Genomic DNA, 144,179 nt, shown 5'->3' on the forward strand with positions numbered 1-144,179 from the left:
TTGGAAGTTTTTAATTGAATTAATTATTTAACATAAAATAGCTTGAGCTTGTAAATAAACCAGAGCTGGTAAATAGCCGTCGTTGATCCGTATGATGCACATCGGGATTGATACAAAAAAGGGGAAAATGAAGGTATAGAAGTATCAAAAGGCTATTAAAGTTCATACTAATGTCCTTCATACTAGCAATCATTCTAATGAATTTAATAACCTAATGCACAAGGATTTAGTTAGCGGGCTGTATTGGTTTGTCCAGTTTCTTCTGATTTTGCTCTTTTAACCTTGACCGCATTCACTAAATTGTAAAATTCAATGAGTCAAAAATTTAAATCCATTCAGTTGAAACGGTGAGTGAAGTGAGTCAGGAAACATAACCGGAAAATAGCTAGAAAATAGCCGCTGTCGACCCAATTGACGCACACTAGGTTTGAAAAAGAAAACGAAAAAAACAGATAGATTACACTTTATTCAGCTTTTAAACTTAACGCTGTTAAGCATAATACTAATGCCAGCTAGCAATCGCTCGAATGAATTTTGATAATCTAATGCACTACATGACTTAATGACCGAGATTTATATGTTTAACCCCCTTATTTGATTTTGCTCTTTTGATGTTGACTGTATCCACTACAGTGTGCAATTGAATGCGTGAAAGAATTTAAAATCCATTCAGTTCAAATATTGAGTGAAGTATGTCAGAAGTCAGGCGTGAAAAACGAAAAATGTGATCAAAAGGTAAAGCAAATTTAAAAGCATAGCAGGACAAGGTAGTCCAAAGAATTGAATGAAAAACTGAAAAGCGAAGCACCTGAACAGCAGATAAATGGAACAATCCCAGTCAAGAAGACAAAATCTCAAAATTTATGAAATAAAAATTCAAATAATCTAAACAAATATATAATTATTCCTAAAATTCCTGAAGCTTCTAAGCTTCTACCCTGAATGCCAAATATGATACAATTCAGTATACTAATTAACTCACGCACCAGCCTTGAAGGAGATTTATTTGCGACTAAAGGTAGATAAATTCGAGAAATATGACAAATGCTTCAATGAAACCAAACTGAGTTCCGTTAACTGCAAGATCTAAAAAGTTTTTGGCGAGAAAGATTGTTAAAATCAAAAAAATGACAAAAAATTTTCAAAACCATTTATATATATCCGGAGAATAACCAGTTTCTTTTTTCAGGCTTTAAATAGTTTCACAAGCGACAAAGATCGGTGAACTTGGAACAAGATAACATTTTTCAGAAAAATTTTAAAAAAATTTCAAGTTTTTTTTTTACAGAAATGAAAGGAATTCGTGATTTTAAAATCTTGAGAACATTTCGTCACCACTAGAAATTATGCAATAGACTATTATCAAGCCCGCGAGGAGGTTCCTTGGCTCTTGATGACGGGAAACGTAAAAAAAAATGACAAAAAATTTTTTCAGGAAACTTGGGGAAAATTTGACGAATTGCTAAAATTTGTAATGTTAAAAAGTTGAAAACTACTCCATGGCCCATAAAAGCTCTTCAGTAACTCATTGTCAAACACTAAATAGGTTTGCTGGACACTGGAGCTGGAAAAATTTAAACCCTGACAATAAATGTCAAAAATTTTGAAAAATTTGCGAGTTTTATAAAAAAAAAACTGAAATTTGTGATAATTAAATGTTGAAAACCATTTCATGGCCAATAAAAAATTTGCAGTGAGCTATTATCAATTCCTAGAGGAGGTTTTTCGTCACGTGGTGCTAGAAAAACTTGAAAAATGCCAACAAATCTCGAGAAATTTGAAAATATTGCAAGTAATTTTAAAAAAAAATGCTAAAATTTCTGTCATTATAAAGTTGAAAGCCCGTTCGTTACCACTAGAAACTATGCAGTAACCAATTTTCAAGCCCTGGAGGAGGTTTTTCTGACAGTTTGGGTCAAAATCTCGAAAATGACAAAAACCTAAAAAAAAACGATAAAAATTCCAAAAAAATTACTATAAACGCAAAAAACGCAAAAATTGCAATTTTTTTGGCTCAAACCTCCCAAAATTATCGTTTAAAATCAACCTGAGGTCTTCTCTGCAGCTTCAACACCCTATGCACTTGAAAGCTCATAGGGTCAAGGTTGAAACCTCATTAAAGCTCATAGGGTCATACTTGAAACCTCATTAAAGCTCAAGGTCATGAAAAAAGGCGTAAAATCATCTTACAAAAAAGACAGAGCACCAATAAAATCCAATCCTGGATTTTAAAAAAAGTTTCTAATCAATAGCCACTGAGAGGTGGACGGTGGCTATTAATCAGATGTGAAAATCTAGACTTATGTAAAACGAATAACGTGATCAAAAAGTAAAAGGAAATAAAAAGCATAGGTCAAGTCCTGACCAAAAACTCAGAACTTTCCCTGACTAAACGAAATACTTGACTTGCAAGCCGGTAAATTGTCGAAAAATAGCCGCCATTGACGCGCTTGACACACATCCAGACTGAAACAAAAAAAAAGAAGAGATAGAGATTGCGAGAACTTTTTCCGATGTGTCAAAAAGTATTTGAATTTCGCGTGCAGTGTTTTCAGTCAGTTTTTAAATTTACCTAAGCATCAAAATTGAAGACTATGAAACTTCTAACTAATGTCAGCTGGAAAGCAGTCTAATGAAATGTGATGGCCTAATGCACTATGACTTGGTGACTGGACAATATCGGTTTACACCGTTTTTTTGCTTTTTTGACACTGACCTTGTTCACTACAATTCTTTCAAATAACCCGGCCCATTTGAGAAATACCAAAAGAAATACAAACTTTGCAACAGTATATAGTTGAAAATAAAACAATTTCTGTGAGACTTGTAGGCTGTTATGGGAACTTCTCAAAATGACCTGTCGACCTTGGACTTCACCAACAGCGCCTTAATACTAAGCATTGTTAAGTAATGTACTGTTAAAGTCCAATGTTCGCAAACAAAAGTCGTCGGTCTAAAGCAGAAGTCGAGGTTCGAAAACAAAAATCAAAGTTCAAGTAATGAATAAGTTTGCTCCAGCTCAAAAAACCTGTAGAATGTCAATGCTCAACTTCGAATCGTAAAAACGAGAGCACCTAATTAATACCCGATGGTGGGCTGAAGGCGGCTATTAATCATCAGAAAAGTACAAATTGACGTCAAATTGCCGGATGTGAACAAAAACCACAAGTGGGAATGCGAATTTTTGTTCAAACACCGTTTTGTCACTCTGCTTTAAAATTATAATTTAAATAATGAATCAAAGTAAAAATTTAAAATTGTAATTGCAACCGGACTCATTATCTTTTGTCTGAAAACTAATCTTTGCCTCACAAGAGTCAATCAAAATGCTAAAACTCTAACCCCTGTCGTAAACACTAAAAACAACCTTAAACAGTCCATACATTCTTTTGTTGGTCAAAATCTCGCTTTGACATGATTGAGAAAACTCACCCAATCACGCCCGAAAATCATGCTCTAAGTCAATCAAATTAGTCTATAAAACTTCAAGCATCAAATTCTCCAAGTTTATTTGTTTCAATTAAATTTGTTACTAAATTTGTTACTAGATGCATTGTGATTGTTTATAATTAAAAGAGAAATACGAAGAAAAATTACTTAAGTATAACACAAACATAACCGACAAAAGATACACAGATTACTCTCAAACGACGAACGATCTAGCATCAGCGGGCAATGATAAAAGTTTTGGGTAAAAATTGGGGATGGTGTGTCCAAAAGCTTCCTAAATTTCCTTCCATTAACTTCTACAGCGTCTCTTAAGAGCTTCGTTGAACCGTACTTTTAGAGCATCCTAAGATCAAAATAATAGCTTAAATTTTTACATGAGAGCAATTAGAAAGAGTTGTACACGCATGTAGGTTAAATACATTCATTGCGTTGCTGCTCAATCACATTTTTGTCAAAGTGTTCTCAAATTCTAACTCTTTGTCACATTTACAGTAACATGGCATTTTCGATTTCATTGCGGATCTTGGCGCTGTACTTTGCATTACTCATGCTTCTTAAGCAGCGCAAAAATTTGTTGTTAATATAGGCCCTTTGCAACACTGTGTAGGCCTGCCCAGCTTTGTCTCGTGTTTTTGTTGTGTAGTTGCACGGGAATGTTGGGTCGAAATTGGGAAAGATGCTTTTTAGTGATTCGTGTCTTTCTTGTAGAGCACTCTGAAAGACAATTAACATAGCTGGCAGAGTGCCAGAAAATAGCCGCAATAGCTTTGTAGATCCGCAGTCTAAAAAATACAGTAGAAAAGACAGACCAAAAAAATTAGTCTTTTCATTGAAGGCTGAGATGTTAAATTTTGATTAAAAATCTGTATAAGTTATTGCTGCCTCTATTAGCTGCTCTCAGACAACATTCACTTGTCCTTATCTCTTTGAAACAAAGTAAATAAAATTCAGGAGGTCATTTTTGAGAGTGAGGTAAGTCACATGTGACCAAAAATTTAATCACGCGATTGAACAAAAAACTCGCTCCACTAAGAGCAAAAAATGACGTCACGCACGCACTTCAGTTGAAATTACATCGCAAACAAACGAACAAAAAGCAGATTTGAAGTGGTTGTGACGTCTTATGGTCGTAACAAAAAACGCGAAATAAAGAACATAGCAGGACAAGTCCTGACGTACAATTCAAAGAATTTTCATTGGCTAAACAAAAGACTAGACCTAGAACGGACTATGAGTGAATAGGGAAAAACATTTCCAAAAAAATCAAATAAAAAACTAGAAAAAACAGAAAGTCAAAGTCAAAATGCCGCTTGTGAACACAAAACCACTGGCGAGAAAAAGAAAATTGGTTAAAATAAAAAAAAATCACTAGTTCTAGAATGAACTATGAATGGATTGGGAAAACCATTAAGAAAAAAATCCGACTAAAAAAATCGAAAAAACAGTAAAAGTCAGAGTGAACTTGCCGCATGTGAACAAAAAATCACTAGCGAGAAAGCAAAGTTTTGTTCAAACACCGTTTTGTCACTCTACTTTAAAATAAGATTGAAAAACTTTCACGCCATAAAACTACTCGCTTTTCTGCTCTACTTCCTGTTTCGGCGTGACCAAAATCACTACTCCAATTTGACTTTAAAAATCACGAAAAAGTGTGAACAGATCTTAAAAAAGGTCAATAATAGCCCCCGCTATCGCTGTGCGGATATTAATAAATATTGCTATTGCTGTATGGATACAGAACGGATCACTTTAGAATTTATCTACAGAGTAATGTATTAGATTTATAATAACTCCAGCCTCAAAATGCTGTACTTTTTATGAGAAAGAAAAGAAATTAACGTTTGAGAAAATAAAAAGAAAAAAGAGAATAAATTGACAAATTTTTGAAAAATGCTACTCCCTCAAACACTATGTCTCGTTTCCTGTCCACTTGTCCGTAAATCGACCGAAGACATTTAACCACCATCATTTAAACAAGCTTTGTGATTGAAAATCTTGAAATTTTAACGTTTTTCTGAGAAATACGAGAAAATCCCAATTCGTAAGCGGGGCACCATATAAATTGACTTTTTTTGCTTTTGTAAACATACCCGGCAGATTGCCGGAAAATAGCCGCCGTTGATTCCAATAAGCATGACTGGGATTGAACGAATAGAATATATTGAAAAAAAAAGATTTTTGTACAAAAATATTATTTAAGTCCGATTTATTTTGATGGCATTTCGTAGTTGAACATACTTCTGTTTCTTAGAGAGAGGCTACAGGGGCTACTATCAATAACAATCAGCATTAGAGAGAGGTAACTAATACTTATAGGACCGACGTTCAAATAGCGGGCATCTAAAATTGGGCTTTATGGGTTTATCCCGTTTCTATTTCTGACTTCAATTTTTTATACTGACTGTTCATTTTGAATTGCTTTGCAGAGCAACTGATGTTCAAAATCACTTTTAGCAGAATGAGAGAAGAGAGAAACTAGCCTAGAGAAGTCAAAAAGATTTCACGCAAAATGTTGAAAAGGCGGCAAAATGAGGTAAAGCGAAACATTTTTTTATTCGACGAAGTAAAAAAAAATAGGAGCGCTATAATAGCCGGCTGAGAAGATGAGGGCGGCTATTAAACATAAACTTACTAAAGTAGGACAAATTGTTCTCGAACGACAATGAGTTGCTGACTAGATAGTTTTTTGCTGGTGCAAAAAGGAATGCTGCGCAGCCGTCTTTTGTCTTCATAGACTGAATCATTAATCACTCGGCTACCAGTGCCTTGTAACATGCTATTATACAATCGCTTTTGTTTTTAGCAACAGGCTGGATTTCTAAATGACAGCAGTTTAAGTCACGTGTAAATCAACATGTCAACCGCGAAGAAATGACCAGCGAAGTTAAATCAAAATAATTTCCCAAAACAAGACGGTCAAGCAAACATTTGCGTAAGAGGACACCCGCCTTATCTCAATTGCTAACTTAATTCCAGAGCAATTAACAATCTGTAATAACCTTTTTGCTTCTGTAATTACCTCTCAAAAATTTGTATATTTTTCTGGACAATTACGTGACTCATCATGCTCCGAACACTATGTATTCGAGTATCTTTCCCAGGCTATGATATAAACGCAGAAAAATTCAGTCATTTAGTTTTAAAAATAGGATAAACGGAACAAAACAAACAAAATGACAGCCCCTCAGCGGCTTTATCGAAAAGGTTGAGCCACTTCAAACCAGTAACAAAAGCCATCAGAGAGCAAGAAATGACTTTTGAAACTGAAAAAACATAAAATTTGTCAAAACTCAAAAATGGTCAAAACTGAAAAATTTTACAAGTTGGGACCGAAATTTTGTACAGCCCCGAATTTTGGAAGGGAAAACCTGAGCAACCCGAAGTTATGGCTCACGGTTAGGTTTACCTCTACGCTATTCATGGACCCAACGAACGTTATCGCATCAGATCCAACAGGGTGGCTATTAGCACTTATATGGTGCAAAATTGGCATTTTTTGATATTTTGTTATTTATTCTTAAATTTTTGAAGTGGCATGTTTTATGATATTTTAGGTGATCATTAAAGATCAATTACCGAACATTTGAGAAATTTAGCGCCACCTAATAACTATCCGTGCTTATGTAAAAAAAAATTGTGCAGTAATTTGACATTTACTATGTAAACAATGACCTAAATCACCTACTTGATTAACCAATCAGAAACAAGTAGCGATGATGTAATAAATGATAAGTATTTGATTTTTTGCTTTACCAGAATTGTTTGAACAGTGAAACCGAATTCTACTTAGATCCACTAGAAGCTGTTATACAGAGCAGTTGGCTCTCAGATTAGACTAAAATTTGATTGTTCTGCAACTTTAGTTTTTTTTGCTAAGTTTTGCTAGATCTTAATAGTTTGCGAGTTTTAAGTTAGTTGAGCTTAGTTGATGAGAAGTTATCATCATTACTAACACTGGCTGAAGCTTTACGAAATTCATCACGAGATTTAACATAGATTATCACTAAGGATTTTCTTAACTTCAATCAACAAAATTAAATTTATAGTCCTTTAATACGTCCGAGCGACTTATAGTTTCGAAGAGATTGTTAGTCAATCGAACCCTATGAAGAACCAGACCTGTGTAAAACTCGAGAACCAGGCTGTGATATATCGGTTCCGCTGAGATTCTTGAGCCGCCGCAACATTGATCCGCCGACCCAGACAACAACACGAACAGCAACGAATCTTCGATTCAATCTGGTGGACCAGAACGAAATCCTCACGATGTCTGGAAAGAGCCCTAATATACATTGGAAAACGACTGACTACAAGATGTCAGGCCAATTCAGTAAGCCCGAAAATGAGCAAGCTGAATTGCTCAAAACGTTTGACGGACATCTAGCAGATGTGAAAAGTCATTTGGCTCAGAAGAAAACAGTGTCCGCAGAAAGAGCATATCAATGGTTCTTTGAGACTTACCATGTTTTGGAGAAAACCAAACAGCAACAGAGACAACTCCTGAAGCCAATGTACTTGGAAAATTTCGATGGCGACACCAAAAGAAATTTGAGCGGATAGAAGAAGACACAAATGGTTGGTTGAACAAATACCAAAACTTAGAAAAAGTGAAGGATATTGCTACGGCGTTCTTAACCAACGGAAAGACACTTTGCGGCTCTACACAAGGTTGGAAAACATGCGATTCAATTTATAGAGAAGCAGAGAAATTGGAAGAGGAGTTGGGATCAGATTTTTTAGACAACTCCGCAGGCAAGCTTTCAGCTGTAAACTGGAACAGCTAGTAAAGAAACTAGATTCAGATCAAGCAGCACTCAAACTAATCGTGAGATCAGATATTGCTACGGATTGGTTGACGAATTTAAGTGAGAATAAAGATGACCATAAAGGCATGCTGAAACAGTACCAGCAAACCGCAGAGAGTGGAAATCAAACATCATTGGTGTCATCCACATCGGCTGTTGACAAAGAACCAAACGAAACTGTAAATGATACAGGAATAGGAGCAATAGCAAACGCTGAAGAGATTGTCGAGTTCTCGTCCAGGCATTCTGCAACACATGGAAGCCAAAAAGAACCCAGTATTGACAGCTCACGATCACCGAGAAGACGACAGATTGACGAAATGGAGGTTGAAATCCTAAGATCTAAGAAAGAAACAGAGCAACAACTACGAAAGCGGCAGTTTGAGTTAGAGCAGGAGCGTGAGGAAGTGGGACTACGGCAACGAGAGGAACAACAAGAACAAGAATTACGTCTAAAGTTAAAACAACAAGAAGACGAGCTACATTTGCGTCAACATAAATGAGTGCTCGAAAACGGAAGAAAGAAATCTGAAGCCAACAAAGAGCAAAGAGGCATAGAAATTGAACTAAAAATACGGAGAGACATTGTCACGGGTAGACGACATAGAATGTGTTGGATCAAGACGTTATCTAGAAAGAACTGCAGGCTGGGCAAATTCAGTGGCCCAACAGTCTGGCCCTAAACGACCGCTATCTCCTAATGTTATGATCAACCCTCCTAAGAATGTCACACAGTACAAAGATGACAAAGCGCCCACCCAAAAACTACCCCGTTGTTCCAGCCGGGCTCGGAACTTTTCTCAACGCAACTACAAGATTCGAGTATTCTCAAGAAACCTGAAATCCCTAAATCAATTAGGGTGACAGAACCACAGACGCTGTTGCCCAATACAACATTCCAGCAACAAGGACGTTCAGCTTTCCAATTATATTGATGCAACGCATCGATGGAAAGCCAAAACCAAACAATAGTGAGCCAAGCTACCCCACAAGTAATTTACCAACCGAGTGGTGACCCAAGAAGATTATCAAAACTCAAGTTAACGGAAATCTCAGGAGAGCCGCTGCAGTGGCTCGAGTGTGCAGAACTTTTCGATGTGATTGTGCATCAAAAGCGGCTAAACGATACTGAGAAGTTGCAGTTTCTGAAGAGTATCGGAGGGAGTTCTGACTTCAGCAACCATAAAACTTTCCTTTCAGGTTAAAAAAAACAGTGGCTACGACACCTACAGGATCATCGACTACTAGCAGCTAACTTGATTGTTTTCAAAGACTGGTTAGAATCCACTGCTCTCATACATGAAGACTTGTTAGTCCACACAAACCCTAAGTTCCAAAACCGTGAGAAACCAAAAACAAGTACTTTCGAATCCAACGATGATTCTACCAAAAAAAATTCAGAATGCCCATTCAAAGATGATCATCACGTCATTTGGGTTTGTGAGACATTCAAATCAATGAAGCTGAACGAACGACGAGATCATGTTCAGATTTCCAGACTGTGTTTCAATTGCTTGAAACCTGGCCATCAGTTGAAGGATTGCAGAAGTAGAACCGAAGCGTGCCCAATTGCGGACGACAACACTACAAGCTTTTGCACAGCAACTTCTCAAAGAAGAAGGCTAAAACAGGCGCCTCAGGTGCTACGAAAGCAATAGCAACAAACATCGCACAAGGAGGACTCCCTGTAGTGCAGTTTAAGCTAGTGAATGGGGATCTACGCCTGAGCCTGCTGTCAATGTGTGATACAGGATCCTCAATCTCATTCGTGGGCAAGTCAATTGTATCTGCAATGCACTTGCAAGGCCGAAAAGCGTCTCTGTCAGTAGCTGGCCTCCACGGATCACAAAATGTCAAGACTGAAAAAGTTCCGATAGCGGTTTCATAACATAAGAGGTCTCGACTATTGACAACAGTGCAATTCTATGTCATTGAAGAACTGAAATAGGGTGACCAGACTGTAGATCCGTAAGTGTTGAAAGATCGCTACCCACATCCAAAGAACTTGCCAAATCAGAGCTACAATCTAAGCGAAGTTCAATGAATTTTCGGAGAAAACTGCTGCGACATCCATCACCCATTAGAATTCCAAAACTGCACCGTAGACGGTGAAAACAAAAATAGGCCGGGCCTTAAGTGGTCCCCTGCCAACCTCAGTATCAGAGGACAGGTCAGCAAGGCAGTTGTGTAAATGGTAGGACATCGAATGCTACTCCTCAAACTGTGAGGTCACCGGTCATTCGAAAAACGAACAGAGAGCAATCAAAACATAGGAGCAAACAACTCGATTCACCGGTGAAAGATACGAAGTTGGACTTCGATGGCGAGAAGAGGAAGTGAAGTTACCATGTAACTCCTACTCGGCTATGGGGCAAGTCAAGTCCTTAAAACGACGCCTACAGAAGAATATTACGTTACAAAAGCGTCATTAGGAGATCATTGACACTGACACCAAAGCCGGTTATGTCCGCAAAGTCCAACAGGTTCAGTTGAACGAAACCAGAGACAAGTTTCAATGGTACTTGTCACATCGTCCTGTCAAGAAAATGGTGCTACGCAACAGCAAAGTAGCAAAGTGGATTCCTGAACGAAAAACTTCTTTTTGAACCAGATTTGTTGCAGAGTCTGATCGGAATTGTTTTTTGCTTCAGAGAACACCAAAAAGAACTTCCAGCCGACATGGAAGCGATGCTGTCCCAAGTGATGACAACCGATGCTTACGATTTCTCTGGCGAGAAGATCCAGAGCATATAATAGAAGTCTACGAGTATGCACGACACGTTTTTGGGGCTAAAAATTTGCCGACGTGTGCAAATTACGCTTTGCATGAAGTGGCGAAAGATAACGCGACAGGCGAAGAAAATCTTGTCAAAGCTGTCCAGCGAAACTTCTAGTTGGACGATTTCCTCAAGTCATTCAGAACACCCCCAAAGGCGATTGAAATCTACCAGGAAACCAGAGACATCCTTAGTAAAGGGGGATTCAATTTGACGAAATGAATAGCAAGTGACGAAGAAGTCAAGTCACAAATTCCAGAGGCAGACAGATCAACAAAAAATGTGAAAACTTTCGGGACCATGCTAAAACCGTCATCAATTCTTGGACCGAACTGGAATGTAGACACAAACAATCTTACAGTCTGTCGTGGAACTGAGCAAGACGTTCCAGCAAGAATAACTCAGAGAATTGTCCTACCCTTTGTCTCAGCAGGATTCGACCCACTTGGGATATGCTCACCCTTCACGATAAGAATGCGGTTTCTACTCAAAAGTATTTGAGCAGAAACGGGCCAAGCATGGGACAAAGAGTTGTCAGCAGAATACTCAAAACTATTCAGTGATTGGAGCTCTGAGTTGAAAGTTGATAGAAAAAAGACGATGTCAATAAATCGATTTTATTTTGAAAACGCATATACAAACTTGAGACTACACATTTTTAGAGACACGTTTGATGAAGTAATGTGCACCGTAGAATATCTGTTGAAACTCACCTATGTGACAGGAAAACGCCATGTAGCACCAATCCGACACACGACAATTCCGAAGTTAGAACTTCAAACCGCAGTATACGGAGTTCGTCTAAGAAGGCAGATATTGCAAGAACATGATGTCAGAATTGACAAAGTTTATTATTCGACCAATTCATCAACAGTCTTACAGTGATTACAGTCAGCTAACAAGAAACGACAAGTGTTTGTTGCCAACAGGGCTGCAGAAACACTGAAAAACTGTTCCATGCTCAATGGAGTCATGTCGAAGGCATCAAAAGCCCAGCAGATTTTGGCACGAGAGGGATGTCCATCGAAGGCCTTAAGGTGTCCGGGTGGTTAAACAGGCCGGCATGGCTCCATTCAGATAAAGAAAAGTGGCCGAAGCCGTAGTGGCATGGGAAAGAAATTGAAACTGAGCAAGCTACCAGTACTGTAGCCACTGAAACTGAACTAGACCGACTAATCGATTGGAAACAATACAGTAGCTTCAACCAAATTAGAAACCTCATTATCTACTGCATGAGGCTCACGACGAAGCAGAAGGCCCCTCAGAGCAGACACAATTCATCAAGCAGATTAAATACTGTTTAAATTGTTCAAAACGGAAGCATCCCGAATGTTTCAAAGTCGATGACAAATGGCAAAGAAATCTAAGAAACATTGAATATTGCCAAATTGTCACCCTTCATAGAAGATGACGGAACAATTTGAGTGAAAGGTCGACTGAAACATCTGCGACTCGATTTCAATGCAAAACAACCAATACTGTTGACAGCAAAACATCGAGTCGTTCAACTTCTGTTAGAGAAAGCGCATCGAGACAACCTACATCAGGGCACAGAATATGAAACGAACATGCTTCAACAACAGTACTGGATCATTGGACTGAGAAATGCATTAAGGAAAATTAAGTCCAGATGTAACAAATGCAGACACAGAAATGCCAACCCAATTCATCCACCGATGGCGGATCTACCCCGAGAACAACTTGATGTGTTCCCATTCACTCATACCGACGTCGGGTACTTCGGACACTTCGAAGTCAAGTTCCTACAACGTAACATGAAAAGTTGGTGCTGCCTCTTCATTTGCTTGACAACCAGAGCAGTAGACATCAAAGTTACGCAGTCATTGGACACCGAGTCATGTCTAGCTGCAGTGATAAGGTTCATTGCAAGACGTGGCTATCCGATCACCACCATCAGTGACATTGGAACGAACTTCGTTGGAGCAGCCAATGAGCTGAAAGCTTTCTTGAACGAGTGGGACAAAGTTAAGATAGAGAGTGACTTAGCACAGAAAAAAATTGTTTGGAAATTCAATCCACCCTGGAGCCACAAATTTTGGTGGAATCTAGGAAAGACTGGTCCAAAGTTGCAAGAAAGCCATGATTGAAATCTTGGACAACCGAAGCATAACCGACAACGTACTTAGCACAACAATGTGTCTTGTAGAGCAAACACTCAACGCAAGACCCCTGACAGCGGTAATTGATGACCCTGAAGACCTGACAGCACTTACAACAAATCTTTTCTTGCTAGGACAAGAGAACGCGACTGCACCATTCACGCCATCCAGTGAGCGCTAGCATAACTTGAGAAAATCATTCAAAACGGCTCATGCGTATGCCGACATGATCTGGAAACGATGGACTCGCGAATATCTTCCACAATAGAACCAAAGATCGAAGTGGTCAAAAGAACATGTGCAAAACCTGAAAGAAGGCGTACTTGTTTGGCTAGTAGATGACTCTCTGAAACGCTGTGAGTACCAACTGGGACGAATCATTGAGATCTTTACTGGCAACAACGGTGTTGTGAGATCAGCTAGAGTCAAAATGGCACATGGAGAGCTAAACCGGCCAGTCGTGAAGTTGGCGCCATTATTCTATGTCGAGAACGAAAACAGGACCAGCGATGTTGGCGCCACTTCACATTAGGGCTGGCGCCACTTCGATTCAGCAACAAAAGCCATCACACAGCACGAAATTACTTTTGAAACTGAAAAAAATTAGAATTTGTCAAAACTGAAAAATGGTCAGAACTGCTTTTACAAGTTGGGACCGAAATTTTGTACACCGCCCCGATTTTTGGAAGGGAAAACCTGAAAAACCCGAGGTTATGGCGCACGGTTAGGTTTACCTCTACGCTATTCATGGACCCAACGATCATTATGGCATCAGATCCACCAGGGTGGCTATTGACACTTATATGGTGCAAAATTGGCATTTTTTGATATTTTGTTACTTATTCTTAAATTTTTGAAGTTGCATATTTTATGATATTTTAGGTTACCATTAAAAGTCAAATACCGCACGTTCGAGGCATTTTGAGCCATCTAATAACCATCCGTGCTTATGTCAATAAAAATAAATTTTGCAGTAATTTGACATTTACTATGTAAACAATGACAATCAGAAACAAGTAGCAATGATGTTAACATAGCCGGCAGATTGCCGGAATAGCTGAGAAAGAATACACCCGCGGGCCATATAATAGATATAGAAACAAATACAGATCTAAATTGAAAACAAAATCGACGCCGCTCAAAAAACTAGGCTAAAAAACATTCAGCGATAAATAAATTGATAAAGCTTGTTAAAATTCATTCCACGGAAGCCTCTTATTAGGGATCTTTACTGCGCATATGAGTTGATTTGACCTTAAACAAATTCAAATTGAACTTAAGTTTTAAAGTGCAAAAGTCATTTTTTTGAGTGAGGTAAGTTACGTATGATCAAAATCTAATCACGCAAATAACCTAAAAACTTTCACTGAAGCGAGTGAGAAATGACGTCACGCGCGCAAATGCCGTTAGTGAGAGGAAGAAGTCATTCAAAAAATTTGACCTTTTCAGCTTTGCTGTTTGAACAAATGTAAAAAGAAAAAAGAGCGTCAGACGACGAAAGAAAGAAAAACCAAGAGCACCGCAATATAGCTACGCTCAGCTTACAGCTTCGCAACTATAAACATACCCGGCAGATTGCCGGAAAATAGCCGCCGTTGATTCCAATAAGCATGATTGGGATTGAAATAACAGAAGATATTGAAAAAGAAAGATTTTTGTACAAAAACATTTTTTTAAGTCCGATTTATTTTGAAGGCATTTCGTAGTTGAACATACTTCTGTTTCTTAGAGAGAGGCTACAGGGGCTCCTATCAATAACAATAAGCCTTAGAGATGGTAAATAAGACTTATAGGAACGACGTTCAATTAGCGGGCATCTAAAATTGGGCTTTATGGGTTTATCCCGTTTCTACTTCTGACTTCAATTTTTTATACTGACCCTGTTCATTTTGAATTGCTTTGCTGCGCAACTGATGTTCAAAATCACTTTTAGCAGAATGAGAGAAGAGAGAAACTAGCCTAGAGAAGTCAAAAAGATTTCACGCAAAATGTTGAAAAGGCGGCAAAATGAGGTAAAGCGAAACATTTTTTTATTCGACGAAGTAAAAAAAAAAAAATAGGAGCGCTATAATAGCCGGCTGAATAGATGAGGGCGGCTATTAATAAAAGATAACTATTTGGTTTTTTGTTTGAACAGAATTGTTTGAATAGTGGAACTGAATTGTACTGAGAACCATTAGAACTTGTTATACAGAACAGTTGGCTCTCAGATTAGACTAAAATTTGAATCTTCTGCAACTTTAGTTTTTTTTTGCTGAGTTTTGCTATATCTTAAGAGCTTGCGAGTTTCAAGTTAGTTGAGCTTAGTTGACGAGAAGTTAGCATCTTTACTAACACTGGCTGAAGCCTTACAAACTTTAGCACGAGATTGAACATAGATTATCACTAAAGATTTTCTTTACTTCAATGAACAAAATTAAAGTTATAGTCCTTTAATACGTCCGAGCGACTTATAGTTTCGAAGAGATTGTTAGTCAATCGAACCCTGTGTAGAACCAGGCCTGTGTAAAACTCGAGAACCAGGCTGTGATATATCGGTTCCAATGAGATTATTGAGCAGCCGCAACAGAAGTGTTCAGTAATAGAATAGAAGAGCATTGCAAAATGGCTAAATGCTTTTGGGTCTTACCAATTTATTCCGATCTCGATAAGTCACAAAATCTGTGTCAGACAAAAAATCCGTTCCACGAAGATTTGCATAAAAGATGACGAACTTGGCGAAAAAAATTATGTAAATTTTTTTGAGAGCAGTTAATCAAATCTTTGCAAGATTCAGTGATGTAGACAACGAATCAAAAGAATAAGAATTAGCCTAAGTTCTGTCAAAGTTCCGAGGAATTAGATGAAAACCAAAAGTCACATTAGATCAAGCAAAAAATCAGCCGAGCACGAAATCGCATAAACAAGACCACGGGACCAATATAAATGCTACAAACTTTGTTTGAGGACAATTAAAAATTGCTAAAAAAAGACCAGTGGGACCAATATGATTGTCAAACACAAACAGTTGAAGAAATTTGAAGAAAAAGGCCCACAAAACTCTGAGAATATTTTTAAAACTTTAACATACACATTGTAGTAGCCATTTTTGAAATTAATGGTGTTTGACAACAGACTACTGAACAGAGACAAAGTAGATTTTTGACACAGATTTCAAAAATAATCCTTTTCAAATCTCGATGCCCCGCAAAGAATTGTCATCTTATATTTCAATATTGTATATCCACTCACTATAAATGCAGATGCCTCCTGATCTAGGGGTCGCAAGTAGTGAGCTAATAGTGCCTCGAACACGTGAACTACGTGCACTTTGTCCTGGAACGTCAGAGGGATGCTCAGGTTGATCAACTTCAGGGCGTTTGGGATGCGCATTTGAAGGGGTCCCTTCACGTGGGCCACGAAGTTACTGCAAACAGAAACATACCCGACTGATTACCAGATAACCCCAATTAGTATTGAAAAAAAAAGAAACAGTAACGAAAATTGATTTTTGTACCAATTTTTTCTTCAAAAGTACGAACTCTTTTATTTCAATACATATTCTTGTTCCTTAAGGAGAGGATGCAGGTGTAGTATCAATACCAATGAGCATTACAGATGGTACCTAAGACTTCGCTTAAGCTTTACTAAGATTATAAGTAGCGAGCATCTAAAATTGGGCTTTATGGGTTTATCCCGTTTCTATTTTCGATTTCGTTCATTTTGGACTCCTTTGACGAGCAACTGCTGTTTAAAGGCACCTTGAGTAGAATGAGCGAAAAAAACTAGCCAGGAGAAGTCAAAACGATTTCATGCAAAGTCAAAAGCGAAGAAATGAGGTAAAACGAAACAAATTTTTTATTCGAGTAAGTCAAAACCTTAGCAGGACAAGTTCTGAAGTACAGTCTAAAGAATTGAAAGAAAAACTTCAAACCACTTTAACCTCACCCAGCAGACAAATTGAGCAATGCCAGCCAAAGAGACATATTTAATTCTTAATCGCATTATATTTTACAGCGTCAGTGTCAAAAATATCTTTATTAATCCGTTTACTTAACAATAAACAAGATAGAATAAATCTGATAAACCTTTTAAATACAAATGAAATGAGAACTGCTATCACTGAAACACCGTGACATGACTACAAGAAAAAACAACCAAAAACCTGCCAAACTAAAAAAATCGTTATTTTTTTGAAAACAAGTCAAAGACATAAAATTAACTGCGATGAGCTCCAGCCAACAATTGGACTAATTTTTTTCTGAGTAGCAATTGTTGAGACCTGAAATTAATGGGACTATAAAGTAAGACAACAAAATAGACAAGAAATACAGAATGCAGGGAAAACTAAAAAATGTGGAATCTTTTTTGAGACAAATAGTGTCAAAGTTATTTAAAATCACTAGCTAACAAATTGAAGACAAAGAGATAAATAACAGTTTCAAAAAACCTCAAGATGCGTTTCCTGATGTCCTACCTGGGAACCTATTTTTTGAATAGTTTTCAAGGTAATGGAAACCATTGGCATTGAACGGACCCGAATAATTTGATCTACTTATGCCTCAATAGTAACTAATGAGAGGAGCTGTCATTTAAGACATTATGTGGAAAAAAATACTGCTGGAAGAAGAACTACATTATTTATTTAGACTACAGTTTCAGTAAGAAAAACATAGCCGGCAGACTGCCGGAAAATAGCTGCGATAGAAGCTTGTGGTTTCCATTGGAATTGAAACAACTAAAGAAATAAAATAGACAGATCGACCAGCAGTCCTTTAATAGACCACTGGAATTTTTGGGTTAGAATCGGACTGTCATTTTTTATGACACATACGGTCTATAAGGAAAAAACACTAACGGAGCTTTTTCAAAATTGATATTAAAAATCAAAATTTCAACACTCAGGAGTTAGGGCATATACGTTTCGTACTACTTATATGCACATTATTGATCTTTAACTAGTAAAAATTCGTAAAATTTAAAGTTCCATAAGTGAGTTCTGAGGTCATTTTTTGAGTGAGGTAAGTCACACAATTGAACTAAAAGCAGAAATGACGTCATGCACACAAATTTTAACTGCAAAGCAGTAGAAGTCACTGAAGTATTTGAAAAAGACAATTCCAATAAGTCAGGTCGTAAGAATGATCGATGAAGACGACGAATTAAAAAACATAGCCGGTAGAATACCGGAAACGATTCGAATCGTCGTGCAAAATAATCTCTGCCCTGACTTGGACAAAATCAGAATATCGAAAAAAAAACACTCTAGAAATAACCAAAAGAGTAGACCAATATTACAAAAAGCGTTAAAATTTTTTCAGTTCAGGGGTGTGGGAAGGTGCTGGTGGTGGTGGGAGGGGGGGCGGGGGTTGGTAGGTGGTGGTGGGGGGTGTAGGTAGGTGGGGTGGGGGTAGGTACGTTGCGGGGGTTGGGGTTAGGTAGGAACGTGTGGGGAGGGGGGGGGGGGGGGGTAGGTAGGTTGGGGGGGAGGGGTAGGTACATTGGGGGGGGGGGGGTTAGGTACGTGGGGAGTAGCATTAGTTTTTTGGGGGCGGGGTTGGTAGTTAAATGGGATCAAATTTTCTCAAATTGACCTCTTCACATTGAATTACAAGCTATTACCACTTGCTATACATTACAAATTAAGCTATTGTTAAAGTCCAATGTTCGAAAACAGAAGTCAACAATCAAAAACGGAGGTAAAAGCTCGAATAGAAATAAGTCAAAATTCAAGTCATGAACAAACTTGGTTTCTGCTAAAAACAAAAAACTTGTAGAATCTCAATACTCCTTTTCGAGTCGTAAAAACCACTATGCCCCAATAATAGTTGCTATCGCTTCGCCGCTATTAATAAAAAACTGTCCAAAAAAATGTGTCTTCTTTTTAATATTTAGTGAGTTTTTGTATTCTGATTACAAAATTGTATAACTTCTGACAGCTTCTATTAGGTGCTCTCAAATATTCGTCAGTTAGAGTCTCACCTTGTCTATTTAATGCAGCAGTACTTATCACGAGGAAGGGCATTTTTGAGAGTGAGATGAGTCATGTGTTACAAAACCTAAACATAATCGACTAACGCCAAGCGAATTGCTCAAAAACAACTGGCGAGCTAGCTTGTTTAGGGGTGCAACAATATGCAAGTATGGGGATTGGGGGAAGGGTAGAATGGGGTGGCTGAAGGCGGAGGAGGTTCAAACACTAAGAACCACCCTTCGCCACAATGAATTTTTGTCTCCAAAAGAGTTTTAGTGAATCGCATACTTAGAGACTAGTCAACCGAAAGGCAGTAAGAGACCCTTCCGCGCGTTACCTGTTTATCCTATTTTTGAGGGGAAAAATGGAAGGGATCAGGCGGAGAGCCAGTGAAACGAAAAGTTGCATAAGAAGAAAACAGGACTAATAAAATCAGCAGATATTTCGTGTGAGGGCTATTAATTACTCAAATGAGAAAAAAATTTGATCCATTTAGAGCGAAGAACAACCTCACGCGTGCAATTGGGTCAAAATTGCGTAAATGGATGAACAGAAAGCAGATTTGAAATGGCCATGGCCTCATACAGTTGTAATGAGTACTTTGACGACACAATGAAAACCCCAAACTGATGCTATTAACAGCCCAAGCTATCGTTCTCTGGTTGATAAAAAGCGGACTGAAGTTAAAAATTTTCTCTCTTTAGTGACAACATATAGTGTCAAGATCATGCCAAACATTAGCCGCCCATATATGGATTCAGTCAATTGCAATTAGATACATTCAAAAGACATGCGTAAAACAAAAATATAGCCCGTAGATTGCCGGAAAATAGCAGCCGTTGACGCGCTTGACTGACATCGGAATTGAAACAGAAAAAGAGAAAAAGCAAAGATAAAAATTGGCCGACTTTTTTTCCTAAGCTTCAAAAAAGTGCGCTGATTTAGTGTGCAGTTTCAAGTAGATTCTAAAATAAAACATAATTCAGCTAAACTGAAAATTATTTAGTTTAACAATGATGTCAGTTAGCAATCGCTCTAACGAACTTTGATAACCTAATGCACTATGGCTTAATGACCAGGTTTTATCGGTTTATCCTGTTTTTTTTATTTGCTCTTTTGACGTTGATTGTATTTGTTACATTGCCTAATTCAATGCCTGAAAAAATTTAAAACTCATTTAGTTGAAACAGTAATTGAGGCAAGTCAGAAGTCAAAATCGTGACTTAGATAAACAAAAAACGTGATCAAAAAGTAAAGCGAATTTAAAAAACATAGCAAGTTATGTCCTGCAATACAATCCAAAGAAATGAATGAAGAACTTAGAAGTATTGTACCTGACGAGCAGATCAATTGAACAATGCCAGCCAAAACACAAAAAAATCATCGCAAAAACTTGAGAAACTGAAACAATCAAACAGACTAAACAAAAATATACTCCTTGCTAAAACTCTAGAAGCTTTTACCCCGCACGCAAAATTTGATTCCTTTAAACAAACCTATTTCAAAATCACATTTTATATCTGAAATCTGTCCAGTATTATATCTGCAAGACCTGAAAAAAATCATTGGCCCTTGAAGATCGAGTAACTCGAAAATGAGAGAAAACTAAATAAAAATTGAACTCAATGGCAAATTTTAATTAAATGTTGCCAAAAATTGTGATGACAATATTAACAGAACCATTTCTGTTTCTCTAGAGGATATCAAGTAACCCACTCCCAAGCCTTAAAAAGATCATTGGCTGATAAAGATCAATAAACTAGGTAATTGACAATTTTTTTTAAAAAAAGTCAAGTTTTATCAAAAACAGAACTTTGCTCTATTAAAATGTTAAAAGGAGCATTCCATTGCCCCTAGCAAATATGTAATAACATACTATCAATCCCTGGAGGAGGTTACCTGGCTACTGAGGCAAAAAACTGAATAGAAGATATAATAAATTATTGGAAACATTTCCATTGACACTAACAAACACGCAGTGATTTTTTTTATCGGACCGTGGAATAGATTTTCTGGCCCTTGAAGCTGCACAAAAATCAAAAATTGACAAAAAAATTAGGGAAACTTGAAAAAAATAGCAGATTTCATCAAAAAAACGCTAAATTTCGAGACATTAAGACGTTGAAAACCATTCCATTGTTAATGGAAACAATGCAATGCCGTATTATCAGACATTAAATGAGATTACCTGGCCTCTGAGGCTGGAAAAAACTAGAAAAAATTGACAAAAATTGACAAAGAAATGGCGAAAATTAGTATCATTTTGGGTGTTTGTGTTTATAGTACCAAAACATATAGCTCATAAAATGATCATAGCAAGTAACTTTGTCTCGCAAAAGATCTTCAACTTTTAAAAACTTCAATCTAAAACTAATCAAATAAAAAACTCTAAAAAAAACTTTAAAATTTTTTAAAAAATTGCACCATTTTGAGCTGAAAAATCCTAAAACTCCTTAATTTAGGGCCATTCCAGCAGCTACCAGCAATCTAAGCAACTCTAATGAAACTTAATGGCCTCTTTTATCTGTTTATCCTGTTTTGAAAGATAATTGAAAATGTGTGAACAAATCTTCAAAAAAGACAGCGCCCCGATACAATTTAAATTCTTTGATTCATAAAAAAGGAGAGCACCTAAATAATAGCCGCTGAGAGGCGGATGGCGGCTATTAAAAAGCAGTCAAGAGGGAAAACAAAAATTGTGAACATAACCAACTTACATTGGGCAAATTGCTCTCAAAGGATTGGCGGGGGGTTGGTTTTGTCAGTAGCTATAGCTGCGGCTTATGGATACTAGCTTAAGCTTAATATAGAGGTGGTGGGAAAGAGGGAGCTGAGTTCGGTCGGGAATGCGGGTTGAATGAGGTGAAGGAGGTTGGACGGGGAGAGCGGCGGAGCAGAGTGGTTGTGTTTGTTCGTGATGGGTGGTTGGTGGCGGAAGGTGGGTGGTTAGGAACAACCTTTCACACCATGACTTTATCTCTCTTCAACAGTTTCTGTGAATCGCATGCCTAGAGACTAGTAAGGCGTCAGCTTTGCGAGCTTTACGTTTTTATCCCGTTTTTGAGGAAAGTTAAAAGCGTCAGACGACAAATTTTTCCTGCGAAATATTGCATTAAAATACCGCAGGTCTATTATAATTGCCACATATTTCGTTTGAGAGCAATCAAAAACATAAATCCTTCCGTGAATTTTAAGACAATTATGAAGACAAACTCAATGTGCAAATTTTTAATTAACAGAATCAATAACAGTTGAATTGTTCGTCAGAGATCAATAAGTCATCTGTGGGAATTATACACAACCATAACGTCCTTCTCCAAGATGAAACGGGAGATTTTCATGCCGTTTTGTGTTTGTTTCAGAAGTTTTTACCTCGATGCTTTAGAAATATTCTTGAGTAGAGATTTAGAGGTCGTATGAAAACTGATGGTCTACTAAATCATTAGAGATTTCAGCACGGGAAGTTTCGTTTCGGTGGGGTACCTTAAATCTGAGTGATTTATGAATTGGCATCCTTTTGGGTCACTGTTCTGCCAGTGTCCTAAGAACAGTTCATAGTCATCTTCGGTGACCCCAATCTGCTCCTGGTCGTCTGCAAGGTCGAAGTACTTGAGGAGCACAGCCACATACATGTTGACGATGATTAGAAACACAATGAGGAGGAAAGTGACAAAGAAGACATATGCGACCCCGTTTGAAGTGCACCTCTTGCCCTCTAATCACAACACCACATATTTTGAATTTCTATTTCTGTTGACAAAGATCAAAACTTATTTATCATGTTCTCTTAGTCATAAAGAAATCAGATCAGAAGGAGTTTTTTATCAGAGAGAAAAAAATCAAATCCCAACATCATACGATCATATCATACGATCTCATAATAGTATTTATGATTAATTCAGTAGCCAGCTGCAATGAAAACTAATCGGGCAAAATAAAGATATGATATGACAAAAAATATTAATTAAGCAATAATGAATCAGTTGAAAAAAAATCTAAATGCGTTAATTCATAACTGTGATGCACTTAGTTCGGTCATGCTGCCGTTACATAATATATAGTAGCAAAATTCTAGATATATTTCCATTTGGTATGCATAAGAGGAATGTCTTCCCAGGTTGAGGTGTGCGCTTGAAATCCTCCTGGTCCAGACCATTTCGAGCGCACACCTGACCTTTTCTGCTCGAAAGTACAGGGTCTGGAAGGTGGAACGAGTACACTTGAGTCTGCTCATAGTCTGTAAGGAAATATATTGAAAGAAAGCGGAATCAGTCTATAGTTCTGAACTGCCTTACAATTAAAACCGATTTGATCCTGGTTCTTTGAACGTAATAAAAAGGAAAACTTCCAAACGAAACTCATTTTTATTCAAAATTAAAGTAGAATGCTTTGAAACGTTGAAACTTTGGCGAAGGTTGAATGTGGCAGAACAAAAAACTATAACCGACTAATGTCGGGCAAGTTGCTCTACGGCGAGTGGTTAGCTCCGGTAGTAGCCATTTTGTGGTTTCGAGAAAAGCCCTTCAGGTCATAGCATTGGGGAAGGGGAGAGAGACCAATCTTCGCAACTTGAAATTGTCTCCTCGAAATGGATTGGGCGAATCGGATACTTAGAGACTAGTAAGGGGCAAGGCTCTAAGAGAGCTGCTCGGCCGCTTAATGCCTTCCGAGCCTTACCTGTTTATCCCGTTTTTGAGGACGAAAAGTCGAATAGGTCAGACAAAAAATAGGTCAAGCGAAAAATCGCATTAAGATAGATGACAGGAATAATATAATTGCGACAAATTTTGTTTGAGAACAATTAATTAAATTGAAAGACGACCACTTACTTGTACAGATGTTCTCATAGCTAGGGGAAGCTAAAACGAAATTTGTTTAAAACTTGCAAAAATGTTTTCTGTTCGGGTGTAACCCTTACTTAAAACCGAGGCCGCAATTATATGAGCAAGCCGCTACCGATGCAATGTTTTTTATGTCCAGACATTCATTGTCTTTCATATCCCAACTTACATGCGTCCATTTTCAAACTTCCATGTGTTTTTCTATGCTTCCGGTCTATGTAATTTCAAGCGCATGACACCCCCTCATTCTTTCATCTTCGGACTTGACATAGTTTCCGTCCCAGACTGCAGCCTCAGACACAGACTACATGACAAACAGTGAACAAAACGGGAACAAAAACCAGAATTTCTAAATTTTAGAGCACCGATCTATGGTGTGCGTTAACACAGAGCTTCATTTCATAATATTACACTACCGATGCCATTAACACTGATTGGATAGAATTTCGCAAGCGATGATTTGGCAACACAAACAAAAGATTGACCTAATATACAATTTTTTTCACCTATGAAGATTATCTCGTGGAAAATTAGCGAGCCGTAATTTTTTTTGTTTGAAGAAGTGACAGTGGCTGATTTAATTTTCGTTGAAATAGGCAACTTTTTCTGCCATTTATTGATAATTGTTATGGCAGAGTTGGATGGAACAAGCGCTTTAACTAAGGCACGCGCCATATACAATTCACCTGATTTTTTTTGAGGTAATCAAATAATGAAAGACGCGTTTCGATATATCTCGAAAATCGCCTAACTTAGTAATTACTTTTTTCATCGGGCCCAAACATAACAATTATCAATACTGGACAGGACAGAATCAACTTTTTCAAGGACAAATATTTCAGCCACTGTCCCTTTTAAGAAAAATTAAACATACCCGGCAGATTGCCGGAAAATAGCCGCCGTTGATTCCAATAAGCATGACTGGGATTGAAATAACAGAAGATATTGAAAAAAAAAGATTTTCGTACAAAAACGTTTTTTTAAGTCCGATTTATTTTGATGGCATTTCGTAGTTGAACATACTTCTGTTTCTTAGAGAGAGGCTACAGGGGCTACTATCAATAACAATAAGCATTAGAGAGAGGTAACTAATACTTAAAGGACCGACGTTCAAATAGCGGGCATCTAAAATTGATCTGACTTCAATTTTTTATACTGACTGTTCATTTTGAATTGCTTTGCTGAGCAACTGATGTTCAAAATCACTTTTAGCAGAATGAGAGAAGAGAGAAACTAGCCTAGAGAAGTCAAAAAGATTTCACGCAAAATGTTGAAAAGGCGGCAAAATGAGGTAAAGCGAAACATTTTTTTATTCGACGAAGTAAAAAAAACATAGCAGGACAAGTCCTGAAATACAATTCAAAGAATTGAAAGAAAAACATAGAAAACTCTACCTGACCAGCAGGTCAATTGAGCAATGCCAGCCAACACAAAAACAAAATCATCTCAAAAAATTGAGAAACAAACAATCAAACAAACCATACAAAAATATACTCATTGCTAAAAATCTTTCGGCTTTCACCCCTAAGAAAACAATTGACCACTTTAAATATACCCATTTCAAAAATTTGTTCAAAACCAATTTTTGTTTCTACAATCGGTCCTGTATTAAATCTGCAAGACCTGAAAAAAATTGATTTAAGAAGATCGATCAACTCAAAAATTACCGGAAGACTTTAAAAAAAACGAAATCAATTGCAAAATTTAATGAAATACTGCCAAATATTGTGATATTAACATCTTCAGAATCATTTCTGAGTCTCTAGAGGCTATCCAATAACCCAATTCCAAGCCTTAAAAAATCATTGGCTCAAAGATCGATAGGGAATAATTTTTAGAAAAAATTTCAAATTTCAAAAAAATAGAAATTTGTTCTATTGAAAGGTTGACAACCATTCAATTGCCCTCTGCCAACTATTTGATAACATGTTATACTATCAAACCCTGCATGGGCTACCTGGCTACTGAGGCAAGAAAAACTGAATAAAAGACAAATGTTTTGAAAAAACTTGAAAAAAATGCAAATTTTATTAAAAAATAGCTGAAATCGGAAAGGTTAAATTGTTAAAAATGAATCCAGTGAAACTAACAACCATTTGCTAATTTTTTATCAGACCTTGGAATAGGTTTTCTGACACTTGAGAATGGACAAATATCAAAAACTGACAAAAACTTTAGGAAACCTTGAAAAAATTTTATTTTAAAAAATGCCAAGTTTCGAGACATCAAAATGTTTAAAACCAATCAATTGTTACTCGAAAACATGCAGTGCCCTATTATCAAAGTTTAAAGAAGATACGTGGCCTGTGATAATGGAAACACTCAAAAAATGGCGAACATTTTAAAAACATGAAAAAAATTGCAAAAATTAGTATCATTTTGTGTGTTTGTGTATGTAGTACCAAAACATATAGCTCATAAAATCGTCATAACAATAAATTTTGTCTCGCAAAAGGCCTTCATCAACTTTTAAAAACTTCAACCTAAGACTTATCCAACTAAAAACTCAAAAAAATCTCAAAAAAAGATTAAAAATTGCACAATTTTGAGCCCAAAAACTCCTAAAAATGACCTTTTAACCTTAAATTAGGGCTATCCCATCAGCTGCACCACTCTAAGCACTTGAAGGACTTCCAAAGCCCATTTAGGCCTCTAATGAAACTTAATGCCCGCTGGGCTTTACCTGTTTATCCCGTTTTGAAAGATCAAAGTCATTGAAAAATGTGTGAACACATCTTAAAAAAAAAACACAGCGCCCCAATACAATTCAAATTCTTTGAATTGTAAAAAAATAGGAGCGCTATAATAGCCGGCTGAGAAGATGAGGGCGGCTATTAAAAATGTAAGACTCGCTCTTATTCCACTTTTCGAAGAGTGAATTGATATAGATAAAAGAATTCTTTATCGGGCAATCTGATGGTTGCGTTTCACTATCTATACTTGGGAAATTCCATTCAATCATTACTGCATAGGTACAGCAATATTATGAACTGAAGCTGTGTTAACAAACACCATAGATCTGCGCTCAAAAATTCGGCTGTTGTCTCAGTTTTTTCTTCACTGTTTGTCATACATGTTATCTCTTTTCCTGGCCGAAGTATTATAATTTGAAACTGTAATCCTTGATCCAATCACTTTTTTATAGGTCTTCCTTCTCTTTTGGTAAGACAATTATATGAAACCACTATAATTAGATCAGTTTATAAATTTTAAGTTTCTCTGATTTTTTAAGTTGTCCTGCATGCGTTTTTATGCCAATTATTTTCATGATTTTTAAAAACCAATAACTACAACTCAGATTAAAAAATTGATCTAAATATAGTGGTTTCGTATATTAGTCAAACCAAATGAGAGGGGAGGCCAATCAAAACAGTAGTGTTATCGATGATTACAATTTCAGACCTTGAGTAAAATTAATTAAACACGTTTGCACCAAACTAAGGTTTTCCTTATTTAAATTTTATAATTTTTCTTTTTTCCAAAAAAAATCTAAAATACAATAATTTTATTTAGGGAATTTTTGCCACTCACTGACAGAATCTAGCACATCATTCCAGCCTCCGGCAGTCATGAGTCGGAACAATAGGTAAATGGAGGACTGGAAAGTCTCGAAGTTGACACGATCATTGATGAACTTCTGATGCCTAACATCTTGAAACAACTTCATACCAATCAAAGCGTATATTATCAGGAATATGGCCATGAGCATCATGATATTGAGAAGGGAGCTTCCCGATTTGAGGAATGCGAGCAGAAGTTTTCGGATTCGAGTCGCTGAGCTGAATTTGAACTGTTTGAAAGCTCGCCCAATTCGGTAGATGCGAAGGGCTCTTATGAATGCGAAATCCATATCTGTTACGTAAGACAGCTTCAAAATGATTCCTGTGAATAATAGAATTAAATTACCTCGCGGTAGAATGTGATACTCTATAGTTAATATTTACCCCCTTTATAATAAAGAAGTTTAGGTTACTTGAGGGAAACGACTCTCTTATTTTGGGCATTAAAATTCAGAAAAAATAACGTCGGTCGAATTGCTCTCAAACGACCCTGGCGAGCAGTAGGCTTCGTCAATAGCTAGCCACGATTTAGTAAGGCTAGCTTTAGCTAAATTGAAGGGGCGTGAAGTGAGCGCAGCGGGTGGGGGGGGGGGTGATTGGGTCCCTATTCAAATTGGGACCGTTATCTGCCCAGATCTTGCAAGGCTCTTGAAAAACTCTTGTGTGATTATGCGTCATCTTATAAGGGCTCTTACAAGACTTTTACCAGAGAAACGTTAATCTTGCAAGATTCTTAGCAGATAACCGTTGTTCTTATAAGATTCTTACAAGTGGGGGCAACAGTGGGGAGATGGGGAACGGTGGGAGGGGGATCTTTAGCTGCAAGGGGCCCTTACGGCCTGAACGCTGTCCAGGGGTGGGGATGGGGGGTGATGTGTGTGTGCGTGTGTGGGGGGGGGCTTGTTGTGGGGTAGGGATCAACTTTTAAGAACGCCCTTCACACCATAGGTATAAGTCTCCAAAGCAGTTTCTGTGAATCACATACTTGGAGACTAGTGAGCTGAAAGACTCTAAAAGAACTTAAGGCCTGCTGGGCGCTACCTGTTTAGTCCGTTTTTTAAGACGAAAAGTCAAATGGGTCAGACGAAAAGTTGGTAAGCGAAAAATTGCACAAAAAAGACCAACCGGACTAATATAATTGCTACAAAATTCGTTTGAGAAGCAATTAAAAGCAAAATCTATAATAGTTTCCCTCACATATGCTTATTAGAACAAAAGTTTTGTTCGGAAATTGGAGGGATCAGATGGCTGAAAGATAAAACGACGTATTAATGGTTATTTAATGCGTTATTTAATAATGATCAGAATAATATTTACCTGTAAAATAAGAGTATCTTCCCACACTTATCTTGTTATATCTTACAAAATCTTTGCATTTAAGGGTTATCATGCAAGTTGCAATATCCTAGTAAATACTGTTTGTCTTGTTTGCTGGATTATCTTGTGAGAACTTTGTACAATATTGTATAAAAACCGACAGACAATTTGAGGAAAATCATGCATATTGTCACTCTAAGCAATTCAATGAGCAATTTTTCAATAACTTCAATCCTGTTACTCATTTAAGCAAGTATTATTTACCTATTTAAGCAAGTATCATTTAAGCAAGTATTATTTACCTAACCATTAACAAAGAAAGAAAATATAACCGATTAACGTCGGCAAACTGTTCACAAACGACCTGCGAGCGATTTTCCTCGGTAGCAGCCAGCTGGGGTTTAGAATAGAATCAGAGGTGAAGCGTGGTGATGGAGGGGGCAAGAGGGGTGGGGCGGGGGTAGCGCTCCTACGAAAATGTCAGACGCTGTGTTCTTATCTACTGTTATTATCTACTGTGTTTCGACTTTATTTGCGCTATCTTTATGCGCATTTTTGAGATACACGTGGGTGAAGAGGGAGAGGAGGGTCAAACTATAAGAGTCTCCCCTCACAACATAAACTTTTGCCTCTAAAAGAGTTTCCGTGAATCACATAATTAAAGTCTAGTGAGCCGAAAGGCTTTAAGAAAGGCTTTAACAGGCGTTACCTGTTTATCCCGCAGAAGGGCCAGAAAAAATCAGAAGGACCAGAAAAATTTGTCAAGCAAAAATTGTATTTGTCAGCAGGTGCGCTTCAGGGAGGCTAGCAATTAGAGGGATTTGACTGAGGGGGTAGAAAGAAAACATTACGGGTGGAATGAAGTGCAGGGGCTAGGGAGTGGGGGTATGGGGTTGAAGTGCGCGGATGCTTCCTGTTCATCGAGCTTTTGAGGACACAAAAATTAACATACCCGGCAGATTACCGGAAAATAGCCGCCGTTGATTCCAATAAGCATGATTGGGATTGAAAGAATAGAAGATATCGAAAAAAAAAGATTTTTGTACAAAAACATAAGTCCGATTTATTTTGATGGCATTTCGTAGTTGAACATACTTCTGTTTCTTAGAGGGAGGCTACAGGGGCTACTATCAATACCAATAATCGTTAGAGGTGGTAACTAAGACTTATAGGAACGACTTTCAAATAGCGGGCATCGAAAATTGGGCTTTATGGGTTTATCCCATTTCTATTTCTGACTTCAATTTTTTATACCGACTCTGTTCATTTTGAATTGCTTTGCTTAGCAACTGATGTTCAAATTCACTTTTAGCAGAATGAGAGAAGAGAGAAACTAGCCTAGAGAATTCAAAAAGATTTCACGCAAAATGTCGAAAAGGCGGCAAAATGGTAAAGCGAAAAAAAGTTCGACGAAGTATAAAAAAATAGGAGCGCTATAATAGCCGGCTGAGAAGATGAGGGCGGCTATTAAAAAGGATCAGACAAAAATGGTCAGGCAAAAATTTGCATAAAAAGACCACAGGTCTAACACAGTTGCCACGAACTTCGTTTGAGAGCAATTGAAAACAAAACAATGATTATTAAAAAATTTGGATCTTTTCCGTTTGTGCCACCCAGTTACACAGCCCGTGTCATTACATTGTAATTAATCATTTAAAAATATGGCTCGAGCGTTTGGGGGTGCAAATAATATGCACCAACAAAGTGGGGGGGGGGGCACTGACGGATAAGATCTAATACTTTTTAAATCTTTTTATCTTTTACTAATTTCGGATCAATTCTGTTTTGACCCCCCCCCCCCCCAGCTTAGTGAGCATAAATCTTTTATGACCCCCGGCGTACGTGCTATTTTATTACATAGTAACCTGCTATATAACAACATATAATTTGTAACTGGGGGACATAAAAAACACTGAGGGGCCGAAACAGAATAGATCCCTAATTTCACTAAAATTAAGTTGAGTCAAGGGTTTGGGGGTATTGTTGGGAGGACTTGACGAGAGAGGGGATCCAAATCGCCAGGGGGTAGATGGTGGACGGGGTTGTTGGGGGGATTGGAAGGAGGGGATTGAGTGGGGGTGAATGAGAGGGGGAAGCGACTGATGGGGCTCAATATTCTAAGATTAAGAACCGTCCGTGACACCATAAAAACTCTCCTCAGAACAGTTTTGGTGAATCGCACACTTACAAAATTTTAAGGCTCAAAGGGAGCTGCTCGTCCACATAATGCCTCTGAGCGCTATATGTTTATCCAGTTTTTGAGGACAAAAAGTCAAATTGGTCAGACGAAAAACGGTTCAAGCGAAAGATCTCATTAAAAAGGACCACAGGACTGATATCATTACTGCGAACTTCGTTTCAGAGCAAATAAAAACATGATTGAACTGACCGATGATAGAGACTACGAGAGACAGGAGGTCTATGACGTATACTTCTGGGCCAATGTGTTTGTTGAGAGCCACCACTCTGATCACAAACTCCCACAAGTAGAACCCAGTGAACATGATGTTGAAGTGGAACAGGATCACGTTCAACACTATCAACCACTCCTTAACCATATATGGTCATGTACATAATTTCGCCTCCCTTTAAGGCTCTAAGGTTGACGGCTGAATCGTATAAAAATTAAAACATACCCGGCAGATTGCAGGAAAGAGCCGCCGTTGATTCCAATAAGCATGATTGGGATTGAACGAATAGAATATATTGAAAAAAAAAATTTTTGTACAAAAATATTTTTTAAGTCCGATTTATTTTGATGGCATATCGTAGTTGAACATACTTCTGTTTCTTAGAGAGAGGCTACAGGGGCTACTATCAACACCAATAAGCATTAGACGTGGTAACTAAGACTTATAGGAACGACGTTCAAATAGCGGGCATCTAAAATTGGGCTTTATGGGTTTATCCCGTTTCTATTTCTGACTTCAATTTTTTATACCGATTCTGTTCATTTTGAATTGCTTTGCTAAGCAACTGATGTTCAAATTCACTTTTAGCAGAATGAGAGAAGAGAGAAACTAGCCTAGAGAAGTCAAAAAGATTTCACGCAAAATGTCGAAAAGGCGGCAAAATGGTAAAGCGAAAAAAAGTTTGACGAAGTAAAAAAAAAACATAGCCGGAAGAGTTCCGGAAGCGACTCGAAGCGTCAAAATTTCACTAACCCAACCGTAATTGCAGCGGACGCCACTACTTTTTCTATTAAACCATTAACTCACTACCTCTCCAGGTCTGCTCTAAAAATTGGTGAAACTTAAACCACTGTCACCAAGAGAAACAAAATGCAGCAGAATTTTACATCATTGAAAACGTTTGGTAACGTTAAAAAAACCAAATTAAAATGGTCAAAAAAGTGCTAGACTGAAAAAGCTGACAAGGTTATCAATTGCCCTCAAATAATTCATAATTCTAATCTGAAAATGATCGCGAAAGCAAACAACAGATAATAATCTTAGAAACTAATTTAAATCTTTTGAAAACAAAAAGCTCAAATTTAAGAATCAGAAAACACCTATAATTACACTTCTAATCACTGCAATTAAGAAAAAAAAAACAACACACACTTGTTCCTTGTTGCACATATGCTAGACAATATGATTGCATACTAATTCAAAAATTAAATTGATCATAGAAAAGACATAAGCAGCAGAAGAATATTCAAAGGCAAAAGACCGTTTAAAATTAATACCAAGGCCGAAAAAATTGCAATAAATAGTCTTAAGTGGAAATTGTGGAAAAGGCTTGATATCAAACTCTCAGTACTACCTTATGATGAGTGAAATCAAATGCAAACCAAAGAAATGACGAAAGTGTAAGAAAAAGCTGAAATCGTTCATTTTTAACAGCTGAAAAAATCAATATAACGAAAATAAATGTAGGTGCCAGGAAAAAGATAGAATGATACTAACTAGAATATAGGCACAATGTAAGGAACACATGCGCACAATGTAAGTAACAAAAACACATTCTTGATTTTTGAAAGTTAAAAATCAATTCAAAAAATCAAGAAAGACGAACACATTTCATTGTTCAGCATATAAGACATATAAAAATAACTAATCATCCAATACAAAGATCTATTCTCCTGAAGAGAACAAAAAATAGGTAAAAGCAGAATTCATAAATACGAAAAATTGAAACATTTTGCAAAAAAAAATGTTCAAAAAACTTTTAAGACTGCATTTATGACGAAGATCTAGTCATTTAAACGAAGTTTTAGCTGTTTATCAAAAACCTAACGCCAAAAAATGATTGAATTTTTATTGAAACGAAATTAAAGTCCCTCATGTTGCACAAAGAGTTTATTTCTAGCAATTACAGCCAAAATAAAAACAAAAAACTTACGAAAATCGGAAAAAAACTACCAAAATTGGATTAGCATATGTAAATTTTATAAAACAAAATTACATCGAGGTAGAAAGAGGCATTGAGTATATGAATGATCAAAGAGAAGTTGCCATATTAACTGATTTCTGACAAAACGACGGTTAAAAGATCCAAAAATGAAGAAATTATTTAAAAAAAGCCAAGAATTAACTAAAAAATCAAGAAATATGTGCTAATTTTCAACTTGAAACGCATTTTCAGGCTCTGCAAAACACTGTGGAATCAATTTCCGAGGTTGACATTTCAATATAGTATCGAATAAACTTTATTTTTATAAGTAACCAAATTAAAAGCAAAAAAATTGGGCCACTTAGTCCAAAAAACGACTAAAAACGGTTATTAATATGTGCCATGCAGTCAAAAACTACTTTTCAAAGTCAAAAAGTCATTCACTAAACGAAGGGCATGATCAAAAAACTTCTCTCGCTTAGCGAAAATCTGTTCACCAAGACAGCTTTTCTCACTTTTGCTTTTAGGTCAAAATGCCGCGTGAACAAATCTACTTCCTGTAAAAAAAAGACCGAGAGAAAACCAATACTCCTCTTCGAGTCGTAAAAATACGAGCGCAATAATAGCCGGCTGAGAAGATGAGGGCGGCTATTAAAAATGAGAGCAGGATGGGATCTCGTACAGTGATCTTTCTACCATTTCTTTGGTTGCATGGTACGATCTTACATAAGAAATTGAGTATGAGCAGTGTAAAAGCTTATATGATCCTTGTATGAAATCAAAGAAACTACAACCGGTGGGTATTTGGAGGTAATGTTTTGTCAAAAGAATTAGGATCTGGCATATTTTAGGATTGCAGAGCAGTTAAGTAATGATATTCTCTGTGTGCTAACCGGCTCGTTCATCTCGAAGCGTCTTAGAGACTGAACAATAATGTCTAGAGTGATCACAACAGGCACTATCAGGTCAAAGCTCAGCTTGTGAACAATTGCATGGCACAGTTTTCCCAACAGGAACTGAAACAAAATATCGAGTTTTGCCGAGTAATGGTAAACGTTGTCATTCGCCAGGGACTCTTGATGAGAGGGTGTACGATTTCCCCTCGTGAATAATGGAGAATGAAAATAGAAGAGCGGATACCGCAAAACTCTACTTTAAATCCTCTTTTAATTCAAATTTACTCCACTTTAATTCCACAGTTAATTTCCAATGTTGAAAATTGGGCGTCAAAATAGAAGAGTGGGCATCTTCGAAGTTCACTGTGATTCCACCTTAATTCCACTATTAATCTAAATAACTCAGCATTACATTGTGGCGAGTACGTCAAATTCGACTTAGTTCTGTGGGCGAATGCGGGCATAGAGCATAGAATAAATTCCTTAGAAGGAGGTACAAGTCCTGCACGTATAAAAGTTTTCGCGTCGGAATTAAAGTAATTTCACTTTTATTTCCACCGTTAAGATATAGCATCCACTGTAAAATCTGCTTTTAAAAATTAGATGAACTAGCAGGCCCACAAAACCGTAACCAGAAAATCATTAACACGAATAAAGGTTCAAAAGAAGTAAAGGTTTCTGTTTAGCACCATCTCGGGCTCGAACCCATTCCCCTCCTGTAACAGCTATAAGTCTCACAACTTAAGCTATCTATGTGTATTGAACTTGTCTTTTGCTCTTCCTACAGCAAATTTCTGGATAATGACGTTTGTGACTTGCTTGTTTTTGCTATACCGCAAACTTAATCAGCGCGATATCTGCATATTAGGAGCTTGAATAGGAGGGTAAAGCACGTCTCAAAACGCATCTATTATGCTAGGTTGCATGATTAAGGACCCCTAAAACATGAAACGTTGACCATTGTGCTCAATTGCGACTGATATTTACAAAAAAAGGAAGATAAGACAAAACGACTAAAAATAATCAAAACTTAATTTCATAGCAATTTTATGGATAATGGTAACAGAAAAACACTTCAAACTTCAAATTAGCAGTCTTTCGTCTGACGAAATGCGCTATAACAACTACAAACCACAGTTTCTCACAATCGCTTTTATCTTACCAATAAACATATTTCAGATTGAGTGCATCTGAAATAACGCAAACATCGAAAAGTAAAGCGTGAAAAACTTAGTTGAAAGCTGAGAGTGTTCCAGAATCTGTAGCGCTAAAACCTTGTAGAAAAACATACGTTTAAAATAAGAACTTCGAACTTAGTCCCGGAAGAATTAAAAAACACGTAGTACCCAGGACAGTTTATCCTCCCTCTTGGCGAGCAAACGCAAACATTTGAGCCCTTTTAGCCTCGTGGTAACCGCAACTGACTTACAGTCTTTTGTCTCAAGCTCAGTTCTCATTCATCTACTTTGAGCCTTTTAGGTCATTGAACTCTCTCGATATGTTCGCTTAACCATGCTGCTCAATGCGGCTCTCAAACATGCGCTTCGAGAGGCCCCTTAAACATGCAAAATTTTTTGTCCAAATTTATTGCTCACGCGCTTAGGATATAGGATCAGCTTTTTTCTTTACAACAAACACAGGAAAATAAAACGACTCAGCGTCGAAAGAAGTGCTCTCGAACAAAAGGCGGAATGGTTTTGATTAGACATTTTTGTGTCTACAAATTGAAGGGTACCCGACATGTGTTCGGACCCTTGACCCTCAGATTAGCAGTCATCCATCTTACCAACTCCGCTATTAGGACTACATACCACCGTTTCGCACAATCACTTCTATCGTATCAATAAACATATTTCAGATTGAGAGTATTTGAGATCACGCATATATCAAAAAGTAAAGCGTGAGAAATTTAGTTGAAAGCTAAAAGTGTTCTAGAATAGCGCAGAATCTATACGGCGAAAACATTGCAGAAAACACACGTTTAGAATACGAACTTCAAACCTAGTTCGTGAGCAATTAAAAAACACGTAGTACCCAGGAAATTCAATCCTCCCTCTTGGTGAGCATAATTTCAAGCCCTCTTAGCCTCGTGGTAACTGCACCTGACTAACAGTCTTTTGTCCCAGGTTCGGTTCTGACCCATCTACTTTGATCTTCTTAGGTCATTGAATTCTCTCGATATGCTCGCTTAACCATGCTGCTCAATGCGGCTCTTAAAAATGCGCATCGAGAGGTCCCTTAAACATGCAAAAATTTTGTCCAGCTCACACGTTTAATATATAGGAGTAACGTTGGAGAGCACTTATTTCCTTTTTTCTATTTCTAACAATTTTTTAGCACTTGAATATAGACCGAGTTCTCTCTTAGGTATTTGCGCACAGTTTTTTATACTGTCTAAATCAAGCCAAACCGCATCCTAAGTTATCAAAAATAAGACATATAAGGTAATCCAAATATATGTTTAGTCAAATTGGCAAGTTGTTTAATAATTGTGACGAGAAATTGGTCAGAAGAAAAATGACACAAAGATGCCTACATTACAAGCTAAACATGGCCATATTCACTGGGAGCTCACTTACGTGCAATATAACATGTGCATGCAAGATGGCCCTTAACTTCTGCATATAATGAGACTTATGACATCTGCTTACGTGTGCTCTCGAAATTTTAATGGGGAAACTAAACACAGTAACTCATCAATTTTATTCCTGAGCTTCTCGTACGTAGAGTTTACAAGCGTAAGTACATGCGGCTTTCCGAAGCTGCGGAACGTAGAATGTTCCGATTTCAACAAAAATCCAGAGAACTCAGAGACATAATTTCTAAAACTTTTACTTTTTTGTTTGGATTACTTGAAATGTTATTAGAGATCTGACTGTTTTCAACTCTGTTATGAAATTTTAAATAAGCAAAAAAAAAAAACAACTAAATTAAAGGAATTAGATTTTTTCTGAAAAAATTATAAATTACCAATTCGAAAATTTTTTCCCAGTTTAAAGTGGGATATAATTTATTTCTAATCTTTGCGTAACAATGTGCCAGACGAATAGGACCAATACGTAGAAAAAAAAGAAAACTTCAAAAAAAAACAGAGAAAAAACGTTTTAATAATTTTTGAACAATTTACTGCAAAATGTTCTACAAAATCACTGAAGACATTTTCTCGTAGTTAACGGATGATCTACAGATATGAAGCACAGTAGCACATTACACAAGATTAATGAAAACATATCCAATTAACGTCTGTCGAATTGCTCTCAAACGGCTGGCGAGCTGTGGGTTTCGGTAGTAGCCAGCTGCGGCTTAGGGATGCATCAGGTGGGTGTGATTGCAGTCAACCGCAGGACTAATGTAATTGATGCAAAATTCGTGTGAGAGCAGTTAATGAAAGCAAAATAAACAAAAACATTTTTGGGATCCTCAAAATTATCACGACAATTTGAGGATAAACAGGCCTATCAATCAATCATTTGGTTCTTTTTGCTGTAACAAAAACTATCAGAAGTTACAAAATGTACTAATCACTTAGCGAAAATTATTTTACAAGCACTTTTCCCCACTATATTCAGATTGATGTAGGAACACTCAAGTTAACATAAATAGATTTAGTTACTTGTTTTTACCAAGGTATTGGCCTTTAAATCCTGCTTCAATACACCTAACCGATAAAAAAGCAGTAGATCACTACAATATCTCTTCGTATAGAAAATATTCTGTAGAAAAAATATTCTTCGATTCGTAAAAACACTTAGTTTTAAGAGGCGACTGGATAAAATCTCTCAAGTTAGGCTTTATGAACAGAACTGCTGCTTGCGCTTGATTCTGGAGCTTTTATTTTGATTTGGTAAAGTTATCCAAAAATTTTTAAGAACTGAATTAAGTTTCTTACGTGTTTTCCCCTTTATTGAAAACCAAATTGTTTTTACCTCGCATACATAATTTATGGCATGCATACTGGACTCATGCGTAACGTAAAATGTTAGAAGTTCCAATTTCAAAAAATCCATAGAACTCAGACATGATTTCTAGAATATTTTTGCGTTTTTTTGGATAACTAGAGTTGTTATTAAGAATCTGTCTGATTTTAGCTCTGTTATGAATATGTGTAGTTGCAAAAAAAACAACCAAATTGGAAGAACTAGATTTTTCTATCATCATTAGAAATTATCAATTCAAAATTTTTTCTCAGGCTAAAGTGGGATACCATTTATTTCTAATCTATGAATAACAAGGTGCCAGACTAATAGGAACAATTCATAGCAAGAAAAGACAATATCACAAAAACAGAGACAAAATAAAAATCTTTTAACAATTTTTGAACATTCTACTGCAAAATGTTCTACAAAACCGCTAAGGGCTTTTTCTCGTAGGTGACCGATTATCTACAAATATGAAGCACAGTAGCACATTGGACAGGAATATTGAAAACATATCCAACTATCGTCAGTGGAATTTCTCTGAAAAGGCTGGCGAGCGGTGGGTTTCGACAGTGCCTAGATGGGGCTTAGGGATCCATCAGGTGGGTTTGGACGGAGTGGGGGGGGGGGGGGGGGGGTCAGGTGATGGGTTATGGTTGTGCCAGAATTGGACGAGAAGGGGTCAAAACTCCGTGTGGGAGGAGGGTGGACGGGTTTTGTTGGGGGGGGGGGGGCTTAAGGGAGAGGCTAAGAGAGGGATCGAGCTTTTAAGACTGAGAGCCGCCCCTCTCGGATTGTCTCCTCGAATCAGTTTTTATGAATCTTATAATATATAGAGACTAAGAAAGCTCTCAAAAATCTGCAAGGCTACATAAGGTCCTCCGTGCGCCACGTGTTTTTCAAGTTTTTGAAGACAAAAAGTCAAAATGGTCAGAAAAGAAATCGTTCAAGCGCAGGACTAATGTAATTTATGCAAACTTCCTGGGAGAGCAATTAATAAAAGCAAAATAAACAAACACAACTGGCAGATTGCCAGAAAATAGCCGCAATAGCTTCGTTGATCTGCAGTTTCAAAAAAAACAGTAAAAAAGACAGACCAAAAAATTTCGTCTTTTCATTATGGCTGATATGTTACATTTTGATTAAAAATCTGTATAATTTTTTGCTGCCTCTATTAACTGCTCTCTAATAACCTTCATTTAGAGTGACACACACCCATTTGACCTTACTTCTTTGTATTAAAATAAATAAAAGTCAATTTCAAAGTGAGGAAGTCATTTTTGTGAGTGAGGTAAGTCAAGTGTGACCAAAGTTTTAATCATGCAAATGAACAAAAAAACTCGCTCCAATAAGAGCAAAAAATGACGTCACACACCACTTTAGTTGAAATTGCACGAACGAATGAACAAAAAGCAGATTTGAAGTGGTTGTGACATCATATGGTCGTAACAAAAATCGCGACGACGAAATAAAAAACATAGCAGGACAAGTCCTGTTGTACAATTCAAAGAATTTTCATTGACTAAACAGAAAACTAGACCATGAACGGACTATGAATGGATTGGGAAAACCATTTAGAAAAAAACCCGATCCAAAAAATTGAAAAAACTGTAAAAATCAAAGTGAAATTGCCGCATGTGAACAAAAAATCACTAGCGAGAGAGCGAATTTTTGTTCAAACACCGTTTTCTCACTCTACTTAAATTTAGAGCGAAAACCTTTCCTGCCGCAAAACCACTCGCTCGCTTTTTTGCTCCACTTCCTGTTTTGGCGTGACCAAAATCACTACTCCAAATTGACTTCAAAAATCATGAAAATGTGTGAACAGATCTTAAAATAAGACATCGCCCCAATACAATTCAAATTCTTTGAATTGTAAAAAAACAAGAGAAGGCTAATAATAGCCCCAGCTATCGCTGTGCGGCTATTAAAACCATTTTTGGGAACCTCAAAATTATCAAGACAATTTGAGAATAAACTGGCCCATCAATTATTCAACTGTTTCTCTTTGTTGTAACAAAAGCCACAAAGTACAAAAAGTTTTAAGTTACAAAAAGTTCTACTCACTTAGAGAAAATTATTTCACACGTACTTTCCCCCACTCTATTCAGATTAATGTTTGAACACTCAAATTGTCATAAATTGATTTAATTAATTGTTTTTACCAAGGTATTGACTTTTAAATCCTACTTCATCACACCTAACCGATAAAAAAGCAACAGATCGCTACAGCATCTCGTCGAATAGTAAATATTCTGTAGAAAAAATATTCTTCGATTCGTAAAAACACTTAGTTTTAAGAGGCAACTGGATAAAATCTCTCAAGTTAGGCTTTATGAGCAGAATTACTGCTTGCGCTTGATTGTGGAGCTTGTATTTTGATTACTAAAAGAAATACAACTTGTATTTTTGTAAGACAATTTGTAAGAAATGAAGTTCGGGTCCCATGTGCTTTCTTTTTTGACGACCAAATTGATGAACTTCGCACAGGCAGTTTATGGCATTCATACTGAACTAAAGCGTTTGCATATAAAGTTAGCAGCCACCCCTTACAATCCATATAATGCAATACGAATGCCCAATTTGGCTTTCCAAATGGTCAAATCTATTCATTAGGTGTACGAATATGGGGCCAAAGTTTTAACTTGTAATGTAACTTCGCTGAAATCGTGCTCAAAAAGTTTTCTCAGCTAAACGTTTTGAGATTTCGTTTAGAACATATCTTGATTTAATTGCAAGTTGGCGAGTTTCTGGTCGGCTAATATCTGGACGCAAGGTCTCTAGTCGAAAACCGAAGGTTATTTTTTAGGCGAACATAGAGCATCTATCTAGACATATACTTTTCGCTTAACGTCTTGAACCCAATTGTCTGCAATTACAATTCCTGTGTTATGGAGTGCATAATTTTTGTTTTTTTTTGTCCTGGTACAATTAACAAATTAGAAATGTGGCTCACCTTTGGGGCGACTACTTTGGCCTTTGGCTTCTGTCTCACCACTCTTTTCATGGTCTTGAGGAACTTGGCTTGGTTATCAGAGAAGGCCTTGTCTTTGTACGAATCATGAGAAATCTAAACAAACTTATCTATATGATAATAAAAGCCACCACAGACTGAACAACAATAGACTGCGTTGGACTATAATTGCCAGCAGTAGTTGTTTAGTTGTTTATGTTCAACCAAAATTGCTCAATATAAACAACTAAAAATCAACAGCCCGTACCGAACCTCCGGAGTAGATCAGAGCTGAAGCAGGGTAATTCCAGCGTTAGGTGTGCTATCAGAACTGGAACAGAGCACCCCCGGAGTATGAGACCTCTGAACTCTGAGTCTTGTCTTAACAGAGTAGAACACAGAATAGGTCTACTCTGGAGTCTATCTTGACAGAGTTGATCACAGAGTAGGTCTACTCTGGAGTCTATCTTGACAGAGTTGATCACAGAGTAGGTCTACTCTGGAGTCTATCTTGACAGAGTTGATCACAGAGTAGGTCTACTCTGGAGTCTGTCTTGACAGAGTTGATCACAGCGTAGGTCTACTCTGGTGTCAGTCTTGACAGAGTTGATCACAGAGTAGGTCTACTCTGGAGTCTGTCTTGACAGAGTTGATCACAGCGTAGGTCTACTCTGGAGTCTATCTTGACAGAGTTGATCACAGAGTAGGTCTACTCTGGAGTCTATCTTGACAGAGTTGATCACAGAGTAGGTCTACTCTGGAGTCTGTCTTGACAGAGTTGATCACAGCGTAGGTCTACTCTGGTGTCAGTCTTGACAGAGTTGATCACAGAGTAGGTCTACTCTGGAGTCTGTCTTGACAGAGTTGATCACAGCGTAGGTCTACTCTGGTGTCAGTCTTGACAGAGTTGAATAAAACTGATAGCTAAACCGCACGGGTCGAAATGTGAGCGGATCCCAGGTTGAGGTGCCATCCGGAAGTAACCTCTGATCAGACCATCCCAGAAAAAGTGCCCGCTGATCAAAAGGACGTGCATTTGAATTTGCTTATTTTTCAACCCAGGCCATGTCTTCTTAAAGTCAAAGTAGCAAATTTTATTACTCTAGAGTAATAAGTTTGCAACTTTGACTTTATCAAGACACGGCCTGGGTTGAAAAATAAGCAAATTTAAGTCTACGTCCTTATCTGGGACAGTCTGTTTAGCGATGGTTTTCAGCAACAGAAGGTTCTGACACAGAGATTGTTAATATGTGTTTGCACATAACTACAGGAACAAAACATTTTTAAATGAAATTTAGATTTTTTGCACTTCATTTAATCCGTCACAAAAAAATGTAGTTGAGAAGACAGTTTAATAAATAAGCACCTGAACAGTTTATGCTTGAGATTTACCTACAGATGTTTTTTTTCTGCAGCAGCTCAATAGTCTTTAAAAAATTGAATCAAGGAACATTTTTGGAGGATTTTAACTTACTAATATTAAGTGGTCTCTTTGCTTTTCCTTACACTGATCTTTATTCAGTTAATAACATTGTTTAATGGTCATAATGATGCTCTAGTAAAAGAATCAATGAAATATGATTAGGTTTAAGCTTGTTAAACCATACTCTATTGGACGTTCAGAACAATGCGTCAGATTAGACCAAGGAAAAATTCCCAAGGAAAATACTATTGTTCTAACATAGCGGGCAGATTGCCAGAAAATAGCCGCAATAGCTTCGTAGATCTGTAGTTTCAAAAAAACAGTAATAAAGACAGATCAAAAAAGTTCGTCTTTTCATTGAAGGCTGATATGTTATATTTTGAATAAAAATCAAAATTGGGTTTTTGCTGCCTCTTTTAGCTTCTCTCAAATAACCTCCCCTCCTTTTAGAGTGACACGCACATTTTTGACTTTATCATTTCTAATTAAAGTAAATAAAAGTCAATTTCAAAGTGAGGAAGTCATTTTTGAGAGTGAGGTAAGTCAAGTGTGACCAAAAATTTAATCACACGAACGAACAAAAAACTCGCTCCACTAAGAGCGAAAAATGACGTCACACACGCACTTCAGTTGAAATTGCATGAATGAATGAACAAAAAGCAGATTTGAAGTAGTTGTGACGTCATATGGTCGTACCAAAAATTTCGACGACGAAATAAAAAAAACATAGCCGGACAAGTCCTGACGTGCAATTCAAAACATCTTCATTGACTAAACAGAAAACTGGACCTAGAACGGACTATGAATGGATTGGGAAAACAATGTAGAAAAATCCGATCCAAAAAATTGAAAAAACAGTAAAAAAAAATTGAGGTGAAATTGCCACATGTGAACAAAAACCGCTGGCGAGAAAGCGAATTTTTGTTCAAACACCGTTTTCTCACTCTACTTTAAATTTAGAGCGAAAAAATTTTGCGCAGCAAAACCACTCGCTTTTTCGCTCCACTTCCAGTGTTGGCGTGACCAAAATCACTACTTCAATTTGACTTCAAAAATCATGAAAATGGGTGAACTTATCATAAAAAAAGACAGCGCCCAAATACATTCCAAGTTCTTTGAATTGTAAAAATCCAAGAGCAGGCCAATACTAGCCTCAGCTGTCGCTGTGCGGCTATTAATAATGCGTACGTTCATCAGATGCCAAAACGAACAAAAGTAGACGTATTTTCAGTAGAAGATATCGAAGAAAACATCAGAAACATGAAAATAGCTTAAGAGTAAATAGATTTTCCTAGGATTTTAAGCGGCCAAAAAGTGAAGTAAACGTTTTTCTCGGATTGATTTTTCTTCTAAGTTGATTTTTATAGTGCCCTTTCTTGAACTGTTTCAAATTTTGACTTTTTTGCTCTTTTTTTGATGATTTTTAAATTCTTTTTATTATGAAAAATATTTTTCAAATGCAGAAAATTTTTAAAAGTTTGAACTTGCAAAGATTGGTCAAATAAGTTGTTAGTTTTTTAGCAGTCTTGTGGTGTGATAAACTAATAAAGGAAACTTGAAATATTCAGGCCTCAGATTTCTCTAGAAATGAAAAGTCTGATCCTGATTAAACTTGACTGCGTCTTCTAAACATTAGATTCCATGAATATGCAGAATTTTGCTTCTGACTTGGTGGACGAATGGTCGATATTAATACCAGAAAGGGGCTTGCTGTAAGAAACTTTGATAGCCTGCTATATTAAGTCACTCTTTGACCTCGAACGTATGGCGTAAATTGATGAATGAACTCTGAACTCTATTCAATTAAAATAGTAATTTATGTAGGTTAGATGTCAAACGTAAAAACATTGGCCCATGTGAAACGATAAAAAACGAAGAACGAGCAAAAAACGTAGAGAGCATACATATTAGCCAGCGAAAGGCCGACAGTGGCCATTAAACAAAAAAAACAATTAAGGTCGGATGAATTTATATTGTACGACAGGAAAAAGGTCACCAAGAAGTCGAAGAATGTTCTAGAACAAAAGCACATAAAAAATCAAGCAAAACTTCGTTTGAGAGCAGTCAATTATTACACAAATCTGCTCTATCGCAACTGGGCAGAGATTTAATGGTAATTTGGGGGCATATATCAGAAACCTTATATGTTTATTTTTTTTATTTTGGGGTGGAGAGGTGTCGATGGGGGAAGGGGTTGAGAGGGTTAAAGGGTGGGGGTAGGGTTGGTAGGGTTACAAAACAATGTTAGCTCTTATCGCCAAGTGCAGATGATTCGGATTCTAAGAGATTGGAAAGGAGCAAGGCTCTTAGAGAACCTAATGCCCTCCAGCCCAAGTGTTCTCAGAATTTTCATTGTGTAGAGTCTGACAAATTTCTGACGAAACAATCTTGCTAATAGCCCGTAGGGGGATGCATCTTCTTATGGGTTCTGATAAGACGTTTGTCATATCTTACACCGTAAAAATTTCTCTTATCAGATCTTACACGATAAAAATTGTGCCTGACAAAAATATTCATCGTGTGAGATCTTACAAGAATCTGATACGATCTTGTAAGATAAAATTTCGGAAATCTATGAGTCCTCCTTTTGATAAGATTTTTAATCAGAAATCATACGATAAAAAATTTTTTAAGTATAGCATGTCTTCAAATTGACGACAATTCATTGTTGCTTTCATGCAGTAGCCAAAAAACTACAGCATGCAACACTTAAGTGTCAGAGCAACAAAGAGAAAAATGGTCTGATTTAGTCATTGCATACTTATAAGATACTGTGGAAGAAGTTATTCGACTATCCAGGGATTTTTATAAAGCAGTGATCACCAAATTAGGCCAAAAAATTTTTTTCAAAGACGTAAAATTTTTTGAACAGCTAAGATGAGCCATAGTACATAGATGAGACTCACACACAATCTGCCGCCAAAATAGATTTAATAACTTTTTTTCGTTTCATAATTGGCTAGCTGACCCTTTATTCTTTACTTTCATAGGAAATTGACTACGTTATACGGCAATATTGAAATCATTAGAACATTTCTTATCAGATCTTACACGATAAAAACTCTGCCCTATGTGGCTTTTATTGTGAAAGATCTGATATTTATCTTATCAGATCTTACACCACTAAAGTTTACTACGTAGGGCAGAGTTTTTATCGTGCCAGACCAGATAAGATCTTACACGATAAAAATTTCTGATCAGCATCTTAACATAGCCGGCAGATTGCCGGAATAGCTGCGAAATAGACTTGCGTGCCGTAAAATACAGATGGAAAAAGATACAGAAGTGAGTTGATAATAGTTATCGCCGCCGCCTATAAAACTTACAAATTTATTTCAAAGGAGGTTGTTTTTGGGTGCAAAAATATTTTCCTGCTCGCGTCTCGAACCGGCGATCTCCGGATTATCAGCCAGTCGCCTTAACCACTCGGCTGTCGGACCATACAGTCTGTTTTCTTACAATCAATTTTGTTTTAGGAACAGATTCTGTTTCTGAATAACCGCAATTTAGGTCACGCAGAAAGCGTGAAATCAAGCGCGAAAAAGCCATTTAAGCAGTGACGAGACAGAATGTTCTAGAAGAAATGTAAAACGAAAATGAAGCGTCAGACGACGAAACAAAAAAAAACCAAGAGCACCGCAATATAGCTACACTCAGCTTACAGCTTCGCAGCTATAATCAGATCTTACACGATAATAAATCCAGAATCACTGGGGAGGCCTTACCTGTTTATCACGTTTTTTAGGATGAAGTCAAATGGGCCAGGCAATAAATTGGTCAATTGAAAAATTGCATAAGAAATAGCCGGCAGATTGCCGAAATAGCTGCAAAAGAATAGACTTTTGTGCCGTATAATAGAGATAGAAACAGATACAGATCTAAATTGAAAAAAAATGACGCCGCTCAAAAATTTAGGTAAAAAACTCAACGATAAATTGAAAAAAACTGTCGACAGAAGCGTTTTATTAGGGACCTTTACTGCACATATAACTTCCTTTGACCTTAAACTAATTCAAAATAAACTTAAATTTTAAAGTCATTTTATTGTGTGAGGTGAATCACGTATGATCAAAATATAATCACGCAAATGATCTTCAAACCTTTGGTAGAGAGAGAATGAGAAATATCGTCACGCGCCGTTAGTGAGAGGAAGAAGTAATTCAGAAAATTTGACTCTTTCAGCTTTGCTGTGTGAGTAAATGTAAAACGAAAATGTGCGTCAGACGACGAAACAAAAAACCAAGATCACCGCAATATATTTCTGCTCAGCTTACAGCTTCGCAGCTATAAAAAGACCACAGGACTGAGATGAGCAATTAATAAATTCTTGTTATGAAGTAAAAAAAATTAATTAAAAAAGACAACTTTTTTATCCCCAAATTATTTATTTGCAGATAAAAAATAACCAAAAAGCGCGTGTGCTGTACCAAAAGCTCCCGTAGCGATATTCAGGCACTTCCATTTTCATTATTGTTTTTATTTTTATTTATTATGATTTGATGGGTACAACCGTCTGAAAATGGTGTGTACATGTGTGATGTGCACTTTTTGCTCTTATTCGTAAATTCAGTTCTGAAGTTCAATGATTTTTTGACTTTGATTAAAGTAAAATTTTCAATTAGAACAAATATCTGCCTGGAGGGATCAGAGTTCACGTTGATCTGGAGCGGTGTGGTAGGTTTCAGTTATATGGCCTCTGCTTGCCGATTTTATTTCACACATCTACTCTCTTAAAGTTAAACATAGCCGGCAGATTGCCGGAAAATAGCCGCGATAGACGCTTGGGGCCTTCCATGAATTGAAAAAAAAACATAGCTGGCAGATTGCCAGAAAATAGCCGCAATAGATTCGTAGATCGGCAGTCTAAAAAAACAGTAAAAAGACAGACCAAAAAAATCTGTCTTTTCATTGAAGGCTGATCTGATATATTTTGATTGAAAATCTGTATAAGTTAATGATGCCTCTATTAGCTGATCTCAAATAACCTTCATTTAGAGTGACACACACCCATTTGACCTTATCTCTTTGAATTAAAGTAAATAAAAGTCAATTTCAAAGTGAGGAAGTCATTTTTGAGAGTGAGGTAAGTCAAGTGTGACCAAAAATTTAATCACGCAAATGAACAAAAAAACTCGCTCCACTAAGAGCAAAAAATGACGTCACTCATGCAATTCAGTTGAAATTGCATGAACGAATGAACAAAAAGTGGCTGTGACGTCATATGGTTGTAACAAAAATCATGACGACGAAATAAAAAAAAACCAAGAGAAGGCCAATAACAGCCCCAGCTATCGCTGTGCGGCTATTAATAAAACGATTAGATAGACAGATCGACCACCAGTCCTTTAATAGATCACTAGAATTTTTGGGTTAGCTTTGGACTGTCATTTTTATGAGACACATCTGCTCTATAATGAGAAAGCCCTAACAGGGCTTTTCAAAATTAGGATCTTTTCCATTTGTGCCCCCTCAGCTTAGTGGGCGCATATTATTTGCACCCCTCAGATGCACGTGCAATGACTTTTACATAATGACTTACTATGTAATGGCACGTGCTCTGTAACTGGGGCACATAACGTACTGGGGGCGCAAACGGAGAAGATCACAAAATTAATATTCGAAATCAAAAACTCACGACTCTAATAATCAAGAATTTGGGCATATATGTTTGGCACTACTTGGATGCACACTATTGACCTTTAACAAGTAAATGTTCATAAAATTTAAAGTTCCATAAGTAAGTTCAGAAGTCAATTTTTTGAGTGAGGTAAGTCATTGAAAAAATCAATTCCAAGAAGTCAGGGTAACACGAAACAAAAGTCTGTTAGACGAAGTAAAAAAAAACATAGCAGGACAAGTCCTGACGTACCATTCAATTTGCATTGACTAAACAGAAAAATAGACCAAAAACGGACTATGAATGGATTGGGAAAACCATTTAGAAAAAAATTCAATCCAAATAATTGAAAGAACTGTAAAAATCAAAGTGAAATTGCCGCATGTGAACAAAAAAACCACTAGCGAGAAAGCGAATTTAAACCTAGCTTTTAGAACCTATGGCAAAATCTTTCCGTATAAAAATACATAATTCAAAAATATGTTCAAAAAATCAGTGAAATCAGTCCAGTATTTTGTCTGCAAGACCTGAAAAATATTCATTGGCCCTTGAATATCGATTAACTCGAAAATGACCAAAAAATTTAAAGAAAAAAATGAATTGCAAATTAAAAAAAAACTGTTGCTAAAAATTGTGATAAAAATATCTTCAGAATCATTTCTGTGTCTCTAGATTCTATCCAGTAACCCAATTCCAAGCTTTAAGAAACTCATTGGCTCATAGATCGATAGGCAACAATTTTTAGAAAAAATTACAAACTTCAAAAAAATAGAAGTTCGTTCTATTAAAATGTTGAAAGGCATTCAATTGCCCCTATCAACTATTCAATAACATACTATCAAACCCTAGATGAGGTTACATAGCTACTGAGGCAAGAAAAAATAAATAAAATGCAAATGTTTTGAAAAAACTTGAAAAAAATTGCAAATTCTATCAAAAAATTTCTAAAAGTCGAAAAGTTAAACTGTTGAAAACAAATCCATTGAAACTGAAAACAATGCAGTAGCTTTTTATCAGAATGTCGAGTAATTTTTTTCGCACTTGAGAATGGACAAATATCAAAAAATGACAAAAACTTTAGGAAAACTTAAAAAAATTGCAAGATTTTATCAAAAAAATTCTAAAATTCGAGACATTAAAATGTTAAAAACATTCCATTGTTACTAGAAACTATGCAGTGCCCTATTAGCAAACCTCAAAGAAGATTGCCTGGTCACTGAAGCTGGAAAAACTGAAAAAACGATGAAAATTTTCATAAACTTTAAAAAAATGCGAATTTTGTCAAAAAAGATTTTCCGGCCCCTGGGACTCAAAAAACTGGAATAATGACAATAAATGTCAAAAAATATGAAAAAAATTAAAATTTTTGTCAAAAAATGGTAAAATTCAGGATGGCAAAAAGTTGAAAACCATTCTATTACCACTAGAAACTATGCAGTATTCTATCATTAAACCCTTTATCAAACCCTAGAGGAGGTTTCTTGACACGTAGGGCTAAAAAACTCAAAAAATGACAAACATTTTCAAAAAACCTGACAAAAATAGCAAAAATTGGTATCATTTTGTGCGTTTGTGTTTGTAGCACCAAAACATAAAGCTCATAAAATGGTCATCACAAACAATTTTTTCTCACAAAAAGCCTTTTAAATGACCTTTTAAACTTTAATTAAGGCCATCCCAGCAGATGCACCACTATAAGCACTTGAGGGACTACTAAAGCCCACTTTGGGCCTCTAATGACACTTAATGCCCGCTGGGCTTTACCTGTTTATCCCGTTTTGAAAGATCAAAGTCATTGAAAAATGTGTGAACACATCTTTAAAAAATACACGGCGCACCAAGACAATTCATATTATTTGAATTGCAAAAAACTTAGGAGCGCTATAATAGCCGCCTTGAATTGAGGACGCGGCTTTTAAAAATCACTGTTTTGAAACGAAATTCTACGAACTAGGGCAACAATTGTCTGATCAAAAAAGGTACTAATCTTAGCTTGTAATTATGCAGTTCATAGTTAAGGCAACCCCACTTGAAGAGAGCGACCAAAAAGATCAAATTTTTTGCGCGAAATGACGGTATACGACTGTTTTTAAACGTTTCATAAAAAATGACCGTTTTTTGGTTTTTAAAACCCTTTTTCAGGAAATCGTCAACTTTGATGATATTCAGTGTTTTTTTTTTCAAATGACCATTTGTGTCTGTTTTTGAGCGTTTTCACAAAAAGGAATGACTGTTTTGACAGATTTTAGCAGTTTTCGTCCGTTTTTTTGTCAAAAAGAATTAGGTTTATCTCATGAAAAGAATTCAGATCGACTTTAACTGGGTCCTCGACCATATGATTAAAGTCTTTTTACCCCTTCCCCTCAGACTTTATAGGTCTTTTCATAAGTCGAGGCATCGTCCAAGGTAGGAAACGGCGATCATTTCTAATTTTTGGAAAAAAATTTTAGGTAGGGAAGTGACATCGATAGCATGATACCCTCTCTTTGACGGAATTGAAATTGTCAATGATGACTCCAATGAACAGATTGAGAGTGAAAAACGATCCACAGATGATGAATGCGAAGAAGAAGAAGTAGTAAGCGAGGCTGTTCTCCCTCGATGGCTGCTCCTCATAATTCTCAGGCATGTCCACTGCACGTTGCATCACTTCCATCCAACCCTCGAACAACGCCTACACAAACCATTTTCCACCAATCAGTTAACTGTTCCTAAATTCCACATATACTTAGATTTTGATTGCTTATGAATTTCTAACTGTGAAGTAAGGTGAAGTGATTCGTTTTCGAGACCCGATGTTTATCTTGTCACATTCTTGCAAAAATGGTTATCTTGCAAGATAGATTCTGACACGGATCACAAGAGTCAAAGCGCGATTGTCTCAACAAACAAAACTTAGCAAGGCTTTAAATGCTTTCCAATAAATATTTTTTCCGTTCCTTCATATCGGCCAATAAAATTAACATCAATTAACTTATTTAATGGTCAAACATTTTGATAGTTCAGTAAGCTTTCTGAAATTGATCGACATCTATAGATTCAATGACGCATCTTGTTGCTTCCTTTTAATATATCGGTGTTATTTGCTGTTAATAATGTCTTTTTAAGTGTTATTTTCAAAAAGAAATTTTTAACTGTACATCGTATTCATACTACGTATTTTCGTTTTCTTATGTGCACTAGAGGATATTGACAAAATTTCTATTTATGAGGTACAAGCATAACTGATAACGTTACGCTAGAGCCTCTCTAAACTAGCTAACCACTCGCTGGTCGTTTGAGAACAATTCTTCCGATGTTAGTCGGTTGTTCTTTTTACGTGGTTACTGAACGAAAACTGAGTCAAACTTGAGCAAGTGAACATTTGCGTGTGGAATTGCATCGAACAAAAAATGTAATTAAAGTCCACAGTTCGGATTTTGGGACTCGTACTATTAACCCGACCCGGACGCGTACTATTAACCCTAACAAATTAAACAATACATGAAATAGTACTTTTACAGGGTAATTAACGACACAAGTCTCAAGATCTAAAATAGACTCTACTCAACAAATCAAGCAGAATTACTCTCAGTTAGACTCATTTAGGGGTTCATAGCACCTAGTAATGACTATAAATATCCGCTCAAGTTGAACATACAACTTTTACACATAAGCAATTATAACGGATCGGAAGAATAGCTCAAAAACGACTGTTGAGCGGTTGTCTACGCCAGTAACTAACTGCAATTCAGAGAGGCTAACTTAATCTTAATTGAGGGGAGAGTTACAGCCGAGTGTGGAGGAGTGGGGGATCTGGTTTGAGCGTGTGGGTTTCGAGTAGACATGGGTTGAGGAACGGAAGAGAGGAATCGTGTGGCAAGTGGTGTTTGTGGGTGTAGATTGGGTGTCAAATTCCCTTTAAAGAACTTTCCCTCACCCCATTAATTTATGTAAACACAAAATTTTGGTGACTCACATCCTCAGAGACCATTAAGGCGTAGAATCTAAGCGAGCGTTTCTGACTTAATGGCTTGTGGGCTTTACCTATTTACCCTATTTGTCAGACGAAAAGTCTCTCAACAATTAGACCTTAAAAACCATCAAACTAACAGCAGGTACTACGAAAAATTGCTTGAAAAATGCTAACAGTGCTAATATAATTGCAACAAACTTTGTTTGAGAGCAACTTAAAACATAGTCGGCAGATCGCGCAGAAACAGCAGCCGTTTCACCACTGACCGACAATGGGATTGACACAATCCAAGAAGAAATAGTAACAACATCCTAATTTGCTCTAGGTGCCAAAAAGTGTTCTAAATTGCTCCAGAGTTTGATTTGCTTTGCTAAAGATGCTGAATCCAATTCTTATACCGTAGGACAATCAGCTAAAAACTAATAGTAGTCAGCAGTATACTCGAAAGGAACATTACTCGAAAGGAACATTTTACTGCTGGGGTTTTTATCATATTTGATTTCTCTTTGGAACTTGAACGTATTTGCCTAAACTTACATTCAGTTGAAACATCACCATCAAATTATGACAGTCAGTGGAGCACATGACCCTATATTTGTGAAAAAAACCTAAAAAATAATTAACTTTTAAAAAATAACTGGAAGATTACCGAAAAATAGCCGCTGTTGATTCCAATAATGAATATTGTGATTGAAAGAAGAGAAAAAAACTAATGAAGAAAATGATTTTTGTACACAAACAATCTTAAAGTGCGAAGTATTTTGATGTCATTTGGAGCTGAACATACTCCTGTTTCCTAGTGAGACAACACAGGAGCTAGTATCATTACCAGTAAGCATTAGAGATAGTAACTCAGAGCAAAGTGTGAGTAACGAGCATTTAAAATTGGGCTTTATAGGTTTATCCCGTTTCTATTTTTGATTTCGTTTTTTGATACTGACTCTGTTCATTTTTTGCTTTGCTTAATTGCTTTGCTGATTAACTGTTGTCTAAAAACACTTTTAGCAGAATGAAAAAAAGTGAAAATGTAGAACAGGCTGCGAAGTAAGGTAAAACGAAAAATTTTCAGTACAATAGAGTGAAAAAAGTAGCAGCGCTATAATAGCCGGCTGAAAAGCTCAAGTGGTTATTAAAGAAATCGGACCGCGATAACAGCCGGCTGAGAAAATGAGGTGGCTATTAATAATACCCGTTGAAAGGCTGACTTCGGCTATTTGTCGTAAAAAACTAAAGTTTAGCTAAATGTTGCCGCTGTCAGCATTCCTAAAACCAAAATTGTAGCACTAAGAATTAAACATGAACCCAAAAAGCAAATAGAAGGCTGATCGACCAATCGAAATTAAAACACAGGAAACTGGCAACAACATTTCAAAACACAACCGAGTAACATCGGGCGAATTGCTATCTAGGGATATGCGAGCAGTGGTCTTGGGTAGTAGCCAGCTGGGGCTTAAGGATTTATCAGATGGCTGTAAGCGGAGTCAGGGGTCAATAGAGTGAGGGGTACAGGAAATGCATGCTTCGGGGTTTACAGAGGAGAGTCAAACTTTAAAGACTAAGAACTGCCCTTTACACCTTGAAACTATCTTCTCAAAACAGTTTTGATGAATCGGATACATAGAAGCAAGTAAGGAGTGAGGCTCTAAAAGTGCTGATTGGCCACTTAATTCATTCCAAGCGCAACTTGTTCATCCCGTTTTTGAGGAAAAAAAGTCAAATGGGTCAGACAAAAATCAGTCAAGCAAAAAATGCATAAAAATGATCACAGGTCTAATATAATTGCCACAAACATTATTTGAGAGCGATTGATAAATATCGTTGTCCTGAAAACGTTCTTTTTCTTTTTGATATCTACTGAGCAATTAACTTTTATAATCCTTGATGGACACATGCTAGACGAAACCTTTGCAAAATTTCAAAAATACTGACCATTTTGGATGCAACTGTACAATAAAACCGAGGCTGAAATGTGCCCTCGGATTCTTCTTGATCAGACTGCCCCAGACCGAAAGTGCCTGCGATCAGATTCAACAGCGCTCGACAGTTTCTGTGCGCTCGAAGTGCCTTAGAATTCGTCTCTAATCAGACTCAAACGCGCTCGACATTTTATGGGCATTCGAAAAGACTCTCATTCGCTCTCATTTGCTTTTGAAGCCGTTGATGATCAGACTCAAGTGCGCTCTTGCGCTCAAAATTGACCTCCCGGGATGCCGGTCATACAAAAATCCCGATAATCATACAAGGTCATATATGATTCTCGGTAATCATACAAGGTCATATATGATTTGTATGATATCATTTTTTAAAGGACGCTTAAACGACGCTTCATTATAGAATCATAACTCCCATTTTTTTGAACCAAATGAAGCTGCGCACCACATTAGAACACTTTTTGACACTAAGTAAAAAAAATTGTTGTCAACTTTTCTCTTGCTTCAAGTTATCATAATTCCTTGAGAGAATATTGCTGCCCGGTATTTGCATTAAACTCATTGTTCTTCATTTTGAAAAGAAAATTCAGCTAATTATCTCATCTAATGAAACAACAGAAGAAATTAGAACACTCTTCAGCACTTTGAAAAATTAGATTGTCGTCAATTTTTATATTTGTTTTTAACTTTTTCAAAACCAAAGCCTGTCACGGGTCAACTGCAGCTATTTTCCGACAATTTGGTAGCTACGGTTAAACATATCATGATATTCTGTTTAGCGTGCAAGGATCATGTATGGTTTCCGGGTAATCATGCAAAAAGCATATATGATTTGCTGGTAATCATACGTTGATCATCAATGATTTCTTGGTAATCATATATCTATCATAAATGATTTTCTGATAATCATACATTGATCATAAATGGTTTCAGGTTAATCATAGTAGTCTCATAAGTGAGTTCTCTTTTATGATCTCCTACTAATCATACAAGTACCATATATGATGTCCTTGCTATCGTAATAAGTCATATATGATTTCCTGGTAATCGTCAAAGATCGTCCTAAGAAATAGCGTAAGACTTGTATGATATCATATATGACTTTTGTATGACTACTATGAAATGACAACCCGGGCTGTAATTTCGAGCGCAAAATGGTCAGTTGTGCGCTCGAAATTTTCTGATCACGACAATTTTGAGCGTACACCACAGCCTGGGAAGCGTTTGGTTGAACCGAAATGCAATCTACGTGCAACATGGTGACAATTAAAATGGCTAAGTATGTGTAAGTATAATCCACATCTTATGTATAAGTTAATGTAAGTATAATCGTTAGATTTGATTGAGTCAGTTGCAACACAATTAATAAGTTCAACTTCATATTTTGTCACATATTTATAGATTATATCTATTACCACTTGAAACAGTGCCAGGAGAGCATTTCCAGTGTTGTCAAAGTTGATGGGGAAGTTTCTCCATATAAAGAATTGAGGATTCTCGTCACAGATGGCCTTGTTGATTACGGGGAAGTCAGGTGTAGATTTGGGTACTTGTTGCTCAGTTGTGACGTAGTAGCAGGCAGCAAACCTGCCCTTCATCAGATTAACTCCCGCAATTGCGAATATGAGCCAGAAGACTATACACACTAAGAGTACGTTGAAGATTGAGGGAATTGACTTGATGAAGGAATCTACCACAATCTGCAAGCATCAACATATTGATATTATCTTTGTAATTAAATTAAACATAACCGGCAGACTGCCGGAATAGTTGCGAAAGAATAGACTTGCGTGACGTATAACAGAGATAGAAACAGATACAGATATAAGTTGAAAAGTTATCGACAGCGCTCAAAAAGCCATAAAAAAACCAGTTAGCGATAAACTAATAAAGCCTTTTAGAATTAATTGCGCAGACGGCTTTTCATTAGGGACCTTTATTACACATTTGAGTACCTTTGACCTTAAACAAATTCAAATTAAACATAAGTTTTGAAGAGCAAAAGTCATTTTATTGAGTGAGGTAAGTCACATGTGATCAAGAGAGAGTTTGCTGAAGAGAGTGAGAAATGACGTCACGCGCGCAAACACCGTTAGTGAGAGGAAGAAGTCATTCACAAAATTTGACTTTTTCAACTTTGCTGTGTGAACAAATGTAAAACGAAAAAAAGCGTCAGACGACGAAACAAAAAAACATAGCAGGACAAGTCCTGACGTATAATTCAAAGAATTTTCGTTGACTAAACAAAAAAACTAGACCTAGAAAAGACTATGGGTGAATTGGGAAAACCATATCTTAATAAATTAGATTAAAAAATGAAAAAAAGAAACAAAATCAATGTCAAAATGCCGCATGTGAACGAAAGAATCACCAGCGAGAAATCTAAATTTGGTTCAAACAAAATACTAGGCCTAGAATGAACTAGGAATGGATTGGGAAAACCATTTAGACAAAAATTCGACACAAAAAATTAAAAAAACAGCAAAAATCAAAGGAAATATTGCCGCATGTGAACAAAAATCCACTAGCTAGAAAGCAAATTTTTGTTTTCACTCGAACGTTTTCTCACTCTACTTTAAAATTAGAGCGAAAAATATTCACGCCGCAAAACCACTCGCTTTTTCGCTCCATTTCCTGTTTCGGCGTGACCAAAATCACTACTCCACTTTCACTTCAAAAATCATGAAAATGTGTGAACAGATCTTTAAAAAAAGACAGCGGCCCAATACAACTCAAATTCTTTAAATTTTTGAAAAGAGCAATGACCGTTTCGTAGTGGCGTTTTGTCAATAAATGGTCAGTACTTTCATGATGTTTCGTGACAGGTCAGAACCCCATACATTCAGATCCGAAAATATCGTCGGAACTTCCCAAGAGAAGGAGAAAGACTTGGACTATCTCCACCATATATACAATACACTTTATGTTTTTAAGGTTGTACTCAAGAATTTTGTAAATATTAAATAATTCAGTGCATTTAAAAAATGTGGGAACAATTATACCTTTGACACAAGTTTAAAGCAATTTTGTTTTGACTGTAAGATTGAAGACCAAACCAGACCTAACTTAACTTTAATTTTGTTAGATTAAATTTAGAGTGCGTTGATTTTAAGCGAGCGCAAATTATGCATATTAGATAAATATTTTCTAATTGAAATATTGTCCAGCAAACACAAAAACACAGCAGGACAAGTCCTGTCGTACAATTCAAAGAATTTTTATTGAGTAAACAGAAAACTAGACCTAGAACGGACTATGACTGGATTGACAAAACCATTTAGAAAAAAATCGAAAAAAATAAAAATCAAAGTGAAATTGCCACATGTGAACAAAAAACCACTAGCGAGACAAACTTTTTTTCAAACACCGTTTTCTCACTCTACTTTAAATTTAGAGCGAAAAAATGCACGCCGCGAAACCAGTAGCTTCTTCGCTCCACTTTCTGTTTCGGCGTGACCAAAATCACTACTCCAATTTGAATTCAAAAATCATGAAAATGTTTGAACAGATCTTAAAAAAGACAGCGCCCCAAAACAATTCAAATTCTTTGAGTTGTAAAAAAGCAAGAGCACCACAATATAGCTCCGCTCAGCGTACAGCTTCGCAGCTATAAAAGAATTTTGACAAACAAAACTTTAACACAACACGCCACGAATTAACGCCGCATGAGCGCAGCTGCGGTGAAATGGTTTCTGAGAAATTACTAAAGCTCTGGAGCTCTGCTTAATGCACTCGAACTTTAACAGCTTCTCCAGTTTCTCATGGCAAAGAGTCAAGAAAATTTGTCAGTCAAACGAAAACGTTAGTACAAAAAAGGACACATTTCCGGCAGATTGCCGAAAATTAGCCGTCATTGATGCCAAACATAACCGACTAAACGTCGGAAGAATTGTTCTCGAACGACTAGTCGGAGCTCTAATCAATTGCAGCCTGCTTCGATTGCTATGAACTTCGCTCAAGAGCAAATAATAATCCCGTTTAAGATTTAAAGAACAGAAAAAATAGAAATTTATGGCTGTACAAAACATTTTAATGTGCAAAATGATTTCATTTCTTTGTTAGACATACTCCTGTTTCATAATGGGAAAATACGCCTGTTTCTTACTCCTGTTTCTTAATGATTAAAATGTGAAGGTTGCTGAAACTTTTAAGAACCATGTTCAAGTAGCAGACATCTAAAATTGGGCTTTATGGGTTTTTATCTCAAGTCTATTTATTATTTTGTTTTCCGATACTGACTCAGGTGATTCTTGGTTGGTTGCTGAGCAACTAATATTTAGGTGCACTTTGAAAAAATAAGAAAAGAGTAAAACTAGCCTAAAGAAGTCAGAACGATTTCACTTAATATGCTGAAAAAGCTGTGAGCTAAGGTAATAAAACTAACAAATCTTTCTTCGACGAAGTAAAAACATAGTAAAACCTGTCTTGAATTACTAACAGAGGAATTGAAGAAAGTGAAGACAAAACATCAGTTTTTTTAAACAAAAAAACTGTTCCCTAAAAAGCAAATTATACCAAGACGTCCTTAATATTCGGGATTAGAATCATTGATCTCCCGATCCCTCACCAGAATAATAGCCCACTCGGCTATCAGCACCTTCTTTTCGCTATGTTGCAATTGATTTTATTTTAGCAACAAGCAAAAACGAAGAAAGGAAGCGTGAAGAATTCAGTTGAGATCTCAAAGAGTGTTCTAGAAGAAAAGAGCAAAATGGTGAAGCAAAAAGACCAAAACATGTACAAAAATTGCTACGAACTTGAACTTCGTTCGAGAGCAATTAAACAGAGCACTACAAAAAGCTAAAACTTTTTCTTTCATTTTCTTTTCAAAAACTGGTTTTATCAAACTTATTATGTTCAAAAACATCAACTTTGAAAGTGCTTCACACAACATTAGTTTAGGTAGCAAGCGCCAACTTTGTAGAAAACTACTTAGAAACAAAAAAAGGACAACAAAAATATTTGTCAATGAAAATATGTGCCCTCAAATTAGTTAAACCGACCAACTGACGCTTGATATCTTCAAAATGCATTCATCTATCGATAGTTCGAGAGTGTATATCAAATTCGAGAAAACATTTTGGCGACCATGCATCAAAGGTAGCAACAAATGCAGGAAACAACCAACAATAAAAAACTGTCAAAAACAAATGGTGTTAAAAGCAAAAAACAATTAGCGATTAAACAAAAATTTTTTTGCCGACTAAGTTATGTATAACTAGAGAGAAAAAATGGAAATCGCAGAATCAAATAATCCACCAAAATTTTTCGTGAAAAAGATGCATCATAGTAGCCTTCATTTTATAGATATTTTTACAAACCCCCTTCTTCAAAAAAAATTGCGTTAGAACTTAAAAAGTGCTACCAAAAAACCGCATTGATTTGCTTTGCGAAAATTTGCTCACACTGAGATTTTCTGCTCTCTCTCTCTCTCAGATTTGAACAAAAAACTATTCTGATATCCCTTTTTGCTTGACAATTGTTCAGCAGAGAATAAGGGATTTCGTAGAAACGGATTAAATTATTAGCAAGACAAGTCATGAAAGAACAGTCCGAAGAATTGAATGAAAAACTATTGTACCTGGCCATCATATCACTTTCAGGATTAGCCGATTGAAAGCCAAGGCCTTGAAAATCAAGATCCACTAGAACTTCTGTCGAGAAAGTTTTAACACAAAAACTTTAAGGTTAAATTCCATGGATAGAGACATTACCAAGCACAAAAAATTTTGACTATTAGAGCTTAGAACATTTGAAAGTGACAAAAAATTCCCAAAACTTCAAAAACAAAAAACCATTGGAAACACGTCTAACTCAGACATTGCAAACATGTCTAACATCTGTCGGGAAAGTTTTAACACGAAAACTTTAAGGTTAAATTCCATGAATAGAGACATCACCAAGCACAAAAAAATTTTGACCTTAAAAGCTTAGAACATTTGAAAGTGACAAAAATTTCCCAAAACTTCCAAAACAAAAAAAACCATCGCAAACATGTCTAACTCAGACATTGCAAACATGTCTAACTTCTATCGGGAAAGTTTTAACACGAAAACTTTAAGGTTAAATTCCATGGATAGTGACTTCACCAAGCACAAAAAATTTTGACTATTAGCGCTCAGAAAATTTGAAAGTAAAAAATTTCCCCAAAACTTTAAAAACAAAAAACCATTGCAATCATTTCTAACTCTTCAAAATTATTTACTCAAAACAAAAATCAATTGTTCCATGCTAAAAACTGTACAGCTTTTTATTTGCACGCAAGCAGAGATCTTGCCGCACAAGAGAGACAAACAGAAACAGGAAGGACGAAAAACTTGAATTTGAGAAAATTAGCGAACATTACATAATTAAAGTTCTTGACGCTATTGTTCCCAAACCTAAGAAGTAATCAACTAAAATATACGTATCAACAGATGCAAAAGCTACATGGACCCTGCAAATCGAAAAATTGAAAAAGTTAAAAAAAATTTCCCGACAAAAATAGATATAATAGCACATTTTATAGAAAAATCTCCAAAACTTGATAAACTATTATCATAAATGGCATTTCGTTGGAACTAAAACTATTCAGTATTCCATAGTCATTTTTTTGAAAACTTGCCAGAAATTTAAATATTGAAAACCATTTTTTAATATCTATAAGCTCTCCAATAAATTAATTCTTGTAAATTTATTCATTTAAAAAAACTTAACTGGCCCCTGCATAATAAGAACCTCTAAAAATAAAAGAACTTGATAAAAAATGCAAGTTATATTATAGAGACGCTCAAAATTGTAACATGTAAATCTTCAAAACCATTTCTTTAAACTGAAATCTGTCTAGAAACTATCTCGTAAACCACATTCAAGATCTGAATTGATTTGATTTAGTCAGAGGACAAAGCACGCAAAAAGTGGCAGAGATTTTCTAAAAAGTTTGATAGAATTGCATTTTTTTGAAACGCCGCCAAAGTTCTTGATATGAAATTTGCAGATTCACTATACTATTTATAGAAACGATCCAGTAGCCCATTTTACAGCCCTACAAATGTTTCATTGACCACTGAGGATCAAAAATCCGAAAACCGACAAAATTTTTGGGAAAATTTGAATTACCAAAGTATATAGCACAAAAAGCAGACAAAAAACAAGTTTTTGCTTGCAATGCAAAACTATAACCATTAAAAAAACGTTAAAACAAAAATGACGGAAAACATGAAAAAATGAACCAATTTGAACACAATAGGTACAAAAACTGACCTTTTAGCTTGAATTTAGGCTTTCCAGCACGCTCAGCACATAAATTGAAAGACTACTAAAGCCAGTTTAAGACCTATAATGAAACTTAATTCCTCATGGATGCTACCTGTCTATCCAGTTTTAAAAAGTCAAAGTCATTGAAAAATGTGTGAAAACAACTTACATGAAATACCATTGGTTGAAGATTGTCAGAAAATAGCCGCAATAGCTTTGTAGATCTGAAGTCTCAAAAAGATTATAAAAGAACGAATCCAAAAAACAATATTCGTCTTATCAAATACAAAGATCTTTTTGTTTTGATTAAGAATCTCTTTCATTTATTGCTGCTTCTACTAGCTGCCCTCGAATAGCCTTCAAATAGAGAGACACCCGAACTCACTCGAACTCATCTCTTCGAAATAAAGTACAGAAAAGTCAGTTTCAGAGTGATGCAGTTATTTTTGAGAGTGGGATAAGAAAAAATTATATGATATACATGAATGATCGTCCATATTTGAACAAAAGGACAAAAAAAATCTAGAAACAGTTGGAAATTTTCTTTTTCCAAGATTTAAACTCTTAAGAATCCCTAAAATTAGAAATAATTTGACTCTACGCTTACATAGAATTGGTACTTATTACAACATTCTGGCGTAAAGGTAAGAAAAGCACATAACTCCAGGCCAAAATCTTTAAATACAGCAAAAAGAAGAAACTTTTAGAAGTAACAATATTCCTTTAAGCAGATCTGATAAACGAACAATAGAAAAACAGACAATTGAATTACAAATAAAGACAAGATTCGCATAATGAAAAATATTTAAAAAACAAATTTTGAGACTAAGCAATAAAACCACAAAAAACTTATTCGAAAACCACAAGTCAAAATCTTAAAAACGATTGCTAGGAACTGAAGCGACAAATTAGATTCACTTTTCCCTCAAAACCAACCGATGAAATCTAACATTAATGAGATGAAGTGATAAAACAGCAGTAGGTACAACAAATACTAACAAAACTCAAAATTCAAAAAAAAAAATGACACCGAGATAAGTCATACAAAGAAACAGCTTTGAACTGAAACAATTAAATTGGACTAATTGGCTCATATCAACAACCTATGAGAACTATTCCGAAAGAAGTTGATAGAACAACAAACTGTAAAACAAATGCTCTCAAAACCCAAAATATCATCAAAGTATTGTGAGAACAAATAGTGTAAAAGACATGAAAACTTGTCATTAACTCGAAAACTTACTTAGATCCATTTTGACCCCATTAAACACCCATGATACCGCCATTAAAGACAATAGTTGATCAGACAACAGAAATAATAATCAAAAGATGGGGCAAAAAATTAAGTTTTCAATAATGTTTTACGACAAATAGTGACAAATAGTGTCAAAAAAAACATCACCGACTAACGCCCGAAAAATTGCTCTCAAACAAGTGACGAGTGGGAGGGGGTGAGTGGAGTACGGGGAGGAGGTCAAGCGGTTGGCTCCGGTCGAATTGCATTCTTAAAAGGTTGCTAAGTCGTAAGGTCTTAAGAGAACTTAATGCATTCCAAGCGTTACCTGATTATCCTAAGGACGAAAACTCAAATTGGACAGACGAAAAATTGGTTAAACAAAAAATTGCATAAAAAGATTACAGGAGTGTTGACATTCGCGACAGATTACCGCATAACAGAAGAGATTGACGCACATTGGGAAAAACAAGAAGAAGAAAAAAGATAGAAAATGACAGAAATTGTCACTTATTTTCAAAAAATTTTCAAATTTTGTGTTCAGTTTCAGTTATATTCTAAAAATAAACTTAATTCAACGTCTAAATTTCAAAATATTAAGCTTAGTAATAAAGTCAACTAACTATCGCTGTAATGAACTTTGATAATCTAATGAACCGTGACTTCGTGAACAGGTTTTATTGATTTCGCCCGTTTTTTGAGTTTGTTCTTTTGACATTGACCGTATTCACTAAATTTCGTCATTCAATTTGCAAAAAAATTTAAAATCCATTTAGTTGGAGCAATCAGTGAGTAAGTCACAAATCATACGTAAAAATCGCTACTTATCTATAACAAAAACGTGATCAAAACGTGAACTGAGTTCACGAAACCATAGCAGGACAAGTCCTCAATAACAGAACAAAAATTTAACATGACTAATTACTTTACAATTAAAGTGCCTCCAACCTAAGAGAACCTCACAACCATAATCGAAAACTCTTAACATCAGCAGAAAAAAAATTCAGAATTTACAAAGTCATAAAAAAACTTTCATTAGTTTTAATGACTGAAAAAAGAAACATAGCTGGCAGATTGCCAGAAAATAGCCGCAATAGATTCGTAGATCGGCAGTCTAAAAAAAACCAGTAAAGAAGACAGACCAAAAAAATTCGTCTTTTCATTGAAGGCTGATCTGTTATATTTTGATTAAAAATCTGTATAAGTTATTGCTGCCTCTATTAGCTGATCTCAAATAACCTTCATTTAGAGTGATACACACCCATTTGACCTTATCTCTTTGAATTAAAATAAATAAAAGTCAATTTCAAAGTGAGGAAGTCATTTTTGAGAGTGAGGTAAGTCAAGTGTGACCAAAAATTTAATGAACAAAAAAACTCGCTCCACTAAGAGCGAAAAATGACGTCACACATGCAATTCAGTTGAAATTGCATGAACGAATGAACAAAAAATGGCTGTGACGTCATATGGTCGTAACAAAAATCATGACGACGAAATAAAAAAAAACCAAGAGAAGGCCAATAATAGCCTCAGCTATCGCTGTGCGGCTATTAACAATTAAACTACAAATGAAGTTAACATTCACAAAGTCACTTAAACATATAAAAATCAAATGGTATCTAAGTGAAAAGAAACGTCATCAAAAAGTTTGAGCTAATAACTTGACTGAAATTACGCTGCACTAATAGTTCAATAATATTTTATTGTTGTTATTAAAATTAAGTGAAAAGACCTAATAAAACACTTCAGGTAGAAAAAAAATCAATTTCGTTTTTTGAAAAGCAGCTGTCAACCAACGTCTAAAAACCGATTGCTGTGAACTCAAGCGACTAATTAGATTCTCCTGTTTCTCAATAGCAACTGTTGCCATCTTCCCTTAAGGAGATTAAGTGATGATACAGTAAACATACCCGGCAGATTGCCGGAAAATAGCCGCCGTTGATTCCCATAACTCTATTGGGATTGAAAGAACAAAATATCAACAAAAATTGATTTCTGTATAAAAACATTTTTAAGTGCGATTTTTTTTAATGTCATTTCGTTATTGAACATACTCCTTTCTCTCACCGAGAGGCTACAGGGTCTAGTATCAATACCAATAAGCATTATAGATAGTAACTAAAACTTATGATAACAAAGTTCAAGTGCCGGGCATCTAAAAATGGGCTTTATGGGTTTATCCCGTTTCTATTTCTGACTTTGATTTTTATACTGACTCTCTTCATTTTGAATTGCTTTGCTGAGCAGCTGCTGTTTAAAAGGACTTTGAGCAGAATGACAGAAGAGTGAAACTAGGCTAGAAAAGTCAAAGAGATTTCACGCAAAATGTCGAAAACGCGGCAAAATGGGTAAAGCAAAAAAAGTTCCACGAAGTACAAAACATAGCAGGACAAGTCTTGACGTACAATTCAAAGAATTTTCATTGACTAAATAGAAAAACTAGACCTAGAATGGACTATGAGTGACTTGAGAAACCATTTTAAAATATCAAATAAAGCAAATAAGAAAAAAACATAAAATCAATGTCAAAATTCCGCATGTGAACAAAAACAAAACCACTAGCGAGAAATAAAAATTTAATGCAAACAAAAAACTAGGCCAATAATGAGCTGTTAATGGATTGGGAAAACCATTTAGAAAAAAATCCGATTCAAAAAATTGAAAAAACAGTAAAAATCAGAGTGAAATTGCCGCGTGTGAACAAAAAAACCACTACCGAGAAGCCAAATTTTTGTCCAAACACCGTTTGCTCACTCTACTTTAAAATTCGAGCGAAAAAATTTCACGCCGCAAAACCACTCGCTTTTTCGCTCAGTAAAAAAGACAGACCAAAAATATTCGTCTTTTCATTGAAGGCTGATCTGTTATATTTTGATTAAAAATCTGTATAAGTTATTGCTGCCTCTATTAGTTGATCTCAAATAACCTTCATTTAGAGTGACACACACCCATTTGAACTAATCTCCTTGAATTGAAGTAAATAAAAGTCAATTTCAAAGTAAAGAAGTCATTTTTGAGAGTGAGGTAAGTCAAGTGTGACCAAAAATTTTATCACGCGCCTGAACAAAAAAACTCGCTCCACTAAGAGCGAAAAATGACGTCACACATGCAATTCAGTCGAAATTGAATGAAGGAATCATCAAAAAGTGGCTGTGACGTCATATGGTCGTAACAAAAATCATGACGACGAAATAAAAAAAACATAGCAAGACAAGTCCTGACACACAATTCAAAGAATTTTCATTGACTAAACAGAAAACTAGACCAAGAACGGACTATGAATGGATTGGGAAAACCATTTCGAAAAAAATCCGATTCAAAAAATGAAAAAATCTGTAAAAATCAAGTGAAATTGCCGCATGTGAACAAAAAACCACTAGCGAGAAACCGAATTGTTGTTCAAACATCGTTTTCTCACTCTACTTTAAAATTAGAGCGAAAAAGTTTCACGCCCCAAAACCACTCGCTTGTTCGCTCCACTTTCTGTTTCGATATGATCAAAATCACTACTCCAATTTGACTTCAAAAATCATGAAAATGCGTAAAAAATGCGTGATCTTAAAATATACATAGCAAGACAAGTCCTGACACACAATTCAAAGAATTTTCATTGACTAAACAGAAAACTAGACCAAGAACGGACTATGAATGAATTGGGAAAACCATTTCGAAAAAAATCCGATCCAAAAAATGAAAAAATCTGTAAAAATCAAGTGAAATTGCCGCATGTGAACAAAAAACCACTAGCGAGAAACCGAATTGTTGTTCAAACATCGTTTTCTCACTCTACTTTAAAATTAGAGCGAAAAAGTTTCACGCCGCAAAACCACTCGCTTGTTCGCTCCACTTTCTGTTTCGATATGACCAAAATCACTACTCCAATTTGACTTCAATAATCATGAAAATGCGTAAAAAATGCGTGATCTTAAAAAATACATAGCAGGACAAGTCCTGATGTACAATTCAAAGAATTTTCATTGACTAAACAGAAAACTAGACCTAGAACTGACTTTGAATGGACTTGAAAAAGCCAGCACCCCAATACAATTCAAATTCTTTCAATTGTGAAAAATAGGAGCGTTATAATAGCCGGCTGAGAAGATGAGGGCGGCTATTAATAAGTGCAACGAATAATCTTAAAATTTAATAATTCAGTAAAATTCTTTGGAAATGAAAAGTGTACAAGTCAAAGAAAGTCTGCTAAACACTGAAACGAAGAAATCAAATAAATTAGGAATCTTTGAGGAACCAATGAGAGTTGCGTCATTAAAGAGACATTCTCATTGCGATTGAAATTGACATTGTTACTGCTTTCAAAAGCTAGCTATTGTTTAGCGAGGCTGTCTTTAGCTTAACTGAGGGGTTGCGAGGTGACCGCAGTGGGGGGTTTGCTGGAGTTGCATGGGGGCTTGATGGGGGCAACTGTGAGGGAGGATCTTTGGCTGAACCTGCCCAGATCAATATTCTCGGGTGCTTGATGGTGGAATGAAGTGAGGGGAGCTGCTGTTGGAGAGGGTTGAAGTGGGGGCGGGGTGTGTTCTTTGGGGTGGGGTCAGACTCTAAGAACCACCCTTTACACCATGAGTATCAGTCTTCAAAACAGTTTTTGTGTATCGCGTACCTGAAGACTTATGATCTGAAAGGCTCTAAGAGAACTTAAGGACCTCTGGGTTCCACCCGTTTATCGTTTATTCCGTTTTTGAGGATAAAAGTCAAACGGGCGAGGCAAAAAATGGGTTGTCAAACAACAAATTGCATACAAAAGACAAGAGGACTAATGTAATTGCTACAAACTATGTTTGAGCGCAATTAACAGCAATTTCAGCATTCAAATTTTGTAGACTTCATACATTCGCTAATATTTTTGTGAGTCAATTTAAGTCAATGTAGTCAATTTTTTAGAAAAAAACTAGCAATGAAGTGAAAAATTAAACCTTTTAATATAATTTATAATAGCTTCTGACCTGTCTCTAATGAGAGTAAACGACGAGACAACAAAAAGTACAGCATATGTTCTCATAACTCAACAACACAAACTTGGTGAAAAATTAGTGACAAGGTCTTGAAAACAAGTGACCATAAACTGAAATTATTAGTTAAGTTCAATTCTGCCCAATTATCAACCAATGATACAGTCATTATTACATTTTATGACAACTAACTGTACAAATTTTAAAAAGCATTAGTTGTCCTTCAATGATTTCAATCAGTTTCCAATAGGCACCACTAGAAAACATATTTGTCATATTAATAGCACTCAAGAGAAACACTGAAAATAGCAGTGAAATTGCCCCAAGTGAAAAAAATTGCTTTCACAAACCTAATATTCAAATACGTACCAATACCTTACTCCACTTCAGATGTAAATAGAAAAAATTACGTTTACAAGCTACTTGATTTTTTCCCTCTGCTGCTCCGACTTGATTAAAATCCCCATTTAAATTTGATTTCTCAAAAAGTTGAAAAAAACCTGAAAAAGTGTGAAGAGATCTGAGAAGACAGCACATCATTACAATCCAAATATTTTTGACTGTAAAAACCAAGAGAAGGCAGGTAATAGCCTCAGCTATCACTTATATAAAAAAGACAGAGCACCAATATATTTTATGTTCTTTGGATTGTAAAGATAGATCACCATTAGTCCTTTTCCAGTCTTAAAAAAGACAGAGCACCAGTACAATTCAAACTCTTTGAATTGTGAAAAAGACATAGCACCAATAAAATCTAAATTCTTTGGATTGTAAAAAAAGACAGCAGGTATTTGGCGGGGAAAGGGTCAAACTTTACTGCATACTTGGAGATCAGTGAGCTGAAAGGCTGTAAGAGATCTTAATGCCCGCTATGCGCTACCTGTTTATCTCGTTTCTGAGGTCAAAAAGTCAAATGGTTTAGATGAAAAGTCGGTTGAGTGAAAAATGGATAATTGCTACAAACTTCGTTTGCGAGCAATTAATCATCCTTGTTTTCAATTTGCACGATCTTGAACATCAAACTCTTTATTTTTTTATTTTGCTTCGTATAGATCTGAATTAATTCGTTGCTGACCCAGGAATCGATTGGCTTTTCTAGAGTATCGATATCAATTTATATATCTTATATCTTATATGGTATTATTTTCTCAAACTAGGCAAAATACAAATTTAAGGGAGAACCCATTTGTCTTTCCCATTTACTGTGATTGTAAAAGTACTCAGTTATTCTAGTCGATATGCCTATTCAGATCTTGTGTTACAGTATAAAAATACCAACGCGAGTGTTCTCCCATTGCTGGACTGCTCTGAGTGGTCTAACTGCTCTCAGAATCCTCAGTAAGTCAGTCACTGTAGTCGTACGAGTCACTCCTAAATCAAGCAGTTAACCAATCACAAACCTGTCAGACTTTTCTGGAGCTGCTCATGGGAATCACTGAGCTAATTTACTAACGATTATTTCTCTTCAATACAAGATTCAGATTTTGACAGAAGTTGACAAACATACTATTTGATATTTTACCAGCTTCAATGATCACGGGCCGATTACAACAAGATATTGTTTTTTTTGGCCCGGGCCGAGGAATTTGGCCAAAATTATGTAAGATCAGCGGCAACTAGCGTTGACAAGTCGGAAAATTCACCGCAATTTTCTTACATAATTTTGCGTTGAATGCGTTGAATTTGAAGACAAAAATTCAACGCATTCAACGCAAAATTATGTAAGAAATGGCGGTGAATTTTCCAACTTGTCAACGCTAGTTGCCGCTGATCTTACATATTTAGCGTTGAATTTAGCGTAGATCTTACATATTAAGCGTAGAATTTAGCGTAGATCTTACATAATTAGCGTTGAATTTAGCGTAGATCTTACATATTTTTGCGTTGAATTTAGCGTTGATCTTACAAAAAATCAACGCGTAGAACTCTGGGTATGGGACTCGAACCAATGACCTCCTGTTTACTTGTCGCCTCTTCTACCATTGCGCCACCGTACCTTGGTTTCCTTAAGAGCCGCAATCCTTATAAAGCGTAGATCTTACATATTTTGCGTTGAAATTAGCGTAGATCTTACATATTTTGCGTTGATTTAGCGTAGATCTTACATATATTGCATTGAATTAAGGGTAGAACTTGCATATATTTCGTTGAATTTAGCCTATAAAAGAGCACTAAAAAAGTTTTTTTCTGACTTCTTGTTTCTCACCTTAGGAGTATAGGGTTCGAAATAGTGAAAAAATTAATTTTTCGAAAAAACTTGAAAAAATTTTGAAATCGTAAAATGGTCTGAAACGGATTTTGCACTTTGAAAAAGCACTAAAAAGTGATTTTTCTCACCTGTGCAGTATAGGGTCGAAACACGAAACAGTTAAAAAATTGACTTTTTGAAAAAAAAACTTGAAAAATTTGAAATCGTAAAATGCTCTCAATTGAATTTTTCACTATAAAAGAGCATTAAAAATGATTTTTCTCTGACTTCACGTTTCTCACCTTTTCAGCATAGGGGTCGAAACAGTAAAAAAATTGATTTTTCGAAAAAAACTTGAAAAAGTATTGAAATCGTAAAATGGTCTGAAACGGATTTTGCACTTTGAAACAGCACTAAAAAGTGATTTTTCTCACCTGTGCAGTATAGGGTCGAAACACGAAACAGTTAAAAAATTGAATTTTGAAAAAAAAACTTGAAAAATTTGAAATCGTAAAATGCTCTCAATTGAATTTTTCACTATAAAAGAGCATTAAAAATGATTTTTCTCTGACTTCACGTTTCTCACCTTTTCAGCATAGGGGTCGAAACGGTAAAAAAATTGATTTTTCGAAAAAAAACTTGAAAAAGTATTGAAATCGTAAAATGGTCTGAAACGGATTTTGCACTTTGAAACAGCACGAAAAAGTGATTTTTCTCACCTGTGCAGTATAGGGTCGAAACACGAAACAGTTAAAAAATTGACTTTTTGAAAAAAAAACTTGAAAAAATTTGAAATCGTAAAATGATCTCAAATGGATTTTGCACTATAAAAGAGCACAAAAAAGTGGTTTTTTGCTGACTTTGCTTTTCTCACCTGTGAAGTATAGGTATCGAAACAGTGAAAAAATTGACTTTTTGAAAAAAAAACTTGAAAAACTTTTGAAATCATAAAGTGGTCTGAAACGGAATTCAAAAAGTTCAACCTTAATTTTGTAAGATCTACGCCAAAACTCTACGCACAAATATGTAAGATTGGCGTTGAATGCGTTGAATTTATGTAAAATCTCGGCTAAATTCAACGCTAAATATGTAAGATCTACGCTAAAATTCAACCCAAAATATGTAAGATTGGCGTTGAATGCGTTGAAATTATGTAAGACCTACGCTAATTTCAACGCTAAATATGTAAGATCTACGCTAAAATTCAACGCTAAATATGTAAGATCTACGCCAAAATTCAACGCAAAATTATGTAAGATTGGCGTTGAATGCGTTGAATTTATGTAAGATCTACGCTAAATTCAACGTTAAATATGTAAGATCTACGCTAAAATTCAACGCTAAATATGTAAGATCTACGCCAACTTTCAACGCAAAATATATAAGATTGGCGTGGAATGCGTTGAATTTATGTAAGATGTACGCTAAATTCAACGCTAAATATGTAAGAGCTACGCTAAATTCAACGCTAAATATGTAAGATCTACGCTAAAATTCAACGCTAAATATGTAAGATCTACGCCAAAACTCAACGCAAAATTATGTAAGATCTACGCTAAAATTCAACGCTAAATATGTAAGATCTACGCTAAAATTCGACGCTAAATATGTAAGATCTACACCAAAATTCAACTCAAAATTATGTAAGATTGGCGTTGAATGCGTTGAATTTATGTAAGATCTACGCTAAGTTCAACGCTAAATATGTAATATCTACGCTAAAAATCAACGCTAAATATGTAAGATCTACGCCAAATTTCAACGCAAAATATGTAAGATTGGCGTTGAATGCGTTGAATTTATGTAAGATCTACGCTAAATTCAACGCTAAATATGTAAGATCTAGGCTAAAATTCAACGCTAAATATGTAAGATCTACGCCAAAATTCAACGCAAAATTATGTAAGATTAGCGTTGAATGCGTTGAATATATGTAAGATCTACGCTAAATTCAACGCTAAATATGTAATATCTCCGCCAAAATTCAACGCAAAATTATGTAAGATTAGCGTTGAATGCGTTGAATTTATGTAAGACCTACGCTAAATTCAACGCTAAATATGTAAGATCTACTTTAAAATTCAACGCTAAATATGTAAGATCTACGCCAAAATTCAACGCAAAATTATGTAAGATTAGCGTTGAATGCGTTGAATTTATGTAAGATCTACGCTAAAATTCAACGCTAAATATGTAAGATCTACGCCAAAATTCAACGCAAAATTATGTAAGATTAGCGTTGAATGCGTTGAATTTATGTAAGATCTACGCTAAATTCAACGCTAAATATGTAAGATCTACGCTAAAATTCAACGCTAAATATGTAAGATCTACGCCAAAATTCAACGCAAAATTATGTAAGATTAGCGTTGAATGCGTTGAATTTATGTAAGATCTACGCTAAAATTCAACGCTAAATATGTAAGATCTACGTCAAAATTCAACGCAAAAATATGTAAGATTAGCGTTGAATGCGTTGAATTTATGTAAGATCTACGCTAAATTCAACGCTAAATATGTAAGATCTACGCTAAAAATCAACGCTAAATATGTAAGATCTACGCCAAATTTCAACGCAAAATATGTAAGATTGGCGTTGAATGCGTTGAATTTATGTAAGATCTACGCTTAAGCGTAGATCTTACATAAATTCTACGCATTCAACGCCAATCTTACATAACTTTGCGTTTTTTAGCGTTGACACCTCGACCCGGGGGGTAGGAAAAAACATCGACGCAATTTTATTTTGAATGTGGTTTGGCTTCATTTTAAATGATGTCAAAATTTTAATCGTTTTTTGTCAAAAGAAATTTAGTTTACTTCATTACACCGCATAAATTAAAGTTTTCCCAAATTCAGGTTTTGTTGTGCGCTTTTATTGAGAACAGTGACAATACTTTGTAATATTTTCGCACTGTTTGTCAGAATTTCTCAGTGAAAAATTATTCGTTAGCTGTGGACAAAAACTACAAAATTTGAACACTAATTTTGTTACTCTATTCGGATGAGAGCGTGTCATTTTTCGATGTGAAGAAAAATTAAAAAATTTGCACAATTGATTTGCTAGAAAATTTTTCAAGCAAAACCGGAAGGTTGCGGGAAAGTAGCCGCCCTTGATGATAGGGGTTGAAACAACAAAAAAAATGAAAAGCAAATGTTGCACAGTAACAATTTTAAAGTGTGATATATATTGAGTTTTTTTGTAGACAGACCTACTCTTAATGTTTAATGAGAATGCAGAGGATAGTATTAATACTAATAAGCATTAGAGAAAGTAACTAAGACTTATACAAACAAGTTCTAGTAGCAGGCATCTCTTTGGATTGATGCCTTTTCCATTTTCATTTTTGAACACTAAATATGTTGATTCTAGATTGACTTGCTGAGCAACTTCTGCTGAAAGACACTTCGAGCAGATTTACAGGTGCAAAACTGGCTTCAAAGGTCAAAAACATTTTATTTGAGAATTTAAAATCTTGAACAATTCGGGAAATGAGGAAAAGGAAAAAAGGTTTTAATGTTTGAGGAGTTAAAAGCGCAGAGTCCAGAACAGCAATTTTCTGAGCTCCTGACTTTTGATTGACTAAGCAGAAAACTAGAGCTGGAACGGATTAGGAATTAACTGGAAAACTATAAAAAAAAGCCGTAGAACAACACGAGGAAAATAGTAAAAAGTGAGTCAAATTGCCGCACGTCAAAAAAAAAACTTTAAGCAAGTGTGCGAAATTTTGTTCAAATACGTTTTTCTCACTCTACTTTAAAAATAGCGAGATAATTTTTTATTTCCTTGTGATAACTTGCTTCCTTACTTCCAGACGTGCTTCCTTAATTCCAGATTTTGACAGAAGTTGACAAACATACTATTTGATATTTTACCAGCTTCAATGATCACGGGCCGGTTACAACAAGATATTGTTTTTTTTCGGTAGGAAAAAACATCGACGTAACTTTATTTTAGATGTGGTTTGGCTTCATTTTAAATGATGTTAAAGTTTTAATCATTTTTTTGTCAAAAGAAATTTTGTTTACTTCATTACACCTCATAAATTAAAGTTTTCCCAATTTCATTTTTTGTTGTGTGCATTTGTTGAGAACAGTGACAATACTTTGTTGTATTTTCGCACTGTTTGTCAGTGTTTCTCAGTGAAAAATTATTCGTTAGCTGCGGACAAAAAACTATAAATTTTTAACACTAATTTTGTTACTCTATTCGGATGAGAGCGTGTCATTTTTCGATGTGAAGAAAAATTAAAAAATTTGCACAAATGATATGCTAGAAAATTTTTCAAGCAAAACCGGAAGGTTGCGGGAAAGTAGCCGCCCTTGATGATAGGGGTTGAAACAACAAAAAAATGAAAAGCAAATGTTGCACAGTAACAATTTTAAAGTGTGATATATATTGAGTTTTTTTGTAGACAGACCTACTCTTAATGTTTAATGAGAATGCAGAGGATAGTATTAATACTAATAAGCATTAGAGAAAGTAACTAAGACTTATACAAACAAGTTCTAGTAGCAGGCATCTCTTTGGATTGATGCCTTTTCCATTTTCATTTTTGAACACTAAATATGTTGATTCTAGATTGACTTGCTGAGCAACTTCTGCTGAAAGACACTTCGAGCAGATTTACAGGTGCAAAACTGGCTTCAAAGGTCAAAAACATTTTATTTGAGAATTTAAAATCTTGAACAATTCGGGAAATGAGGAAAAGGAAAAAAGGTTTTAATGTTTGAGGAGTTAAAAGCGCAGAGTCCAGAACAGCAATTTTCTGAGCTCCTGACTTTTGATTGACTAAGCAGAAAACTAGAGCTAGAACGGATTAGGAATTAACTGGAAAACTATAAAAAAGCCGTAGAACAACGCGAGGAAAATAGTAAAAAACGAGTCAAATTGCCGCACTTGAACAAAAAATTTAAGCAAGAAGGCGAAATTTTGTTCAAATACGTTTTTCTCATTCTACATTAAAAATAGCGAGATATTTTTTTATCTTCTTGAGATAACTTGCTTCCTTACTTTTTTCGTATTGCGTTGTGACCGAAATTATCGCTTCAAATTGAGTTCAAAAATCATGAAATTGATCAAGCAGACAAGCTCCTAAAAGAAAGACAACGCCAAAATTTATTTCAAATTTTTTGATTTGCAATTAATAGGCTGACTATAACCGCAGACTTAAACGATGAGGGTGGTTATTATGTACTTTAGCATTGTGCATGTTCTTTTTTTTCAAATTATTTAACCTAAATACTCTATTTCGAGTTTTTTCCAACAGAAAACCAGGATATGAATAAATGAAAACATAACCGACTAATGTCGGGTGAATTGCTATCAAACGACCGGCGAGCAGTTAGCTTCGTCAGTAGCTAGCCACGGGGATGGGGGTGTCTCAACCTCTAAGAACCGCCCATCACACCATAAGTATAATTGTAAGTCTCCAAAACAGTTTGAGCTGAAACAGAGCTGAAAGGCTCTGAGAGCACTTAATGCCCGCTGGGCGCTACCTGTTTATCCCGTTTTTGAGGACGAAAAGTCAAAAGCGTCAGAGGAAAATCGGTCAAGCGAAAAATTACATGAAAAAGACCGACAAGACTAATATAATTTCTGCAAACTTCGTTTGAGAGCAATTAAACACGTAATTTATATTCAAAGAACTAAATTAGGCATGTGAGTGTCTTGCATACATTTGACTAACTATTAGTTGTGTGGTAGTATTGCGAGTCAAACTCTACGGACCGCCATTCACACCATGAACTTATGTCGTGTTTCGGGTTGGTTTAACTGGTTATCCCTCTTATAAGGAGAAATCGTTAAACAAAAAATTAACTGACAAAAAAAAACAAGTGCGAATGATCGCATAAAAAACATGAGCAGGACCAATTTAATTTGAGAGTAATAACAACGGCAAGAATGACATTGATCTTTGATCAATAGATTTCACGCTAGTTTAAAAATAGGCTATGTGTATACGTGTGATGAATGTTTACAACTTTAGGCAAAACTGGACTCGATTTCAAAAATGAAGCTAGTTGACTACAAACGCATTCAACTATAGTCTACTATCAGAATTGATCGGGATGAAGTTTCTTCATTCTGATACTCATTTAGAGTTCATAGTTCTGACGTAAAGTTTTTTTTGAAACATAAATTGACTACGGTCGTCTGGATTGCTCTCAACGGACAGGTGGGTTATTCTAATTTAGGTAGGTAGGGTACAGTAGCCGTAGAGTTTTTTATAGAGCACTATTTTGCTTTGAAGTGAAACATTGATAAAATCTTGAAGAACGACTGAAACTCATACTACAGTTTACAGGAGCCATTTCTGCGCAGGAATATTAAATTATATTTGACGTTAATTTTTTTCCAAAAAAAGTGAGACAAAGAATTTTTTGTAAACTTTGCTATGTCATTTTCGTTTACCACAATTTTACTAGCGAAACTAGATCACTTCAGCTTGCTGGTGATAAGCAAGCGTGGCCAATGTCCAAATAAACAAGTTTCAATAATTCCTGTGTTGTGAGGAAACAAAACATCCTTAACATGTCAGACGACTACAAAAAAAAAACGGCGGGAACGACAAAAAAGCCATTAATTTTTACCAAGAAAAGGTGTCGCAACCGTTAAAAGCATTGAAATATTCGTGGAAAACACCTTCAGTTGCACTTTTTTCAACGTCAATTGGCCTATATCATTAATGTGATTAAGTCGCAAGGAAACAAAAAATTATCAGAACTTGGCACATATCAAAAAATCACAGTCTTGTTATGAAAATGCGTAATACCAATGCCAAAAATCCATTAGTTGAAAAAGAAACAATTACAAAGAGTGGTTTTTGGTTCGTTGGAAAGTGGATGCAAGCTGTTGTCATAAGGACCAAGCAACAACCTTGACAGAAAAATATGGTCAAAAAGCTCGAAAGTCCACTGATTTCCTTGAAGCAAACATTTTCAAAACTTCAAACGAACCAAAAGATTTCAACCTAAAACACAAATATATTACCCTGTAACTCAGCAATCCAGTTGTGGTTGTTATTAGTGAGATCGAATCATGAGACGACAAATTGAAAGTAAATCGAAATTTCACAAACAACCTATCGAAATAAAAGTGATTGAGCTATTAAAACAATATGACACTAAAACCAATAACATTTTATATAGACAAAAAAGATTTGAAATTTTTGCTTATGTAATTTTTATTTTATTTGGATCTTGTTTGAAAGAGAAAGTACCATAAATACTGACCAACATCGGAAGCTCACGAAGTTCTTTTAAAAACACATTTCTAAGCTCTAAATAGACAGTAAAAACATTGATGAGCTCTGTGATTAATGAGACTAAGTTAATTGTTGATGACATTAAGGACAAAAAATGGAATTGAATACATTTTTTTTAAAAAAAAGTTAATTGAATGTCATTAAAACTGACAGCTAACAACAAAAATCAGAAAAGGATTCAAATTCTAATCAATAGAAGAAAAAATTTTTGGTTATCAGGAATATGTCGTACAAACTACAAACAACAAAAAGAACAACGAATAGAGGCGAAAATTTAAAAAATCTACTAAATTTGGCACGAGAATATTTTTTCAGCCGTTAAAACTTTAAGTGTTTCACTGAAATCTGCCAAAATGTTTTTTTGAGCAGTCTTTCAAAGCCAATTGAAGCTATCTTTAATGCGATGTTTTGGAAAAGTAACAAATTACAACCTCGAATATAGGCAAATATGCAAAATTCACAAAATTTTTGAAATTTTGTTGTAAGAATGTCAAGAAACTAATAGTTAAAAACTGATAGTTGGAGTTTTTTATTCAATTGGAATAAATTTTGGACACCTCTATATTGAGATTAGACTACATGTGGACAGAAACGAGCCAAAAAAGTGTGAATTTTCAAAGTTTCACTGAAATTTTCCTAGATTAAATTTATTCAAAGTCCTAAGAGTCATAAGAGAGCAACTGAAGGCCTAGCAAGGCTCAATTAAAGCTCTCAAAGCATTCAATGGGAATGTTGAAGAATTAGAAGCAGCCATAAAGCTATAAAAAGAACAAAAACTGATGACAAAACAAAGGAAATCAGTTAAAGTTTACAATAACACATTGTCAGAGCTTTAAAACATGAGTTTTTCTGAAGACATAATATAAATACTTACAGCCTCATTTTAATATAGAGAGGATTTGTCCTTATTTGTCCCGTCAGTATTCAACATAAAAATAACAAAATTGCAGAAGTTTTTCGAAAACGACGGCGCCCCGGTATAATACGAATAATTATTGATTGTAAGACTCCAAGATGAGTCCGAACCTAGCCCGGTTTTTGCTGCACATTCAACAAAACCAATTAAATATTCCACACATTTGCAAAAAAGATCAATTAGGAATTGAAATGTTTTAATAAACCAAAAATTAAATGATGCCTTTCGGATTATTATTGAGTTACTTTTTCAAAAAACTGGCAAATTTTTAACTCCATTAGACTCCTATGTCTTTTCTCAAAGTAAATCAAATTTCAAAGACCGTAGCAGCAGATGTAAGGTCTCTACTCCCGACATATTTAATTAAATTGGGATAAAGCAGCACATTAAGAGCCGTTTTCGATTAAAAAATCTGAAAATTTGAAAAATTTAGCAAAAATATTAAAACATACCCGGCAGATTGCCGGAAAATAGCCGCCGTTGATTCCAATAAGCATGATTGGGATTGAACGAATAGAATATATTGAAAAAAAAAGATTTTTGTACAAAAATATTTTTTAAGTCCGATTTATTTTGATGGCATTTCGTAGTTGAACATACTTCTGTTTCTTAGAGAGAGGCTACAGGGGCTATTATCAACACCAATAAGCTTTAGAGGTGGTAACTAAGACTTATAGGAACGACGTTCAAATAGCGGGCATCTAAAATTGGGCTTTATGGGTTTATCCCGTTTCTATTTCTGACTTCAATTTTTTATACCGACTCTGTTCATTTTGAATTGCTTTGCTTAGCAACTGATGTTCAAATTCACTTTTAGCAGAATGAGAGAAGAGAGAAACTAGCCTAGAGAAGTCAAAAAGATTTCACGCAAAATGTCGAAAAAGCGGCAAAATGGTAAAGCGAAAAAAAGTTTGACGAAGTAAAAAAACATAGCAGGACAAGTCCTGACGTACAATTCAAAGAATTTTCATTGACTTAACAAACAACTAGACCTAGAACGGACAATGAGTGAATTGGGAAAACCATTTCTAAAAAATCAGATGAAAAAAAACAAAAAAAACAAAATCAATTTCAAAATGCTGCGAGGGAGAACAAAAAACCACTAGTGAGATATGTAATTTTGATTCTAACAAAAAACTAGGTCCAGAATGGGCTGTGAATGGATTGGGAAAACTAGTTAGAAAAAAATCCGATCCAAAAAATCGAAAAAACAGTAAAAATCGGAGTGAAATTGCCGCATGTGAATAAAAAACCACTACCGAGAAACCGAATTTTTCTTCAAACACCGTGTTCAACATCGTATTTCCTGTTTCGGCGTGACCAAAATCACCACTCCAATTTGACTTCAAAAATCATGAAAATGTGTGAACAGATCTTAAAAAAAAGACAGCGCCCCAATACAATTCAAATTCTTTGAATTGTAAAAAAATACGAGCGCAATAATAGCCGGCTGAGAAGATGAGGGCGGCTATTAACAAAAGATTGAGGTAAAACCAATCAGCAAGCCTTGTAAATCCTTTAAAGTGAAACTAATAACACTGTTGTTAGCAATTTTAACAATTTTTAGCATAATTGACAAAAAAATTGGTTAGAAAATAAAGAAAATGTGAATAAAAACAACGCAACTCCCTCTATTGTTCACAAAATTTAAACCTCGATAACTCCCTGTAAAAACGAAAATCAAAAAATCTTTTTTGTTTCATATTCTACGCTGGACGGACTTTCTAATTACAACAGTCAAAACTGTGCAAAGATTATACCGATTGGCCAAAATTGACTGAACAAAAAAACCATTTGAGTATATAGTTCCTGCCCCCTCGAGTGGATCGGAACAATAACAGAACTTAGTGAAGCGGATTTAAAATAATTTTTGATATGATGTACCCTGACCCCGCCGGCATTTGATCAAACGATTTAGTCTGCACAGTTGGAATAGTGCGAGCTAACTTGCATGGTTTCCAAAATGTTTTAAGTATATTACTTGTTTCGTCTTCTCCAGCTCTCCTCAGCCGATACTTCTCTTCTAGTAAGATCACATCAACCAGTGTAGCCTGCAAAAACAAATCATTACCCAGGCTGAGATGTGCGCTCGACATCGTCCTGATCAGACCGTCCCAGACCAAAAATGCCTCTGATCAGACCGTCCTAGGCCGAAAGTGCCTCTGATCAGACTCAACTGGGCTCGACAATTTCTTTGCGCTCAAAAAGACATGCGTTCCTGATCAAACCCACTTGCGCTTGAATGTACTTCTGAGCAGACCAACTTGCGTTCAAAATTGTTTCTGATCAGAGACAGTCGAAAAATACAAAACATAACCGACTAACGTCGGGAGAATTGCTCTCAAACGACCGGCGAGCGCTTGGCTTCGTCAGTAGCTAGCCACGGGGGGAGGGGGATTGGAGGGGGAAACAACGCGGTGAGGGGTGTAGGCAATAGTGGGGGTGGGGGGGGGGGTCAACAGGGGGGGGGGGTGTCTCAACCTCTAAAAACACCCTTCACACCATAAGTATAAGTCTCCAAAACAGTTTGAGCTGAAACAGAGCTAAAAGGCTCTAAGAGCACTTAATGCCCGCTGGGCGCTACCTGTTTATCCCGTTTTTGAGGACGAAAAGTCGTGCAAAATAATCTCTAACCTAACTTGGACAAAATCAGAATATCGAGAAAAACACTAGAAATAACAAAAATAGTAGACCAATATAACATAAAAAGCGTTAAAATTGTTTCAGTTCAGGGGTGTGGGTAGGTGCTGGTGGGAGGGGAGTTGCTAGGTGGAGCAGGTAGGTGGTGTTGGGGGGTATAGGTAGGTGGGGTGGGGGGTAGGTACGTTGCGGGGGGTAGGTAGGTACGTGGGGAGGGGGTAGGTAGGTACCAGAGGGGTGGGGGAGGGGGGATAGGTACGTTTGGGTTGGGGGGGGGGGGGTTATGTACGTGGGGGGGGGGGTTAGGTACGGGGGCCAGTTTTTTTCGGGGGGCTAGGTAGTTAAATGGGATCAAATTTTCTCAAGTTGACCTCTTCACCTTGAATTACAGACTGTTACCAATTGCTATACATTACACACTAAGCTATTGTTAAAGTCCACTGTTCGAAAACAGAACTCAACAATCCAAAACGGAGGTTGAAGCTCGAATAGAGAGAAGTCAAAATTCAAGTCATGAACAAACTTGCTTTCTGCTAAAAAAACCTGTAGAATATCAATATCCCTCTTCGAGTCGTAAAACAACCTGTAGAATCTCAATACTCCTCTTCGAGTCGTAAAAAGACCGACAGTACTAATATAATTGCTACAAATTTCGTTTGAGAGCAATTAAAAATAGGTAAAATAACGTGCTCAAAATGGTCTCTGATGATACCCACTTGCGTCGAAATCAGTTCTGATCAGACACAGTTCTGCTCAAACCCTTTATGATCAGACCAGTTGCGCTGGGACTGTATGATCAGACCCGTTTGCACTTGAAGCTGTTTAGGATCAGACTCAAGTGCGTCTCAATCCGCCTCTGATCAGACTCAAGTACGCTGCTGCGCTCAAAATTGCCCTGTAATTTCGAGGGTAAAATAGTCGGGTATGCAATCCAAATGGTCTGATCACGACAAATTTGAGCGCACACCTCAGCCTGGTTACCGACTAACTGCTATCAGCTCAATTGCCATTGAGTTGTCTTTAGTTGTAAATACTTGAAGTTTAAAGTAGTCTATAAATAACGGAATGAGGGCATGGTGGTAGTTTGGTGGTAAAAAAATGGGAAAAATCAGTGGATTTCTCCAAGAAATACTCTAGTAGGGAAGGAGAAAACTGTGTGAAAAACAACATCGAACATCCAGAGGAATTTTTGTTAACGTGTTATATTTTTCGACTTTTTTTCAAATTCTGATTCAGTTATTTTTGTCACTTATTTCAACAATGATTTGCAGAAATAAGTGAAAAATACCCGGCAGATTGCCGGAAAAAAAAGCCGCCGTTGATTCCAATAAGCATGATTGGGATTGAAAGAATAGAAGATATTGAAAAAACATTAAAAAACAAAGTGAAATTGCCGCATGTGAACAAAAAACCACTAGCGAGAAAGCGAATTTTTGTTCAAACACCGTTTTCTCATTCTATTTCAATTTTTCGCTCTACTTCCTGTTTCGGCGTGACCAAAATCACTACTCCAATTTGACTTCAAAAATCATGAAAAAGTGTGAACAGATCTTTAAAAAAAGACAGCGCCCCAATACAATTCAAATTCTTTGAAATGTAAAAAAAAATAGGAGCGCTATAATAGCCGGCTGAGAAGATGAGGGCGGCTATCAAAAACGTATTTCAACAATCAAGTGTTTCAACAATTCAAGTGTTTCAATAATCAAGTGGTCTTTTTTCATTTATTTCAATAATGAATTAAACGCTCAGGAAAATTGATCCTTTTCATCAAATATCAGTTTTTTGTAATACAATTGTGAAATAATTGACTATCATATTGCATTTTAGTCAATTTTTGGAATTTTTCTGAGATTTTTATGGTTACAGTTAATACTTCCAGCAAATCTTTTTGTCTGTATTTTAATTTTCTGTCTGTCTACCTTGTTTTCTTTGGGGTTTTGAGATCTACTTTTGCGTTTCAAAAATTTGATCTAGACAAAGTTTTCATTTTCATTAGCACAAAGTGATAGAGTTGAAACTATGATGGGCTAAACTTTTTGCTTTCTTGCACTAGAGAGTTGCTGCTTAAAGCTCCATCCACCAAGCAAGTAAAACCGGTACTGAGAGAAGAAATGATGTCAAGTGTTGCCAATTCCTGAGTCTTTTGTCTATGTTTTTGATAAATTCCCATTACATTTTGTTCACTTTACTCAATAAGTGAGTTTAGTGTTACTGATTAAGTTTTAATTACTGTGATGATTGCGGCCGATATTAAAAGATTGAAGTCAGAACAAATAGGGTTAACTGTTGAAGCCCAGTCGTGAAGCCATTGTCCATTAAAATGTCGGAGTTCATTAGAAGGAATAAATATCTTTTGTAGTACTGAGTTTAGTTGCATTCAGTTTAGAATTTGAACTCAGTTTAATTTTTTCATCTATATGAAACTATACTCCAAATTATATCACTTCGACTTCGAAAAAACACTGACATTTTTTTCATTTTCTTTTTCTGTTTCATACAGTTTGGACGTCAACGAGATTAATAAATACTATTTTGCTATTTTATCAATTTTCCGATAGGTAATTGTTTTTTTCAGACAAAAATAAAGACAAAAACAACGTTCAAAATTTTTTCTTTTTTGTTGAGAAATTTGTTTGCTTGCCCTTCTGGATTTTTTGTTTATGACCTTCAGGGTCTCGATTACAAAGTTCACACTATAAAAGCATCTTTTGACAAATAAATCCAATGCATGTTCATGCCAATACGAATAATTAGGCGAAGCGTGATAAGATCAGAAATGTGAAAAATTTTGAAAATTTAGCCCTTATTTGTTTTTCGTGAACAAAAAGTTTGAAAACATCGGTTCAAACGGTATCACTTTTTATATCACTTTGCAAGAGATATCGATCGGAAAAAAATGTCAGGGTATAAAAAAGTTCCTGCCAGCCAAATACAGTTGGAACAAAAAAGTTTTGTGAGCATATCAATAATTTCCTATATTTAAAATCATAATTTTTCTAGACTACCGAAAATCTTAAAATGACATTAGTTCATAAACATACCCGGCAGATTGCCGGAAAATAGCCGCCGTTGATTCCAATAAGCATGATTGAGATTGAAAGAATAGAAGATATTGAAAAAAAAAGATTTTTGCACAAAAACATTTTTTAAGTCCGATTTATTTTGATGGCATTTCGTAGTTGAACATAACGTACTTCTGTTTCTTAGAGAGAGGCTACAGGGGCTACTATCAATACCAGTAAGCATTAGAGATGGTAACTAAGACTTATAGGAACGACGTTCAAATAGCGGGCATCTAAAATTGGGCTTTATGGGTTTATCCCGTTTCTACTTCTGACTTCAATTTTTTATACTGTGCTTTGCTGAGCAGCTGATGTTCAAAATCACTTTTTGCAGAAAGAGAAAAGAGAGAAACTAGTCTAGAGAAGTCAAAAACATATCACGCAAAACGTTGAAAAAGCGGCAAAAAAGAGGTAAAGCGAAACATTTTTTTATTCGACGAAGTAAAAAAAAAATAGGAGCGCTATAATAGCAGGCTGAGAAGATGACGGCGGCTATTAAACATGAAAAATGTGAAGCTATTGTTTTCATTGGCGCGAAAGTAGCTCAAGTGTAAAACACATTTTCACCAACTTTGTCCGAATTTAAAACATACCCGGCAGATTGCCGGAAATTAGCCGCCGTTGATTCCAATAAGCATGATTGGGATTGAAAGAATAGAAGATATTGAAAAAAAAAAGATTTTTGTACAAAAACATTTTTTAAGTCCGATTTATTTTGATGACATTTCGTAGTTGAACATAACGTACTTTTGTTTCTTAGAGAGAGGCTACAGGGGCTACTATCAATACCAGTAAGCATTAGAGATGGTAACTAAGACTTATAGGAACGACGTTCAAATAGCGGGCGTCTAAAATTGGGCTTTATGGGTTTATCCCGTTTCTACTTCTGACTTCAATTTTTTATGCTGACTCTGTTCATTTTGAATTGCTTTGCTGGGCAACTGATATTCAAAATTACTTTTAGCAGAATGAGAGAAGAGAGAAACTAGCCTAGAGAAGTCAAAAAGATATCACGCAAAAAGTTGAAAAAGTGGCAAAATGAGGTAAAGCGAAATATTTTTTTATTCGACGAAGTAAAAAAAAACATGGCAGGACAAGTCCTGACGTACAATTCAAAGAATTTTCATTGACTAAACAAAAAAACTAGACCTGGAATGAACTTTGAATGGATTGGGAAAACCATTTAGATAAAAAATGATCAAAAAAATTGAAAAAGAATAGTAAAAACCAAAGTAAAATTGCCGCATGTGAACAAAAAACCACTACCGAGAAACCGAATTGTTGTTCAAACATCGTTTTCTCACTCTACTTTAAAATTAGAGCGAAAAAGTTTCACGCCGCAAAACCACTCGCTTGTTCGCTCCACTTCCTGTTTCGATATGACCAAAATCACTACTCCAATTTGACTTCAAAAATCATGAAAATGCGTAAAAAATGCGTGATCTTAAAAAATACACAGCAGGACAAAATCCTGACGTACAATTCAAAGAATTTTCATTGACTAAACAGACAATAAGACCTAGAAAGGACTATGAATGGATTGGAAAAACCATTTAGAAAAAAATCCGATCCAAAAAATCGAAAAAACAGTAAACATCAAAGTGAAATTGCCGCATGTGAACAAAAAACCACCAGCGAGAAAGCGAATTTTTGTTCAAACATCGTTTTCTCACTCTACTTTAAATTTGGAGTGAAAAAATTTCACGCCGCAAAACCACTCACTTTTTCGCTGCATTTCCTGTTTCGGCGTGACCAAAATCACAACTCCAATTTGACTTCAAAAATCATGAAAATGTGTGAACAGATCTTAAACAAAAAAGACAGCGCCCCACTACAATTCAAATTCTTTGAATTGTAAAAAATAGGAGCGCTATAATAGCCGGCTGAGAAGATGAGGGCGGCTATTAATGATTGTTATCTTTACCAGTCGTATCTTAAAGGTGAGTGGTCTAACGAGCATGATGACAAAGTCGATGAGATTCCATCCGTTGAGGAAGTACTTCCTGGGCCCAAGTGCCACAAGTCGCATCACAAATTCCACAGTGAATATCACTGCAAGACACAAACTAGTGTAGTCAATCAGAGGCTCCCTCCATCTCCTGTTCTTGGGCACTTCGTAGTACTTGTCGTCCAGTGTCTGAAATGACGAAGCAATCAGGGTGCATTTTCACAATACATTATATGGCTGAGGTGCGCGACACATGCCAGTTCTGAACATAGCTGGCATATTGCCAGAAAAGAGCCGCAATACCTCCGCAGATCAGCAGTCTCAAAACTGTAAAAAAGAAAGCCAAAAAGGAAATTTTCTCTTTTCATTAAGGACTGAGATGTTAAATTTTGATTAAGAATCTGTATAACTTATTGCTGTTTCTATTAAGTGGTCTTAAAGAACCTTCATTTAGAGTGACACACAGCCATTTGACCTTATCTCTTTGAACTGAAGTAAATAAAAGTCAATTTGAAAGAGAGGAAGTCATTTTTGAGAGTGAGGTAAGTCAAGTGTGATCAAAAATTTAATCACGCGAATGAACAAAAAAACTCGCTCGACTAAGAGTGAAAAATGAACTCACGCACGCAATTCGGTTAATATTGCATAAACTAAGGAAAAAAAGCAGATTTGAAGTAATTGTCACTCCATATGTTCGTAACAAAATCTTGACGACGAATTAAGAACATAGCAGGACAAGTCCTTAAACAAAAAAAAATTAGAAAACTTGATAAAAATTGCAAAAATTACTACCATTTTTGAGATTATGTTTGGATTATTAAAACACGAAATGGCCATAAACCGTAAAAATATCATTAACCTAAAAAGACCTTTATCAACATCGACAAACGTCAACTCAAGAGTATTCAAACAAAAAAATGTTTTTAATTTAACCAATAATTTTTCAAATTTGGTGATGATAAAACGTTGAGTGTCATTCAATTGTGCATAGCAAGAATTCAGCGATCTAATAACGAACCCTAGATGAGCCAAGTTTGCTCATAGGACTATAACAATCACAAAATGCCAAAAATTGTCAAACATACCCGGCAGATTGCCGGAAAATAGCCGCCGTTGATTCCAATAAGCATGATTGGGATTGAAAGAATAGAAGATATTGAAAAAAAAAGATTTTTGTACAAAAACATTTTTTAAGTCCGATTTATTTTGATGGCATTTCGTAGTTGAACATTACGTATTTCTGTTTCTTAGAGAGAGGCTACAGGGGCTACTATCAATACCAATAAGCATTAGAAATGGTAACTAAGACTTATAGGAACGACGTTCAAATAGCGGGCATCTAAAATTGGGCTTTATGGGTTTATCCCGTTTTTACTTCTGACTTCAATTTTTTATACTGACTCTGTTCATTTTGAATTGCTTTGCTGAGCAACTGATGTTCAAAATCACTTTTAGAAGAATGAGAGAAGAGAGAAACTAGCCTAGAGAAGTCAAAAAGATATCAGGCAAAATGTTGAAAAAGCGGCAAAATGAGGTAAAGCGAAAAATTTTTTTATTCGACGAAGTAAAAAAAAAAAAAATACGAGCGCTATAATAGCCGGCTGAGAAGATGAGGGCGGCTATTAAAAAAACTTGAGAAAAAATTTTAAAGATAGAAAAATTGCTCTAAAAATTTTATTAAAAATCGCAAAACTTCGTGAAATTAAAATGTTGAAAACCCTTCCATTGCTACCAGAAACTGCAGTAACGAACCCTAGATGAGGTTTCCTCACCCCAAGGGCTGAATAAACTCAAAACACAACCACATTTATTAAAAAGTCAAAAATTATTCTAATTTTGGTGTTTAAATTTGCAGTACTAAAAAAAACAGCTCTCAAAATGGTCATAAAAAGTAATTACCTCTGGCAAAAGACCTTTATCAATTTTAACCAACCTCAATTCAAGACTGAGCAGGGCTAAAAACATAGCAAGGCAAGTCCTGAAAAACAATCCAAACAATCAAAAACAAATTGAGTCTGATATATCTGAACAGCAGATAAATTGAACATGCCAGGTACAAAACGGTCTCATTTTTTAGAAACTAAAATGTTCCATTAAACTAAACAAGAAAAATATCATTGCTGAAACTCTTAGAACTTATACGCTGAAGGCAAAATTTCATCCTTTTTATCATACCCATTAACCTACCAAGAAAGGGGTCTAGTGGCCACTAAATATTATAGACATTTAGAAAAAAAATTATATATGAATTACAGCAAATGCGTAAAAAAATGAAAATTGTAATAGTTTTTTTTAAAAAAACTGTATAATTTGCGATTTTATCATGTTCAGAATCGTTTTTTTCATAAATTTATCCGATAGCCCATTTGAAACGCCTAAAAAAGTTTTGTGGGCCCCTAAAGAACGAAAAAATTAGAAAATGAAAAAAAAAATTCAAAAAAATATATTGATGATGAATATTTTTGTCACATGTTGCTACATTTTGTGATATAATTGTCTTAAAAACATTTCCATTGCCTCCAAAAACTATTTTGTATTCTAATTTCAAGGTGAAAAAACTTCACAGGCCCATAATGATTAATAAATTTGGCAAAAACAATTTTTCAAAATTTCAAAATGAACTCAAAATAAATTAAAAAGTTGCGAAAACTCTTGATATCAAAAATCTCGAAACCATCTTAATTGTTCCAGTTAGTCATATGCAAGAGCTATAAAGTAATTCATTTGCACTTAAAGCTCAACAAAACCAGAAAAAGGCGAAAACCGTTAAAAAATTTAAAAACCACCGCAAAATTCAACGAAATGTTGCTAATAATGGTGACTTTATTATCTTCAGAACCAGTTAACTGTCCACAAATATTAGTCAGCAAGCTAATTCAAAGCACACCGGGCAAATAGGATTTGTAATTTTGGAGAATAGGAAGAGTTTCAAGTTTCCAGATAATTTGAAAAAAATTCCCACCTAATAAAAAAACTCCTAAAAGTGTTGACGATAAAACATTGAATACCGTTCAATTGTCCATATCGAAAATCCAGTAACCTAATAATTAAACCCTGATAAGCTTTCTGTGCTCCTAGGACTAAAACAATCACAAAAGCCAAAAATTGTCAAAAAACTTGAGAAAAAAATTTTAAAGATGGAAAAATTGCTCTAAAAATTTTATTAAAAATTGCTAAACTTCTTGAAATTAATATAATAAAAAACCCATTAATGTTTCCAAAAACTTTGCTGCAATGCCCACTAGAGTAGATTTCTTCGCCCCAAGTGCTGGATAAGTTCGAAAAATAGCCAAACTCCAAAAATTAAAAAACTAATATATTTTTGCACTAATAAAACAAATGGCTCTCAAAATGCTCATAAAAAGTAATTAATTTTGGCAAAAGATCTTTATCATGTTTTCAAACGCCAATTCAAGACTGGTAAGAAAACTGAAAGAATAACAAAAAAAGAGAGAAATTTCACCGTATTTAGGCCAAAAATTCCTTAAAATGCCTTTTATCTCTGAAAAATCAGTTTTATCCCGTTTTGAAAGATTAAAGTCATGCAAAGATAGTGAGACATCTTAAAAAATCATAGCCGGACAAGTCCTGAAAAACAATCCAAACAATCAAAAAACAAACTGAAACTGACATATCTGAACAGCAGATCAAGCAGATCAATTGAACATGCCATGTACAAACAGTCTCATTTTTGAGAAACTGAAATGTTCCAAAAAACTAAACAAGAAAATTATCATTGCTGAAACTCTAAGAGCTTTTACGCTGAAGGTTTTTTTGTCCTTTCGATCATACCCATTAACCTACCAAGAAAGGTGTCTAGTGGCCACTAAGGAATATAGACATTTAGAATGAAGATTATTTATGAATTATAGCAAATGCGTAAAAAAAGGAAAATTGCAAAGCTTTTTCAAAAAAACTGTATAATGCGTAAATTTTTTATAATGTGTAAAACTGTATAATGTGTAAAATTTTTATCTTCAGAAACGTTTTTTCATAAATTTGTCCGGTAGCACTTTTGCAAGGCCTAAAAAATCTTTTTGGGCCGCTAAAGATTGAAAAAATCAGAAAAGGCAAAAAATTTTCAAAAAAATTGATTGAAGATGAACATTTTTTAAAATGTTTCTACCTCTTGTGATATAGTTGTCTTAAGAACCACTCCATTGTCTCCAGAATCTATTCAGTGTTCTAATTTTTATGGTGAAAAAACTTCACAGGCCCATAAAGATCAATAAATTTGGCAAAAACAATTTTTCAAAATTTCAAAATGAACTCAAAATAAATTAAAAACTTGCGAAAACTCTTGATATCAAAAATCTCGAAACCATCTTAATTTCTCTAGTTAGTTATTGGCAAGACCTATAAAATAATTCGTTTGAACTTGAAGCTCAACAAAACCAGAAAAATGCGAAAACCGTCAAAAAGTTTAAAGACCACTGCAAACTTCAATGAAATGTTGCTGATAGTCATGACTTTATTATCTTCAAAACCAGTTCACTGTCTACAAAATTTAGTCAGCAAACTAATTTGAAGAACGCCGGTCAAACAGGATTGGTAAATTTGGAACATAGGAAGAATTCCCAGATAATTTGAAAAAAATTTAAACATAATAAAAAAATTCCCAAAATTGTTGACGATAAAACATCGAAATCCAGTAACCTATTAACAAAACCTAGATGAGCCTTTTTTGCTCCTGGGACTAAATCGATCACAAAATGACAAAATTTGTCAATAAAAGTGTGAAAATTTTTTTTTTATTATAAGAAAACTTGCATTGAAAAACTTTTTTAAAGAAATCGCTAAAGTTAGTGAAATTATTATGATAAAAACCCTTCCATTGCTTCCAAAAATTGTGCCGTAATGCCCCCTAGAGTAGATTTCCTTGCCCCAATTGCTGGATAAGCTCGAAAAATAGCCTAACTCTAAACTAAAACAAGTAGCTCACGAAGTGGTCATAAAATGTAATTCTTTAAGTCTAGAAAAAGATCTTTATCAACTTTTCCAAACGTCAATTTAGGACTGGTAAAAAGACTCAAAAAATAATTTGAAAAAGAAAAATTAATTTTTGAACCATGAAGTACCAGCTTCCGAGCACTTTTACCACTCTAAGCACTTGAAAGGTTATCAAAATGAGATGTCTGCTGAGTTTTACTTGATGTCCTTGATGTCTGCTGAGTTTTATTTGTTCATTCCGTTTTGAAAGCTCAAAGTCACGGAGAAAAAATTTAAACATAGCAGAACAAGTCCTGGAGAGAATTGAATGAAAAAAATAATTTTCTGACCAACAAATCAATTGACCAATCACAGCCAAAAAGACAAAATCTCAAAAGGTGAGTACCTAAAATAATCAAACAAACCAAACAAAAAATAATCTTTGTTAAAACTCTTGAAGATTTTACCTTGAAGGCCAAATATGATACAAATCAATATACTCACCAATTTTTGCACCAGCCTTGAAAGAGATTTGTTTGCCACTAAAGATAGAAAAAACACGACTAACATTTCAAAAAAACTGAAAAGTGCAAAGTGTAAAGAAAGTTTCTAAGTTTCCCAAAAAAAATTTCATAACCATTTTTTGTCTCTGGTTTCATGTCATATAACTTATCTTGCACACTTCAAAATTTTTTTGATTGAAATTAAAGATCATTAAACTACAAAAAATTTCAAAAAATATCAAAACAATAGCAAATTTTAACGAAGTTTTGCTAGGATTCGTGATATTAAAATCTTCACAACAATTTAATGGTCTCCAAAGACTATCCAATAACCCAATTTCAAGACGTGAATAGTTTCACTGGCTCACAAGGATCCATAAACTTGATAATGATTTTCAACTTGATTGATAATGATAACTTGAAAAAAATTAAAACTAGTGATAATCAAATTTTGATAACTTTTCCAGTACCTCTAGCAGGTATAGTAACCTATTGTCAAACCCGGGACGCGGTTTCTGGCCTCTAGTGTCAGAAAAATCCACAAAATAATCAAACCTTTTAAAAAAGAACCTGAAAAATTGCAAGTTTTATTTAAAAAAACCGCTAAAATTCGCGATATAAAATGTTGAAAACTATTCGGTTGCCACTAAAAACTATACAATAATATTCTAGAAGAGACTATAGGAGGTTATTTGGGCCCCTAGGCAAGACAAATTTAAAAAAATGAGCAAAAGTTTTTAGTGACTAGAGGAAGTTACTTATCTCCTAGGGCTGGCAAAAATCAAAAATTGACAGCCAATATCAAAAAACTTGATCAAAAAACTTGATCAAAATTAGTATAAATTTTCGTGTTTGTGTTTAGAGTACCAAAAGATAAAGCTCTTAAGATGGTCATAAAAAGAACCTATGTATTGCAAAATACCTTTAGCAACTTTTACAAACCTCAACTTAATATTAAGCGCGAAAAATTGCCAGATTTCGGCCCAAAGACCCCTAAAAATGACATTTTAACTTGAATTACAGCCTTCCCAGTAGCTTTATCACTCTAAGCACTAGAAGGACTACTAAACGCGGCTAATGGCTTTCAATGAAACTTGATGCCCGCTGTGCTTTACTTGTTTATCCCGTTTTGAAAGCTCAAAGTCATGAAAAAAGGTGTGAAAACATCTTACAAAAAACGACCGAGCACCAATACAATCCAATTCTTGGATTGTTAAAAAACCCAGAGAAGGCCAATAATAGGTTCAGCTATCTCTTCGCGGCTATTAATCAGTCTGAACAGGGTGGTACACAGTGGGTACCATACTATGCAGGACCGAAATTAGCTCCGATCAGATTGACTTGATTCTCGCAGTGGATATCAGACCTACTTGAGTCGAGCAAGGGCGATGGTAACAGACTCAAATGTGTTGCGCACTAGTGTTCCAGACCCGCTTCCCCCCCCCCCCCTCTCCTCCAAGACTAAAATATTTAATTATTGAATCTGCAGAGTCAATTTTTACAATGTTTTCATTTTCAGAAAATTAGACGTTACTTTTTTTTATAGGTCACTCGACTTTATCCGTAAGAAATGCTATTTCGTGACAAATAATACTCCCTACAACATCAAACGTTACTTGGCCTTCAACGTGGTCTTGGCAGCTCATCAACTAAAATTGTGGAGTCTCTCTAAAAACGTATCCCTTCAGCAGTTCAGTAGCACTATTTTTTAAGGGGACTATGCGGCTGGACATCATGGCTCTTATTAAACTATCCCGACTCTGGAATGGGTTATGATCATACCGTACAGGCTCTGGGGGTGGGCTTTATTCAGACTATACAGACCGTGCCGCGAGACAAACGAGACTCTGTTCTGTACTCCAATCAGACTATCAACAATCTGGATAGGGCCCGATCATACTGTATAGACTCTTAACAGGACCTTATCAGATTATAATCATAAAATAGAATTCCTTCCAGGCTGTCACTGGGTCGCACTTTACCCTCAACCAAGTCGCACACATAAGAACACTTAATAAGTATTAATATGGCCAACAAATATCTAGAGTATAAAATATTTCCAATATATCTAAGAGCATTCAGAGAGTTTTTCTGGCCTACATAGAACCTATACAGGTTTGGAGGAGCTTATCAAAGCATGTCATCCAGCGTTATAATAAAACCAAGGAAAAGAAATACCCCGGGTCGAGACCGAATGGTTAACTTGTAAGAATTTGCAAGTTTCGTGCCCAAAATGGTTAACTTGTAAGAACTTGCAAGTCGAATGGTTAACTCGTAACAACTTGCAAGACGAATGTAACTTGTAAGTTTCTGACAATTCGTTCCAGTAGAGCACAACTCTTATTGGTTTATTCAATTTAACAATCAGTCATTTACCGCAGAAAGTGCGTGGGAGTTAGTTGCTCTGTTTGGATAACAATACAATTCGACTTGTTGAAATAGTTACTTGTTGAATTTTATCAGCTCAAGAGAGATCTTTTCGCAATTCCATTAAAAAACAGTAGATCTCAATTAGCTTCTTCGCGATTGCTATCTTTCAAAATGCTCCGAAAACATTGACTCGAATGTTTAACTTCTATGAACTTGTAAGTCGAATGGTTAACTTGTAAAAATTTGCTCGTTTTTGGAATAAAAACTTGCAACGCGATGCATCGCCTTGTAAGAATTTTCAAGAAACTTGCAAGTTCTTACAGGTTAACCATTCGGTCTCGACCCGAGACCGAAGAAATTAGTAGCCTAAAAAAACTATAGACTAGGTTTTAAAAACGAAGGACTTTGTAGGTGGAGAGGGGGAGATGGGGGAGGCGGTAAGTAGGGGGGGGGGGGGGGGCTAGGCGGCGGAAGGAGTAGGGGGCGTCTTTAATTCGAATAGGCAATAGGGAAATGGGACCGCTAAGGGAAAAAAGTTCTCAAAATTCCCTTTTGAACTTGAGTATGTGGAGCGGTTCCTTATTACTTGTTGTATTTAATACTGTTAAAGTCCAATGTTCGAAATTAGAATTCAACATCTGTCAGTGTCAACATCTAAAACAACTGTCAGTGTCCGAAGACAAAAGTCAAAACTTTGAGTCATGAAGAAAATTGCGTCAGATGAAAAACCATAGCCGGTAGAATACAAAAAACAATTCAGAGAGTCGAATAATATAATTTCCAACCTAACCTTAACTAAAATAAAAAATACCAAGGAAAAGCAATACCGAAGTAATTAATAAGCCTAAAGAAACCATAGATAATGGTTTAAAAACGAAAAACGTGGTAGGTGGGGGAGGAGCGGGGAGATGGCGGAGGTGGGTGGAGAGGTGGGTGGAGAGGGGAGCGGAGGAAGGGTTAAATAAGTGGGCGGGGGCTATGCGGTGGATGGGGTAGGGGATGTCTGTAGTTTGAATAGGGACTAGGGAAATGGGACTGCCAAGGGTAAGAAAATTTTTCAAAATGCCCTTTCAAACTTATATATTTTGAGCACTTTGTGATAATCATGTAGTAGTAAGTAAGCTACTGTTAAGATCCTATGTTCAAAATCGTTAGTCAATGTTCTAAAACAAAAGTCAATGTTCAAAAAAAAGTCAAAATTTCAAATTATGAACAAATTTGCCTCAGCTAAAAAACATACCCGGTAGAAAAACTTAAGCGTCTCTCGAAGTGTTGTTCAATATAATTTTTTACCTAACCTTACCTAAAAACATAGTTGGCAGAGTGCCGGAGAATAGCCGCGATAGACACTTGTAGCCTTCCATGGAATTGAAACAACTAAAGAAATAGTATAGACATTTATACCACCAGTCCTTTAATAGACCACTAGACATTTTGGGTTAGATTAAGTCTGTCATTTTTATGAGACACATAGGCTCTATAAAGATAACACCCTAATAGAGCTATTTCAAAATTAATATTCAAAATCAAAAACTCAAGACTCTAATGCTCAAGAATTAGGGCATATACGTTTGGCCTTACTCATGCACACTAATAATAGAGCTTCTTCAGAATAACACCCTAATAGAGCTATTTCAAAATTAATATTCAAAATCAAAAACTCAAGACTCTAATACTCAAGAATTAGGGCATATACGTTTGTCACTACCCATGCACGCTATCTTCAACTAGTATATGTTCATAAATTTCAAAATTCATCAAGTGAGTTCAGAAGCCTTTTTTTGAGTGAGGTAAGTCACACAATTGACACAAAAGCTGAACAAATGACGTCACGCACACAAATTTTAACTGCAAATCAGTAGAAGTCACTGAAAGTGAAAAAGTCAATAGTCGCAAGAGTTATCAATGGAGACGACGAATAAAAAAACATAGCCGGAAGAATTCCGGACAAAACTCGAAGAGTCGTCATCGTAAAAGAAGTACCTTTTAAATCAACTGCTCCTACTAAAGAGTAGGCGTAGCTTTGAGGGGAGGCGGTTGGAGGGGGGACGGTGGAAGGGGGTAGTTTTTGGGGGAGAGGAGGAGAATGGGGGGGATAGGTGGGGGTAGGTGGGAGTGGAGGGGATAGTTGGTTGCGGAGTAGGCGGGGGGGGGGGGGGGTTGTTAGGTGGGGTATAGCCCGTGTTGAGGACAACGACGAAAAAAACGACAATATTTTGTAAGAAGTTGTGGTTTTGTCCTCGTTTTCTTCGTTGTCATTAGTTTTCGTCGTTTTAGTCGTCTTTTAAGTGTAAGAAATGATCGTTTCTTCGTCGTTTTTTTTGTCGTTTCTTACGTCGTTTTTTTTCAATTAAAATCGTCGTTTTTGATCGTTTTTTCGTCGTTTTTTTTTGTCGTTTCTTACGTCGTTTTTTGTTATAAGAAATCGTCGTTTTTTGATCGTTTTTTCGTCGTTTAATTGCTCTTGAACTATTTTTTCTCTATTAGATCGTTTTGGCTTAAAAGTAATATGGCCTGAATCAGGTAAATGTATCAGGAGTTTAACGGTTCGAATCTCAGCGGGAAGCGTTTTTTCGTCGTTTTTTTGAAAAACGATCATTTCCTACATAAAAATAACGACGAAATAACGAACAAAACGACGGTTACCACGGGCTTTGATCGTTTTTGTCTAATGAAAACGATTAAAAAACGACGATTTCTTACAAGTGAAAAACAAAATTCCTCAACACGGGAGGTAGGTGCGGTGGGGTAGATGGGAGTCATGTGGGGTAGTTGGGTGATCTTTTCATAACAACTTTTTCACCTTGAGTATTACTAGCAGGCCCTTATTTTTATGTTTTAGTCACTAAGCTACTGCCAAACTTCGGTCGAGAGCAATTAATCAGACAAAAAGTCGCCAGTTCGAAAAATTGCGTATTTAAAAAGACAACTAGGAATAATATAATTGCTTCCAACTTTGTTTGAGAGAAGATGCAAAATGGAGTGACTAACGAGAGTGAATGTACTCCATACGATGACGAGCAGGATGGAGTATTCGAATGCATTGTGTTCCACCACTCTCCTCAGTCTATCTCTGCATTTGTCCATCCTGCTACACTTGCATGCCTCCTGACACTTCAGACAGCAACCTCTCTTCTTACGCTCCGCTAACTTTCTTGTAAACAGACAAACAAACATCTGGAGGAGAAGGAGGGTTTTTCATTTGATAACAGATAACAGACTGTCCATATATAAGATTGCATAAGCTCTGATAAATATAAGCGTTCCAGACCGAAATGACTTCCGACCAAAATTTGTTGCGTTTATGATCTTGGTTTCTCACACGTTCTTGGTGCCCTGGACGGCAACTTTGGGAGACAAATTTGGCTGCAAAGACTGACTTTCATTATTCATTATTGTGATATATTCTTTATAATCTGAATTTCAATCAAACCATATTCTTTAACTTTGGTATCTGCCAAAACACTTTTGTATCGTACTTAAACTCAAATTGGACGACCTGTAAATATAATTCACTATTTTTTGCAAAAGTTAACATCGGGCGCATAATTAAAAACATAACCGGCAGATTGCCGGAAAATAGCCGCCGTTGATTCCAATAAGCATGATTGGGATTGAAAGAATAGAAGATATTGAAAAAAAAAAGATTTTTGTACAAGAAAATTTTTTAAGTCCGATTTATTTTGATGGCATTTCGTAGTTGAACATAACGTACTTCTGTTTCTTAGAGAGAAGCTACAGGGGCTACTATCAAAACCAACAAGCATTAGAGATGGTAACTATGACTAATAGGAACGACGTTCAATTAGCGGGCATCTAAAATTGGGCTTTATGGGTTTATCCAGTTTCTACTTCTGACTTCAATTTTTTATACTGACTCTGTTCATTTTGAATTGCTTTGCTGAGCAACTGATGTTCAAAATCAGTTTTAGCAGAATGAGAGAAGAGAGAAACTAGCCTAGAGAAGTCAAAAAGATATCACGCAAAAAGTTGAAAAAGCGGCAAAATGAGGTAAAGCGAAACATTTTTTTATTCGACGAAGTAAAAAAAAACATAGCCGGAAGAATTCCGGAAGCGACTCGAAGCACCAAAACTTCACGAAAAGCTGAAGCCATTACCTTTTGTATTAAACCATTAAATCATTACCTCCCCGGGTCTCATCTAAAAGTCGGTGAAATTTAAACCACTGCCCCAAGAGAAAGAAAATGCAGCAAAATTTTATTATTGAAAACGTTTGGTAACGTTAAAAAAATCTGAAATTTTTATGAAGATCCAAAAACTGACAGCCTGACAAAGCTGACAGGGCCATCAATTGCCCTCAGATAATTAATGATTCTAATATCAAAAAGATCGCGAAAGCAAACCGCAGATAAAACCTTTTCAAAAAAGACAGGAAAGTCAAAATTATTCAAAAAAGAGTGCTCTAAGAATCAGAGAACCACTACAATTAGATTTCTAATCACGGCAATTAAGATAAAAATAATAAATGATTCTTCCTTGTTGTATATATGCTAGACAACATGATTTCATGCAAATTCAAAAATTAAATTAATCATAGAAAAACAAAAGCAACAGAATAATATTCAAAGGCAAACAATCGTTTAAAAACAATACCCAGCCCGGAATAAAAATGAAATGAATAGTAATAAGGCGAAATCTTGGAAAAGACTTTCTAGCAAACTCCCAGTACTGCCTTATTTTGAATTAAATCATTTGCAAACCGAAGAAACCGAGATCTAAGAGAAAAAGCTGAATTCATTCAATTTTTAACAACTGAAAAAATCAATATAACGAAAACAAAAGTAGGTGCCAGGACAAAACTAGAATGATACAAACAAGAATGTGAAGAATATGGACACAATGTTAGGAACACCGTAACAAAAAGACCAATTCTTGATTTTTGAAGGTTAAAAATCAAATTTAAAAAAATCAAGAAAAACGAGTACATTTCATTGATCAGCATTCGAGACATAGAAAATACAACGAGTCATTCGAAACAAAAATCCAGCTTGCTGAACTGAATAAAACAAGAAAAAGCAGAATTCAGACATACGAAACAATGAAACATTTTGCAAAAAAGTGGTCAAAAAATATTTAAGACTGCATTTATGAAAAAAATTTATCTGTTTTTCAAAAACTTAACACCAAAAAATGATTGAATTTTTATTGACACGAAATTAAAGTCCCTCATCTTCCCCAAAATACTATTTCTAGTAATTAAAAGCAAAATACAAACAAAAAACTGAAAAAAAATTGCAAAAAACTACGAAAATCGGATTAGCAAATGTACAATTTTATGAAACAAAATTACATCGAGGTAGAAAGAGGCATTGAGTATATGAATTATCAAAGGGAAGTTGCCATATTATCTGATTTTTGACAAAAAAACAGCTAAAAGATCCAAAAATGAAAAAATTAATAAAAAAGCCAAAAATTAACTAAAAAATCAAGAAATATGTGCCAATTTCGCATTTGAAAAGCAATTTCAGGCTATACAAAATACTGTGCTAACAATTTCCCTGGTTTACATTTCAATATAGCATCGATTTAAAATTATTTCTACAAAAAACCAAATTACAAGCAAAAAAACTAGGCCACTTAGACGAAAAAACGGCTAAAAACGGTTATCTATATGTGCCATTCAGTCAAAACCTACTTTGCAATGTCAAAAAGTCATTCACTAAACGCAGCGCATGATCAAAAAACTTCTCTCGCTCAGAAAAAATTAGTTCACACTGCAATTTTGCTCGCTTTCGCTTTTAGGTCAAAACATCGTCTGAACGAATAGTACTTCCGGTAAAAAAAAAAAACCTTAAGAAAACCAATACTCCTCTTCGAGTCGTAAAAATAGGAGCGCTATAATAGCCGGCTGAGAAGATGAGGCGGCTATTAATTAGTTAAATTTTATGTTCTTAAATCGTATCAAAATAATTAAGTTAGGTCTCTGAACAACTGATGCCTGGAAATTCTGTTTTTGCAGCCCAAAAGTTGTCTCCGAAAAGTTGCCGTTCAAGGCAGCAAGAACGTCTGAGATCAATCATAAAGCAAGTGTTCCAGCTCAGATACTAGCAATAATGAAGCATAAACAGTATTATAGTGAAACTTAACGTTAAAAAACTAAAAAATATGAGGCACTGCACATCACAAAGGAAACAAACAATTTGGCACATTTTCAAATAAGCATTCAAAGCTTCATACTGAAGAAAAATTCTAAGGAGGCTCACAGTGTTTGATTTTTTACAACCATTTTAAAACCTCGGTCCCTCTATTTCTCTTCAAATCTCTAGTCTACTCTCACATGAATTGTAGTTCTGTTGTTTTCTGCTTTACCAGAGAGGTAAGAATAAAACATAGAAATAGACATCGTAAGCGTTTTCTAAATGCGAAACATGTTCTCATTTGGTTTTTATGTAATTGTTAAGTGACTCTGCTTGAAGTCACTGAGAATTTCTGGCGTTTATCGAGAACCGCGAAGCGGTTCGAGAAAATAAGTCAAAATTTTGACGTCACTTCTGCAGAGTCACTTAACCATGCTGAAAACACGAAACACGAAAAATTAAGTACCAACTTCTGGCATTTTAATTTCTGGCACTGCAGACTTTCGTCATTTTAAAATGTGCACGTGAGTGTTTTAAAGTGAGTTAGATTAAGTAAATCAGATGAATTTAGCCTTGAAATCGGAAGTCGCTAAGCATGATACTAAACATCACTATAAGCATGACTAATATATAGAAAATTTTGCAGACCAACTTTTGTAACAAACTTTGGAGAAAACTAGAAATAGAAAGTAGCAAAAGACAAAAAATGAAGCATAGCGAGAGTTATATTTCTTTGCTAACATCTCCATAATTAGCGGACTTATTAAAAATTGTATCCGTATTTTAAAATTTTCATTGACATTAAGTTGTTTATCTGTAGCAAACGAACCCTGTCAGAGTCAACGAATCATTAGTTATAAACACTAACCGCTAATTAGAACAATCTTTTCAGTTTTTAATAGTGTTGATAGTTGACAAGCAAAAACAAAATAAATGGAAACTTAGATTTAAAAGACCAATTTTTGGATAAAAACAGTGTCAAAATCACCAAAATACACACAGAAACGCAAACACAGAAAAACACACATACACAAAAATCCGCAATCAAACACAAACAAATGCACACAAGCACACACACACAATGCACCAAAGGCCCCGTACCGCTGCTGTCACACAAACTACATGACATTTAACAAAGCGCCAACAAGTAAAATGAGAAAAAAACGAAAACTTACTTAGACTTAGCTGTAAATACGCACGCGAGACAAAAGTACAGACACAGACAACTAAATAAGAACAAGGGGTAAGAATTAACCCTTGTTTTCTTCAGAATTGTCGGAAAATTCAAAATTTTCATTTTTATATTCCGTCTTTGGAGAGTTTTTCACCGATAAGTCTTTTTAAAAATATTTTTCGCCTTGAATTACGATTCAAAGAATTTGAATAACCTAGGACAAAAATTTTAGCTTCCTTAAAAAACAGACTCCGGTAACAAACATATCATATAGCGAATCATCTACAAGAGTCATCTATCAAAAGTTCGAAAATTGCACTTCTTGATGTTTCACGCCCTAAAACTACTCGCTTTTAGCTCCTCCTACTACTCTAGCATGACTAATTTTACTGCTCCACTTCAACTTCTCATTGACAAGAAAATCTCAAATAAGTGTAAACAGATCTTGAGAAAGCATAACCAGAAAAATTCCGGAAATTAGCATCCAGACCAGCATCACTGACCCACAGAAATTCGTGAATATTTATACAACCATTATTAAAACGCAACAGGAAAAGAAACGTAGAAAAACTAATTGACAAAAAATGAAATGGCGTTCATTAAAATTTGCTTTCACTAGCGACTCAAAAAAATCGGCAAAAACTACTACGATGTTGTAATACAAAATTTTTCATCAGAAAATTACCTTTTGAAAAACATTCTAACAAAATGCTTTCATAGAGAAAACCGAGGAAAGGGAAAGAAAATGACGAAGAAAAAAATTGAAAAAAATTTTGTCTTTTTTGCCAAACGTAATTTTCAAACAATATTCTGGAAAAATTATGTCTTCTGGTATATCAGTCAGTTATCGAATACATGTCAAAAGAAATATTCAAAAGAACTAAAACATACAGAGAACAAAATACCCGCAGGTAGGCAGAAAAAGGTTGCCACTGATTTCCATAATGAAAATAAAGAATGAAGGAACATAAGGAAAATAAAGACTTTTTTCAAAACGTTTTGAAAGTGCAAGATAGTTATGCATACCCCTCTTTCTGAATGAGAAAATGTAAGAATAGTAGAATGAACTAAAATGCATTACAGATGCTAACTGAAAGTTGAACAAAGCTCAAGTAGTTGGCATCTAGAATTGGCCTTTGTGTTTAAGCCGTTTCCTTTTTGATTTTTTAATGCCAATTCTGTTCACTTTAAATTGTTTTACTGTTGAAAATACTTTAGGCAGATTGAGACAAGAATTACAATAGCCTGGAGAAGTCAAAAAAATTTTATGCAAAAGTTCGAAGAGGCGGCGAATTCAGGTAAAGAGAATCAATTTTTTATTCGACGAAGTAAAAAAAAACCAGGAGCGTTATAATAGCCATTAACAAACCTGAAAAATAAAACAGAAATACGTTTAATTTATTTCTGTTAAGAATACCACGTCTAGTTTTTAAATGTCACTTCGTAGTAGCAAAACCTATAGAAAAATTCTTAGTTAAGAATGGACTTAAAAAGACAGCTATGAACCATAAATAAGAAAAAATAGACAAATCAGAACCCACTAACGTCGTGAAAATAGCCCTCAAACAACCGTCGAGTGGTTGGCTTTGTCAGTAGCTAGCCGTGGTTTAGTGAGACCAGCTTTAACTTAATTAAATGGACAACAGCTGAAATTCGGCATCAACAAAAGAGTTAGAGGGAAAGAGAGAGAGAGAGAGAGAGAGAGAGAGAGAGAGAGAGAGAAAGATATAGTTTGCCAAAAATTAAAATGTGAACGAGAAAGAAAAGAAAAAAACCCCAACCAACAGAGAGAACGAGAGCTAGGAATATTTTCGATGAAAAGATTCAGCTACGCAACTTCTAGTTTTCTAGCTTTGTTATTAATTAAATCATATAGAAGAAAACTGAAAATGCAAAATTCAACGGAAAAGTTTTAAAATTTCTCAGTGAAAAAAAAAATGTTTAGAGCCATTTTTTGTCCCTGAAGTTCTTTAGTGTAACCCATCTGCACAACTTTAAAAGTTTCGTTCCCCTGTAATCATCGTTAAACTTAGAAAAGGACAAAAGTATTCCAAAGTTTTAAAAACAATTGCGAACCTTAACAAAAGTCTAGCAATAATTCAATACAATAAAATCTTCAAAACTATTTCAAAATCTCTAGAGACTATAAAGCATCCCTATTTCAAGCTTTGAATAGTTTCACTGGCTCATACAGATCCGTAAACTTGAAACATGATAACAATTTTTCGAAAAATTGAAAAGAATTAGTTTTTCTCAAAAAATTGCAATCACTCGAGTCTTTTAATTTTTGATAACCTTTCAGTCTTTCTAAAAACTATGCAGCAGCTTATTATCAAACCTCGGAGCAGCTTATTATTAAACAAAAAGTTTTCAAAAAAACTAAAAAATAATTAATATAAAAAAATAGCTAAAATTTTTGATATTAAAAAGTTGAAAACTATTCCTTGGCCGATAAATTTTTTCTTTCTTTTCTTATCAAACTTTTAAGGTGGTTTTCTGAAAATTGAAAAAAACAGCAATTTTTTTTAAAAGAATTCCAATATTTGTGATGTTAAAATGATGAAAACTGTTCCATCACCACCGTAATTCTATGCATTCAAATATTATCAAACCATAGAGGATAATCTTTGACAACTAGGGCTGAAGAAGCTCAAAAAAGACAAAAATTTTGAAAAGCTTGCCAAAAAATTGTGAAAATGACTATATATTTGCGTGTTTTTGTTTGAAATACCAAAACAAAAGGCTCTTAAAATGGTCATAAAAGTACTTATGTCTTGCAGCAGACCTTTAACCAGCCCCAATGTTAGAGTAGTTGACAAAAAACAGCACAAAAAATTGCAACCTTTTGGGCTCAAAAATGAACTTTTAACGTTAAATTACTGCTTTCTCAGTAGCTTCATCACAATACGCACTTGATAGACTACTAAACGCGGCTACGGGTCACGAATTAAACATAATGCCCGGTGGACGCCACCTGTTATCCGGTTTTGAAGGACGCAAATTCAAATGGCTTAGTCGGAAGATCCGTCAAGCGAAAAATTGAATTAAAATAAGGCCAACAGTACTAATATAATTGCAACAAACTTCGTTTGAGAGCAATTAAAAAACTTATAATCAGACCAAAATAGGCAGACATTTGTTCAAATTCATACAATTTTTATCAAAAAAAGAACACAGGTGACTGATTGCCAGAAAAAGCCCGATTAGCTTCGTAGATCTGCAGTTTCTAAAAGATACTAAAGGAAAAAGATCAATTTTTTTTAAAAATGCTAAGATGTTGTATTTCAATTAAGAATCTGCCTGACCTTCTGCTGCTTCTATTACAACAACTTAGAGCGACACAAACTCAATTGAGCTTATCTCACTGAATTAAAGAAAAAAAAGTCAATTTCAGAGTGAGGTAGAGATTTTTCAGGGTGAGGTAAGTTACATGTGACCAAACACGTCTGACCCATTATCATGCGAATGAAAAATCTCCACTGGAGTGAAAACTGACATCACGCACGCTTTTGAGTTGAAATTGCCTGAACAATTTAACAGAAAGCATATTCGAAATAATCATGACGTCATATTGTCGTAATAAAAATAATCCTGTTGATGAAACAAGAAAACCAAGAGAAGGCCAAAAATAGCCTCAACAGTGATTTTGTGGCTTCCAAAAAACCAACGAATTTGAAAGACCGCTAAAACATTAATACTTGCACGCCACCACAAAACTCGCAGACTGCTATAAAAAAAAGAATAATACAAAAACTACGTTAAAAAACAACGCAAAACGGTAGAAACAGCTGAAACGTAGATCTAAATGTGAAATATTGCATGCGAATGGTCGAAAACCATTCCAAGCACACTATTACTGATTTAGATATTTAACAAATACTTCGTTGAGTGATGAGTAAGAACTAAAAAAGAAGCTGCTTCGGAAAGGCGGTACAGGATCAATATTTTTCCATACTTTAGCGCAAGTTTTTCCACACTTACTTTTCTCTCTTTCTCAAAAACAAGACAAGAACAGAAAATCACTATTTCTCTTCTCTGCTTTTCATTTCGTTCAGCAGTTTGAGCAGTTTGACCAATACATTTAGTTTGAATTTTACATCCTGATTTAAATACACTCGAAAAAATTATCGATGAAAAAACGCTCCACCAAAACTCCTCTTCAAGTCATAAGAAAACAAGGTTCCCCAGTACAATTCAGATTATAAAAGTAATAGAGTTATAATAGAATTGTAAAAAAACCAACGGCACCGCAAAATAGCTATGTTTAGCTTCGCAGCTATAAAAACGAACTTCAGTCTGATGTTGAACGGTTTTTTTTCTGAATGTGTCCAAAAACATAGCCGGCAGTTTGCCGGAAAAGTGTCGCCATCGACGCTCTCGATGCACATCGGGATTGAAACAGAAAAAGACAAGATTTATTGACCGAATTTTGTCCTGTTTTTTTTCAGTGTCAAAAGTTTTCTTATTTGGCGTAGAATTTCTGCTGGGTTCTGCTATAATTAATAAACTGCTATGTATAAATCTGAAAACTATAACTGAATCAGCTTCTATATTGAAAACTAATTAGCATAATACCATTGTCAGCTAGCAAAAACTCTGATAAACTTTGATAACCTAATTCTCAATGACTTAATGACCGAGCTTTATATGTTTATCCCGTTTCTTCTGATTCCGATTTTTTTACTTTACCAGTATTTACAACATAGTGTAATTTAATAGGTGAAAGATCAATACGTGAAAATCCATTTAATTGAAACAGTGGGTGAAGTAAGTCAGAAGTCAAACGTGAAAATTGTAACTTTTTTGTAAAACAAAAAACGTGATCAAAAGGTAAAGCGGACTTAAAAAACATAGCAGGACAAGTCATGAAGTAAAATTCAAAATTGTCCAATGACTAAACGAAAGCTAGACCTAGAACGGACTATGAGTGAAATGGGGAACCCATTTCCTAAAAAAATCAGATAAAAAAACAGAAAATCAATGTCAAAATTCCGCATGTGGACAAAAACCACTAGCGAGTAATGGAATTTTGTTTCAAACAAAAAACTAGACATATAAGGAACTATGAATGGATTGAGAAAACCATTTAGAAAAAAATCTGATTCAAAAAATTTAAAAAAGTAAAAGCCAAAGTGAAATTGGCGCATGAGAACAAAAAATCACCGGCGAGGAAGCGAACTTTTGTTCAAACATCGTTTTCTCATCTACTATAAAATTAGAGCAAAAAAAAATTAACGCCACAAAATTCAACTTCCTTTTGCTTCACTTCTTTTTTTCGGCGTGACCAAAATTGCTACTCCAATTTGATTTCAAATATCATGAAATCATGTGAACAGATCTTAAAAAATAAAAAAATAACCGGAAAGTTTCCGGTAACAACTCGAAGTTAAAATCCACTCAAACACCATCCATCAAACAAAACGTGCCTCCAATAATTTACGAGTATCTTTTAACAAAATTTTAAAAAGAATAAAAACAAGAAAATCAAATCTGTTAAAAAATGACACAAAATCTTATCAAATTTTGTCAAAAAATGAGTGCCCGAAATAACTATCTTTGGCAAAATATTTCATCAAACCAACTAATACCTACTAAAACCACTAATGAGATTTTTTAAAAAAATCACTTGAAGCCAAATCATTTAAAAAACATAGCTGGCAGATTGCCAGAAAATAGCCGCAATAGCTTCGTAGATCTGCAGTCTCAAAAAAAACAGTAAAAGACAGACCAAAAAAATTCGTCTTTTCATTGAAGGCTGATATTTTATACATATCTTGATTAAAAATCTGCATAAGTTTTCTCTGCCTCTAGTAGCTTCTCTCAAATAACCTTCATTTAGAGTGACACACACACACACACACACACCCATTTAATCTTCTCTTTGAATTAAATTAATTTAAAGTCAATTTCAAAGTGAGGAAACACTTTTTTGAGAGTGAGGTAAGTCAAGTGTGACCAAAAATTTAATCACGCGAATGAACAAAAAACTAGCTCCAATAAGAGTGAAAAATGACGTCATACATGCACTTCAGTTGAAATTGCATGAACGAAAGAACAAAAAGCAGATTTGAAGTGGTTGTGACGTCATATGGTCGTAACAAAAATCGTGACGATGAAATAAAAAAACCAAGAGAAGGCCAATAAGAGCCCCAGCTATCGCTGTGTGGCTATTATTAAGCTCTTACAAGCAACTTGGAGTAAAAAACTGAAAAAAGTTAAAATATTTTTAATATTACAAAAGCACATAAATTCAAAGACAAATTCCTGTCAGGCAATAGCGTATCTAGATAGTCGCAAAACATTAGGCAAGTCAGGATAGGGTAGGAAACTTTTGTAAAAAACGGAAACATACCCGGCAGATTGCCGGAAAATAGCCGCCGTTGATTCCAATAAGCATGATTGGGATTGAACGAATAGAATATATTGAAAAAAAAGAATTTTGTACAAAAATATTTTTTAAGTCCGATTTATTTTGATGGCATTTCGTAGTTGAACATAACGTACTTTTGTTTTTTAGAGAGAGGCTAAAGGGGCTACTATCAACACCAATAAGCATTAGAGGTGGTAACTAAGACTTATAGGAACGACGTTCAAATAGCGGGCATCTAAAATTGGGCTTTATGGGTTTATCCCGTTTCTATTTTTGACTTCAATTTTTTATACCGACTCTTTTCATTTTGAATTGTTTTGCTTAGCAACTGATGTTCAAATTCACTTTTAGCAGAATGAGAGAAGAGAGAAACTAGCCTAGAGAAGTCAAAAAGATTTCACGCAAAATGTCGAAAAAGCGGGGAAAAAAAATACGAGCGCAATAATAGCCGGCTGAGAAGATGAGGGCGGCTATTAAAAACAGCAAGAAATTAAGAAAAATAGTTTCAATTTTCGCCATTTTTTGTCATATTTTTACAACAGTAACAAAATATGTCCACAAAACTGTAATCACTTCTTATCAAGAAATTGTTCAAGTCATAGGGGTCTTTTCAATACCCATTTGAGGCAGTAAAACAAAGCAATCGTCAAAAAATTGCAAATTTAGCCCAAAAATCAGCAGAATACATTAATATCATCCGTATTGGCGTAGAACTCATATGAATTTCCAGAAACCTTCAAACCAGCCTAAAGCTGAGACTAAAATATAAGAGAACCTCATAACTTAAAAAATGAAAAAAAAACTGCTTTAAAATTCTGCTCGTCAACAGAAAATTTCGCTCGCTCACAGAATTTTTTCTCACACCTCATTTTCTCGTTCTCTAGAAAACAGCGATATGAAGGAAAAGCCACTCTGTTTTCGCTCCAGTCTTCATTTTGTTCGGCATCACTCCTATTTTTTCACGTGTTTCTTCGAGTCGTAAAAGAGACAGCGTCCCAATACAATTCAAGTTCTTTGAATAGTAAAAAAGGAGAGTGCCTAAATAAAAGCCGTTGAGAGGCTGGCGGCGGCTATTAATCGTTAACGAGCTACTCTACCTGCTACAGCTAAATGTAAAGACAAACAGAGTTCTATACTATTTTAAGCTTTGCACTAGAATTTTGACTGATTCAAGAACTGACTGTTTGTTGCGTTGATTCCATCTAGACACACAGACAAAGAACCGGTTCTTCTTTTTTGTACTGCTGTGTGATGCCTTCTGAATCTGGACAAGATCCTCCCTCCCGAACTTGTTGAGTAGCATGGCCAGGAACAGATTCATGACTAAAAAGTTGCCCACCACCAGAGTAAACATGTACACCAACATACACATTCCGGGTTCGTTCACCTAGAATGGACTAAATTTCACAGGCTTGAGGTGCAGGAGACTTCAACGACCTCTCATCTGGACATTTTCCAGACGTTGACACTATATAGCACCATTTAAAGCAAAATTTCTGGCATTCAGGACATTCGCATTATGCAGAGACGTCATAAAAGCTCAGAAAAAAGTTCAGTTTAAATGGCATAGTTGATAAATATTAAGATGATACATATAAACTTAAAACACACAGAATAAAAAATCCAAGAAAATGCAACACGCCTTCCAATTGAAAGCTTGAACAATATTTCTGCTCTGCTCAAATTATCATACTTGGACACTCCTTGTCCGGACTCGAACCTACTACCCCAAATACCCCTAGACTACTAGCCACCTTATGCTCCAATGCATCACCTCTCACTTAGTTTTTCCATACTTCTCTTGTATTTAAATCAAATTGACAGTGACGATACCGACAAAAACTACGCTCTTTGTCACTTCTTACATCAAATACCACCAATACCGACAAAAACTACTATAATCGACAGTTCCTACATAAAAACCGACGAAATCGACAAAAATAGACCAAAAACGACGCTTCTTGCGTGAATTCAGTCGCATTTTCTCAACACGGGTAATGCTTGGTATAAACTTAGTATCAGGAACTGATTAGTAGAAAATCACATCAAATAATATGTCTTGTCGTAAATTTCAATGCAGCAGTTTAATTTTCTCTCTGGATTTGTACAAACAATAAACCATTAGATCTTGAATAGATTGGATAGATTGGACAAAAGTGGAAGAAAAACGCACAGATAATCCTTTATGATAAAAAAGGACCATAGATCGTTATACTGCCTCCTCCTAGCAACAAAAATATTTCTCGAAGTCTAGAACAAATTTTGTACGATCAAACGTAGCGGACAGATTCACCGAACATAGCCGCCATTGATTCCCAAATCCTGATGGAGATCGAAAATAAAGAAAACTGAAAAAAGCAAATTGATTGTTGTACAAAATTATTTTTAAAGTACAAAACATGATTTATCCTTTTTCAATTTTTGACTCCGTTTTTTCTGTATTGAAATTCTTCAGTTTAGATTACGCTGCTGATTAACTACCGTTTGCAAAGACTTTGAGCAGAATAAAAGAAGCCTGAAAATAGCCTGGAGATGTCAAAAAAAATTCAGGCAATAAAATGAACAAGCAGTGTAATAAAGCAAAACAAATCTTCTTTGGACAAAATGAAAAATATATACATATATTAAAAAAACGGCAGAACTATTTCTGAACTACAATCCAAAGAACTAAATAGAGTTAAAAAATTGGCCGAAAGCTTCTTTAGAACAACAACTGCTAATAGCCAACTCATATACTAATACAAGCTCGAAATTAAACAAATCGTATAAAAAACTCGCTTTACACTTTGATTATTTCAATGAAACCGTTAACAGGATAATATTAAGTTTGCAAAACAAAAATTCAGACGGAAGTTACAAATTTACAGTAAACAAAAGAGAACCAAGTTAAAAGGGCAACAAATGGAAAATTTGGAGACATTCGAATTCTACATTAAAAACAAGTGGCAAAATATTTTATTAAAATACGTACCTAACGCATCCAATACTTAGACAATAAGACAACTTTTTATTTTAGAGCAAATAAAAATAAATATCAGAGGTACAATCAAGAGACAATGAATTTAAAGACCAATTGAACATTAGGGGGGATTGATTTTAGTCTGCATCAGCAAGCTGGGAATGTAACTTATTTATAGGGCTTTAAAAGCTGACTTCAGAAGAACTTATAACAAAGACAATAAAAATTAAATTGGCAGTTCCACAAGACCCGGCATTAAATTAAAACCTGCTAAAATAATGGGTGAAAGTTTGTTTCGTAGCAGTTTATTAAGTCAGGTCTTTTATGAACCAATTGCCCCGTTCAGTTCAGATCAGCTATTACGTTTGAATATGAGCAACTTACATCACATAAAATAGATTTAACACGTGAAAATGGCACCAATAGAGTCAAATTTTAGTACAAAAGATATAATATAGTTATGTAAAAAGACCAAAAAAAAACTAAAGCAATAGCCAAATTTTGATTGAAAAATAATTAGATGCCATAATGCTAAGAAAGATGCCAAAACACTATAGCCTCCTTGAAAACAGACTCAATGAGAGCCCTTTTTACAGCATTGAGAATATATGAGAGAGCTTCTTATTTCAGTTTGGAACTTATCTAGTTCTGACATACCTAGGATCAGATAAATTATAACAAAATTACAATAATTTGCACGTGCTGAAGTGTATGAAATGCTCAAAAACAGAGAACAGCCGTAATTGATTTCACAGAAGTTAGCGTTTAATAGAGCATGATCTTCCAAAAAAAAATTTAGCGTTTTTTTAACCTTATTTAGCGTTCACTATAGTGTCAATCGTTTAAAATCAGGAAACTATTGAGTGGTTTTTAGGTATTGAAGAAATGTGTTGGTATGGTGTGGGTAAGCCTCATCAGTCTATGTAGCTCAATCAGTGGGAAAATGTTTAGATTGCAGCCCACATTAGAAAGGATAACCCACATTAGAAAGTAGAGAAACCTAGCAAATGAAAAGAATTGAACACAATCTAATAACCTCTTATTTTTTGTAGCATCCTCTAGAAGTTACAACGTCTCAAAAATGGTTCTCAGATCTCAAATTTTGCCATCTAGAAACAACACTCACAGAAAAACTATAAAAAACAATTGACCATGAGAATTTATTTCAAAAGGCAGAACAGAAAGTTATAATACAAACCAAATATAGAAAAACTTAAAGATAAATTTGAAAGAATTTGAAAAATATCAATGTAAATTTGCTTTTCGTCAACTTAAGCAAATTTAAATCGAAACAATCAAAATCAGAAGTTAATCCAAACCAATAAAAAATTGAACCTAACAAAAATACCGCAAAACGAAAGAGAAAAGAAAACGAAAATTTTTAAAAAGCTTCTAAAACAATGCAATCGCAAAAATATCTCAAAACTGTATATGAAATAACCTGCTAACGTCGGAAAAACTGCCCTTAAAAGACTATTGGAGCGAGCGCAAATCTATTTCAGCCTGCTTGAATCAAGGGGTTAACTGAATTCATTAAGAAAGGCGTCAAATGACGTCATTAGAGATTATTATATATACAACTAAAAACACACAAAAATTAAAGTGACAAATGACACCAATTTTGGCGCTTTTCCTTTGAAATTTAGAATTTTAGTTGTGAACTGCCGCAGATTGAGTTCAACTGCATAAAATTTTGAATGAAAGAAAAAATTAGATCAATCAAACCCCAAAAATTCAAGGGCGCAAAAGTCAATCGAAAAGTCAAAATGGTCAAGTGAAAATTTTGCATGGAAAAAATTGACTGTAGAATACCGGAAACAACTCAATGAGTCATGCAAAACAATGTCTAAATCAAAAATACCAGAAAGGATCCGGAGTTCTATATCAGAAGCATCAAAGGGAAAAAAATAAATGCCTAAGAAAAATATAATGTTTTGAAAAAGTAGACGCACTTTTTAATTTGAGTGTGTGAGTTGGTGGGGGAAGGGTTTGGTATGAGGGGAGGAGGAGGGGGTAGGTTGCTGACGGGGAGCGTTTGCCTGTGGGGAGGGATATAGATGAAGAAGGATAGGTAGGTGCGGTTTGGGGGGTAGTACGGTGAGGAGCGGGGGGATGGTGTAGGTATGTACGGGGGAGGGTAGATAGATAGGGGGAAGCTAGGTTGGGGGAAGGGGGTTAGATAGTCGGGGGCCAGGGTAGGTAGGTGGGGTGTAGGCACCTGGTGTGTGGGGGTAGATAGGTGGAAAACTTTTTGAGGGAGAAATTCCCTCAAAACATTCTTTCGACTTTGAAAATTACCATCAACACCTCCTCAATTTATGTTAGTAGCTAAGCTACAGTTAAATTCGTGTTCGAAACGGAAATCAACGTTTAAAAAAGATACAGTACAAGTCTTGCTCCAGCTGAAAACATAGCCGGTAAGATAATGGAAACGACTCGAAGAGTTGAGCAATGAACAGTCTTTCAATCAGTCCTACCTATTTCAAAAGTATCAAATACAAAGATTGCAACATATAGTTGGAAATGACCCATTTTTAGCTGGGAATGTGGGAAAGTGAGGGGGAGTAGTAAGTTGGGGGGTGGGGCGTATGTATTTGAGGGGGGTGGGCATAGTCATAGGGGATAGGTGGGGAGGGGTGGAGGGGGAGTAGTAGGCGGGCGGGGTGACAAGTGTTTTTTTAGGTGGGGTGGTGGGATTGGGAGTAGATCAGATAGGTAAGAGAGACTCATTTGGGGTTCAAAAATCTTAAAGTGACGTAGGTTGTTGGGGGGGGGGGGTTGGAGAGTAGTAGGCTGGTGAGACGTAGGTAGCAGTTTCAAATTGCTATGTTACAAACAAAGCTACTGTTCAAGTCCAATCTTCGAAAACAGAAGTCACCGTTCTAAAACAGAAGTCAAAAGTTCAAGTCATGAACAAACTTGCGTCAACTTAAAAAACTGTAGAATCTCAATACTCCACTTTGAGCCGTAAAAACCTGTAGAATTCCAATACCCTCTTTAGGCCAGAAACATTTACAAAAATTGCTTCCAAATAATTCGTTCTAGAGCAATCAAAAGTCAAGTATATGATTGAGATTGTCAACAAAGTTCCCAAACGTACAAAGTACAATTGCATGTCAATATGGTTGCGAGAAACCACTTTATGCGAATAGTTCATAAAAACAAAAAAATTATGCGCTGTGAAAAAGCCGCAAGTTATCATTTTTTTGCTTGCATAGCTATTTGTTTCACTTCTGCTTTTATGGCCCTCTCTCTAATGCCATTTGATAAGAAAAACATAAACCGACTAATGCTGGAAGAAATGCTGTCGAAGGACAGGTGGGTAGAAAACCTTTTGACCCCGCCGGGCTTCGAACCATTGACCTACCGATCCATACCCAGATGCACCGCGCACTCGACACGTAGGCCCTAGATTTTGCTATGCTGCAACCGACTTCATATTTGCAACAAGCTTTACTTCAGAGTGAGAGCAATAGAGATTACTCAAAAATGAAAAACGAAAGCGTGAAAAAGTGACTTGAGAAGTCAAAGAAAGTTCTAGAAGAAAAGCGCAAAATGGTCAAGCAAAAAAATTTGCAAAAAAAGACCAACACGTTTACAAACATACCCGGCAGATTGCCGGAAAATAGCCGCCGTTGATTCCAATAAGCATGACTGGGATTGAAAGAATAGAAGATATTGAAAAAAAAGATTTTTGTACAAAAACATTTTTTAAGTCCGATTTATTCTGACGGCATTTCGTAGTTGAACATATTTCTGTTTCTTAGAGAGAGGCTACAAGGGCAAGTATCATTACCAATAAGCAGAAGAGATGGTAACTACGACTTATAGGAACGACGCTCAAATAGCGGGCATCTAAAATTGGGATTTATGGGTTGATCCCGTTTCTATTTCTGACTTTAATTTTTTATACTGACTCTGTTCATTTTGAATTCCTTTGCAGAGCAAATGATGTTCAAATTCACTTTTAGCAGAATGAGAGAAGAGAGAAACTAGCCTAGAGAAGTCAAAAAGATATCACGCAAAATGTTGAAAAAGCGGCAAAATGGTAAAGCGAAAAAAAGTTCAACGAAGTAAAAAAAAAGGAGCGCTATAATAGCCGGCTGAGAAGATGAGGTCGGCTATCAATAATTGCTATGAACTTCATTCAAGAGCAATTAATCACTCTCCCTTCTCTCTGCTCTCAATTCTTTCAACCCTTTTTGAAATAAACAATTTAGTTTTTACGTGCGGTACTGATCTTTATATCCCGTTTTCAATACATTCCAAAAAGTTCGAGTTGTAAAAAAGGGGACCGCCTAAATATTAGCAGTTGAGAGGCTGAAGGTGACTATTGATGACGTCACGCTCACAAGTAGAACTGCGACAGGTAGAATTATGTAACTCTCGTACAAAAAAAAACTCATTGCCTTTTGGTCCACAAACATCAAAAGCATCCTCGGCGGGATTCGAACCCGCGACCTCTGGATTAGAAGTCCAGCGCGCTATCCACTGCGCTACGAGGACTTGGAACCTCTTTTGAACTTTTTTTATTGGCATTTAAATATAATCGCATTTCGAGCGTGTTATATTTCTTAGGTAAAGATGGCAGAAAAGATATCCGGAGCACAGGTATTATGAGTATAATAATACTCGCGGCTATTAAAGGCAAATTTAGACCTGTAGATTTGTCTGTTACGAAACGTAACCTCATTCTCTATTTCTAGGTGGATGCTAATAGATTCAAAAACCACGAAGAGAGATCCTTCTTTGATTTTTTTTTTTCAAATCAGCTGCAGTGGATACTTTTCCGATCTATTCTGTTTTGCCAAACCCAGTGTTTTCACTCCCCCCCCCCCGTTACAAATTATATGTAAAAATATCACGTGTGCCTGGGGGCGTAAAAAGTATAGGCTCACGAAGATGAGGGGGGGGGGGGCAAAACATAATAGATCTGTTTTTTCTTGTTTTTGAAGTCTGTTGACCAGCTTTGATTTTGTTTCTATCCAGTAATTCTTGGCTAAAAATAAAATACGCACAGTCTCTTTCGATGCTACTATATTTTACAGCAAATTGGCACAAATTGATAGAAATAAGAGGCGAGCATATTTACTCTGATTAACGAGAGTGCAATCTTAATTCATGTGGGAGAAAATTTTGAATCGAATGTTGCTCACGCTTTTTTTTCTTTGCTGCCTTTTCTCCTTTATTATCATATAAGGGAAATGAGAATTTTTCTGGTATGTCACATGAAAGCAAATTAAGAGTGATATGAGGTTTAAGGCAATTCCGGCAATTTGAAGCCAATTTGGTAAGTAAATTCCAATTTCATCTAACAAGCAAATTAGACCCTAGTAATTTGGGATCAAATCTCCGGATCTCAGGCCGAATATTCTATTCATAAGCAAATGGACACAACTTTCCTCCATACACTGAATGCCGGATTCGATCCACTCTCCACAGAGGATGCGGAATACAGACATGAAGGAGTGGAAAAAATCTGTGAAATTCCACCTGGGTACTGGCGCCCCCTTGTCCGCCCATTTGCGCGTACTGTAGCCTGAAAAACAGTCACGAAATATAGACCTCAGTTATTTATCGGCATCAATCAATGTTTTGTCAGTACATTGGGAGGCGTGCACATATTGTTACTTGAGCACATGGTACCCTGTTTTATTTTTTTGCCTTGTTTGATATCTTGCAAGATTTGAATCTCAGAGGCTCTCAAGCGCTGTGTTGAAGTTGAGAAAAGCGAACAAAACGATAAAAGTGCACAAAAGCGTTGATGTTTCAAATGGAGGAAAAAACTTTTGGTATGTTTGAGTTTAAGATGCTTCAAGGTGCGAAAAATTGATGTTTTCATATTATAAAACGTTGAACTAACAAGTATAACAAAACATTGGCATCGTTTTTTTCCTCATCATTGCTAGAAAAAATTATTGTTCCAACACTTCATGTAATGGGCGTTAGGAACTACACACTTGCACTATTGGGCAGGAGTATAGTTCTTAACGCCCATTACATGAAGGGTTGGAGCAATAATTTTTTTTCTCCTGCTAAGGTGAAAAAATTAAATTTGTCTCCACAACAATATCCGCGAAAGATATCCATTGGCCAAAATTGGCCAAACCTAAAACGTATACGTTTTATGTTTGGCCAATTTTGGCCGATGGATATTTTTCGCAGATATTGTTGCGGAGACAATTTCAATTTTTCATTTTTCGAGGATTATGTGAGAGAAAAAAAGTACTTTTCTTGCAGTCAGATTGCATAAGAGAAAAAACAAAAAAAATCTACATCTAAAACACGAAGTAAACATAAACCGACTAACGTTGGATGAAATACACTCGAACGACAGGCGATTTAATTTAGGAATGTACCTTAGAAATTTTCGCAGGGTGAAAAACTCGTCTCTGATAGGTGTTCGAACCCACGACTTCCAGAATAGCAGTGTTAACCACTAAACTAAATCCGGGTTGTTACACAGCAGCTAACAATCACTTTTACATTAGAAAAAAACTTCTACATTTCAGAATGAGCAAAAGCACAAAAATGGTCCGGCAAAAAATTTGCATTAATAAGAACCAAAACAGTAAAATAACTGCTTCAAACTTTGTCCAAGAGCAATTAAAATGTTCACCATTATAATATCGAAAATATGAATGCCGTGTTTTTTTGTGCATTCTCAGAATAGGTATGGTGTCATTGCTTTTTGAGAGAACACCCAAAATTTATTTATACTGAAAACAAGAAATAAAAACTCCTTTTATAAATTCCGACTTTATATTACTAAAAACTTGAAAATGTGCAGAGAATGAGTTTTTTTGTGAGAAAACAATTTAGAATTTATTTCTTATATCATTTTTTTTGTTTTTCTGGAATAGCAATCAGTCTTAGTTTAAAGACAAAAAACTTGCGCAATCTTTCCCTGAAAATGAGAAGCATCGACTCCAGCTCTCTGCAAAAAAGTTCTATTGTACATGTTTCGAATGTACGTTAAAGAATAATTTCACGAAAACTTTCATTTAAATTTTTTGTTTTCAACAAAAGAGATATTGAAAAATATTGTGGCTAACAGGTGGCCCGCAATTTTTTTGAGCTAGTGGAAAATTGTTTAAGCAATTGAAAATCTAACCCCCAAACATCATATCTATTCCAAAACGACAAAATAAGCTCTCAGCTAGAATAACCACTCAAACATAACCGACTAACGTCGGGCGAATTGCTCTCAATTGACCGGCGAGCAGTTGGCTTCGTCAGTAGCTAGCCAAAGTTCATTGAAGCTAGCGCTAGCTTGATTCGACTCTTCGACTTTTAGTTTTCTAGCTTTGTAAGTAAACAAATCAAATAGAAAACTGATATTGAAAAAAATTGCAAAATATTGCAAAATTTAAAATAGCTTCCAGATTTCGCAGTGAAAATGTTCAAAACTATTTTTTCTCTCCTGAGTTATGTAAAGTAGCCCATCTAAAAGATTTGAAAAACTTCGTTGGCCTGTAATGATAGTTAAACCCAGAACTCAGAAAAGGACAAAAACACTCAAAAATTTGAAAACAATCGCAATTTTTAACGAAATCTTGCTAAAATTCAAGACATTAAAATCTTCAAAACCATTTCATTGACTATCCAGTATGAATATTTCAGGCTTTGATAAGTTTTACTGGCTCAAAAACATCCATAAACTTGGAGCATGATAATAATTTTTCGAAAATATAATAAAATCAAATTTTATCAAAAAAGTGCTTAGGCTGGAGTCATTAAATTGTTGATAACAATTCCAAGAATCTAGAAACTATGTGATAGTTTTTCATGGAGCCTTGGAGGAGGTGAGGAGGTCCCTAGGACCCTAGTGCCGAAAAAAATGATAAAAAAGTCTAAAAGATTCAAAAAACTTGAAAAAATTGCAAAATAATTTTAAAAACTGCTGATCTTAAAATCTTGAAAAACCTTCTATTATATCTAGAAGGTATGCAGTAATCTAAACTCAAACTCTATAGGAAGTTATGTGGCTGTTGAGGTTGGAGAAACCAAGAAAATGACAAAAAATTTCAAAAAACTTGAAAAAAATTTAGAAGTTGCAAAAAAACTGCTAAAATTTGTGATAAAAGTTGTAATTAATTGATGACCATCAAACTTTTTTCAGTAGCTCATTATCACACTCAAACCTAAAGATTTTCAGTTAGGCTGAAAAACCTGAATAAAAGACAATAATGACAGATAAGCTGACAATAGCGATAATGAACTGACAAATGTTGAAAAAAATTTAAAAGTTGCAAGTTTTGTCAAAAAAATGTTGAAATTCGTGGCGTTGAAATCTGGAACAACAATTCATTACATTTAGAAAATATAGAGTACCTATTTTTGAATTCTAGAGGAGGTTTCTTGAGTCTTGAGGCTGGAGAAACCTAAAAACCAACAAAAACTTGAAAAAAATACAAAACTTATCAAACATATTGATAAATATTGTCATATTAAAAACTTCAAAGCTATTCCATGGCAAGCAAAATTCTTTCTGTAACTTACAATCAAGCACTTGAGGACGTTTTCTTCCCCCTACGTCCGGAAAGAAATGGATAATAAAAATAAATGACAACAAAATTGGCAAAATTTGGTTGTTTTGTCCAAAAAATAGGCTCAAATTCATGATGTTAATATGTTGAAACTAATCAACTACCACTAAAAAATATGAAATAACCTAATATAAAACCGTAGAAGAGTTTTTTGACACCTAGGGCTAAAAAAAACACAAAAAATGACAAAACCTTCAAAAAACTTGAAAAAATTTGTAAAAACTAGTATAAAATTGCGTGTTTTTAGCGATCGGTTGTTCGTCAGTAGCCTCGGGAGGTGGGGGAAGGAGGGTGTACATCGAGGATTTGATGGGGAGGGGGTAGGCAACAGTGGTGTATGCGGGCAACAGCGCTGTGGGGGATGGGGGCAATAGAGGGGGGGGGTCAACAGTGAGGCTGTCTTCATCCTCTAAGAACCGCCCTTAACACCATTAGTATAAGTTTCCAAAACAGTTTGAGCTGAAACAGAGCTGAAAGGCTCTATGAGCACTTAATGACCAGTTTATCCTGGTTTTGAGGACGAAAAGTCAAAAGCGTCAGACAAAAAATCGGTCAAGTGAAAAATCGCATAAAAAAGACCGACAGGACTAATATAATTGCTACAAACTTAGAGCAATTCAAAAATTGTAGCTATTTGAAATTCTTTTTGTCAGTTAGTTTCATGGTAGTAAAGTGGTGTAATCTCAATTCTATACTCATAATGACTAATATTTGTATAGCCTTCTGTTGTACAAAAGAGCTTCAGTTTAAAGTAATCTACATAATTGAATGCTTGAAATAAACGACAGGTTGCAACGAAACGTAGCCAGCAAATTGCCTGAAAATAGCCACTTCAGATACTCTTGATGCACATCGGGGTTGAAACAGAAAAAGAAAAAAGAAGAGATAGATATTAACCGAAATTTTTCTGTTTTTTTTTCTGTATCAAAAAGTGTGCTAAATTGGCTTTCAGTTCATTTAGATTCTAAAACTATAATTAATTTAGATTTTAAGCTGAAAACTTTTCTGCCTAATACTAATGACAGCAACCAATCGCTCTTTTGGACTTTGATAACCTAATGCTCTATGACTCAATGACCGGGCTTTATCCGTTTATCCCGTTTCTCTTGATTTTGCAACTTTGACAATAAACATGTTCACTACAATAAGTATATCAATGCGCGAGATATTTTAAAATCCGTTCAGTTTAAACAGTGAGTTTAGTAAGTTGGAAGTCAAGCGTGAAAATAAAACTTACAACCTAACACAAAGTTAAAGCGAATTAAAAAAAACATAGCGGGACAAGTCCTGAAATACCATCCAAAGAATTGATTGGAAACTTAGATTAACGCTACCTGACGAGCAGATCATTTGAACAATGCCAGCCGAAATACACACAAATTTATCTCAAAAAATTGAGAAACTAAAAAATTAAACAAACCAAACAAAAAAACTAATTGCTAAAACTATCAAAGCTTTTACCCCGAAGTCAAAATTTGATCTCTTTAAAATCACCATTTTCAAAATATGTCTAAAACCAATTTTTGTCTCTGAAAGCAATCTGGTAATCTATCTGCAAGACCTGAAAAAAATTCAGCGGCCCTTGAAGAGCAATTAACTCAGAAAGTGACAGAAAAATTCAAAAACCTGAAATCAATTGCAAATTTTAATGAAATGTTGCTAAAAATTGTGATATTAATATCTTCCGAACCATTTTTTGTCTGTAGAGGCTATCCAGTAACCCAATTCAAAGCCTTAAAAGTTAATTGGCTCAAATACTAGGTGAAAAGGTAGAAAATAACCTCAAATTAAAAAAATGAAGTTCGTTATTAAAATGTTGAAAACTATTCTATTGAACCTGTCAACTATGTAAAAACATGCTATCAAGCCTGGAGGAGGTTATCTGGCCACTGAGGTAAAAACATGAATAAAAGACAAAAAACCTCAAAAAAATGCAAATTGTATCAAAATATTTTAAAATTCAAATTGTTAAATTGTTGGAAACAATTTTTTATAGACAAGGACAGCAATGCAGTAACTTTTAATTAGACCACTGATTAAGTTTTTTGGCCTTTGAGGCTAAAAAAAATGGAGATTTTATCAAAAAAATAATAAAATTGGAGAAATTAAAATGTTGGCAATCATTCCATTGTTACTATATACTATTCAGTGCCTTATTATCAAACCCTAAAGGAGATTCTTTGGCCTTTGAGGCTGGAATAACTCAAAAAAATGACACAAATTGTCAAAAAACGTGAAAAAGTTGCAAAAATGAGTATCATTTTGCATGTTTGTGTTTGGAGTACCGAAACTTAAAGCACGTAAAATGGTCATAACCAGTATTTTTGGCTCGCAAAAGACCTTAACCTACTCTTAAAGATTTCAACTTAAAACTAATTAAACAAAAAACTGCAAAGATTACAAAAAATTATGAAAAATTGCATCATTTTCAGCTCAAAAATCCTTAAAATGGCCTGTTAACCTTATGTTAGGGTCATCCCAGCAGCTGCACTACTCTAAACACTTGAAGGAATACTAAAGCCAACATGGGGCTCTAGTGGAATTTTAGCCCGCTTGACTCTACCTGTTTATCCTGTTTGAATGATCAAAGTCATTGAAAAATGTCTGAAAACATCTTTAAAAAAACACAGTTCACCAATACAATTCAAATTTTTTGAATTTTAAAAAACTAAATGGTTAGTTTCCATTAATTGAAGAGGTGATACGAGTACTCATTGCAAAAAAACATCAAGAATTTAAGAGAGAAAAAAGAGGAAAAGGAAAAGAATTTAAGGAGAAAGTCAAACCATAGCTGACAGTTTGCCAGAAAAAGCCGCTTTGTAGATCGGCAGTTTCAAAAAAAGATAGTAAGAAAAAAGACATTTTCTCGTTTCACTGAAAACTGAGATGTTATTTGAGGTCAAAACGTAAGTGAAAAAGTCAGTTATGCGAGTGATGTACGTTACGTGGGATCCAGAACTTAATTAGGCGAATGAACAAAAGACTGGTTTTCACTAAGAGAGAAAAATGACGTCATGTACGCAATTCAGTTAAAATTGCATTAACGAATACACAAAAAACAATTTTTACTGTTCATGACGTCAAATGGTTGTAACAAAAATGTTTATAGCGGAATGAAAAGCAAGTGAAAGCAGCCCAACTACTCCTTTGCGGCCATCGAATAATTCTACGACAAAATATGACATAATTCTTCAACGCTAGTTCCCAAAAAGTATTCTAAGGAAAAAAAATAATTCTGTTCAAGCATTCAAGCACGCAACAGATGGTAGAAGTTTATGAAAACAACAATAAGAAATCAAGGAACCAAAAGAGGGAATCAATTTTGGAACTTGTTTTATTTGCTTCAGTGAAATCACCACCGTATAGCTTTAAGAATAAGTTCACTACACAGTTGCAACACAGGTAAAACCAATATTAAATGAAAACTGGTCAACAGAAATAACAGCGAGAAGCATGAAATTAGATGAAATATAAGCTAAAAAACTTAAAAAACTGACAAAGATTGGCAAAATTGCTGAAAATTATCCAATTATCTTCAACAAAAACAACTCAAAAATAATATCCAAAAATCTGAGGGACAACGGAAAAGGCTATAGCAACTCATATCAACCACAAATCTTGCCAAATGCTCTGAATTTTCAAAAAAAATTACAAAAAATCTGATGAAAAATCTTAAATCAAAGCAAATCGGTAAAAATAGCTAACCATTCACACTTCAAATGCATTATTTGCTTCAGATGGTCAAAAATGCTTCCAATCGCAGGTTTAGCAATTTAGATAATAGTGAGAAACATCTTCATATTAAAATTTGGGATTAAAACTAAAAAAAAACTGCTGTGTAATAACCAAACGTGATCAAACATGTTCTCTCACTTAGTGAAAATTTTTCTACACTTTCTTGTATTGCTCCCTTGCAAACGCAGAATGACCAAAAACCAATCTCCCCACTGTTGTCCAGTTTAACCTAAACGCTTTGTTTTTATCTATTTCATTCTCCTTTTCAAATACACTGCAACAAAAAACCAATCAAAAATTCTTGGATTGTATAAAATAGGAGCGCTATAATAGCCAGCTGAGAAGATGAGGGCTTCTAATAAAAAGATTGTTATTGCAAAAGTTAGGTAGTTCCAATTTAAATTTAAAAAACGGGTAAAAGAATATTTTCACATATTTATTGCAACTAATTTCATATAGTTTAGGCTGACCATAAAATCATTTGCTCTAATTTTTGTATTATGGCCAATATTAGTTTTTTAATGCATTATAAGACCTTTTGAGGGAAACAAATGAGACAAACTGTTTTAAGGTGTATTCCGTTGCCCAGTCAATTAATAGAGCGAAAGAAAGGAAGGAAAATAAAATGTCACCTTAGATTTTATTCGAATCTTTTCGATTCTCGTCTCGACTACCTTTTTTATTAACTTTTCTGAGACTTTTTGCCAAATAAATACATTCTAAGAGCATTATTCTAATTAAACGGCACGTATCAGTTTTTGCAGGTGAAGCTGCATAGGATTTCGTGCCAACAATTCCTCTAACCTGCAAATAACGCAGGTAAATTGCCTGTGCAGTTTTCAGAATGCAACTCGAGCATCCAAATCAATTTTCACTTTGGCCTGTGAATTTAAAACTTTTACCTTCAGACAGGAGTTTGAGGCCGATGACAGCGAAGATGTAAATGACGACAGCCATCATGATGACCAAGCCGACCATGTCTTTGATGGTGGCAAATGTGATCTGTAGTAAGATACGCATTGCAGGCCAGCTGCGGGCCAGTTTGAATATGCGAAACAACCTCACAACTCTGAACACTGTCAACCACTTGAAGTTGGAGATGTCCACAGAGCCCGTGGTCGAAGTCTACGCAATCAAATAACTGATGTTTTGTTTTTTTTTATTATAACCTTTTATTTCCTGATGGATAAGATTTTTAACTCTGAGCATATGATCATTCAAACGCACATCAGAACGCTCAAGAGTCGATCAAGAGTCGATTTTTTTCTTTGATTAGGTCTAATTTTATTTTTTAAAAGAGATGGCAATTAAAGAGAGTTGAGTAGACCGATCTAAGCGACCTCCATTGTCCAAAAGACAGAACAAAAACGACGCTTTAAATGTTTGGTATGCTCGGTACTTAAACTTAAGATAATCGTCTGCTCTGATTAAACTTTTTGGGTAGTACATTGTTATATGAGGGTACAGTGTGACCCAAAATACAGGTTCTGAAAAGGGTTACAGACCCTCTAAATTCTGGACATGGTCGCACAAAGGTCTGGCCTCAGGACGCTATAGTCTGGAAACGGTCTGATCAGAGATCTCTTGGATCTGGCTCCTCAACTTATTGAGGTGCTTCACTACCCCCGTGCATAATGTCAGAATTACCTCTGCAAAGTCAGAAACGACCAGTTCGAACACACTGCTGAGGACGATGACAAAGTCAAAGTTGTTCCACCCGTCCAAGAAGTAGTACTTGCCCATTGCTGAAATGACCAAACCACCACCCATTTAATTGAGTCACCATTCAGGTGGTTAATCACTATCATCGTCTAATTTAAATGAAATAGTTCATTTTTGCAAAACAAAAATAAAATTCATTATAATGCGCTTTTTCCCCAGGATGACTAGCGCAAAAACTTCTTCACCGAAGTATCATTTCGCTTTAGTCATGTATGGCACGTATATGGTGAAATTTCTAGTCTCAGATAACATACCTAAAACAACACAAAAGAAATTGAATGAGATCTCAAATGACGTCTTTGTGATTGCAAACTAAATCAGGTGTCATTTTTTGGGATCACAAATATGTAAATTCAGAGGCTGAAATATTTATGTGTTTTCCTATAAATTGATTGTGTTTAAATTAGTAAATCTAATAGCATCTTTAAGAAATTTTTATTCTGTCATTTAGCAGTAAAATAGTAAAAATGGTGTGCGGTGTTCCGCCTTCAGTTAATATTGAATGTGTAGTGTTGGTGGTGCTGTCATTTTATGCTGTCATTTGGCAGTAAAATAGTAAAAATGCTTTTTTTGCTACCTTTTAAACCAAATCGAGAGTCTTGGCTCATACAAGACCAAAAACTACTCGTAGTCGTAACTGAAACCTGGGTTTTCTATGTTGGGGTTCGGCCATTTGCAGATTAACCGCAGTTTCACATGTATATTCACCAAAATACGCTCTATGTGCACACCAAAAATTGAAATCTCTGTTCGTTTTTTGTGCGAAAAAGGAAAATTGTATATGAAGTTCAAGTGTTTTATAAAAATTGTAAAAAATTGTTCAAAACTAAGGACCACACACAATTACTTTAGCTAAGATGGTGACCCAATATTTTCATCACGGATTCCAAAGTGAAGAATGAAGTGAAGACAGTATTGGCCCACCTGAAACAACATTCTTCAACATTACTTTTTAACTTCCTTTATTCTGGGAGGTGAATTTTGAAAACGAATCGTTCCAATTTTTGAATATGAAACATTTTTATTTTTCTTATATTTGAGCAACTCGAAAATTGGGTTTCTTTAAATTATCTATTAAGAAAAAAACTTGAAACCAGCTATTCTTCTGTCTATGTAGGAAAGGAAAGTTTAACTTAAGCGTTTTTTACAAAAGAGCAATTTAACACTGAACTCGAGTTATTACCAAAAAAACGAATTATAAGTTTAAAACTTGCATAAAATTAGTAAAACAGAAAAACTTGAACTAATGAGAAAGGTTGAATAACTAATTATTGATTCATATAAAAGTTTAATTCTAGATCTGCCTTCAGATTTTTTCCCAAAAAACAAAATGCTTAGAGCCCAGTTTAGAGACTAAAGCTATCAAGGAAACAATCAACTTTCTTTATTTTTTCCCAAAAAGGCAATTGTCGCATAGGATAATTTTATTGTCTGCGAAACATGTACTAAATTACTTTAATCTCGCATAGACTAGAAGAATAAAAAACAGTTTTTCTGTTTTTAGACTGTTTTTGGGACAATATTTTTTTGGAGAATAACTTGTGTTAACTAGTGTTAAAAGTAGTGAGTAGCGATAAATGATTTAGGATGAATGAATTAGGCTTATTGTGTTGTTTATTAGTACTTATATTGCAATTAGTGTATCCAGGTAGCAACAGTTTGTAGTGAATTTAGCTATTGTTTTCTTTGCTTAGACTTTTTCTCATTTCTAACGAATAAAACTTGTATTTAGTAAAAATAGGTCAAACCTTTAGCTGATTGCCGTTTATAAAAAAATCTAATTAGTTGTTTGAAACACTTGGAAACTTATTATCCATTAATACTAGGGGTGATTTGTATTTAATTTGGATATTTCAATAAGAGAGCAGTGTACGGTTTTATAGGAATTAGTAAGTTCCTTTCACACTCCGCAGTCAAACTTATATCCTGAAACAGCGCTTCAATTACTTAGTTAAAAATTAGTTGGGTCATTTTAAAAAATAACGATCAACCAATCAGTAATCAGACTAAGTTAGGAAGAGAAAACTGGAAGACCGCAGAGACAACTGCGGACATCACCAAGACAGCTTATTCCTCAAGAGTAGTAACCGGCCACGCTATTTCCAGAGACGAGTAATGGAAGCCTCTCTCAAAATAGGGTTGCCTGTCCAAAGAGGAATTGGCAAGATAAGTTAACCCATGGAATATGAATGGATGAAGCATGTAGACTCTCAATATTCTGCAGTAACCCTAAGTACCCTGATGGGCAATTTCTTAGGTTTGTTTTCAAGTGGATTAAAACTCGTCTTGTTGGGTTGATGAGTGAACAACAACCAACCGAGCTCTTCAGGCCATCTTCACCTTGTCTTAACCATATTGTTTAATCAGGTTTTTAATTAGTTATTTTGAGAACCTGAAAAGAACCTGAATCGTAAAGTAAAAATTTTATTTTATTTACTAAGAAACTTCTTACGGTTGGTGAAACATAACAGGAAAATTGCCGGACATCAGCATATGTTGATTACCACAACCCTGATTTGAATAGAAAAAGACATAAAACCTAATGAAAAAATATGTACACAAACAATTTTAAAGTGCAAACTAATTTGATATCTTTTTGGAGTTGGACGTAATCCTGTTTTTGCAACACAAGTGCTAGTATCAATATTAATAAATATTAGTTGGTTACTAAGAACAAAATTTGAGTAACGGTCATTTGAAATTGGGCTTCATAGGTTTATAGCGTTTCTAATTCTGATTTCGTTTTTGACACTGACTCTGTTCATTTTGAATTGCTTTGCTAAGCAAATCTCTCTAAAAAAACTTTCTGAAAAATGGAAAAAGAGTGAAACTAGTCCAGAGATGTCAGAAAAATTTCATGCAAAATAATTATCAAGTTGTGAACAACGATAAAGAGAAAAATTTTTATTTGACAAGTAAAAAATTTAGGAGCGCTATTATAGTCGGCTGAGAAGTCGAGGCGGCTATTAATATCTATTAAATAGAGCTGTAACGGCTGCTCTCCTTGTCTTTCACAAAGAAAGTTTTACACCGCCCAGTTCGTTCAGAGTGGTTACAAAATCTGTCCGGATACTTCGTTTATGCAGTTCGCTTTTGTAACTGTATATCCACTCTGCTGTACTTACCGTTGCATTAACTATTCAGTTCGTACTTGTTGGCTAATCTTAGTTTTTTCAACTGTCAATTTGAATTCGATTGCTACAGATCACACAATACGGGATCTCTTTATGTATACCAGTTCAATCATAGAAAAAACAAATCGAAGACAAAGATATATGTCTAAGACCTGTTTGTGCAAAAATATTTAAATTTAAACTTAAGTTGGCTTTTGCTATTTGTACTCACAAGTTGAGAATACCAGACGTTGGGGTTGTAACAGTTGAATTTCAGCTCCAATAATTCGTTGATGCAAGACACAGTAACAGAATTTACTGCTCAAAAATAATATTTGGAATACAAGACACAGTAACAATTTACTGCTCAGGAATATTTCTAGTTCAAGACACAGTAACACGTTATTTACTGCTCAAGACAATTTGTTTTTGCAATATTTTGCTGAGTTATACTTTAAGCCGTTTTCTGCGGCTGCTACGTTGAGTTCTGTGTGTTGCTTTTGGTTATTTCCCCATTTTCCCTTTTTTCTCACGTGACAAACTGTAACTAGAACTAGAACTATAACTATAACTATTAAATGGCTAGGACAACAGAAAGTGTTTTGTTTTTATTTTCCCTCCTACACAATTTTGTTATTCCTTAAGCTCAGCTCCAACATAGCCGGCCCTGTTTTCCTTCGTGAAAACATCATCGTCACTTGGTAGTACTGGAGCGAGCTTCACTACGGGCCTCTTGTAGAATCCATCCTTTGTTCGGATTTTTGTTGATCGAATCACTCCGTCGAACCCTTTAAATGTTTCGGTTATTCGACCCAGGTTGTAATATCCACGTTTGTCACTGTCTTCCACTAACCACACAAGATCACCCTGCTGTCCGTTGACTTCTGTCCGTTGTGGTCTGCCATTTCTCACGACTGTTCAACGTTGGCAAGTACTATTTACGGAACTTGTCCCAGATGAGGTCTGCGTAAGCTTGCGTTTGTCGGAAGAGCTTTCTATGATCAACAAATTGCTCTGAACCTGATAGATACGGTAAACAAAGGTACTTGTTGCCATGTAGGAAATGGTTTGGAGTAATAGCTTCTAAATTGGTAGCATCAGAACTGACCTGTGTCAGCGGTATAGCATTCAACGTCTGTTCAACAAGACACACCGTGGTCGACAGAACATCTTCCGCGACTGATCGATTGCCCAGCACGGCATACATTGCCTTCTTACAACTCCTAACCAGTCTTTCCCACACTCCTCTAAAGTGTGGTGCTGCAGGTGGGTTGAATTTCCATCTGATTCCTTGTTGAATCAGATGTTCCTCAATTTGCCTCTTGTTCCATGCTGCTATATACTCTGCCAGTTCTTTTTCAGCTCCAACGAAATTTGTCCCGTTATCGCTAATCATTTTGACCGGTTTGCCTCTTCGAGCAATGAATCGCATAATTGCGTTCAGACAACAATCAGTGTCTAGTTTTGGTACAATCTCTATATGTACCGCTCGTACAGTAAGGCATGTGAATAGACAGCACCAACGCTTTTGTTTTCTTCGACCAATCTTTACTGTGAATGGTCCGAAATAGTCTACGCCCACATTCCAGAACACTGTTGATGCGACTAATCTTTCTTCAGGTAGATCTGCCATTACTGGTGCCTTTGTTTGGGCTCTTCCCTTTCGACATCTATTGCATTTGTTTTTGATCGATCTCAAAGCATTTCGTATACCTAAGATCCAGAATTTCTGCTGAACTATAATTCTGACATGTTCAGTGCCTGCGTGATGATTATTCTTATGTTCATTTTGCAAACAGTCCAAGAGGATCAAACACTGAAGAAACTAGAGATAAGATCTTCCTTTGGGTGATTGGGGTCTCAACTTCTTTGCTTGTACCTCTACAAACCTGTAGACTATCATCGGTAATCGTCCACTGAAGCCCAAGCACCGATGACCCTTCCTGGCTGGTTTCTACTTCAACCTGCTTTGTTTTGTTGATTGATCTTAAGTACTCTGGGATTGCGTTGGTTACCACGTCACTGTTGGTGATCCACTTCTTAAGTTCAAATCCATGTTTTGAGAGAAGAGGTTGCAGTTGTTTGAAAACCTTGATTGCTTCTTCAGGTGTTTCGACTGACTTGATGAAATCGTCCATGTAGAAGTTGTTTTCGATTGTTTTTGCTGCAATTGGGAACTCGTTTTCGTTATCGATCGCTACTCGCTTCAGAGCGTAGTTGGCACATGTTGGTGAACTCTTTGCTCCGAAAACATGACGCTGATACTCGTAAATTTGCACAGGTTCGTTCATTGTTGGTCGCCACAGGAATCTCAAGCAGCTTTTATCCCGATCAGGAACTTGCACTTGAAGAAACATTGATTCGATATCTGCGGTTAAGGCAATTGGTCCTTCTCGAAATCTGAATATTGTTCCGATCAATCCATGTAGTAGATCGGGTCTGGCTAACAACTTGTCATTTAGGCATACATCCTTGTATTTTGCTGCAGCGTTGCAAACACGGCGAACTTTACCCGGTTTATTGGGGTTTAGTACTGGATGGTGTGGCAAATACCATTCCTTTCCGAAAGTGCCTTTGATTTCCGATTTGCCAAGGATCTTCACAATTCCCTTTTCAAGATCTGTATCAATTGACTGTAGATACAAGTCCTTTAAATTTGGGTCTCGTTGGAATCTTCGTTCCAGTGAGTAGAGCTGACCATTGGCTGAGCCGTAGTTGTTTGTGAGATTGGGTTCTGGTTCACTCCAGAGCATGCCCACTTCGTACCACTCGCCTGTAAACTTTGTCGTGCTCTCTAGTAATTTCTGAGCTTGCTGCTTTTTCTTTGATTGACTTACAACATTTATTTTGGAAGCATAGGTTTCTATGTCCCACCATGATTGGATATTTTCTGCCACTTTCACATCTTCTGTGAAGGCAAAGTGACAAACATTTTGACTTTGCTCGCATGTCATGGGACCACTGACTACCCATCCTAATTCTGTTAAGACGGCGAAAGGCTCACTTCGTGTTCCAATCTTATAGTCCAATGGACGTTGAGTTTCGTAGGCATCTTGTCCAAGTATGATGCCTACTTCCATCAGGTTGAATGTTCTGTTAATGAGAACATTCAGGTGTCTGAATTTGTTCCTCAGTTCCTTGTAGTCATATGTTGTGTTTCCCAACGAGATCGATGGGTGTGCAAACGCTTCAATCGAATGCACCTTTGAATGTAGTCCCTTTATTTTGATAGGAAGCTTCTCTGTCCTCAAATCTTGCGTCCCATGCATGCCAGCTATGTTCAAGGTAACGTCCGTGCCTTTGGCTTGTAGTTGATCCTTGACACTTTGATCGATGAATGATACTGTTGACCCACTATCGAGGAAAGCGTAGGTAGTCAACCTGTTACTACCAATATGAACTGAAACAGGAACTATTTAAAGAAAACTAGTAACTTGGTTACTCTGGTTGATTGTTGCTGCGCTTACGTTGACTGCGTGACTACCCTCGTCCATTTGGTTTTCTGAGTGTAGCAGTCTGTTGTGCTTTTTGGTACATCCATTTATACCGCACGGTTGGACTTTACAATCTTTGATTGCATGCCCTTTCCCCAGACATCCATAACATAAACGTTCTTTTCTCACTGCTGCATAGCGATTGGTGACATTCATATTCTTAAATATTGGACAGTTCCATATTTTATGAGTGCCATCCGCTAGTGGGCAGTTGTTGTTTTGCATTTGCTTCGTTTCGTTCGCATTCGAACTCGCAGTAACGTTTGCCGATTTTGAGAATTTTTTTTGCTTGTTAGCGTTTGGTCGATCATCTTCCTTCCGTTCGCTCTTGGTTGATGGCATTCCTTCATGGACAAAAGCCATTCGAGCTAACCATTTTTCAAGGAGAGTGAGATCGGGCCTATCTTCTTGACACTTGTCAACAAAAAAGAACCATTTTTCTTTCAAGTTTGGGGGCAGTTTTTCAATTGCCACTTGCAGTGCTGAACTTGATTGCAGGTCGCCCTCATAGTTGTATTGCTTCAGTAAATTAACTAGGTTGCTGATTGTTATTGAGTAATTAATTATAGCTGTTGAGTCGTGCATTCGAATTGGTTGTTGTTTGCGCAACATGTTAAGCTGAGCGTCGACAATTAGGTAAGGTCGCCCAAACTTCCGTCCCAGGAGTTCCCACGCTTGAGCGTAGAATTCTCCCGAATAGCCCGTTCCTGATATAGCTGACTTTGCTTTACCTGTCAACAAAGTTTTCAAGTGGCTCATTTTCTCTGAGTCGGGTATATCGCGATGGTGAACCGTCGCTTTGAACATATTCGACCACTCCGGCCACTCTAGTGGGTTTCCGTCGAAAGAACTCAACTTCAACATAGGTAGCTGACTACAACTGCTTGGTTTATTGCGCTTAAACTTGTCTTGTTCCCGGGTTGTGCTGGCACGTTCTCCGCTTGGTGAACGTGACTTAAGTACACCTTCGCGATTGAAGCTTACCCTGGGATAACTGTTGTCGATCCTGGTTTTCGCACGCTCGAAACTATAATCGTACAAGTTGGAGAATTTATCCGAGTTATCGAGCCAACCGGAGACATCTTTATTCTTCGGGGTCTTCCGGTTGAATGGTGATCTACTTCGAATACTAGGGGCTGCACTATCATCAGAATCTGGTGCTCTTGCGTCAAGAGCTTCTTTCTCGTATTCCAGTTTCAGTGCACCTTCTTCTTCAAAAAGTTGCATCTCCATTTCAAGCTCTTTCCTTTTCAATTCGAATTCAATTTTCTTTAACCTCATTTTTGATGTAAAGTCTTTCTCTAGAGCCGCAAGCTTTTCTGCCTTTTTAGCTCGTTTATCAGAGGAGGCCATTGAATTGTTGTCTTTGTTTGGGTTTCCATTTTCAACAGTTCTTTGAGAAACTCCTACAACAGTCTGTGAATTCTTAGCGGCAGTTGGTTCTGCGTCGCTTGTCAATTGAACAGTTTGCATCTGCTGATCCGTCATATTTGTTTCTCCGTGAATGTATGGTAACCAGTCTGCGTTTAATGTTTGTAAGAAATTTATTCGCTGTTCTTCGTAACGTTCAAACAATTCGGGATCACGAAGAATATTTGCTCGCTTTCGGTAAAGAATGTAAAGAGAGTCGTCAAATTTCAGCACCTGTTTATAGATGGTCTTGAGTTTGCTTGATCTATCGTTGTTTCTGATTAGCTCCTGACCCTCCTGAATTTTTGCTTCGATTTGTTTTTTTGGAGTTGCTAATCTGTCTTTGCAAATGTCTTGACTCTGTGACGGAGTCACCGCGTTTGTACTTTGGGACTGCAGCTTGAATCTCTACAGTACCTTTTGTTTGTTTGCTTTAATTAAGCCTTGCTATTTAACTTCTAATGCTTTTTGCCTAATTGGCTTTGCGTCGTTTAATTGCCTGTTGAGTTTTGTTCTCGCTCGTCGATGACTTCGTCACTTCGACTGTTGGTTTGGACAGCAGTTTATTCGACTGTCCGGGTCGGCGGACCAAATGTAACGGCTGCTCTCCTTGTCTTTCACAAAGAAAGTTTTACACCGCCCAGTTCGTTCTGAGTGGTTACAAAATCTGTCCGGATACTTCGTTTATGCAGTTCCCTTTTGTAACTGTATATCTTCTCTGCTGTACTTACCGTTGCATTAACTATTCAGTTCGTACTTGTTGGCTAATCTTAGTTTTTTCAACTATCAATTTGAACTGGATTGCTACAAATCACACAATACGGGATCTCTTTATGCATACCAGTTCAATTTGATAGAAAAAACAAATCGAAGACAAAGATATATGTCTAAGACCTGTTTGTGCAAAAATATTTAAATTTAAACTTAAGTTGGCTTTTGCTATTTGTACTCACAAGTTGAGAATACCAGAAGTTGGGGTTGTAACAGTGGAATTTCTGCTCCAATAATTCGTTGATGCAAGACACAGTAACAGAATTTACTGCTCAAGAATGATATTTGGAATACAAGACACAGTAACAATTTACTGCTCAGGAATATTTCTAGTTCAAGACACAGTAACACGTTATTTGCTGCTCAAGACAATTTGTTTTTGCAATATTTTGCTGAGTTATACTTTAAGCCGTTTTCTGCGGCTGCTACGTTGAGTTCTGTGTGTTGCTTTTGTTATTTCCCCCTTTTCTCTTTTTTCTCACGTGACAAACTGTAACTAGAACTATAACTATAACTATAACTATTAAATGACTAGGACAACAGAAAGTGTTTTGTTTCTGTTATGACTAATTCAAAACGCAGGTCTCAAGTCGTTAATTTCTTCTTTTCTTTACCGAGGGATTCGGTTATATTTCAATATCAAACTATGTCAGAATAAGTTCAGTTAACACAATGACAAGATTTACAGTAGACAGTCAGACGGTACCTGTTGGTACCAGTTAAAGTAGTTCAAGTAACAATAGCTAACAAATGGTTACGTAATACAGATGAACAGTTTATGAAACACAGTGAACTAGAATAAAGTTGTATGAGAGTTTTATAGTGATTGTACTGGGTAATCAGATTCATTTGCAGGTAATCCCTAGGGAAGGTGCCACCCGCACCACACACCCCCGTCGACAAGAATTTTGGGGTACTCAAAATTCTTCTGGATTGAAGAAGTCGCTTGTGTGTAAGCTCGAGATCGAGCTCTTGGCGGGAGACGTAGATGGGGTCTTGTGCTCCTCGTCGTTCGCGGACGTTGCGGTTGCGATATCGTTGTTCGTATCGTTTGTATTTTGCACTTGATGGTCGCTTGGATGATCGTTTATTGGTGCCGGTTCTGTTGCCGGTTCATCCAGGATGTTCTCAGAGTTGTCCTCGCTGATTGTTATTATAGAGGTGTCCGCCGTGATTGCGTTTTCGGAAGTTGTAGAGTCCAGGTATACAACTTCGACTTTTTTGATAGGCGGTTGGATTGGGAAGTCCTCCGTGGAGCTTATTTCCAGGCCAGTGCTCTCGTGGTTGGGTTGGCTCCAGATTTTTTCGACAATTTTGTCCCATTTTGGAGTGGACTTCATGATGCCCTGGGGAAGTGTTCGTGCTGGGGGAGAATACGAGCTGGAAGCTTGTTGTTGGTTGGTGAGGTCGTTTGTCTCCATCATAAAGTCCTGTGGGTCGGATGATGTGATGATTTCAAAAGGTTTTGTCCCTGGGGTCTCGGGCTGGATGTTATGTATTTTGACTGTTGGCGAAAACTTGAGCTTGTTTTTGTTGACTGATATAAAGCTTTTGCTCTCCGACGAGCTCGAGTAAAGTAGTTTGCGTTCGGGTTTTGACTTTGCTTCTCGGGAATGCTGTAGGGCGGCGGCTTTCGATTTTAGTTCGAATGTGGATGCAAGTGATGGTTTCGTCAATCTGGCTTTTGCATTTTTTAGCCATTGTGGCTTTTGGGGATTCCAGGGCGATTTGCTTCTTGGTGCTTGTTGGCGTTGCTGTTTCTGGGGTGGTTTCGACGTGGCTTTCTTTGTGGCTCGCTGGCGTTTGTGGGCCTGTTGATTTCTCTTGGCCATGGCAACTATGTCTGCGTGTCCCATTGGTTGGGTGTCTATTGCGCTGCGGCTGGGGCCCTGTTGGTTCTGTGGTGTCGAAGTTTGTTGGAGTGGGGCTTTTCGCTGTTGTTTCGCGATGGACTCTTGTTGTTTGGCGAGGGCTGTTTTTTCTTCTAAACAGAACTTTCTTATTTTTTCTTGGTTGCGTTTATATTTGCCAACTGTTTTACATGCTACCATATGTATTAGTCTAGGTTTAGGCTCAGGTTCGGGTTCGCGGGGTTTTGTTTCGGTTACTATGGCTAGGTCGTTTCTTCTTATTACAGTATTTTTTCGATTATCAGTATCTAACGTTATTGTGTGGGGAGAGTAGTTAGTTATGGTGCCGTCCGGGATGATATTCCATTGGGGTTTTAACGTTCCCCGGGGCTCCGGTACTTTTCGTGCTAGAGTTTTTCTTGCTATGTTTTTTCTATTGTAAATTACGGTGGAGGTTTTATCGCCGAAGGTAATTTCTAATCTGTCAGGTATGATCTTACCAGGAACGCGCTTGTGGCTAAGCAGCGGCGCGTTCTCTGAGTCATCTGTGTCGCTGTTGGCCGGGATTGGTTTGGATTGCGCCTTGTATTGAATGTCAAGTTCGGGCTCGCTATCATGGTCCCAGTCCCACATTATTTCCCTGGGGAGCGCTGGGTGTTGTAGCGTTGCTTGATCTGAAGCATATTTATTTATTTGTTTATATGACAGATTTTTGCTTGATGGTTTTGTAATTATGTTAGAAAGTTCTGTATTTGGAGGTCTGCCGAAGTGGGCTACAAAAGGTTTTATTTTTGTTGTTGCGTTCGGAATTAGTCTTATCGATTCTATGATTTTAGCTACTATTGTTGCTAAGTCGGCTGATGACTATAGAGGGTCATGTTCCATTACGGCGATGCGCCTTTTTAGTGTTTGAATTAATCTTTCTACCATTCCCGTGGCCCTGTGATCTCCCGCGGGGGCTAGTATTAGTTTGATGTTTTTGTTTTTGCAGAAAATTTCAAATTCTCTTGCTTTAAATGCTTGGGCTTGGTCGCATCTGATGGAGCGTGGTATGCCGTGGAATCGACCATATTCTTCTAAGTAATTTAGTGCTGTTTGTGTGTCACAATCTTTAAATACCTCTGCGTGGGGGTATCTTGTTAATCGGTCTACTGAAACTAGTATATAGTAGTTTTGTTTATGTTCTCTAAATGGAATTGGTCCCGCAAAATCTAATTGTACTTCTTCGTTTGGCTCACTTAGTTTAGGTAGTATCCCTAGGGAATTTTTTGGGGTTAAAGGTTTGAGATTTTTACCTTTCTTAATGCAGTCTCCACACGACTGGGCTTTTGCCGTTACTTCCCTATGGATCCGAGGGAACCATACTAAGTCTGCAAGTCGGAGCATCCCAGCTTGGCCCGGGTGAGTCTGGTGGAGAGAGTTTATCACAAGTTGTTTAAGTAATGACGGAATCATGAGTCTGTTGTCATATAAGACACAGCCGGAAGGTGTAATGGATAAATCTCTCTTTAGGGAGTAGAAGTATGGGCTCACCCTTTTGAGAGTGTCCCAGTCCTTATCCTTAATGAGTTTTATTACCGGGGCCAATTGGCGGTCTTTTGCCGTTGCCTCCGCAACAAATTCTTCCCCAAATACTTGGTTGAGGTTTTTTCTGTATTGGGGCATATCTGTACAATTAGATAGGGGGTAGATTGGGTTTTGGGGATCGGGTATAGTGACTGATCGTCCAAGTCCCTTGTTGTTCTCGTTATCAGTTTGAGTGGCGATAGTAACTTTGTCTGAGTTCATTTTGGTCTTGTTTGGCGCTCGTTTTCGTTTGATGATTGTTTGATCAAATGTATTTACTTGGGGTTTGCTTCTAGTAGTAACGTTGATGGTCTGGTATCCCTGGGGAATTGTTGATGAATTTTTTGGATGTAACAAATAGATGGAATGTATTTTGTGGGTTAATCCCTGGGGATTTTTGGCTAAGTTTGAATGGAATTTTTGAGTTGAATTGAAAGTATTTGAAGTATTAGAATTGTTTGAATTTGGAAGAGGCGAAATAAGCTGCTGATAGTTGGAACGATTAAGGCAAAAAGCGTTATTGTATTCACGCGCGTGCTTACTATTAGTCCTATTTGCTTGTCTTGTCTGGTATTTGTCTGTGCAATTGGCCGAATTGTAATTCATCGAATTTTGTGTGAGAATGAATTTAAAGTCATTTATTAAGTTCACTATATACTGTGTGTCGTCTGATGATGGGGGAGGTGGATTATTTTTTGGATGTCTGCTCAAATAGTCGGCAAACCCCATATTTTTCCCCGGGATATGTTCAAGATTAAAATTGAAGGGGAGTAGTCTATCCACCCAACGTGTTAATCTACTTTGGTATGTTTTATTTCCGCGGTTTTCATTGAGGGCTGTTAACAGTGCTCTATGGTCTGTTTGTAACGTAAATTCGGTTCCGAATAGATAGTGTTTAAAATGTTCGAGAGATCATACTACCGCTAGTAATTCTAGTTCGTTTGTACTGTATCGAGATTCGTGTTTGTTTAAAAATCGGCTGGCGAATGCAATGGTATGCCATTCGTTTTCGTGTTTTTGTTCGATGCATGCCCCTAGTCCTTTTGCGCTTGCGTCGCATTTGACTCGTGTTTGTTTGGTGGTATCGAAGTGTTTATTTTCGATTATTTGATGTATTTTTGCTTTTATGTTATTAAATGCAGTACTGTGTTCATCGTTCCAATCTAGTTTATTGTTTTTGGCGTCGGGATTTTTCTTTAATAGTGGGCATAGTGGTTCTGAGAGTTTGGCGAGGTTTGGTATAAATTTTGTGAGGTGGTGGACGCTCCCTAGGAATGACCGTAGTTGTTTTAGTGTCTTAGGGTTGTCAAGTTTTGTGATTACCTCTGTTTTTGTAATTAGTGGTTTTATTCCACTTGGAGTTATTGTGAAGCCTAGCCATTCTATAACATTTTTGGCAAATTCGCATTTTTGTAAATTAATGGCTAGTCCTTCGTTGTTCAGCCGGTTTAAGATTTTGTCTAATTCGAGTTCGTGTTCTCGGATGGATCCCTTGGTGATTACTAGTATGTCATCAAGGAATGCAAATTTGGAGTTTATTCCATCTAGTGTTTTATCTATTGTTTTTTGGAATGTTGCTGGCATATCGGTTAGGCCATAGAAGCCGTTTAGAAATCTATATGTGCCAGTTGCTTGTCCCCCGAGGATGCTGAAATTACAGTGTTTGGCTATGGAATTGTCTAATGGTATTTGGCTGTATGCGTATTTGAGATCTATTTTTGAGAACCAGAAAGTCCCTGGGGATTTCTTTCTTTGTGTGATATATAGTGCTACAGCGTCTACTAGATGGTCAATGCTTTGCATTTGGTATTTGTTTTTGTGTATTGCTTTGTTTAGTTTTTTCGAATCAAGTGCTATTTTGACTGATTTATCCTTTTTTACTGTTATTACTACTGGGCTAACGAACAGGTCGTCGGGACATTTTTCTAGTTTAGTGATTTGTTTGTCTTGTATTAGTTTGTCTAATTCGCGTTCTACTTTTTCGAGTAGATGAAGGGGAACTCGTCGTCTCTTCTGTTGTATGGGGTTGTGGTTTTGTTTAAAGATCGATTTTGCTATGTGGTTTTTTGATTTTCCTAATCTGGTACATAAATGTGGGTATTTTTTGTATATCCATTTGATTATATTTTTCTCTGTTTGGATAGTAGAGATTGAATTAATTTGGTTACCTGGGGATTTGTTGGGTCTTTGTTGGAGTGCAATTCCCAGTTTCTGAAGAACGTCCCTGCCCATTAAGTTGTTAGTCTTATGTCCTACTACTAAGATTCTGCAGTTCTTTGCTGTCCAGGAGCCAGATTACAGGGTGATGTTGATTTCTCCATCGATCTTTATGTTGTTGTTGTTGAAACATTTGTATTTTGTTGGGCTGGTATATTGTTGTAATTTTACTCCAGGGTTATATTTCATGATTTCGGTTGCTTGTTCCGCCGTGATGAAACTCCTTGGGGATCCTGTATCCGCCAACCATTGTACTTTTAGATTGTTTGTAGTTGTTTGCACCCAGACTTCTTTTGTCGAGTTCGCTTGGAGGTGAATGTTATTTACTTCCGAGAATGAGTCTGGTGCGATGTGGTTAATGTCCGCCCAGTCCTCTGACAATTCTTTAATGTATAGTGCGGACTCCGGGTCAACGGACTCTGTTTCTTCCTGTTCGGGTTCTTCCTCCTCGATTAACTGTTCCTGTATCTGTCTTACTCTGAGTTGATTGTTTTGTCCCTGGGGACGTTGTTGTTGAAATCTTTGGTTGGGTTTTCTGGTTGGGAGTGGGGGTATCTTAGACCTGCACATCTTGGCGAAATGTCCCGTTTTCTTGCATATGTTGCAGGTAGCTTGTTTGGCTGTGCACTGGTTCATGTGCCCTGCTGTAAATATACCCCCGCATCTCCAACATTGCTCTTGTTTGTTTTGTTGTTGGGGGCTTTGTTGTTGGGGACGTTGGATGGGACGTGTGTTTTTGTTTGAAATTGCGTTTACTTGGTTGGTCCAGTTGGGGGCTGATGATCTGAGAATTTCTTTTTGATTCTCTTGGCCTCTTTCTCTTGATAGAGCAAAGTTAAGTACTTGTGCAGCGGTGCGCACTTCGGAGAGGAGTTCCATTTGGATTGTCGTATTGTTCATCTTGGCGATGAAAAAATCCTTTATTAGGTCTTCCTCTACGTTCCCCAGGGCTGCCTTTGAACCCAACTCGCGTAATCTGCTCCAAAAAGTTTCCAGTGTTTCGTTTGGATTCTGTTGAACTGTTATGAGCTGGAACCTATCAAAGGTTAGATTTCTGGGTCGAGTAAAGGTTATACCTAACTCGTATACGAGTTCGTTTGTGGAGCAGCGGTCGATGACAGTGTGGGGGTTTCGCTGATGAAATATTCTTGTGGCTTCGGTCCCCAGGGATAGGTATGTTAGGCTTTTCACCTTCAGATCGGCTTCGTCCCACGTGTATCTGTCTATCATTGGCCCTCTGCTCCGTATTTGTTTGCACTCGTTTTCCCAGTCTACCTTGCGGCGTTCGTTTCTTATTTCTCTCTTTCGATTTTCTTCCTCGCTTGTGTTTTCGACTCTTTCTTCTAGGGTCGGCATTATTGGATAAAATAAATCGTTTGCTGTGGGTTTGATTCGTAGAAGTAAATCCACATGCATATTTTCCTTGGCCATTACGGCCATTTTAAACGTGGAAAACCACGTTGGCCATTCGTTTGACGGGTTTGCCCCGCTTTCCCAAAAGAGGGGTACACCAATCGGTGACTTCATTGATGGCTGCGCCATGTTATGACTAATTCAAAACGCAGGTCTCAAGTCGTTAATTTCTTCTTTTCTCTACCGAGGGATTCGGTTATATTTCAATATCAAACTATGTCAGAATAAGTTCAGTTAACACAATGACAAGATTTACAGTAGACAGTCAGACGGTACCTGTTGGTACCAGTTAAAGTAGTTCAAGTAACAATAGCTAACAAATGGTTACGTAATACAGATGAACAGTTTATGAAACACAGTGAACTAGAATAAAGTTGTATGAGAGTTTTATAGTGATTGTACTGGGTAATCAGATTCATTTGCAGGTAATCCCTAGGGAAGGTGCCACCCGCACCACAGTTTCTATTTTCCCTCCTACACAATTTTGTTATTCCTTAAGCTCAGCTCCAACAAGAGCAATAAAAAGAGATCCACTTGTGTTACTTTTCAATTTTAATTAAGCAATGTGTTATAACGACTCAACCACTTCAAAAAGGATTGAACTGAGCTCTGGGTTTACTTCTTTTTTCCATTTAAGAGCAATATATTTTAAAGTTACTAATGCTCCCTCTAGTATTTTTTTAAGGTGTAGTTCGATGTAGACTTGTGGAATTGTTAATAGGAGAGTACTCAATGCTAAATATTCAAATTCTGTTTTGATATATTAAATTATTTACTATAATAGTATAGATATATTCTTTTAAAAGGGGGTTTCTCTAAACTATCTATTATAAAACAATATTGAACCCAATTTTTTTTCTGTCTATTGGAACTTTAAAACCTTCTTGCCTTATAAACATTTCTGTGGCTTGAATTGGCTCCCGGACGTTTTTTTTCTGCTTGTTGTTTGAAGCATATTCCCATTCCGAATAAAATTTTGCATAGTTGAATCGTTTCTCTATTTTGGCTTATTTTTGATGATATAAAGAGGGCATGGGATAAATGATATACATTGGTTAAAAATATCGATTAATTCCAAAATTGTTTAGAGCTACCGTTTGTCTGTAGCCGAATATTGAAAAACCAATTTAACTTAACTTTGGCCTAAACTGAAGTTCTAAGGGAAGAATGTTTGGTTCCCTAGGAAAATGCTTCGAAGTATCTTTTTTGGTTTTGCGACAAAAAGTTTTATGCCTCGGCGTATTTGTTTTGTATTTCTATCACTAGAATAATAGAATTAAACCCTGGAAACAAATACCACTAATATCCACGTCGGATAAAACGAAAGATTTAATTGTTGCTTTTTGAGGTTATTGATGACGACGCAAGCGTTAGGATCTAATTTTTGATGCCATTTTACAGAGTAGTAATGTGCAAGGCTCTAAAAGAGCTGCTTTGCTTCTTGATGCTCTCCGGGTTTATCTACATATTTCGCTCGCTTTGAGGGCGAGGAAAAAAAGTCAAAAAGTTTAGACGAAAAATCAATCAAGTGAAAAACTGCATAAAAAACACCGCAGTACTAATATAATTGCCATAAATTTTGTTTAAGAGCATTTGAAAAAGTAATTTTCCGCCTTCATCGCAAAGGTCACAATTCAACACCCTCGCACCGGTATAGCACGGTACTGTGTAAGAAAGCAGCTCGTGTTCTTTGGATAATAAATGTTGTTTGTTCATTAAGCAAGGAAGAAACGAGAGAGAATAAAACAATAATTGGATTTTAGGTGCTGCCGGGAATCAACAACGATCAGATTACAATCCGTGGTTCATATTCTATCAGTTTGACACTTTAGAATAAACATTCTGTATGATACTTTAAATTGAAAGGTATCTGAAATTGATTCAGAACAGAGGTTTTAATAACTGAAAGTTAACAGGAGAGTGATGAAACTAACGAGAGTGTGGTTGCCCATCTGTCAGGGTACTGGTCAAAGGCAAGGAAGAGAGTATTGACCAAGATTATCAACATCACGCCTATAAACACCAGTATATCCTCACGTCATGTTAGCGGTTCACTGCAATAAGCAATTAAGAGTGTACTTTTTTCGACAAAATACTTCAGAAGACGATTCAAAAACTTTTTGAAATCTTTCTTAGCTTGTTGAAAAAGCCAGTAGAGCAAATTTGAAATTTTCATATTTTCTTTTCTTAATATTACAGACATGTAGAACACTGATAGAGAATCAGTTTATCAATTCACCCTCGCGGAGTATTGATATCATCTTAAGAGCACTCTTAATAACGTGCAGGTAAATTTACCTTAAATTGCAGGTATTTTGACCTCCAGGGGACGAATTGCTCTCGATTAAAAACTTAGGGAGCCTAGATTAAGTGTATTAAATTGAGATAAAAACTGTCATCACTGCCAACTTTGTAAATGTCTGTTGTAAGCAAGCGCTCCTCAGAAACTTTGCTGATTCGTGAAATGAGAGTTTAGTAAAGTGCAAAATGAGCAGCACAGCAACCTAACCTTTTAGTTTACTACCTTAATTTTTGGCAAAGAAGTCAAAACACAAAAGCAAGCAAAGGGAACACACCGATAAGGCATAAATGCAATAAATTTTGCATATAAGATACACAAGTTTACAGTAATTGCTTCGAACTTCGTTTTAGAGAAATTTAAACAATTTTATCAATATTACCTCTCATTTTTTGGATTCTGAGAGAAGCATTTTAATAATTTACGTTCAAAGCCCAAACATCCTAAATATGACGCTGAGAAAAAGATAGAAAAACCAGATCGAAATTGAAATTCTTTCTAGTGAATTAGCTGAATCAGTTTCAGAACACACTGGTTCTATTGCATTTATCATGTTCGGTCACAATTCTAATTTCAAATTGGATATATTCAAATCAAATCCCACGGGCCGCTGAGTTAGGGCCATTGATTGAGAATTATGGCCGAGTACACTAAACTAATGCAAGTTCACCAACACCGTTTAATTTTATCTAATTAGAACAGGATTGATTTTCAATCTGCGGTCCCAATTTTACAGTTTCTGATCTATTGCTTTTAAAATTATTGGTCGTAAATGACAAAAAATTGCCATTCAAAACAGGTGTTACTAACAATGCGCTAAAAAAATGTAAAAGTTTTTTTCTTTCTATACCTGAAGATACCAACAATTTCTTACTCTTAGAATTTGTAAATTTGGGGATGTTACAAGACAAGCGTTTTCTTGGCATTTCGATATATTGCTCTTCAAACAAGACGTTGAGCAAGTCAAACAAATTTTCAATTTTCGGTTAAATGTGGCAAAAAACAAAAGAATGTTGTTCGTTGGCACGGTGGTTGCGTTTCCTTCTTGTAAAAATACTGCAACTGCAGTTTTTGAAAAAGGCCATGAAAAGCGATCCACTAAAACTCCTGTATGCAAGATGCCAAAAACTATTGTTCACATTTAAAAATCTGAGATATTTTGCAAATTGAAATTACAATTTTGTATTTTGATTGAAACGTCCATCATTGTCTTTTGTCTAAAAAAGATTGTTACTGTTTAGTTGTCGGCTTCAGGTTGGTTATTAGTGCAACTAATAGTTCGTTATGTTATTTCGTTGTAATTGCAATTGTAGTGAGAGTAAAGTTGTTGATCTTTGTGGGTTGGAACCCCACAATCTCCTAATCGATTGCATTGCTGTGGTCTCAACTTAGTCAACTGGTTAACAACGTGGAATTCTTACTATGATCTCTTATATTGAGTTATAATTTCAAGCTTAACCTGTATGACCACAACCTAATTACCTGAGTATATTCTCTAACTGTTTTTTTGCTCATTTAGTAATGCCTTTTTGTAACAAAATCACATCAATCTTTCAACCAAATTAAACCAATTTTCAAAACATTTCAATAATATAAATCTGACCAATGGTATGTTTAGTGTTTGCTTGTCGAAATAAAATTGAGTCCGCGTTCCTGCTATTTTTATTACAAACAAATAAGATTAAACGGTAGCACAATAGTTCTTTAAACGTTAGCACAATAGTTCTTTTTTTAAGCGTTTTAAACGTTTTAAACAGTTTTAAACGTTTTAAACAGATTTAAACGTTAGCACAATAGTTCTTTTTAAGCAACAGATTTTGTAACAAAGTTCTAATTGTAAATATCAATAATTGTAAATTACTCCTGTAAATATCCTCCTGTAATATATTCCAATCATGATGATGACTGCAGAAAAGTTTAATAGTTATTCAAAAGCGGATCTTTATAAAATCTTTTGCGAACTTCATCGCCGAAATTTTTTAATTGGTAGTAGTATCATCAAACACCTGGCAAGAGATCGGACATTTCCTCGGGACTGCAGTATACATGCTTACCCAGGCTCGACGACAAAGGAAAAACTGCAATTATTACAGGGTTACGATCAAAAAAAGATGAAAACAGTCATTTTACAGGATGGGACCAATGCTATTCTAAAACAAAAAAGTGATCATTTAGGAACATTATTCTCAGATTACAAAGATCTTTTCTCTGCAATAAAGGAAAACTCAGCCCAGAAACATTGATGGAAGTGCCTCCCTTAAAAAAAATGCCGAAAAACGAATAGACAAACAACAAAATTTACGAATTCAATGAAAAACTGCGAGA

At 35.9% G+C, this 144,179-nt stretch overlaps 1 protein-coding gene and 1 non-coding gene across 2 annotated transcripts; both read right to left on the reverse strand.

The window, feature by feature from the left end:
• Nucleotides 1–3,553: 3,553 nt before the first annotated feature.
• LOC142353561 (sodium channel protein 1 brain-like) lies at nt 3,554–115,173 on the reverse strand. The gene is made up of 16 exons (XM_075405825.1): nt 115,126–115,173; nt 107,938–108,143; nt 96,106–96,268; nt 85,319–85,501; nt 79,644–79,713; nt 68,570–68,661; nt 55,266–55,550; nt 50,444–50,638; nt 40,928–41,041; nt 34,052–34,174; nt 31,213–31,372; nt 27,478–27,828; nt 23,935–23,964; nt 22,589–22,820; nt 16,384–16,558; nt 3,554–4,164 (listed from the first exon to the last, which is right to left on the reverse strand). The coding sequence occupies exons 2-16, from the start codon at nt 108,126–108,128 to the stop codon at nt 3,937–3,939; spliced, it is 2,592 nt and encodes an 863-aa protein (XP_075261940.1). The 5' UTR covers nt 108,129–108,143; nt 115,126–115,173; the 3' UTR covers nt 3,554–3,936.
• Trnar-ucu (transfer RNA arginine (anticodon UCU)) lies at nt 114,149–114,221 on the reverse strand. Its single transcript has one exon. It is a non-coding gene; the product is annotated as a tRNA-Arg (tRNA).
• Nucleotides 115,174–144,179: the final 29,006 nt, after the last annotated feature.

Source organism: Convolutriloba macropyga, chromosome 14 (genome assembly GCF_964194025.1).
Source record: "Convolutriloba macropyga chromosome 14, txConMacr16.3, whole genome shotgun sequence".
Taxonomy (NCBI): Eukaryota; Metazoa; Xenacoelomorpha; order Acoela; family Convolutidae; genus Convolutriloba; species Convolutriloba macropyga.

What these genes read in the sequence shown, in the direction of transcription:
- LOC142353561 (XM_075405825.1), bottom strand. Translation starts at nt 108,128, where the DNA reads ATGTGTATGTTGGTGTACATGTTTACTCTGGTGGTGGGCAACTTTTTA. An exon ending in TCCTGGCACTGTTTCAAGTG is followed by an intron (nt 50,639 to 55,265) that starts GTAATAGATATA and finishes TGGTTTGTGTAG; the next exon opens with GCGTTGTTCGAGGGTTGGAT. An exon ending in CCAAAGTAGTCGCCCCAAAG is followed by an intron (nt 34,175 to 40,927) that starts GTGAGCCACATT and finishes ATTTTGTTTCAG; the next exon opens with TTCCTGTTGGGAAAACTGTG.